At 65.6% G+C, this 104535-nt stretch overlaps 12 protein-coding genes across 28 annotated transcripts; 8 read left to right on the top strand and 4 right to left on the bottom strand.

Moving 5' to 3' along the window:
* The first annotated feature begins 280 nt into the window (after window positions 1-280).
* CLPTM1 (CLPTM1 regulator of GABA type A receptor forward trafficking) lies at window positions 281-20483 on the top strand. Its single transcript, XM_006265783.3, has 14 exons — window positions 281-541; window positions 630-718; window positions 7674-7797; window positions 10032-10190; window positions 11489-11606; window positions 12256-12341; window positions 13204-13324; window positions 13809-14053; window positions 14710-14803; window positions 15491-15681; window positions 16573-16668; window positions 17569-17704; window positions 19315-19482; window positions 19837-20483. The coding sequence occupies exons 1-14, from the start codon at window positions 296-298 to the stop codon at window positions 20112-20114; spliced, it is 2151 nt and encodes a 716-aa protein (XP_006265845.2). The 5' UTR covers window positions 281-295; the 3' UTR covers window positions 20115-20483.
* Window positions 20484-22194: 1711 nt separating this feature from the next.
* On the top strand, window positions 22195-24635 carry LOC102571334 (CLOCK-interacting pacemaker). Its single transcript, XM_059719187.1, has 3 exons — window positions 22195-22761; window positions 23486-23649; window positions 23738-24635. The coding sequence occupies exons 1-3, from the start codon at window positions 22572-22574 to the stop codon at window positions 24596-24598; spliced, it is 1215 nt and encodes a 404-aa protein (XP_059575170.1). The 5' UTR covers window positions 22195-22571; the 3' UTR covers window positions 24599-24635.
* A 707-nt stretch (window positions 24636-25342) lies between these two features.
* On the top strand, window positions 25343-27928 carry ERCC1 (ERCC excision repair 1, endonuclease non-catalytic subunit). The gene is made up of 9 exons (XM_006265803.4): window positions 25343-25536; window positions 25758-26054; window positions 26143-26246; window positions 26660-26759; window positions 26865-26941; window positions 27155-27254; window positions 27337-27408; window positions 27562-27630; window positions 27752-27928. The coding sequence occupies exons 1-9, from the start codon at window positions 25459-25461 to the stop codon at window positions 27842-27844; spliced, it is 990 nt and encodes a 329-aa protein (XP_006265865.2). The 5' UTR covers window positions 25343-25458; the 3' UTR covers window positions 27845-27928.
* Window positions 27929-28464: 536 nt separating this feature from the next.
* Window positions 28465-30965, bottom strand: POLR1G (RNA polymerase I subunit G). Its single transcript, XM_014595520.3, has 3 exons — window positions 30155-30965; window positions 29450-29588; window positions 28465-29331 (listed from the first exon to the last, which is right to left on the bottom strand). The coding sequence occupies exons 1-3, from the start codon at window positions 30177-30179 to the stop codon at window positions 28743-28745; spliced, it is 753 nt and encodes a 250-aa protein (XP_014451006.1). The 5' UTR covers window positions 30180-30965; the 3' UTR covers window positions 28465-28742.
* Window positions 30966-31083: 118 nt separating this feature from the next.
* On the top strand, window positions 31084-39967 carry PPP1R13L (protein phosphatase 1 regulatory subunit 13 like). The gene is made up of 13 exons (XM_019495584.2): window positions 31084-31184; window positions 34849-34971; window positions 35367-35485; window positions 36079-36517; window positions 36591-36689; window positions 36806-36906; window positions 37103-37514; window positions 37630-38120; window positions 38303-38440; window positions 38556-38689; window positions 38876-39042; window positions 39146-39345; window positions 39695-39967. Exons 2-13 carry the CDS (start codon window positions 34917-34919, stop codon window positions 39731-39733), a joined length of 2394 nt encoding a protein of 797 aa, XP_019351129.1. The 5' UTR covers window positions 31084-31184; window positions 34849-34916; the 3' UTR covers window positions 39734-39967.
* Window positions 39968-40596: 629 nt separating this feature from the next.
* Window positions 40597-48418, top strand: ERCC2 (ERCC excision repair 2, TFIIH core complex helicase subunit). Of its 6 annotated transcripts, none has more exons than XM_059719161.1 (23): window positions 40597-40615; window positions 40816-40915; window positions 41028-41105; window positions 41187-41249; window positions 41324-41437; window positions 41738-41854; window positions 41993-42109; window positions 42928-43051; window positions 43463-43559; window positions 43642-43775; window positions 44002-44173; window positions 44409-44539; window positions 45432-45501; window positions 45583-45652; window positions 45802-45903; window positions 46009-46072; window positions 46348-46469; window positions 46779-46871; window positions 47090-47162; window positions 47504-47574; window positions 47753-47896; window positions 47992-48135; window positions 48220-48418. In XM_059719161.1, the coding sequence occupies exons 2-23, from the start codon at window positions 40883-40885 to the stop codon at window positions 48310-48312; spliced, it is 2226 nt and encodes a 741-aa protein (XP_059575144.1). In that variant the 5' UTR covers window positions 40597-40615; window positions 40816-40882; the 3' UTR covers window positions 48313-48418. The 6 variants fall into 6 exon arrangements, with proteins under 6 accessions (XP_059575144.1, XP_059575147.1, XP_059575145.1 ...); XM_059719164.1 differs by having other exon boundaries at window positions 40598-40615; window positions 44005-44173; window positions 44409-44527; XM_059719162.1 differs by having other exon boundaries at window positions 40598-40615; window positions 44005-44173.
* A 54-nt stretch (window positions 48419-48472) lies between these two features.
* Window positions 48473-53060, bottom strand: KLC3 (kinesin light chain 3). Of its 3 annotated transcripts, none has more exons than XM_059719175.1 (13): window positions 52759-53060; window positions 51739-52046; window positions 51360-51587; window positions 51118-51193; window positions 50725-50938; window positions 50471-50558; window positions 50104-50205; window positions 49849-50022; window positions 49614-49713; window positions 49477-49520; window positions 49245-49369; window positions 48919-48991; window positions 48473-48833 (listed from the first exon to the last, which is right to left on the bottom strand). In XM_059719175.1, exons 2-13 carry the CDS (start codon window positions 52024-52026, stop codon window positions 48744-48746), a joined length of 1602 nt encoding a protein of 533 aa, XP_059575158.1. In that variant the 5' UTR covers window positions 52027-52046; window positions 52759-53060; the 3' UTR covers window positions 48473-48743. The 3 variants fall into 3 exon arrangements, with proteins under 3 accessions (XP_059575158.1, XP_059575157.1, XP_019351126.1); XM_059719174.1 differs by lacking the exon at window positions 52759-53060 and adding an exon at window positions 52709-52753; XM_019495581.2 differs by lacking the exon at window positions 52759-53060 and having other exon boundaries at window positions 51739-52695.
* Window positions 53061-58589: 5529 nt separating this feature from the next.
* CKM (creatine kinase, M-type) lies at window positions 58590-61034 on the top strand. Its single transcript, XM_019487718.2, has 7 exons — window positions 58590-58806; window positions 59110-59264; window positions 59406-59538; window positions 59742-59913; window positions 60145-60268; window positions 60454-60643; window positions 60788-61034. The coding sequence occupies exons 1-7, from the start codon at window positions 58614-58616 to the stop codon at window positions 60964-60966; spliced, it is 1146 nt and encodes a 381-aa protein (XP_019343263.1). The 5' UTR covers window positions 58590-58613; the 3' UTR covers window positions 60967-61034.
* Window positions 61035-61747: 713 nt separating this feature from the next.
* On the bottom strand, window positions 61748-72466 carry MARK4 (microtubule affinity regulating kinase 4). 2 transcript variants are annotated; one of them, XM_059719172.1, is made up of 18 exons: window positions 72307-72466; window positions 69144-69341; window positions 68981-69034; window positions 68516-68564; window positions 68197-68262; window positions 68011-68081; window positions 67742-67798; window positions 67268-67504; window positions 67045-67164; window positions 66202-66301; window positions 65841-65950; window positions 65493-65652; window positions 65153-65367; window positions 64760-64863; window positions 64028-64291; window positions 63691-63770; window positions 63228-63272; window positions 61748-62844 (listed from the first exon to the last, which is right to left on the bottom strand). In XM_059719172.1, the coding sequence occupies exons 1-18, from the start codon at window positions 72355-72357 to the stop codon at window positions 62780-62782; spliced, it is 2046 nt and encodes a 681-aa protein (XP_059575155.1). In that variant the 5' UTR covers window positions 72358-72466; the 3' UTR covers window positions 61748-62779. The 2 variants fall into 2 exon arrangements, with proteins under 2 accessions (XP_059575155.1, XP_059575156.1); XM_059719173.1 differs by having other exon boundaries at window positions 65493-65649.
* Window positions 72467-74484: 2018 nt separating this feature from the next.
* Window positions 74485-84198, top strand: EXOC3L2 (exocyst complex component 3 like 2). 6 transcript variants are annotated; one of them, XM_059719158.1, is made up of 13 exons: window positions 74652-74738; window positions 75201-75360; window positions 77103-77668; window positions 78461-79058; window positions 79571-79685; window positions 79842-79952; window positions 80263-80363; window positions 80556-80666; window positions 80793-80928; window positions 81002-81124; window positions 81416-81571; window positions 81704-81825; window positions 83728-84197. In XM_059719158.1, exons 2-13 carry the CDS (start codon window positions 75215-75217, stop codon window positions 83975-83977), a joined length of 2535 nt encoding a protein of 844 aa, XP_059575141.1. In that variant the 5' UTR covers window positions 74652-74738; window positions 75201-75214; the 3' UTR covers window positions 83978-84197. The 6 variants fall into 6 exon arrangements, with proteins under 6 accessions (XP_059575142.1, XP_059575141.1, XP_059575140.1 ...); XM_059719157.1 differs by having other exon boundaries at window positions 74654-74738; window positions 75134-75360; XM_059719160.1 differs by lacking the exon at window positions 74652-74738 and adding an exon at window positions 75507-75621 and having other exon boundaries at window positions 75269-75360.
* A 6799-nt stretch (window positions 84199-90997) lies between these two features.
* LOC102572943 (putative zinc finger protein 735) lies at window positions 90998-96562 on the top strand. Of its 2 annotated transcripts, none has more exons than XM_059719183.1 (5): window positions 90998-91216; window positions 92311-92969; window positions 93523-93649; window positions 94288-94401; window positions 94640-96562. In XM_059719183.1, the coding sequence occupies exons 1-5, from the start codon at window positions 91171-91173 to the stop codon at window positions 95107-95109; spliced, it is 1416 nt and encodes a 471-aa protein (XP_059575166.1). In that variant the 5' UTR covers window positions 90998-91170; the 3' UTR covers window positions 95110-96562. The 2 variants fall into 2 exon arrangements, with proteins under 2 accessions (XP_059575166.1, XP_014459695.3); XM_014604209.3 differs by having other exon boundaries at window positions 90999-91216; window positions 94664-96562.
* FOSB (FosB proto-oncogene, AP-1 transcription factor subunit) lies at window positions 96551-101708 on the bottom strand. Of its 3 annotated transcripts, XM_006265786.4 has the most exons (5): window positions 101158-101708; window positions 99215-99511; window positions 98720-98827; window positions 98008-98175; window positions 96551-97832 (listed from the first exon to the last, which is right to left on the bottom strand). In XM_006265786.4, exons 1-5 carry the CDS (start codon window positions 101281-101283, stop codon window positions 97767-97769), a joined length of 765 nt encoding a protein of 254 aa, XP_006265848.1. In that variant the 5' UTR covers window positions 101284-101708; the 3' UTR covers window positions 96551-97766. The 3 variants fall into 3 exon arrangements, with proteins under 3 accessions (XP_006265848.1, XP_019355502.1, XP_019355503.1); XM_019499957.2 differs by having other exon boundaries at window positions 96551-98175; XM_019499958.2 differs by having other exon boundaries at window positions 96551-98175; window positions 99215-99503; window positions 101158-101216.
* Between the last annotated feature and the right edge of the window lie 2827 nt (window positions 101709-104535).

The following is a 104535-nucleotide window of genomic DNA, read 5'->3' as shown; positions in this document are numbered from 1 at the left end:
GGTTGGTTACACCAGAGGCTGCGACACCCGGCGTGGGAACGGCCGCACTCGAGGGGCTCCGCGTCCGGAGCAGCCCGGGCTGAGGCAGGACTGGCCCCGTGCGAGCCAGCCTGGACACCCTCGGCCTGTGAGCGAAACGACCAGGCCTGCCCTGTCCTGCCCGGGACAGAGGCTACAGCCTCCCTGTGCTGGCGCTCGCAGAGGCTGGCAGTGGAGGCTCCGGATGCCCCGGGAGAGCCCGGCCCCTGACCCCAGCTCTAGGCCGCGCTGGGTCTGACACAAGCCCAGGACAGGGATGACGTCACGTGCCAGCCCCCGGGCGTCGCAGGGGATCCTCCCACGTGGCGCCTGCTGCAGCCTTGCAGGCCCCGCCCCTACGCCCCGCGGCCGGAAATGGCGTCCCTTGCCCCGGAAGCGGCGCGTCGCGCGGGCGGGGCATGGCGGGGGCAGTTCTCGCGAGAGCGGCTCGGGGCCTGGGCGCAGCAAGATGGCGGCGCCGGAGACGGAGGGGGCGGTGGGTCCCGTGCCCGGCCCGGAACAGGTAGCGCCCCCCCCCTCCTTTCCCCTCTCCTTCCCTCGGCCCGGCCCGGCCCGGCCCGGCCCCCGGATTACAGCGCGTCTCCCCGCAGGTGACGAGTAACGGGACGGCCCCGCCGCCGCAGCAGCCGCCGCCTGCGGCGCCCAACGCCTGGCAGGTCATCAAGGGCGTGCTCTTCCGGTGAGACTCGGCCCCGCGCCCCGTGCCCCCGGCCCATCCAGTGCTCGGCGCTCGGCTCCCTACCCTGTGCCCCCGGCCCCTCCCCCGCTCGGCGCTCGGCTCCCTGCCCTGTGCCCCCCCGGGCCCCGCTCGGCGCTCGGCCCCCCTTTTTGTGCTGCCCTTCCCCGTTCACCGCTCGGCGCTGCGCCCCGGCCCATCGACTGCTCCCCAGCCCCTCGTGCCTCCTCGCGCGCGGACCGGCGGGCGGGCGGCCCCTCTTCCACCTGGATCCCCGGTGCCCTCGGGACCTCGTCTGGCCAGAGCCGCAGGCGCGTCCCTGGCACGGTTTGCGGTGGTGCCGGCCCCTGCCCCTGCCCCTGCTGTGAGCGGGGGAGGCCCTGGGGGGCGCGGGGCTGCAGCCCCTGCACTGCCGCCCATCACCTGTCTGCGTGCACTTGCCCTGCCCGTGGCCCTCGCAAGCCACAGCACCTCTGGCTCGGCCTGCTCCTGGCCCAGCCACCATCTGCCTGCCCGGGAGGGAGGCTGTGGCCGCAAGGACCCTGGGGGCCGCGGGGCCGTTTCCTGTCCTCGCCGGGCAGCACCCGCTGGCTCCTTGGGCACTGTCCAGCGTGTCCGTGCTCGGTGCGCTCGTTACCAACCTCCCCTCCCATCTCTGTGTTGTATCGTATTTGTCCCCAGCCTTCGCTGGTGGGCCTTTAGTTCCCCCTGCCCTTATTAAAGGGACCTGTAGCCCTGTCTGGGCATTGGCTCATGGTCAGGAATGGCGTAATCTGCTGCTCTGCCATCTGTCCCATGCTCCTCAGTGCTCTGCTCTTTGCCGTCTGCTCCCTGCCACACTTGCTGCTTTGCTGTCTACTTCCCACCCCATCTCCCACTGTGCTGCCTGCCCCCTGTCTGCTGCATCTCCCCACACGGAGGCTGCCTGGGCTCCGTGGCACTGGCGCTGTAGGTTTGCACCCCTGTAACGCAAGGAAAGTCAGCAATTGGTTTCTGCAGTGTTTGGCAGCCTCAAAGGAGTGCAATTTCTGCAGGGAGCAAGTGACCCGCTCTCCTCCTAAGGAGCCAGTCATGCTTTCTCACAGACTTTAGCAGCCGTGAAGAAGGATCCAAAGTCTGTCGTGGAACAAAGTCCTCCAACCCCTTCCGGAGCCTCAGTGGGCAGCGCTGGCTGCAACCTGATTGGAGAAGGCTGGGGGCTGCTCCTTCCAGAGACTGCCCTGCCTCCAGAAGCGGGCAGCTGAGCCCAAACGTTCCTGTTGCAAAGGGATCACGAGCAGAGTTCCCGTCAAGTAGCAAGCGGAGAGAATTCGGCTTAGCCAGGTCGTCCCCTGGAACAAATCTGTCTGAGCGCGCGCTACCAGGGTTGGAGCGGTGGTGGAGTCTGCCTGACTGCATCACGTGACACAGCAGCGTCAGATAGGATGTGCGTTGCGGTGCTGTCACAGATTGCTGTGCGGTCTGCGGGTTGCAGACTGACTGCGAAGTGGGAAGTAGGAGGAGTTTGGGAGCACAGAGAGTAAAGGGGACGAAATAAGTCCCAGAGGAACAGAAGCACTTGGGTCATGGAGGATCTCATGCAGTTTGGGCTTGAGAGTTCCCAGCCAAAGCAGAAGTCTTCTGAGTTAATGCAATTCCTGTCCAGACCAGACAGTCCTGAGGGGCAAATGCAGGTGTCCGTTGGGCTTCTCGGCTGAGGTCAGTATCTCAAGGCTGGAATTTTAGAGATGTTTCCAGGCCGAGCCCTTTTAAACTAGGCTTCAAGCAAAACGATATTTTTTTTTTAAAGGACTGGGCTGAGTCCTCCCCTCTGGGCAGACTTCTGAATAAATCTCTTACTGCTGGACCAGGCCTCTGTCTAAGACCAGCTCCCAGGCAGCCTGTTCCTCACACATGGATCTAGTCCCCTCTTTAGGTGCTCTCTTGGTCACCGTGTGCTGGGCCCCACTGTCTTAGGCAGCGTAGTCTTTCTTGCTTCTTATGTCCTAGGTCATTCAAAACAGAGTGAGCTTGAGAGGGCCAGAGCAGGGAAGGGGTGACGCGGGGACCTCTTAGCTGGTAGCTGAAGTCAAAGAGCATCATACAATCTCCACAAAGCCTAGGCCAAGCTCTGCTGGCAGTGCCCCCCCTCCCTGGAGCATTCAGCCTTTGGCCGCCCAGCAGGCCCTTCCTTCCCCTCCAGGGGCAGGTTTGGACTTGGGGCTTGGTCTATAGATGAGGAGAGGATGTTTGGCCTTAGCCCAGACATTGGGTCCACAGTAGAACCAGCTGAACTAGCACAGCTTGAGATGAATCCCAGCTGTCACAGCAGCAGCAGGAGTTGGAGCTACCTCTGAAAGCTTTGTCTGTAGGGGTGTTGGTCACTGAGCCCTGTCAGTGACCACTGAGCCTCGGCATCGCTTTAGCCCTCAAATGAGGAACTTCTTGAACTCACTTGGTGACGTGGGCCACACTGGCCCCAGTCCTGCCTTTGCTCTTGTGTACCTCATGAATGACTGATTGTGACAGGGCCTCTTACATTCATGGCAGAAGAGCAGAGACCTGCTGCCTCCTTGATCTCCTCTGTGGCTCCTAGGGCAGCTTGAGCTCGGTAGGTAATACTTGCAAAAAGCCACCTTCAGTCTCCCAGAAGCACGTGAGTGGCCCCTGAGAACATGGCTAGGTATGCTCTAGTCTTCCTTTCCCTTGCTTTGCAGTGCCTGGACAGGTTGGCAGCTTGTGGGAGAAGCCAGTGGCTCGTCAAGGCTACGTGCTTCACTTTGCATTGTGGCAATTGCCAGGGCCTTTGTGCTGTGCCAGGGCAATCCCTTGAGACCATTTTGGTTGCCGAGATGGAGCAGACACTGCAGCTGCTGTTCCCTGCAGTGCATGAATCTTCCTTTGTGCTATCTTGTCTGGCTCTTGAGCATCACCTCTGCTCCTCCTGGCCTTGGAGCCCCACGGCAGCAGTGCTGGAAGGAGTACAGGATAAGCAGGATACTCGAGATGAAATCACATCTTTTGTTGGCCTGGCCTTGTCACTAGGTAGATGTTTGGGCCTGGAAGCTGGTTTAAGTGTCTGGTTTTGTGCCCAGAAGCTTGTGTAGCATCAGCCAACTCTGAAGTTGGTCCAGTTAAGGATACTGCCTCCCCTCATGGATCCTGCTGCCCACACAGCTCTGTGTCCAAGCCTTTTACCCACCCAAGTCAGAATAAGCCACCTTCCCATCCACCCTACTGTCAAAGCCAAGTTCTTCCCTTTATGCTGGGGGTTCTCGCCTGCCTCCGGGGTGATCATTCCCCATCTTCCTGCCTGCAGGCCATCCAAACAGCCCCCTCGGACAGGAGAGAGCTAGAGCATCTGATCCCTGGGCCTGAGGAGAGCAAAGGGTCCACCAAACCCATTCCCTCTGGAAAGAGTGGCACTGGGCTTGAAAAGTTGTGGGCAAGAGGACAAAAGAAAGGGGACCCACAGGAGAGTGAGGCTGGAAGGCAGGAGAAAAGCCACTGCTCGGTGGAAAGAATCTAGCCCAGGCACTCACCCGTTGGGGCGAGGATGGGTGGGTTGGGGACTGACTTTAGTTGTTAGGAGGAAGAGACCAGGCCTGGGACCTGTTATCTGCTGTCTGCAGTACTTCAGCATTTTCTCCGTGTTGCTGGCCCGCTGGCCCCCAGGGTTCTGTACCAAGATGTTGGCCAGACAAGTTGCTTTGGTTGGCAAATGCTCTAGAAAGTTTCTGCCCGTGCATCTGCAAATGGGCCACTTGGCTGTGGGCCTCGATGCCGTAACATCAGGAGCAAGCTCTGGCATGCCTACCTGTTGTTGAGCCTTGGAAGGATTAGAGCTGTGAATTTTCCATTCATTAATGCAAATGAGCTTGCAGAAGGGTCAGTGGTGAGGACTTGGCACGGTACGCGGCCCGTAGCTCAGCTGTGTTGGTGGTGGAGAGGGCAAAGAGCAGCATAACGTTGGCTTGGCAGGCACCAGCCCCCCTTGTGCATGTGAGCTTCAGACAGCTATGGCCGGGTTGAAATCAAGAATGTTCTGGAAAGTTCTCACCTACAGCCAGCTGGGGTGTAAAGCGAATGTCCCGATGATCCTCACAGGGGCACAGTTGGCCTGAAGATCTCTCCCTGCACACTGCGTGCTGTCCCACAGCATGCGATCCCCTGGAGTGATTGAAGGAAGGTCAGAGACCGCTGTCCTGTGCATTGAGCTCCTCTCCCCCTTCAGGTGACGGCCCTTTGTCCATTGCTCACCCAGAGCTGGAAATGCACAATGCTGCAGTCACATGGCTTGAGGGCAAGGGATGCTCCCTCCCAGCCCTGATGCGGTTAGCCAATACCAAGAGCAGAATGGCAGAACTGGCAGCAGGTATTGGGGCGAGCCAGCGCTGGACCATGCACGCTGGTTTTTTGCCTGGGAAGAGTCAAGAGCCGTTTCTGTCCCTGAGCTATAGGGAACAGGGAAACTGAATGCTTCGCTCAGGTTTGGGGTGCCCCCTTTAAAGGGGCAGGCGCTGCCCGCACTCTGAACCTTGTGAAATGAGTGCATTTGCAAGAACCACGTGGAGCCCCTTCTGCTGTGACATGAGCGCAGTGGTACCATTTAGGCAGCTTTGGAAGAGCTGGAGTTTGGGCAGGGGACCTTCCTTCCCATGCAGCAGCGAGCAGCACCACAGGCAGAGCCCCTATAGAATGTGGCCTTCGGGGCACGATGATCCTATGGCTGGGCACTTGAAAGTGTCACAATGCAGGGTGTAAAGCCTGAGGCCACACAAACAGTCTCATGCGTGCTTTACTGGCCGCAGAACTTCCCTCCATGCTGAGCACAAGAGCTTGGGCCCATCCTCCCGAGAGACATCTGATCTCAAGCTGAGGATGGGGGGAGAGGCCGATCTGCTGCTTTGTTGTAGCATGGTGGCAAGACTTAACCCACACCTAACAGGAAGGGTGACTAACTTCTAGGTTAGGGTCTTCCTGGCTAAAAAAAAGCCAATAAAACGGGCATCATTAAAAAGGGAATTGAAAGCAAAACAAAACATAGTGCCGTTATACAAATCCATGGTTTGCCCACATCTTGAGTACTGTGTGCAGCTGTGGTCCTTCACATTTCCAAAAGAATGTAGTAGATTTGAGAGGCCCAGAGAAGGGCAACCAAAAAAATCTGGGGCAGGGAGCAGATGTCAGACCAGGAGAGACCAAAAAGGCTCACACTGTTCGGTTTAGAAAGGAGAAGGCCGAGTGGGGAGGGGATAGAGGTCTATAAATCATGAAGAGGACAGACCAAGTGAGCAGGGTGCCTTTGTCCACTGAGTCTCAGAACACTAGAACAAAGGAGCACCTGCTGAAATGAGAAGGTGATGGGTTTAAAACTACAAGAGAAAGGACTTCTGTGCAGCACATGGTTAATATGTAGAACTCATGGCTGCAGGGGGGCAGAGAAGAGTTGGGTTCAAAAAGGGATGGGATAAATTAATGGGTGTTGAACAGAGATCTCTCCCAGCATCTCCAAGCCAAAAATGACGGGTGCCAAGGAGGGAATTGAGTAGGGGACAGATCACTCTGGAGATTCTCAGCTTGGTGTAACGGCCTGAGAGCTCATGGTGGGTGGCTAGAGGAATGGTGACCAGGGCATGTTGAAGGCAGCCCTCCAGAAAACAGATGCCCATGTCAAGACTCCAGTGGCTCTTCGGTCTTGACCAAGCAGCCACCAGTTTTGAGGTAAAGCATCTCGCCCTTGAAGCGGAGAAGAGAGAGCAGAGGAAGGAAAAGGAGACAAGTCCTGGCCTACAGCCTGCTCTCCCCTATGGAAAGACCTGTAACTTCTGCGGGTGGGTCTGTGGCTCAAGGACCAGGCTCTTAAGTCACCTCAAGACCCATCAATGAGCTGTGGCAGAGATTGGCCTTCAGTTGAAGGTGCTACCATTGTTGGCAATTCCTGAGGAGGAGGAGACACTGGACTAGGTGGCCCACTGGTCTGGCTCTCCTGTTCTTTTGTTCTGGCTCCAGCTCTGCCCTGCACCAAGAGGCTCTCTGTGCTGTTCTAACCTGTGTGACTGAAGCAGCAGGCTCTGTATCCTGCGCTGATGTGTTTATGGTACAGATATCAGCGACACGCTTGACTACAACACCCCCTGTGGCTGCTTCCAACCCTGGTGACGTGCCCTGTGACTCTGGCAGTAACATCAGTGTCATCGTTCTGCTGTTTTGGTTGATGGGGCTTGCTGCGTTAAGGACCCCTTCATGGTGGTGCTGAGAATCTGGCTGTCTGTCCTTGCTGTGTGCCCTTCCAGAACACAAGGAGGCTCAGCTGAGATCTCTGACAGCTTAGAGCAGGTTCTGTCACCCCTCACGTTCTGGGAGGGCATGAAGCAGTACTGAGTCACATTAATCCTGTGACTGAAGTGGTGGCAGGCCATGCAGGGGCTTCCTGCTGGGGGTACCTTGCTATTCCCTGGCTATGGGGTCTGCTGAGTGTCTCTATGCCCCTGGTAAGAGAAGGGAAAAGTCTACTGTGGCTATGAGCACCAGCTAGAAGCAGTGAGGGGGAGAGGGTTGCCAGGTGTCTCTGTCCTTTGTCAGAGCCTTACTGGGGCTGAAGGGTCCTTCCTACCCACCTGCAGGAGGCTCACGAAGGTGCCAGAGTGCCTATCCATCTCTGGCCTCCTCCAGACTCCGGTGCTGTGCCTGTGGCTGGCTCCAGGCACAATTGATTTCAGTTCCTGCCATAGGCCCTGATGGCCTGGCAGGAGTCCAGTAGGTGTGAACTGGTCCGTGTGGGCTGCAGCTCTTCCACGCAGAGGGTGGAAACCCGAGGAAGCCCAGGACTGAAAGTGAGAGGCCTGGGCTTCTCCGTCCTGGAGCTGCTGGCTGCGCAGGGAGCACAGTGCTCTGAACAGGTCTCGGACTGCTTGGGTGGGGGCTGTGCCTGGCTGAGGCTCCTGTGTTAACTCTGTCTCCCTCTGCTCTTCTGTAGGATCTTTATCATTTGGGCCATCAGCAGCTGGTTCCGCCGTGGGCCGGCACCACAGGACCAGACAAGCGCTGGGGGAGTACCCCGGGCTCCCAGCCGCAACCTCTTCCCTAAGGACACTTTAATGGTAAGGGCTCAGGAGCTGCACGTGGCTCTTTCTGAGCTACGATGCTCATCTCTGCTGCTGGTCAGGTACCTGCTGTGTGCCCAGGTGCCTCAGCACTCTGCCCCTGAAAGCTTGTTACCCAGGGGCCAGGGCACAGTACTGGCACTCGATCTTGAGAATGAACCTATGCCGACCTGCCAAGAGGCTTCGGGCAAGTTGTGTTTGCCTTCTGTGCCAGTTTCCCTGGTGGTTGAACATGGTCCCCTCACCGCTGCACTTGGGCAGGCCAGTCTCTAGTCTGCTCTGTCCCTAGTCCCTCTGATGGGAGAGGCAGCGGGACACCCCTGTGCATCCCTCAACTGCAGAATGCCCCCCTTTCCCTGGAACTTGTACCGTAGACTCCAGCTGCCATCTCTGTCCCCCTCCCCATGCTTGGGAAATCACCTTGCCAGCTGGAGCCAAGTCTGGCAGGGGTGGGTCCGAGTGGAGCTGGGCTGTGATGAGCCGTCTGGTAGTTCGGTGAATTCCAGAGGCAAAGGTGTGCGGGTGCATGCCAAACTCCTCCCTGTTCTGTGGCCCAGGGCCAATTCCCCTTGAGCTTTGGCTGGTGGTGCTGGGTAGGGAAGTGATTTTCTTTCTTCTTTCTAGTGGGCATCTCTTGCCTCCTGCTCCTCTCCTTCCCCTGTCCTGGCCTCTCCCCAGCAGCCTCTGTCCTTTGGACTGATGAGGGGTCTGATGGAGAGAACCTGGCAATCACCTCCTCCCCTCTGTGCCAGCAAAATATATGCCCTTGCCCTGCCTGGCTGCTGCCGTGTTGTGCAGGATGCACTGGATCTGCTGCAGCTCCTGAAGGGAAGGCGGTTCTGGTGGGGAAGTGGCAGCAGGGGCCGATTGTACAGTCAGCCCTTGCTGGGGTCCTGCTGAGCTGCCCGTGCAGAGGGAAGTGGGGAAGCGCCTTCCCCACTCACCACACTCCTGTGGTTTGCGTGTGAGCAGCCTGAGAGTGCAACCAACCAGGCCAAGAGCTGCAGGATGCTCGTGGGTGCCAGGGCCCTGTCTGTCCAGCAGAAGCCCCAGAAGCTCTTGCCACATTTGTGATGTGGCCCCTGGACAAAAGCCCTCCCCTCCCTCTCCTCTCTTCAGGAAACTGAGGCATAAATGGGCTGGCCATAGCCAGGAGCTGCATCCTGTGCTTGCCCGTGTCCCCGTGTTCACCCCTCTCTGCAAAAGGACTGCGGGATCTCAGCTCGCTGAGATGGAAAACCTGAATGGAGCGAGAGCTGCAGCGGCACTTGTCTCCTCTGCAGAGAGTCTGGGACACAGTGGAGTGGGGAGTCACTGCTGTTGCACCTGTGGGCTCCATGGGGCTGCAGCTATGGCTTTCAGCAGATTGGCAGGGTGGTACTCACCACTAGTGCTGCCTGGGTGCTGCCTGCTCCCCTGTCTTGCTCTGCAGCTTTCCACGCAAGATGGAACCATCTGGTTTCCAGACCAGGCTCCCTGCACCATTCCACAGACTCAGGCGGCAGGGAGTCAGCACCAGACTGGGGGCTAGCATGCAGTGTGGGAGTGGGGAGTGCTGCCCTCCAGGCTGCAGCACATGCAGCATCTGGGCCCTGGGTGCCAGTAGGGGAGGGAAGCTGCCTTTGGTACCCCCGTCCCCCCGCCTCCTGGCTCGCAAGGAAGTGCGGTTGGAAGGCGAGGAGTCAGGCTGCCTGGCCAATCTCCCGGGGTGCCAAGGGAGAGCACCCATGGAGCTCTCTGCCTAGAGACGTGTCCAGATGGGGCTTGGGCAGAACTGCGGAACGGGGCCCTGGCCCTGGGGTCCGGTCCTGTTGAGAGCTGCACCGCTTGGCTTGCACAGTGACTCCCCAGATGCACCAAGCCCCTAATGGCAGCAGAGTGGTGGAGGCCTCTGATCTCTCTAGACAGACCATGTCTGGGCAGACCTGTCCGGGACCAAAGGGCAGAGCAGAGGCCTTCCTGCCCAGCAGCAAGCATTTACCTGCTTTCTGTTCCCACAGCAAGGCGGTAGCAGGACTGGGCCAGCAGGACTACAGCTTCTCCCTTGGCTGCACTGTCTCTGTGGGATGAACTGAGGAGGGGCAAGGCAGGGTTGGCTTTGCCCTGAAGCCAGTGGTTCTGGCTCTAGCTCTTGTGGGAGCAGGCCTGAGTGGGAAAGAGGTGCTTCCCAGAGCAGCATCCCCATAGCCTTCCTTCCCAACACTGAGCTGTCTGCCCTCCCCTCCCCATAGGACCTCTACGTGTACATCTCCGAGCACGAGCACTTTACAGATTTCAACGCCAGCTCTGCACTCTTCTGGGAGAAGCGGGATCTCGTCTACGGGGACTGGACCAGTGGCGAGAATGCGGATGGCTGCTACGAGCACTCTGCGGAGGTGGACGTTCCCGAGGTGTGTGCCTGCTGCCTCGGGCCACTGGGAGCCTGGGAATGGGGTCCCCCTCTCCCTTGATCCCTGGGTTCATTGCTGTCTCTCTGCAGGGCTTTGGGGTGAGGCACTGCAGGTTTCCCTTACCCTCCCCCTCCCTGCAGCTAGCTCAGTCGTCCAGACATGCTGCTGCTTGGTCCTTCCCCAGTCAAAGGGCAGCGTTGATTGCATGGCCCGACCTGTGCCCAGCCCCGTGGAACAGAAGCAGAGTTGCTGTGGTTGCCACGTGCTGTGCTGCCCAGCTCTACCTTAGTGTGTGCAGGGGCAGCTCTGGCTCCTCACTGCTCCCTGTGCCGGCTCGTTCACACTGACCAGCATCCCATCTCATTTCCCTCAGGAAACTCTGGCTCCTTCCTGCCCCTTCTTGTCTCCTCTGGGTGTGTTTCTCCCTCCTTGCTCTTGGTTCTTTGCTGGTTACTGCTGCTAGGGCAGCCTAGCAGGCACAGGGGTTAAATGGGGTGACCTTCCTTCTGCCCCCCCAAGTGCAGCCCTGCCCTTGTGTCAGCACAGCCCATGGACCACCAGCTCCCATGATTCCTTGTGCTCAGCGCGAGGCCCTTGCCAAACCAGTCTGTTCAGCAGCTCCCTGCCTGCTCCAGACCCCTTGGAAAGCCCCATCACTCTGGGCAGGTGCCAGGACTGCGCCTGGGGATTGCCACAGCCTTTCTGGCTGGCTTTGCACTGCATAAAAAGTCATTGGCTTGGAACCATTGCAGGAGCCCCAGGCAACTGGTACAGCTGTGGACCCTGTTACTCCCAGGTTGGCCTCCCCTTTGCAATCCTTCCTCATCTGCAAACCACACGGCCTGTTCAAAGCCTGGTCCAAGGCTGCCAGAGCATCGGGCCCCAGGGGGTTACTTGAAATCAGTAGCTGAGTAGTTTCAGACTCTTTGTAGTCAGCTGGGACATGGTCTTAACTCTTCAGCCACCATCAGAGCTTGATGCTTTATTCTTAACTGTGTGGGGCTACAGGCTCTCTCCCCCCGCCCCCCTCCATAGTCAGATGCAGTCCCAGGTGGGGGGAGTCATTTATCCACTCAGAATGGATTCTGAGTGTTCAGAAAGCAGCGAGTGCCTGCTGTTCACATGTTGTACCCAGGGCTCATTTGGAGGGCATGTTGCGTGTATGTAGCCCCCAGTGCCATGCAGATTGACCCTGGGGTGGGGCCAGCCCCAGGCGCGCCCTGCCCTGGCAGAAGCTGCTGGCCCTGGGTCCCTGGTGCAGGGACAATGCACTGAGTTTCCCGCTGGCACGATTGCAGAGTGTGCAGCGGAACGGCTCCATCTACATCCACGTGTACTTCACCAAGAGCGGCTTCCACCCGGATCCCAGGCAGAAGAACCTGTACAGGCGGCTTGCCACCGTGCACACATCACGGAGTAAGGCTGCATGGTGCGGGGCGTGAGCACGGCTGTGCAGGGGGCTGGGTCCCGGGCAGGGATGAAGCTGCCCTTGGGCTCTGTCTGCAGGACTGGAGCCTTCTCCTAAGGGCTGCGTTTTAAAGGGGTCACAGCCAAGTGGGGAGGAAGGGGTGTCTGCCTTCTCCCAGGGGGGTTAAGTCCAGACCTGCTGCTCTGAGCAGCTAGGGCCTGGGTGGCTTCTGGCCTGGGCTGGCTGCCTCAGCTTCTTGTGCAGCTTGTAATGCAGGGGCAGCCCCCAAGTACCTCTGTGTGACTGCCTTTGTCTGTGAGTGTGGCTGAGTTGCGGGTGCCTCTGAGCCAAGGGTTCAGTGCTCCCTAGTGATCCCTGCTGCGAACAGATTGCTGGCTGTTGCAGCTGGAGCAAGGGGTTCAGTGCTTCAGCCTCTCCCTCTTAACAGTGAAAACAACTGAGTGGATCTCAGCACCTGGGGAAGTTCCAACCTGTGGTGCTTGTGACGGAGCAGCAGCAGCTTCCTCCCTGGGGAGCAAGTCTCAGTTGAGAAACACCACGATACAGAGCTCAAAATACAGCTAGCAGCAGCTCTGTTCTAGCTCGCTGCCTCCCAGGTCAGCGCCCCCTCACGCCCATGGGTGTCTTCCCTTCCAGTGATAAACAAGTACAAGCGACGGCGGTTCCAGAAAACCAAGAACCTGCTGACTGGGGAGACGGAAGCTGACCCGGAAATGATCAAGGTAAGCGGTGTCAGTGGGATCTCGCGCAGCCTGCCCTGGGGAGGGACATGGGTCTGTCTGCATGGCCACTGCCTCCACCCTGGTTGTGATCTTTCGGGGTTCAGAGAGGTAATGCTGCCCTGCAGTCTCTGCCGGTGTGTAAAGCATTGTGGACAAGGACCTCTCAAAGGGGGCATTGCAGGCGGGTGCCAGGCAGCTTGAGGCAACTGGCTGTTCCCACAGGAGCTCCCTGCCCTGTTGGAGGGTCCCATCCAGCTCAACTTGCCTCGGCTGGGGGCACCTTTGGGGAGCGACTCTGCTTGTAGCCGAATCGAAGTCCCTGCACATTCCATGTCTGTTCCTTCCCCTCCCTCGTGTCCTGCGTGGCCCTGGGTGCCCTCATTGTGGCATCCCACCTCCCTCAGGCCTGCTCTGCTGCTTCTCCCAGGGTGGGTGCTGCCTTGTTTGATCCTGTGGCTTCCCAGCCATGAGGTGGCAGCTGTTCTGCATGCCTTGGGCTTGAGGAAGCTGGGCTGGAAGGGACCTCACGGGGTCACGTTTCATCCAGCCCCCTGCTCAGGGCAGGATTGTTCCGGATTAAACTATCCCAACCGTGTGCCTGTCCAACTTGTCCTTGAATGTGTCCATCGCCTCTCTGGGCAGCCTGTCCAAGTGCTGGACCCCTCATAGTCAGAAAGTTCCTCTTCATCTCCATCCTTGGTTTCCCCTGCTGTAGCTTGTGTCTGTTGCTCCTGGTCCTCTCCCCTGTAGCCACAAAGAAAAGCTCACAACTCTCCTCTCTGTCATAGCCCTTCAGGGCTTTGCTTGCTGCTAGAGTAGGAAGTATCTGGGTGCTGAGTGGGGAACTGCACTCTCGTTTCAGAGAGCTGAGGACTACGGCCCTGTGGAGGTGATCTCGCACTGGCACCCCAACCTCACGATCAACATCGTGGACGACCACACACCGTGGGTGAAGGGCAGCGTGCCACCTCCACTGGACCAGTGTAAGGAGTGGGCCACTTTGCCTTCCCTGCTCCCTTCTGGCACTCGGGGCCCTGCTGGGTCATGGCAAGGGCATGGACATGGGAGGGGGGCATCCACTGCATCCACTTCACTGGGCCCAGCGGTCACCTGAAGGACACCAGGTCAGAGTCATCCCAGATAGTTGTCCCTACCCGGCAGCTTTTCGCCGGTCCCATCCCATGGCCCTGCACCATGGCTGGAGGCTGACAGCTGGTTTGAGGGGCAGCCCCGTCCCACAGGTGCCAGGACCACACCTCCAGCCTGGGGTATGGGAGCAGGTGCTAGCGTGGGGCTTGCACATGGCTCGGGTCCAAAGGCTTCTGAATGCGGCGGTGTAAGGCTGGGCCGCCATCACTGTCCTGTTCCAGGTCGACCTTGCACGGAAACACAAGTGCCCCCATCTGCCGGTCTCAGTGCCCCATCTGCCAGGCTCAGGTCAGTCTCTGCTCTACTTTGTGGTTGCAGACGTGAAGTTCGACGCAGTCAGTGGCGACTACTACCCCATTCTCTACTTCAATGACTACTGGAACCTGCAGAAGGACTACTTCCCCATCAATGCATCGCTGCAGCACCTGCCCTTCCGCCTCTCCTTCTGTCCACTCTCCCTGTGGCGCTGGCAGCTCTACGCTGCCCAGAGCACCAAGTCCCCTTGGAACTTCCTGGGCGAGGACCTGTACGAGCAGTCAGATGAGGAGCAGGACTCCGTGAAGGTCAGGCACAGAGCCCGCCCCTGGCTTGCTGGGCCAATGTGCCATGGCCTTTCCAGTACTGTGTGGGCATCTGCCCTCGAGCTGTACCCAGTGGCTGTGTCAGAAGTGCCACAGCACCAGCAGTGCTTCTGCCCCTGGGAAGCTTGCCCATCCTCCCCTTTCCCCTACACTTCTAAATGTCTCAGATGAGTCCTTAGTACTTGTTGGTTCCAGTTTTTTCTCTAGCTTCTTCCTTCGTCCCTCCCATGCACAGGGATCCTGGCCAGCTGCCTCTGTCCTGGTCCCAGCCAGTTCCATTTGCGTTCCCCACCCAGAAATGCATGCACTGAAGGGGGCTCCAAGATGTGTTCCATTGGGTCCCTCTGGCTTCGTAGGGAGGGGAGGGAAGGCCTGAGCAGGTGTTATGAGCTGTACCAGTGTGAGGCCAGTGTCTCCTTGGTTTAGGGCGGCGCAGCGGGAGGCTTTGTAGCAGCCCAGGGAAAGTGCTTTTCCTTGTGCTGATTGGGAAGTGAAGCGCAAACTGCTCCCAGTTGCTTCCTCCTGGAGGGTCAATCTAGGCACCTTCCTCTGTTGTCTGTCTCATCTTGCGTGGCCTAGGTGGCTGTTTCTCTGGTTCTCCCCACACAGGCAACACTTACCTCTCTGCTCTTCCCCAGGTCGCCCTCCTGGAGACCAACCCATACCTGCTGGCCCTGACCATCGTCGTGTCCATCGTGCACAGCATATTTGAGTTCCTTGCGTTCAAGAATGGTGAGTGGAGCTGAGCTGTGGGGTCCTGTGTCCCAGGCCATCACTGGGTGCTGCCCCTGGGGCTGTCCTGGCCTTCACTGCCATTTCATGGCCTTGGAGCTCAGAACAAGGTCTTGCAAGGCAGCCACAGAAGTGCACTTGCCCATGCCTAGTTTTGATCTCTGCTTGTGCCTGGACAAGGTGCTCAGAGCCCATAGGGCTGGCACAGGTGTTGAGGCCAGGGCTCATGCTACCTTCAGGCCACCTGCCCAGCTCTCCAAGACTCCGGTCCTCGTCCCTTGTGTCCCCTCCATCTCCAGACATGCCTGAGGAAGGGAACTGCAGGTGCGGCTCAGGGGCTCACTGATTACCAGCATTGCCTTAGCAAGTTCCCTGCCTCTTACAGGCCTGGGAATGCAGTCCCTGTAACCACATGGAAGTACAGATGGGTCAAACATCCATAGTCTGAGTGAGCAGAGGGCTGAGTCAGCCCTTGCGGGCTGTAGGCAAGGGTCTGGGCTGGTGCTCTGTGCCCCTGATGGCTGGCAGAGCTGCTCTGCCTCGGCTTCCTTCCCCGCTGAGAACTGTACTTGCAGGCAATGCAACTCCATGCTCTGCGCCTCGGAGCAGGCTGGAAGCAGGGCTGTGGCCCCTGCGGGGTCGGGAGAGGCTAAGCTGATCTCAAGGAGCTCTATCCTTTGCTCTCAGACATCCAGTTCTGGAACAGCCGGCAGTCCCTGGAGGGGTTGTCTGTGCGGTCCGTGTTCTTTGGGGTGTTCCAGTCCCTCGTGGTTCTGCTCTACATCCTGGACAATGAGACCAACTTTGTGGTTCAAGTCAGCGTCTTCATAGGGCTCCTCATCGACCTCTGGAAGATCACCAAAGTCATGGATGTCCGGGTGAGGAGGGGGCTGGCTACACCAGGCCTCTGCAGCTCTCCATAACTCAGGGGAGGGTCTTGTCTGCAGGTCTGTGAGGTGGGCAGAGCAGCCATGCCTTGGTGGGCATGTGTGGTATTGGTCTCTTCCCTTCTCTGGGGTGCAGGATGGAGAGAAGGTAGGAGTCCCATGACCTGGAGTGAGAAGGCAGGGCCCTTGCTAACGTCCCCCGGCTGCTAATGTCTCCTGAGAGACTCGTTGCTTCCTGCCATGTCTCTGGGTTGCAGCCAGGGGCTGCGGGTAGGAATCCTCCCTGCCCTGCTCCTGTCCCAGCTTTTTGCTCGAGGCCTGGCCTCTGGCTGCAGTGCCAAGTCGTGGCTGTTACCTCTGCTCCTGTGGGTGAGGGGTATCGTGAGTGTCTGGGTGAAGATGAGCAGCCGTTTGGTCTCGGAGATGCAGACGCAAGCTTGTCCCTTTCCCCTATTCCTGAGGCTCTGCCTGGCCAAGCTCTGTGCAATGGTGTCGGGACTCTGATCTCAGCTGGGTCAGTCAGAGGTGTATGTGAACTCTGATCTGGACTTGTGCATGTTTCCCAGCCTGAGGGGGTTGGGTCTCAAACCATCTCTGAGCCCTATGAATCAATCGGATCCAGCTGCCTCATCACACCCTCCGCAGACCCTCTCTGCTTCTCACCTGCTGTGTCTGCACTGACCAGAAGGCAGTGCTGGAGAGGCCTGGCTGAGACCTCTGGGGCACACAAGCGTGGCCCGTGCTGGCAGCCTGGTGCTTCTTGCAGCCTCTGGCCTGGGTGATGAGCAGTAAGCGGATGGCTGGGGTGTGTCCTGTCCTCCAGCCAGGCTGTCCTGGGACCCATCTCATGCTGCCTCCATACCTTCTGCTCTTTTCAAACAGCTGGATCGAGACAACAAAGTTGCAGGGGTCTTCCCACGCCTGACTTTCAAGGACAAGTCCACCTACATAGAGTCATCCACCAAAGTCTACGATGACGTAAGTGGGCACCTGTTGGGGGGCCTGGGTGCATGTAGAGACTTCCCCAGGGTGGGGTAGCCAGGCTGGAGAGAGCTCTCTAGACTTGGGGACCTTGCCAGAGCCTGCACGGGGTTCCCTTGGCCCCAGAGGAGCAGAGGGGCTGCGATTGCCTTCCCCTTGCCACTGCTCCAGGCCCACCAGCAGACTGGAGATGGGCCGTGGGGCAGGACAGAGATCCTCTAGCAAGTAGATCGCATACACCAAGGGCTGTGAGATGGGGGCTCCAGGCAGTGGTGTGCCTGCTTCTCCTCTCCACTGTGCTGGTTCCTGGGTCTCTGGGCCTTGGACATTCCCCTGCCTGGCTCTGGGCAGGGCATGTCCCTGCTCTCCTCTGTCCTTCCCCCTAGGCCTGGCTGCAGGTGGTGATGTGGGGGGTATGGAGGCCTGGCTCTGGGTAGCTGCAGGCAGCCTGGCCCCCTGCTTCTGGCAGTCTCTGTAGAAACACCCTAGCCCTGTGCTGCCATGTGGGGTGGAAATGGGGGTGACTCCACCAGCTAAAGAGCCTTGTCAATGGGGTTTAGCCCCTGCCCTGGCTGTTCTGGAGCTTGGGCTCTCACTCACCCTGGATAGCTGGGAAAACAGAAGGGACAACACCAGGCTCCTGCCAGCCCCCATGTGGGACAGGCGCAGTGTCACTTTGGCTAGCTGGGGGGGAGGAAGTGTGTCCAGCACACCAGGACCTGAAGGACCAGGGTGCTGAATGCAGCCCCCCTTGTGCTGGGGGGGGGGTCTGTGTGGTGGCCTGAGCCCCTGCAGCCTGTGCAGAACAGGGAGGACCAACCCCATGGTGCCCTCAGCCCTGCACAGGACCTTGCACTGCCCCTGCTGCTCACAGCCGCCCCTGCCTGTCGCCCCCAGATGGCATTCCGGTACCTCTCATGGATCCTCTTCCCCCTGCTGGGTTGCTACGCCGTGTACAGCCTGCTGTACCTGGAGCACAAGGGCTGGTACTCGTGGGTGCTGAGCATGCTCTACGGCTTCCTCCTGACCTTCGGTGAGTGGCAGCACTGTCGCCTTTACGCCAGCTGCAGCTCCCTGCACCCTGGGAGCCTGCCAGCACCACGCTGGGTACCTGCCTGGTCAAGTTACCCCAGTCCAGAGCTTCTTCCCCCAAGATGGCCACTCCCCAGTGCCTGGCATTGCCTCCAGCAATCTGACTGCAGGGACCTCCTCTTCCCAGCAGAGATCTGGTTTGGGCCCAGATGCACCTCTGCTAGGGGCACATCCCTGCTGAGGCCATGATCAGGGCAGGGTGAGGGTTAGGGTGAACAGAGCAGTGTCTCAGCCCTAGCCTGGGTGACGTGTGGTGGGGCAGGGGACGCTGCCTGTGCAGAGAGGGGCAGGCAGTTCAGGAGAGCTGTGGGGCTGCCATGTGAAAGGCTCTCCACCCCCACCCCCCTGCTGCCTGGCTTGGCCCACAACTCTGCTCTCCCTGGACCCTACCTCTTGCTTGTCTGGATGCCCTGATGTCAGAGCAACTAACCCCCGGCTTCCATTGGTATAAGCCAGTGGTTCTCAGCTAGGGTCTTGTGGCACCTGGGGGGCCTTAAGATCCTTTCTGGGTCTGCAGGCACTGTGTAGTATCAGGTGTTCAGGCACAGTTCACAAGACTAAACCCAGAGGTTCCTAACAGGAACTAAGATGGTTAACCCTGTTCCACCCGGCTGCTTTCTTAGTTCCCGGTAGCAGCAGAATTGCTCTGGGATTTGTCTTTAGCCAAAAAAACAAGCAAGAATTGAACAGCTGGCACTTTCTGAGGGAGGCCTTGAGTTTCAGAGTCGCCAACATAAAAACCATTGAGCTGGGAGCTGGGTTAAAGAATCATTCCTCAGCTTGGCCCGGCCTCCCTGGGAGGTGGTGCTGCATAGGTACGACAGGTCTTAACATGTGTCTGTACAGTCCTTGGTTCTTGAGTTTCTACTGTCCAAATGCCGGGCGGCATTTTCAGTTCACAGGGTCATTTCTTGACTTGTGATTTGTGCTGAGCTGTCTCTTTTGCATGGAGGTGGAATTAAAGCTGTGCACCCCAGCACCTGCCCGCAGTGTTTAAGGTGGGCATCTCAGCAGCTCTTAAATGTGCTGGCGACCAACAGCAAATCATTGCAGTGCCTTCTGCTCCAGAACACAATCTGCCGGGACTGGCCAGAGCACTCTGGTCATTCAGGATCTCTGAGCCCATCCCTCTGTGTCCCCTGCTTGGATTCAGGGGTCAGAAGAGGGCTCCGGGGGCTCCGTCTGGGCCCCTCTTCCCTGCCCCCTTGGAGGTTTCTTAGCCCTGAGCAAGCCCGTCTCCACAGTGAGTTGGCACCCAATACTCTCCCTGTGCCTGCTGCCAGATGTTGGCTGGGGGTTATGGCAGCTCTGGCCCAGGCACTCACCAGACCAGTGACAGGACCAGTTTGGTAACTGAATGTCTTTCCAGCGTTGGCAAACCCCAACTGTGAGTTGTGCTGTGCTGACTGGAAAGACCTGGGCCAGCCATAGGCAATTGGTTGCTTTTCCAGTGGGTTAATGGCACCTGCGTTTTACCTCACGTGTGTGGGTTGCCCTTACCCTCTGCACTAGTTGTGGGCAGCCTCTGACCTAACCCCCTCTCATCCCCAGGCTTCATCACGATGACGCCTCAGCTCTTCATCAACTACAAGCTGAAGTCCGTGGCCCACCTGCCATGGCGGATGCTTACCTACAAAGCGCTCAACACCTTCATCGATGACCTCTTCGCCTTTGTGATCAAAATGCCCATGATGTACAGGATAGGCTGCCTCCGAGACGGTAAGGGCCCCATGTCAGCTCCCAAGCAGTGGTGGGGGGGTCATGGCTGAGTCTGCCCCAGCACAAAGGGGTCATTGGCTGCGCTGAGCCTGGCAGTGCTGGAGAGGCCCAGACCTGTAGGGCAGCCCCCAGCTGGATGCTGGCATCTGTGGCACAGCCCTTCCTTCAGCTGGCCGTGGCATCTCCCAGGAGCCCAGCAGTCAGTTCCTGGAGCTGGGCTGTGGGGCTCCCCCTGCTCCCATGCTGGCCGTGCCCAGCCAGGAGAGCTCTGCCTCCAGGTAGCCTAATGCCCGTGTCCAGGCAGGACTGGCCGCCGTCTCAGCAGCCCCCGCTCTCTCTGCTCTCTTCCCGCAGACGTTGTCTTCTTCATTTACCTCTACCAGCGCTGGATCTACCGGGTGGATCTCTCGCGCGTCAACGAGTTTGGGATTAGCGGGGAGGAGCAGGTCTCGCAGACGCCGCCAGCAGCTGCCCTGGCTGATGGGGCTGTCCCCGCGCTGCCTGCAGGGCCTGCCAGCAGCGCCCCAGACGCCCGGACGGAGGGGCCAGCCAACGGCACACTGGTAGTACCAGAGGATGCGGGCACAGGCTCCCCAGGGGAGAAAACGGCAGAAGACAAGAAGAAGGATTAACCTGCCTAACTTGATTTTTAAAAAGGCCCAAGTTGACCCTGCGGTGGGGACCGGACAGAGCGAAGGCGGCCGCAGCCTCCCTCAGCTCCAAAGCTTTTCTCTTGTCCCCAGTATGTGCTGGGGGAGGGGGCAGACGTCCCTGTGCTGTGCTGTGTCCGAGGGCGCGCCCTGTGTCTGTATTTAACGTCAGCCCCATCCCGTAATCATTGTGAGCTCCATTCCATTGTGGCGGTGTGTAGGACGTTGTCAGGAGTTGCTCAGTCGTGTCTCTTCCATAACGAGAGCTGATCCCCTGCGAGGCCCCATCTCCTCGTTACACTCTACTACGGACTCTGGATTTAATAAATTCATATGGGTGTTTAAGTTAAACTGGACTCTCCTCCTTTGACCTGCGTGTGGGCGGGTGGGCCTCCCCTCACTCAGTCTGGTCCCTACTGGCCCCTCTGCCCTCCCCACAGGGCCCCTGCAGCTCCAGGCCTTGGGCTCCGGTGGCACTGGGGTCGGCTGCGGGGTGAGGACGTGGGTCTCCCTGGCTTGAGACCCAGGACCTTCCTTCATGTCTGCACCCCCGGAAGGTGTAGGGCCTTCCTCCAGGGGCCCTGAGTTTGCCTGAGCTTCCTCCACCCCAGGGTACTGCATGGGCAGGACTACAGGAACACTGGGGTGCTATTGCACCCCCCACACCTGGCCCTGACCTCGGGCACTGCGTGCCAGGCTCTGGGTAAGCTCCTCCCGCCTCGTGCCCTTCCAGCTGCCTCTAGCAGAGCCCCGTGGGCTGCCCCGATCCAGCTGGGTCCTGCAGCTGCTGGCTCCTGCCCTGTAAGCAGGATCAGCCAAGCTCCAGTGCCCTGTGACTCATCCCAGCACCTCCCACAGCTCAGGCCAGGGGGAGCATGGGGCTGCCCTTCCTGTGCCCTCTGCAGTGCTCTGCTCTCCGTGTGCTGGCAGGGTTGGGGGATGCTGGGTCCTTGGTGGTGGTTGGGGGGGAGGGGGTTGGTGCCCCCTGGCACTTTGGGGGGCTCAGGCCTGTTGCTGGTTGCAGCAGACTGGCAGGCTCCTGTACTCGGCTCTATGGGGCTCAGATGGTGGGGAGCCGGCCTGGGACTCGGGCCCTTGCCCAGGGCTGAGGCTGCTGGTGGACGGCTCGGTGCTGAGCCCTGTGGGTGCTGCCGGCTGCTCCCGGCACCCAGTGGGGACAGCTCTCGGGACCCCCGAGCCCTGTGGGCTGGTGCCCGGGAGCTTGTGCTGTTCTCTCCCTGGCTGCCTCAATGTCCTCCCCTGGCCCGGCTCATGCCCTGGGGGGGAGGCTGGTGCTTGTGCTGACCCCCCTGGCATTACCCCAGGGCCCCTCTGCTGTGCAGGGCCGGAAAAAGAGGTACCAGGGCATCGCCGTGCCGGTGAGCAGGCCGCGCCCTGAGGTGCGGGGGGCTGGTTTGGGGGTCCTGGGGGCCCACTTTCTCTCCAGCGGTGTCTCCGAGGCTTTCTGCTGTCAGGATCAGACCCAAGCCAGCCCTGGGCCATGCAGGGGCCTTGCCCCACGTGGGTGTGGGGAGCTCTAGGCAGGGTCCGGCTGGGGTTGGGGGCTAGACCAGCGTCGCCCCACGGTGCCCCTTGGCTGGATGAGGGCACTGGTCACGGTGTGTGGGGGCATCTACATGCTGGTGCATGCACATGCACCTGCATACTCACAGGCAAGTGTGCACACATTTATCTGCGTGTGCGTGTGCGCGCCTGCATGCACAGGGCACCTTTACAAACGTGCATGTGTGTGTGCACTTGTCTGTGCGTGTGCGCATGCAGCCGTAGCCGTGCACGCACGTGTGCACAAGCGTGTTCAAGCCCCTACGCGTGTGTGCCCACGTGTGCGCGCGGCTGCGAGCCGTGGGCGGGGCGGGTGGGGCTGCGCGCGCCCTGGGTCCCGGCCCCGCCCTCTCACGTGTCCGCGCGTTCTGTCCCCGCCCCCTCACGTGGCCGCGCACCCGCACGTGGCGTCTGGGCAGCACCGCCCCCCCCGGCGGCGGCCGCGCTGATTGGCCCGCGGCTCTGCCCGTCTGCTGGGGGCGGGGCCGCGCCGCTCTTTGTGCCCGTCCGCGGCGGCGGCGGGGGGTTTGCGGCGTCGGTAGGTTCCAGAGTGAACGCCTCGCGGGCGCCCGGGCCCGGGCAGGGCCGCATCCCCCGGGGTCGCCGCGCCCCGGGTCCCGCCCACCCAAGCTCGAGCCCGAGCCCGAGCCCGGTCCCAGCCGCGCCGGGACGCGCGTGGGCACGGGGGCGCGACCCGCCCGTGGGGCTCCGTGGGCCGGGCTCAGCCCGCGGGCGGCGGGAGCACGTGGCCGGGCAGGTGCCCGCTGGCGGCTGCTCCCCGGGCGGCCGGCGGGGCCGCACGCGGGTCCCCACGCGCGGGCGGGGCCGGCCCTGCCCTGACGCTCCTGTCGTGCCCCCGCGCCGGCCCAGGCAGCCATGCCCGCCGAGAAGCCGCCGGCGGCAGACGAGCCGGCCCAGCCCAGGGGTCGGGGCGCCCGGGCGGACGGGCCCGGCCCCGAGGGGCGCAAGGGGCCGCCCGAGAAGATGGGAGGCGGCGACAGCGGGCGGAAGCCCCCGCGGCCCCCCGCGCCCGCCAGCGAGTCGGAGAAGGACTCGGGCTTCTCAGGTACGTGGGGCCGGGCCGGGCCGGGCCGGGGGGCGTGAGGACCCGGCCGTGCCCAGCGGGGCCCTTTCCCTGCGCCCGGCGGGGGGACGGGACCAGGCGCTGCCCCAGCTCAGGGCCGCTGCAGACCCTGTGGAGGGGGCCGGGCTGTGCAGGACCCTGCTCCTGCAGCGTCTCCCCTCGTCCCCGCGTGGGCTGGGCCCTGGTGGGCGCTGTGGTGCCTGCCTCCCCCTCGCTGCCTACTGCTGGAGGAGAGCCAGGGGCAGGGGTGTCCCCGTGCCCCCTGCGGCAGGTCCCCGGGCCGGCGTGTGGTGGCAGTGGACAGCCGGGGTGGCAGTGCCCAGGAGAGTTTGTGCAGAGTGGTGTTGGGCTCGCCTGCCCGCCGGGTGATGGGCCCACGAGCTGAGACAGCAGAGGGGCAGGGGCTTGGTGGAGGGGGCCCTCTGCCCATAGCCCCCCAGCCCTGAGCGGGTGCAGGGGCTGGGGCTGTGCCCTTCCCCAGGAAAGCTGCGGGGGGCTGCCCTGGTCATTCTGGGCGCTCGGGACCCAGAGCGGGGCTGGGCCCTGGTTCTTTGAGGCCGAGGGGTTGGTGAGACCAAGGTGAACGCTGGCCCCTGCGCCTGAGGGTGAGCCCGGCTCCACTGGGGGCCCTGGCAGTACAGCCCAGGCTGGGCCTGTCGCCGGTGCCCACCCGCACCCCTCACCGCCCCGCTCTGGTCCTGTGCAGATGCCAGCTCCGAGTACCTGAGTACCCTGGACCAGACCGACACGGAGGAGTCGGCTGCCCGGCGCCTGCCCAAGCCTCCACGGCCGCGCCGGGCCCCAGGCTTCAGCCGCCCCTTCCCTAGCCTGGCCCCCATCTACATCGTCAAGAACATGATCCTCAAGCAGGTAGCCCCGTGCCTCCTGGCCCGGCACCTCCCTTGCTGCTCAGAGCCTGGTGCCCAGCTGCTCACTCTCCTCTTGCTCTTGCTTGCAGCCGCTGGGAGGCTCGCCTGGCCCCCGGCTCCTGGCCTGGAGCCACCCCCCGCTGGATGCTGCGCAGAGCCAGGCCCGGCTCCTCTTCCTCCCACAGTCCATGCCCACAGCAGCTCTCAAGCCCCTGCGGCCCGGCCGGAAGCCACCAGCCAAGGACACCTACTTGCCCATCCTCAAAGCCTACCCCAAAATCGCCCCCCACCCGGACCGTGGCCGGGAGAGCAAGGCGGGGCCTGCGCTGGCACCTGCAGCAGCGACCAGCAGCACCAGCCACAGCAAGACCAAGTGCTTGTGCCTGGAGGAGGCTTCGGTGCCACCCGTGCCTGACAGCAGCAGCCAGGAGCTGGCACCCTCAGCCAGCAGCCCACCGGCGCTGCCCCGGGACGTGGTGACTTCCTCCACAGAGTCGGCGGGCAGCCTTGCTGCTGTGGACCCTGCTGAGGGGAGGATGCTGTCTCGTGCCTCCAAGAAACTGGGCCCGAGCCTGGGGAAGCAGCGGCGCTTCCACAACACGGTGGAGATCCTGCGGCGCTCGGGGCTGTTGGGCATCACGCTGCGGACCAAGGAGCTGCTGCGGCAGAACAGCAGCACGCAGCGGGAGATCGCAGAGCTGCAGGAGCATGCGCGCCTGCTGTGTCAGGCTGTGCAGGGCAATGACGCCCAGGCCTGGGCCCGGCTCCAGGACGCCATCAGCCTTTCGCCTGCCTATGGGGCCAAGTGGGGCCGTGTGGGGCTCAGCAGCCCCGCTGCACTAGGGCCTGACTCCACGGCTGCTCCCACAGACTCACACCGGGAGCCCCCGCCCAGCTCAGCCCCAGGCCTGGCGCTGGCCCCGGACATGGTGCCTGCACCCCTGCCTTAACCTGTGGCCACGCTCAGCAAATAAACCTGTTCCAGCACCCTGTGTCTGTAGCTTCCCCCTGTGGGTGCCAGGCCTAACCCTTCCTTTTCTGGGGGGGCACAAGGCTGTAGGGACGGGGCCCTGTCGCCACTGAGGGGGTGCCCAGCTGCCAAGGTGGGGAGGGGGCAGGGCCTGAGCCGGGGGCTGCTGCTGTGCCATGGGCCCTGTGGGTGGGAGGGAGGGGCTGGACCTGTTTCCTGGCCTCACTGGGCCCCTAGCAGGTGGGGCAGGGTCAGGCCTCACTCTTCCGAGCTGAGCAAGGGGCTGGCGCGGGGCGCACGTGGGCGGGCCCCGGCTGCAGGCGTCGCGCCACGTGGAGACCTGCTGGAGGCCACGCCCGCTGCTGGGCTGCGGCTCCGCGCACCACCATGGAGACCTGGAGGACTGGCGGCTAGAGAGGCTTGGGAAGAGGGTGAACATGGCACTTCACTAGCCTCTCACCGTCACCGAGTTCCCCTCGCGCCTGCGCAGAGCGGCCGCTCCCGGCACCAATGAGTCCGGGGGCTGCCCCGTACGCCGCAGACCATAGAGTCTCGGGTTGAAGAGACTCCCCGCCGACGGGTGGGGCACGGTGAGAGAGGGCGACGCGCACGCGCGAGGGGCACGCTCCCACTTGCTGGGGCGAAGCCAATCAGTAGCTTGGGGGCGGGGGGGAAAGGCAGGGGTCACGGGGCGGAGCTAGGACCTCGGCAGGGGGCGCAGGCCATGGGGCCCTGGTGACGTCACGGGGCGGGGCGCGGGGAGCCCCAGAGGCACGGGCTGCACCCGCGAGCCGCCGGGCTGGGGTGAGCCGTGCACGCGCCGGTCCCCGGGCGCGGAGCATGGAGCCGGGCCAGGCCCCGGGCGGCCGGAGGAAGTTTGCGGTGCCGACGCCGTCGGAGGAGCCCGAGGCGCCCCTGGTAGTGCTGGCCGGGCGAGGAGGGGCTGGGGGCCCGGGGCGTGCGCGTGCCCGTCTCCCGCCGCCCCGGGTCGGAGCCGCGGCTTCCCAAGGGGGCCGGGAGGGGCTCACCCGCTGCAGGGACCCGGAGAAGCCCCCGGGCTCGTGCTGTGCTCGGCCAGGGCCGCCGGCCCCAGGCTCTCCCCGGGCCCCGCGCTCCCCTCACGCCTCTTCTGCCCCCAGGTGAGACCCTTCTTTAAGTCCTTTGCAGCAGCTCCACCCCCCGCTGAGCCGGGGGCGCCCAGCCCGCCCGGGCCCTCATCCTACGCAGACTATGTGGTCAAGCAGGCGGCTACGGCCAGGGCTGCCCCAGCCACTGCCTTGGCATCCAAGCAAGGGGCTGCCCCAGAGCCCCCCTCGCCCGCTGCCACCCACAGCACGGAGGGGTGCGAGGGCGGGCCTGGCCCCGGGCACGTGGCCCCAAGCCCCACGGTCAAGCCGGGAGTCAGAAGCAGCAGCATCATCGTCAGGCCCTGCCAGGTGACGGGGCAGGTGGGGGTGGGCCCGGTCCCCTGCCCCTCGCAGCACCCCGCCATGGCTCTGATGCCGGCGGCTGTTCCCCCTGCAGCGGGGAAACCCTGTCCTGAAGTTCGTGCGCAACGTCCCCTGGGAGTTCGGCGACGTTGTCCCCGACTACGTGCTGGGCCAGAGCACGTGCGCGCTGTTCCTAAGGTGAGCCCAGGCTCTCGGGTCCGTGCCCGCCTGCCAGGCACCAGCAGTGATGGGGCACTGCCTGGGGCGGCCCCTTGGGCTATGAGAGGCACCGCTCCAGTGCCAGCTGGGCAGCGCGAGGGTCTCCAGCCGGTGGGTAAGGCTGTGCCCGCTGGAGCCCTGGTGCGGCCAGGCTGGCAGTGAATGGTTGGTTTATTTTGGGGGAAGGGGTCAGGTTGGGGGGCAGCCCGTTTGGGCAGGGATCAGGGTGGCACCGCGGCTGGCCCATTCTGGCAGGGCAGGGGCAAGGCTGAGGTGGGTGCAGGGCTGGTTCATTCAGGGGTGTGGGGGAGAATGGGCTGCCCGGAGGGACCTGTGGCCCAGGCTGACAGCGACCGACTCCAGTGTGCTCTGTTCCACTCTCCTGGCCACAGCCTGCGGTACCACAACCTCAAACCGGACTACATCCATGAGCGGCTGCGGTGCCTGGGCCGGACCTTCGCCCTGCAAATCCTGCTGCTCCAGGTTGATGTGGTGAGGAACTGCAAGTGGCACCCCCCTCCGACCCTGCCCCCCATGCTGCAGCCCCAGGTCCTCCATCATCCCCCCCTCCGTCCCACCGCTCTCTCCTTGCTGCAGAAAGACCCGCATAAAGCCCTAAAGGAGCTAGCCAAGATCTGCATCCTGGCAGACTGCACCCTCGTTCTGGCCTGGAGGTAAGGGGCAAGGGCGGGGGCAGCCCGGGAACGTTCTGAGCTCTGACCAGGAGGGGTTGGGCAGGCAAGGTGTTGCCACCGACAGCCACAGGCACTTGTTAAGGAATCAGTCCTGCTGTGATGGAGCCGGATCCCCAAGACTGGGGATGCTGCACTCTGGGCCATGGGGACCTTGGGCCAGGCACTGGCCAGGGGTCATTTGCTCTCCCTCAGCCCTGAGGAGGCCGGGCGCTACCTGGAGACCTACAAGGCCTACGAGCAGAAGCCGCCTGACTTGCTGATGGAGAAGGTAGACCAGGACTTCCTCTCCCAGGTAAGGCAATGCTACGGCCTGGGCCTGGGGTCTGCAAGCTCCCCAGTGATGGTACCCAGCTGACAACTCCTTTGTGCTGCAGATGACGAACTGTCTCACCAGCGTCAAGTCGGTGAACAAGACGAACACATTGAGCCTCCTCTCTGCTTTTGGGGTGAGCTGGGGCTGGGTCTGCCAGGTGCAGGGGGCCAGACCTGGGAGGGGGTTGTTTGTGGGGACCTGCCCCTTCCTGCCAGCCCTGTTTGCCCCCAGTGCACGACCCTAGCAGAGCCAGGCCCCCCTGACTCTGCCTGCCCTTGCCTTCCAGTCCCTGGCCAGCATCACACAGGCGTCCCGGGAGGACCTGTCCCTGTGCCCAGGCATTGGGCCTCAGAAGGTAGGAGCAAGCAAGGGTCCTTTCTGGGGCCCTCCTAGCACCTGCACTTGCCCACTGGCACACAGGCTGGCACTGGGCACAGCCCCTCTGGCTCAGCCTTCCCTGCCTGGCTCTCCCCTAGGCCAAGAGGCTCTTTGACGTCCTCCACGAGCCCTTCCTGAAGGTGCCCCGGCAGGCAGAGCCCTCCCTGCCCAGGGGCCTGGACAAGGAGTGACAGCAGCCTGCTTCCGGACCAGGCCCTAAACGCTGCCTACAGGCCTGGAGTCAACCTGCTGGGCAATAAAGGTGGTTGGGCAGAGATTGACTCAGCCTGTCTGCTGGAGCGTGGCAGGCAGAGGGCAGGGATCCCTATTTGCATGGGCGCGGGGCGCAGCTGGAGGCCTGTGTGGTGCTGCTGCCTACGGTCAGCCCAGAGCCCACCCTTCTCTGGGCTGTGCCTGGCACTGGACTGTGCCCCCTCCCTCCCAGCCAGGCCCTGTTGAGCTGGGCACAGGGTCCTGGCTCCCACCTCCCTCCCTGGGTATGGCTGGGTCACCTGGAAGGTCACATGGCCATGGCTCAGGGCTCCCTTTTTAGGCCCCCACCTTCTGCCACCTCCTCACTGGGCAGGGGGGGCTCTGCTTGGGCATGGGGTGGAACTCCTGCCCCAGCAGGAGCTACAACCACCAGGCTCCTGCCCCTGCCTCATCCCTAGGGCTGCTCACAGCACCCAGCTTCCCTCCCCCTGCTGCCATCACCCCAGCGAAGGGGACCCTGCACCCCATAGGAACAAGCCCCACATGGGGCCCCTCCTGCGCTGCAAGGGCAGGTGAGCAAAGGACACATGAGGCCTCCTGCTGTGCACTGGCCTTTATCACTGAAGATCTGAGCAGAGCTGGGGCCCCCAGCACCAGGGGTGGGGACTGCAGTGGCTACGATTGGGCTCTGCTCTGAGCAGCCAGGGCTGGCAAGTCCTCCCCAGAAAGTGGCAGGACCGTCGGACAGGGCTGGAGACGGGCACAGTTCTGGCTCGGGCAGGACCCTGTGCGGCTCTGGTTCCTAGGGTACACCGGCATTCTTCTCCTGGAGGCATCCGTCTGCTGCTGCTGGCCTGGTGCAGGGGCCACCTCGCCTCAAGGTGCATCATCCTGTGGCACCCCGTGTGCCCGCTTGTGCTTCCTCTTCCTCTTGTGGCTGGGGCTCGGCTCCTGCACAGGCCCCTGCTCCTGGGTGGGTGGTTTGGGGCTGGCACAGCCCCCTCCCCAGGGCCCCAGCTCCTCAGGCGTCTCCTGCTGCGTGTCCAGCAGTGCAAGGTTGCCTGCCAGCTCCTCTGTCACCCGCCGCCTCTTCTTCCTCTTCCTGGCTGAGCCCAGCTCTGGCTCCGCATCTGCTCCTGTAGCCCTCACAGGGCACTGTCCCTTTGGGCTGCCCCCGAAGGGCAGGAACCGCTGCTTCAGCCCGGCAGGGACCTGGGGGGCTGGCCGGGAGGGCACAGCCAAGGGGGGGCCCCCGCTGCTGGGGTCCCCGAACTTCTCGTAGATGCTGAGGGTGCCGCAGAAGGGGGGGGCGCAGCAGAGCTGGCCAGAGTGGGCAGAGGGCGCCAGCAGGCAGGTGCTGCCCAGCTCCCCCTGCGTGCCATGGATGCCATAGAGCCGCCGGGCCCCATCCAGCTTCCGCCTCAGCGTCTGGGCCCCAGCCAGGACCACGGTGCAGCCGTCCAGGCTGTGGGAGGAAGGTGGCAGTGAGCCCTGGCGCTGCCCCCGCGGAGCCGCTCTGACCTCCCCCGGCCCAGCCCAGCCCAGAGCTGCGAGAGGACCCAGGAGTCTGGCCCTGCTCTCACCTGTCAGGGGTGAAGTCTGCCGGGGCCCGGATCAGCCACAGTTCCTTGGAAGGGCCTTGCAGCGCCTCCTTCGTGAGGGGGGGCTCGGGCATGCAGGGGCTGGCGGAGAAGTCGGGGGGGCACTGGAACCGGGGCAGGGCTGCGGGCAGAGCAGAGCAGGGGGTCGGGGGCAGTCGGAAGCCCCCGTGCCCGCAGAACCAGCCCCTGTGCGGACGCCACCGCTGCCCAGCACCAGCCTGCGAGGAGACCTGGGATCTGTGGCTCAGCCCCCCAGGATCAGAGCCCCCAGCCTGGGACAGGGTCTGGCCCTTGACCTGCTCAGCGCCCAGTGCCCCTCCAGCATTGGGACCCTGCTAGTGCAGCGCCCCCAGGATCGGGACCCCCAGCACACTACCCCACAAACGTCCCTCCACAATCGGGACCCCCACGCACTACCCCACAAACGCCCCCCTCCCCAGGATCGGGCCCCCCAACGCACTACCCCACAAGCGCCCCCCCCCCGATCGGGCCCCCCCAACGCACTACCCCACAACGGGCCCCCCCCAGGATCGGGCCCCCCAACGCACTACCCCACAACGGGCCCCCCCCAGGATCGGGCCCCCCCAACGCACTACCCCACAACGGGCCCCCCCCCAGGATCGGGCCCCCCCAACGCACTACCCCACAACGGCCCCCCCCCAGGATCAGGACCCCGGCCCCGCTCACCGCCGGCGCGCCCCCGCGGCTCCATGGCGTGTCCCGGCCGCAATCACGTGGCTGCGCAGCCCCGCCCCCGGCGCGGCTCGTGGTACGGTCCGGGCCTCTTCCGAGCTGCGCGCGGTGTTGCGCTTAAAGGGGACGCTCCGGCTGCTTGTCTACCGACAGCAGTGTTTAAAGGGGCGGGGCGGGGCTTCTCGGGCAGCCTCCCTGCAATCCAAGAGTTCCGGAAGAGTCGGCCGAGAAGCCCGCGGGGGTGCGGCTAGCCCCAGCCTGGGACGGGCAGCCCTCTGCGGCGCGCGGCTGTGGGCCCAGTTCAGCGGCAGTAGCCCCTGGCGGGGGCTGCGGGGTTTGCGCGGGGGAGACGCCCGCCCCCGGACCGGCCTGGCCTGGGGAGCCCGGGGCCAGCTCCACAGCCCTCAAGTGTCATCCGTGGCCTACCCCGCGTCTGCCCCCTCCGCCGCAAAGGGCCCCGCTCAGGGGCTGCGCGGGGCAGCGAGGGAGGGGCTCCTGGGGCAAGGGCACTCGGGCGGGAGACCTGCGGGGCCTGCCCTCCCCGTACAACCTCTGCCGCCTTCCTGCGGGGGGCCCGGCCCGGCCGGCCCGCGAGGGTCCCGGGGCTCAGCAAGGGACGGGGCCGCCCCGCGAGGCGCCCGGGGGGCGGGCCCGTGCCCCCGAGGCCCAGAGCCAGGCCCAGCCTGGCCTCCGGTCCTGGTGCCCCGGGCGGGGCCCGTGGGAGCAGCGCTGGCCCAGGCGGCCATGGCCCAGGCCCCGGGACGGCCGCTCTCTGCCCCGGGGGCTCCCAGGGCCTGGCGCGCGCGCCCGCGCGCACACACGTGCACGTCCGGCAGAGCCCGAGCGCGCGGGGGGCGTGGCCGACTCCAGGCCCCGCCCCGTCCCACCTGCGGCTGCACCGACCTGCCCCTCGCCCGGCGCGGGCGGCCCCGGCCCCGCCCCCGCCCCCGCCCCGCTCCCTGTTCCCAGCTGCGCTCCCGGCCCCCTTCCCGGCAGCGCAGCGCAGCGAGGGCCGCGGCGCCAGGTCAGTGCGGGTCGGGATCGGGGCCGGGAGATCCGCGGAGGGGGCTCCGGTCCTACCGGGAGGTGCGGGGGTGGGGTAGGCGGGATCCCCCGCCCCCGACTCCTGCCCCTAACGTCCCCTCCCGCCTGGGCTCGGAGCTCCGGGCTGTACGTGGGGGCAGGAGCTGCCCCGACCCGGGCTCTGGCTGGGCCCTCGCCTCCCCGGCCCCGTGGCCCCCACTCCCTGCCAGGCCATGCCAGGAATAGCCCGGAGCCCAGATAAGGGCCGTGCTTCCAGGGCCATAAAAGGTGCTGGTGGCTGACCCCGTGCTGGGCGCTTGTTGGTGGCTGGGGGGATGCTGACCCCTCCCATGTCGGGGCGACAGCCCCATGACCCATGGATCGTGTCAGCCCAGAGGCCGCAGCAAATGCAGCGTCACAGGGCGTGAGTGTCCTGCTGGTGTATTCACTCTGGGCCCTAACGATGGTGCTTGGCTCTGTGCTTTCCAGCTGCTCCGCAGAGGGGTTTCAGCAGTTTGTAGCTATGCACGGAGGTCTGGGCAGGCCTGACAGTCTCCCAGCAGGCCCCTGTGGCAGGCGTGCCCCCCGCCCCCAGGCCCACCCATGGGAGGCTGGAACCAACTTCCCAGGCAGGTGGTCCTCGCCCCTACCTTGGGCAAATTCAAGAGGAGGTTGGACGATCACCTGTCTGGGGTCTTGTGAACCCAGCATCCATTCCTGCCTGTGGCAGGGGGCCAGGCTAGACGATCCGTTCAGGTCCCTCCTGACCCGAGTTACTATGAAACCATGAGGCCTCCACGGGCAGGAGCTTGGGCGAGCATCCTGGGCCCAGCCGGGAGACAGCTGCAAATTGCGGCTCCAGGGTCCTGAGCTGGAGCAGAGCCCTGGGGCCCTGCGGGCACCTGGCTGGACATCTCCCCAGGGTTTGCCGCCATAGAGAGGGACTGCAGCGAGGGGGCTCTGGGGCCATTGGCTCCGGCTCCCCCGACACTGCAGGGCCTTAGAGAGGTCCCAGGCCTGGGGGGGTCTGTGCCTGGGCAGTGGTGGAGCCCAGCCCTGCCCCACAGCTGCCTTAGGAGAGCCGGGGCTCGGGGCCCCACCTACAGCCCATGGGCTGGGCGGCTCCCGCCGCATTACCCAGCTGTCTGGAATTGGGCGTGGAGCGTCGGGAGAACAGGTTTCCCAGGCAGATGCCTGCAGCGTGAGTGTGCAGTATGCAGAGCTCAGGCCCCGCTCCTGCCCCCAGAAGCGCAGGGGCCGGCCTGGGGCTGGCATGGCCCTACCCTGTTCCCACAGGGCAAGCCCTCGACCCCTGCATGGGCCTGGCACTGGGGGGTGTCAGCAGGAAGGAACGGCATCATGTCCCCGCCGGTGCTGCCCTTCCATCCCACGGGGAGCAGGGGTGCAGGTGGCTCCCCCAGCTCTGGGTGTCATTTCCAGTCCAGGACCTGCTCTGCAGAGAGGCCGGGGGCTGGTCCAGGACTCCCCCTGAGCACAGCCTCCAGCTGGGGGATGAAGCCGTGCAGACAGCACCAGGGTCCTGAGTCAGGAGAGACCTGCGTGCCCTGCTCTGGACTCCATCCCAGCTCTGGGTGGACAAGGGCCTGGAGCCAAGACTCATGGGTTTTGGGGCAGGAGCTGGGATCCCACAGGCAGCATTCGGGGAGGGCCAGACAACAGGATCCTGGGGTCTCTCCCAGCCGGGCCTGATGGGTCCCTGCCTCCCCTGGGCGGTAGAGCCAGTCCCAGCAGGTGTGGGGGTGGACCATGCTGGCCTGGTGCCTGCGTTGGGTTTCGCTCGGCCTCCCACGGGTTGGCGGAGCTGTCACCTGGCCAGGAGCACAGGCATGGCTGTGGCCCATGATGGCAGGAAGCGGGGGGTGCAGCCCCCACGTGACTCCATGCAGCCAGGGCCCCTCCCCAGCTACTGGTGGGTGACGCAGGGCTGGGGAGGGATAAGGTCCCTGAGGGCTGCCTGATAGGCGCTGGTGCCTGTTCTACCTCTAGGGCATCCCTGAAAGCCCCTGCGGCAGCGTCTCCACTGCCCCCCAACACCCAAATGCCGGGAAGGAAGTGCAGAAAGGGCCATGTTGCAAACCGTGTCAGAGGGGTATGGGGCACAGGGTCGGGTGCAATGGGATGGGCCGTGCGCCAGGGTGCATGATTGCAGCACAGGGGTGTCTGTACTGGCCCCAAGCTGCAGGGCCTGGACATCTGTGCATGGGGCAGGGCGGGCTGGCTCCATGCCCCATGGGGAAGCCATGGCCTCACACTCAGCTCCTCAGGCTCTGGGCCTTGCCCGCTCGTATCCCACATGCCCCTGCCAGGCTTGCCATGCAGCAGGACGAGGGTCAGGCAGCCCTGAGCTGCTGATTGCCCACAGGGCTTCTCCAGGCTTGGCCCTGTGCTCTCATGGGCAGCAGGGTCGGGGTTGCAGTGCTGGGGCAGGGTGGGGGCTGGCGAGCAAGGCCCTGTACTGGGGTATCCGCACAGCGGGGACAGGGCTGAGCTGCATGCAGTGCCGGGGCTGGCTTTCCCTGTAGTGTCCCGTGGAAAAGCCCTTCTGCCCCTCCTCTGCTCCTGCATAACTCAGGAGGGCTGAGGCTACAGGGCAGGGCCAGTTCCCTCCTGCAATGGGCAATGCCTCCAGCGCCTGGGTCCTGGCACCAAGGCAGTGCCCAGTTCTGGGGGTAGCATGATGCTCCAAGCCTATGGCCCCAGCCCCGGTTGCTGGCTCCATGATGCCACGAGCCCACCACCCCAGCCCCCATTGCTGACCCCGTATCCCTCCCTGGCCCCATTCTGTGCCTGGGCCAAGCTCCAGGCAGTGGGTGGCTAGGGATGATCTGGTGCAGAGCCCTGGCTTGGCCCCACTGAGCCTGCAGCTTGGACCTCCCAGCAGGGCCCAAGCCCCCTGGACCTGGCTGCTGGTCCTGAGCCCCTGTGACCCGGATGGGCAGAGCTGGTCGTAGCGGGGCCCAGGCAGAGCGACCTGCCCAGCTGTGGCTTTGCAGCTTCTTGCCTGTATGCACACCCGTAACCCATGCCCTGAGCTGGGGCCATGATGCAGCCCGTGCATGGTGCTGGAGCCAGGGTCACCCTGGCTGCCCTGGGCTGTGCCCCTGCTGCCATGTGGCATCTGGGGGTGGCCAGGAGCCCATGGCTGTGTGCATGGCTGCCTCGGGCAGAGGCGTGGAGGCCTTGTTGCCTGTAATTACTGTTGTCATGCGACTGCTGCGCCAGGGCAGAGTGGGGTGTGGTGTCCAAGGGATTCTAGGGAGCCCATGGGGCTGGGCCATGGGAGCCATGGCCCAGGCAATGCTGGGTAACTGGGGAGGCCAGGGCTGGGCAACCCCTGCCTCCTGCACTCCCCAAAGACCTGCCTGAACTGGGAGCACCGGTCTGGACCTGCCCCAGGGCCAGGGCTGGCTGTGGGCATGTGGAGCCCAGCGTGTGGCCGAGGGAGGGAAGGTCAGTGGGCACATGTGGCCCAGCCAGGTGCCCTCCTGTGGCCGCGTTGCCCAAGAGCCTGAGTCAGTGGCTCCGCCTGGGCAGGGCTGAGCCCAGCTGCACCCTGTTTATTAGGCAGTTAGCGCGTCGCCAAGTGCTGCAGCATTGGGCTGGGCCAGACAGGCAGCTCGCAGTACTCATGGAGGTGCTCTCAGTCCCCAGGTCCCTGCGCCCCCGTGGCTGGTGCCCAGCAGTGTCGAAGCCCCAGCAGTGTGCCCGCACCATGGCCAGTGACAACGTGCGCAGCGCCCGGGACCTATCAACCCTCGGCTTCCAGTGTGAGTGGGGCTGGGGGTGAGTGGGGCTGTTATTGGGGTCCCCCAGGTGCCCTCTCCCCACTCACTGCCTCTGGGCACCGGGTGAACTGCTGCCCACGCCCCGTGCCAGGCTCTCCCAGTGCTGGGGGGTGGCGGCATTGCCCGTGGAGCCTCCACACACAGGATAGAGCCTGGGTCCTGTTCCCTCCTCCCTCTGCACCCCTCTGGGGCACCCCCAGCACAGGTGGGGAGGGGTGTTCAGTAGTTCCATCATAACACGGGTCCCTGCCCCGGTTCTGAGGCAACAGGCACCTGCCCCGTGCCCGCAAGGGACCAGGTATGAGCCCTGCAGGGGCAGCAGGGCTGAGAGACGTTTGGGCTGGGCCGGGCACTCACGGTGCCGCCCTCCTGCCCAGCTCTAGCCATGAAGAACATCGACCTGAAGCAGATGGAGCTGGACTCGGCCGCAGCCAAGGTGGATGAGCTGTCCCGCCAGCTGCAGTCCCTGTGGACGGACAGCCCGGGGCAGGCCAAGGTATGGACCCTTCACACAGCCACCTGGTTTGCTCGCCTCAATGCCACAGAGAAGCTGCCCACTGCTGGACAGGGCACTCCCGTTTTTGTTTCCACTTCCCTTGGTCACCCCTGATGCTGCGTTTGCCTCTGCTGGCAGCTGGGCACTGAGCTAGTGTTTTCAGCCATGTGTTCGATCTGCCCAAAGTGGCCACAGCTCGTGCGGAGCCCAAGGTCATGCAGGGAGAGCCCAGGTGGGTTTTGCCCATGTGCATCCCTCCACACCAGCCGTTTCGTTGCCCATTAGTTCAGACCCTGCTGCGTTTCCTCACAGCCCTGTTGGTCTTTACCATGTGGCCTTTGCTGCTCTGGTCCTGCCTGGAGCAGGGGGCTGGGTTGGCTGCAGCCCCCTGAGGTCCCGCCGGCCCCTTGGCTGGGATGTAGCACTGCCCACAGGCCCCAGGCGGGTGCTGCGGGGGTGACCGTTCCTCCCTGCCCGTGCTAAGGCTGGGACTGGGGCACCCCTGTGCCTGACCCCAGTGAGGGTGGGGGGCTGCAGGCTGAGTGCCCCCAGGATCCTACCCTGACACCCCCCCACACACACACTGTCCCCAGGTGGAGCGGCTCAACACCAGCTCCCAGCGCCCACAGGACCCACTGGGCAGGGCGGGGTCCCCGTCACAGCCCTATGCCCGGAAGAGCACCTCGCTGGAGACCACTGATGCCTTTGCTGCTGGCTACAGCCGCCCAGCCTCGCCCCGGACCTCCTTCTACTTGCCAGCCGAACCGCCTGAGCGAGCCCAGTCGCCCCGGCCCAAGGTGCTGCCCGTGCCCTATGAGCCGCACACCCTGCCCAGCCCAGGGGGCTCTCCCCGGCTGCAGCGCCCCTACGAGTACCGGGCCTACTCCAGCTCCCCCCGCCCGGCCCCTGCCGACGCACAGATGTTCTTCCCAGACCGCACGCCACCCCCCCGGCTGGCCCTGCCACCCCCCTACGAGAGCCACAGCCTGTACCCCACCGTGGCTAGCACCTTTGCTCCCTTCCGGGCACAAGGTAAAGGGCTGGGGGCTGTGGGCTGGGCAGGCTGGGACCGGGCCAAGGCATCTGAGTGCCTCTGTCTCTGCAGATGACTTGGCCATCAGGCGAAGGCCCCAGAAGAGCTGGAATGAGTCTGACCTCGACGTGGCCTACGAGAAGAAGCCATCGCGCTCGGGCAGCCATGACCGTAAGCACTTGGGGGTTGGGGGGGCAGGCTTATTTCCGCCCTCCTGGAAGCTCCCCAGGGTGAGGGGCTGCTGTACACCTGAGGTGCCCCGCCCTCTCATCCATGTCTCCCTGCAGGAGGCAGTGACCTGGCCGCAGGCCCCAAGCCGGGAGTCGCAGGGCTGCAGCTGGCACCCTGGAGGGAGTCCAGCCTGGATGGGGGCATGGGGCAGGGCAAGGTGGGTGCCGGGCTATGCAGGAAGGGGGTGGGACGTTGGGGCTGGACAAGAGTAGGGGTATGGGGCTGGCTGGGAGTGCGGTGTGGGGCTGGGGATATGGGGCTGGGATCCCATGGGGGCCAGGCTGGGAGGGCTGGGGGGCGCGGGGCTGGTGGGGGTGGGCACTGATTTCACGTGGCCTTTGCCCCACCTGCAGGAGGGCCCCTTCGCCATGCACAGCGCCACACTGCCACGTAACTACAAGGTGTCCCTGCTGGCCAGCGAGCGCCGGGCCGACAGCTCCCTGCGCCGCCCACCCCCTGGCCACGCTGGCACCCTGCCTCGCAGCTGGCAGGTGGCCCAGCAGCCTGTGTCACGCATCGCCATGCCGCCCTCCGGCCCGCAGGCTGGGCTCCACCGGCGCCACAAGCCCTTGCCCCTCTCCATGATCTTCCGGCTGCAGAATGCCTTCTGGAAGTACGGGGCTGCTGGCACCAAGGGGCTGTCCCCTGGCTCCCCACCCTTCCTCCGCTCACCCCTGAAGCAGCCCCAGCTTCAGCAGCCACTGTCCCCACTTGTCCAGTCGCCTCCAGCCCTGGCCCTGACCCTGGCACCAGCAGCAGGTGAAGGTGAGTGCTGGGTCCCCGAGTAGGGGGCCAGATCCCCTAGGTAGGGCTGGCCCACACTTCCCTGCTGGCTCCAGGGATGGGGCACGCACGGGCACTGAAACCCTGTCCCTTGCAGGGATGGGGTTGCCAGCGGTCCCTGAAGGGCCAGGGGAGCCTGTGTGCATGGCCGCAGCGGGCAGTGAGGTGGAGCCAGAGCTGGAGACACTGCTGCAGGCTGGGGAGCCGGAGGAGGTGGCAGAGGTGCCGCGGCCCCTGAGCCCCACGCGGCTGCAGCCTGTGCTGCCGCCCGAGGCCCAGACAGTGCCTGAGTTCGAGGAGGTGGCCCGGGTGCTGGCTGAGATGCCGCGGCCACTCAAGCGCCGTGGCTCCATGGAGCAGAGCCCGGGCCCCGTGCTCCCACCCACCCACAAGAAGCAGTACCAGCAGATCATCAGCCGCCTCTTCCACCACCGCCCCCGCCGCGAGGAGCCTGTGCCCAGTGCCGACACACCCCTGGAGCCCAGCACCGTGGTCCTGGCCACCCCCAGCCCCACGCTGCCACAGCCAAGTCCGCCGGGGCCTGCGTCCCTGCCCCTCCCAGCTGCTCCGGAGAGCCCCGCCAGCCCGGTGAGTGCAGCTGAGAGGACGGGTTGTGCTGGGAGCCCCTGGAACTGCCCAGCACAGCCTGGGCTCCAGTCCAGCTCTGTGGCCAGGGTGGTGCCCTCTGACCCTGGGATCACTCCTGACTCTGCCGGGCCCCAGACCCCTATAGACCCCTGGGCTGTGCCCTCTGACCTCCTGCCCCGCAGGAGAAGCGCTCGGTGCTGCGCAAGCTCTCGTCTCCACGGCGGCGGTTGAAGCCACGTGTGCGCATGAATCCCCTGGTGCTGTTGCTGGATGCGGCACTCGCCGGTGAGCTGGATGTGGTGCAGCAGGCGGTCAGCGAGGTGAGTCCCCGACCCCCAGCTCTCCTTTCCAGCCCTGGGGGGCAGAGGAAGCCCTGAGCCAGCTGTGGGGGGGATCCAGTGAGTGGGGCTGGCACCCACTGCACTGTGCCTGCAGCTGAACGATGCAAGCCAGCCCAATGATGAGGGCATCACAGCACTGCACAACGCCATCTGTGGTGCCAACTATGACATCGTCGAGTTCCTCATCAACATTGGCGCCAACGTCAACTCCCCGGACAGCCACGGGTGGTGAGCACCTGCCCCCACCCTATGGTCCGATGGTCCAGCCTCCAGGCCCCCCCCAGCCTGACCCTCCCTGTGCCCAAAGTGCACCCACCCCCTCCCAGCCCCAGCATAGCCCCTCCCTGCTGCCCAAGCTGGGGACAGCTGGACCAGGGCCCTGGCACCGGCCCCATGCCTGACCTCTGCCCCCAGGACGCCCCTGCACTGCGCTGCCTCCTGCAACGACACAGCTATCTGCATGGCGCTGGTCAAGCATGGCGCTGCCATCTTTGCCACCACTTTCAGTGACGGCAGCATGGCCCTGGAGAAGTGCGACCCGTACCGCGAGGGTTACACTGAGTGCTTCAGCTACCTGGCTGGTGCGTGCAGTGGTGGGGTGGGGGCTTGGGATTGGCAACTGGAGCAGGGGCAGGGGGCTGGGCCTGTGCCCTGCAGCCCTCTGACCAATGCCTACCGCTGCAGATGTGGAGCAGGGCATGGGCTTGTGCAACGGCGGCGTGGTCTACGCGCTCTGGGACTACAGTGCTGAGCTGGATGACGAGCTGTCCTTCCACGAGGGCGAGGCGGTCACTGTGCTGCAGCACAACAGCCCCGAGGAGCTCGACTGGTGGTGGGCCTCGCTCTATGGCCACGAGGGCTACGTGCCCCGCAACTACTTTGGGGTGCGTCTGCCCATCCCCCAGCGCCCGGGGCAGCCCTGGGCTCACGCGGGCAGGCACTGGACACGGTGGGGACCTCGCAGTGGGGCGGGGGGAGCAGCTGCTGCTGGGGGCAGCGCCTGGGGGACAGGGTCTGGGACCAGAGTCCCATGGAGGAGCAGGCAGGGGCGTTCGTGGGAGGGGAGGGGAGGGGAGGGGGAGGCAGGCTGGGGAGCAGGACGTAGTGGGCACAGCAGGGTGATGGGGGCAGGGGAGAGCTGCAGGTTGCTGTTGGGGGGAGGGGGGCCGGCCCCAGGGGGTCTAGTCTTCAGCAGGGCACAGCCCAGGCTCAGCAGCTCTCCTCTCCCCACAGCTGTTCCCCAGGGTGAGGCCACAGTGGAAAAAGGCCTGAGCCGTCGGCAGGCCCGGCCCAGGACGCAGTGGGCACTGGGTCCAGCAGCTTCCGTCCAGTCCTGGCCCAGCTGGGCTCAGCTCGCAGCCCCGTGCTGTGAACGAGGCTCCTGCAGTGTCCTGCTAGGCCTGGGAGGAGGTCTCGGCTTTGCTAGGTGTTGCGGGCTTGGGGGCCCAGCTGTAGCGACCACAGGGGAGCGGGAGGGCGGGGGCAGCCCCGGCCCGGGCGGGGGTGCGGGAGCCCAGGCACCCTGACCCTCACGGCTGGGCCCAGCCGTACGGAGGGGGGGTCGGGCCCCCCCGGGGCTGCAGTGCGGGGCCCGCTGTGTCAGCCCCGCGGTCGGGCAGCGGCCCCGGCCCCCGTCCTCGAGCCTTTGTCTGCTGTATTAAAGAGCCGCGTGCTACCGGAGCCTGCCCGGGCTGGTTGTGTGCGCCGACGGGGGGGGCGGGCAGGCGGGTCCGGCCGCGACAGCGGAGACTTTCCCGGCTGCGGGCCACACCCGCGGGCAGCGCGGGGCTCAGGGCTGTGGCTGGGCCGGGCACTGCCGGGGCGGCCGCTGCTTTCGCCCCCGGCTCTGTCCAGCCGATGGGGTCGAGAGTGCGGCTCGACGCGGCTCCCGGAACCCCGCGGCCCCGGCTCCAGCGCCCCCCGCGCCGCCCGCCCCCAAGGCCAGGCAGCCCCGCGCCCGCTCCCCCGTCCCCCGACGCCGGGCCCGGGGCCCCTGAGCCCCGCCCCTCGCGGGCCGGCTCGGCGCTCGATTGCTCCGGCCCCGCCCGCTCCGGCCAACCAAACCCGCCCCTCGCGCCGCCCTACCCTGCTGCCCCGGCCCCGCCCCCGTCCCCTCTCGCCCAGTGAGTGGCCGACGCCGGAGGCCAGACCGAGGTGAGAACCGACGAGCAGCCAATGGGGCGGGGCGGGGCGGGGCGCCGCCGGGGCGCGCGGGGCGCCGAGCCGGGAGGCACCATGAAGTCAGTGCGGGGGGCGCGGGTGCGGGCGGCGCGGCGCGGGGGGCGGGCGGACGCGGGCCGGGCCGGGCCCTCGGGCTTGGGGGCGCCCCTGAGCCCGGCCGCCGCCCCCCGCAGGCTGAACCTGGAGGGGCTGCTGGTGCTGTTCCCCTACGACTACATCTACCCCGAGCAGTTCTCCTACATGCTGGAGCTCAAGCGCACGCTGGACGCCAAGGTGCGGGGCCGGGGCCGGGGCCGGGGCCGGGGCCGCCGCCTGCTCGCGGGCTCCTTGGGGCCGGGGCCGCGGGCGCTCCAGCCCTGCCCCCGCTGACCCTGTGCTCCCGCAGGGCCACGGCGTGCTGGAGATGCCCTCGGGCACCGGAAAGACCATCTCGCTCCTGTCGCTCATCGTGGCCTATCAGCGGGTGAGCGGGGGGCGGGGCTCCCGGGGGGCGGGGGATCCACTGGCCCTGGCCGCGGCCTGACCCCCCCCGACCCCCCCCCAGGCGCACCCGCTGGACGTGACCAAGCTGATCTACTGCTCCCGCACGGTGCCCGAGATCGAGAAGGTGATGGCTGCTCGGGCGGGGGGGCACCGGGGTGGCGGCGGGGCGCAGCCCTGACCGTGCGGTGGCCGCGGCAGGTGGTCGAGGAGCTGCGGAAGCTGCTGGATTTCTACGAGAAGCAGACGGGGGAGAAGCTGCCGTTCCTGGGCCTGGCGCTGAGCTCCAGGAAGAACCTGTGCGTCCACCCGGAGGTGACACCACGAGGCCCCTGTGGGCTCGGCCTCGGCACGTGGCTGGCAGGGGGTAGAGCCTGGGGTCCCCGTCCAGCGCTGAGCCCAGGTCCCTTCCCCCGAGCCCAGGTCGTTCCCCCCCGCCCTTCAGCGGCAGCCCCGGGCACGAGCAGGGAGCGGAGAATCGCATCCGAGCCAGGGCTGCGCGGCTTGGGGTAGTTGAGGCGCCAGCAGAGTTGGGGCAGGGGCAGGAGCGAGGGGCGCTGCGGGGGCTGGGGGCACCCCGTGGCCGTGGCGGGGCGTAACGGGGCCTGCCGGCAGGTGAGCTTGCTGCGCTTCGGGAAGGAAGTGGATGGCAAGTGCCTGAGCCTGACGGCGTCGTACGTGCGGGCGCAGCATCAGCGGGATGGCACCACGCCCACCTGCCGCTTCTACGAGGTACGACGTGCGCGTGGTGAGGGGGCTGCGGGTGCCACCCCACACGTGTGCCGGGGGAGCTGCTGCGAGCCCTGGGTGGAGGGGTAGTGCAGGGTGCGGAAGCCCTGGGCTGGGCCAACAGGCTTCATTTTCCCCCAGGAGTTTGATGTGCACGGGCGCCAGACACCGCTGCCCTACGGTGTCTACAACCTGGATGACCTCAAGGGCTTCGGGCGGCAGAAGGGCTGGTGCCCCTACTTCCTTGCCCGCTACTCGGTACAGGGGGCCTCCTTCATCTCCGTGTGGGGCAAAGTGGGAGGAAGGCAGGCTGGGGCCTGGGGGTGGCATCTGGTTCTTCCTGGCTGCTGGACCCAATCCTGCCCCTCACACAGGGGCCTGGGCTTTCCTGGACTTGGAGGGGTGACCCTGAGTTGTTTATTGCCACCCTCAGGATCAGGCCTATTTGTGCCCAAGGTGGGGGCTCCTGGGCAGCCAGGCCCTGCCCTTGAAGGGAGGCCCTAGGTTGCCAGCCAAGACAGGGATTTTAGCTGACAATCTTTAAACTTTTTTTATTGACGACCTGACTTTTACCAACACACGCATTACTTGACACACAACGCGTGGACATAGCTCTGCTGCCCGACTCTGTAGGGCCTTGACAAGGGCCTGGTTCACCCATGGAGCTAGGCACCAACACTAGTAACAGGTTGGTCTGTCAGTAAAAACACATGCAGATTATCAGGAGAAAAACGGATTGGCTGCCCCGTGCCTGCAGCCACAGTTATAGTGCTCCCCTCTCCATCGGGTCCTCTGCCCACTCTCACCCTTCTGCCTCCAACCTCAGCCCACACGATGCTGCCCCAGCTGTACCCCATTGGCCCCTCTTTCCTCCCCGCCCCATAGCTGCTGACAGTTGGCAACCTAGGAGGGTACCAGGCTAGGCAGGGCCGAGGAGCTGTGCTCTGGCCTGGTCTGCAGAGCCCTGGGAGCAGAACTGGGCTGGCCTTCTCCATATCTCCTCTCTGCAGAGCCTTGGGGGAGGGAGGGGAGGGGAACCTTCCCTGGGTACGTTAATCCTTGGTGCCCTGACACAGATCCTCCATGCCAACATCGTGGTGTACAGCTACCACTACCTGCTGGACCCCAAGATTGCTGACCTGGTCTCCAAGGAGCTGGCCAAGAAGTCTGTGGTCGTCTTTGATGAGGCCCATAACATCGGTATCTGGGGAGCAAAACTGAGCCAGCCCTGGGTGGGGAGGGGAAGGGGAGGCCCCAGCAGCCTGACTGCTTGCTAGATGGTGCCAGGTTGTTGCATGGTCATTGTGCCCCCCCATCCAGTTCCCAGACTCCCCTTTTGGTCAACAGCCAGGCAGGGGCTGAATCTCTGCCTCCTGCTCCAGAAACATGGCCTGAGACTCCAGGAGCCCCCAAGCCAGCACTTAGCCCCATGGGGCCTGCTGCTCTGCTGCCCTGCCCCAGGAGCCAGTGCAGGGCTGATATTGTTGCCACCCCCCCCCATGCGCGTGCGTACGTACACACACGGGGTTCTGTGGCAGCCTCTGGCCTAGTCAGGGGTCTTGTTCCTCTCCTTCCCCAGCCCGCCCACCTACACGTCTGCCTCCCCTACAGACAACGTTTGCATTGATTCCATGGGTGTGAACATCACGCGCCGCACGCTGGACCGGTGCCAGGCCAACATGACCACACTCCAGAGCACTATCCACAGGTGAGTGCCTCCTGGCCTCATGTCACCCCCTCCCTTTCCAGCCCCTGGCCTGGCCAAGTCTCAGACCACCTCTGCTCCCCAGGATCAAGGAGACGGATGCACAGAAGCTGCGGGATGAGTACCGGCGCCTGGTGGAGGGGCTCAGGGAAGCCAGCGTTGCCCGCGAGACTGATGTCTACCTGGCCAATCCCGTGCTGCCCGACGAGATTCTCCAGGGTGGGAGCTGCAGGGGTTGGGCTGAGGGGCCGGGAGGAGTAGGGCCCTGCAGAGCTTGGCACCTCCTGGCACAGCTGGAACCAACTGGGCGTGGATCTGGCCTCACCCTGAGCTGGTTGAGCCCTTGCCCTGGGTGTACAAGGAAAGGTGGTCATCCCCTGGGCCATGGGGAGGAGCTGCCAGAGGCCCGGCTCCCTCTCCCAGACTCACCCAGTGCTGCCCCCAGCAGAGGCGGTGCCTGGGACCATCCGGACAGCGGAGCACTTCGTGGGCTTCCTGCGGCGTCTCCTGGAGTACCTGAAGGCACGGCTGCGGGCGCAGCACGTGGTGCAGGAGAGCCCCCCTGCTTTTCTCAAGGACATGCACGAGAAAGTCTGCATCGAGCGCAAGCCTCTCCGGTGAGACCCTGGCCCATAGCCTCCTGGGGTCCTGCCTGGTGCTGTTGTAGCTTGGCCCTGCCTGTGTCCTGGATCCGGGGGCAGGGGTCCCTTGGCAAGGGGTGGGGGTCACCTGTCTCGGCCTGTCCCAGCCCAGCACCTGTGTGGAGGAGCATGTGCTGGCCCAGGGGTTCAACCCCAGCTCTGTCCCTGTGGGTGATGCCAAGGGATCCCCGGGCCCTGTCCCCCCTGGCAGGTTCTGTGCGGAGCGGCTGCGCTCCCTGCTGCGCACCCTGGAGATCGTGGATGTTGCCGACTTCTCGCCCCTCACACTCATCGCCAACTTCGCCACCCTTGTCAGCACCTACTCCAAGGGTACGAGCCCAGGTGCCCGCACCCCCCCACTCCTCCAACGGGTCTGGGGTAGGGGTGAATGCTGGGCTGTCATCCCCACCCACCAAACCGCTGACACTGTCCTCAGGGCCTTGGTGGCTCCTCTGCCTGGGACGGTGCCCAGTGCCCCACAGAAGCTGGCTTGCCCCTGGCATGTGGCCCCAGGAGCCAGCTAGCACCCCAACCAGCCTTGCACCTGTGACCCTAGGGGAAGGGCCACATGTGCACCCCAGGCAGCTGATGGCAGCCCTGAAGTCATAGGAGCTATAAATACAGCACAAATCCCCTAAGCCCAGCCCAGGGCCCCAATCCCATTAGCTCTAAGCAGCTTGGCTGTGTCGTGGGGGCTGGTGCCTGCAGCCAAGGACCCCACGGTCAGCCTGGGCCTCATGTTCTCTTGTGAGGCATCCACAGGGATTGGGGCCTGGCTCCTTGGCCCTGGCCCAGCCCCCGTCCACCCACCTGCCCTGCAGAGAGGCCTCTCCTGTGCACCAGGGCCCCGTGGGGTGCAGGAGAATTCATCCGGGAGTGCTCCTTGCTCTGCCTGGGCTTATGGCCCCATAGCTCAGCTCTTCTCCCCCTTCCCTCATCCTGGCCGTGTCAGGGTTCCCGTCAGCCATGGAGCTGAGAGCTGCTGACCTGAGCCAACAAGCCCTTCCCTGGCAGCTGCTGGCCAAGGGGGGTGGGAGGCCGTGAAGGAGCCCGAGGCGCCCGCGTGCCTTTGTGGGCTGGCAGCTCAGGCCTGGGGGGAATGGGGCACAGGCCCCTTCCCCCTGCCCCCGGCTGGCAGAGGGGCCACAGCCCCTTGCCAGGCATCTGTGGGCCACAGAGATGCTCTTGGCGTGGCCAGGGCTGATGCTATCCCTGGGCTTCGTCTTCCCTTCAGGCTTCACCATTCTTATTGAGCCCTTTGATGACCGGACACCCACCATCACCAACCCCGTGTTGCACTTCAGGTGAGTGGGACCTGGGGTGCACAGGGGGCCCTGGCCTGGTGGTGCTCCCACCCCCACTGACATCTGTCCTGTTCCCCCCAGCTGCATGGATGCCTCCATTGCCATCAAGCCTGTCTTCGAGCGCTTCCAGTCAGTCATCATCACCTCGGGGGTGAGTGGGGGCTGTGGGCAGCTCCTGGGAGCACAGCTCACTGCTCAGCATCAGGGCCTGGGGCAGGCCTCTCTCCGCAAAGAAGGGGCAGGGGCTGGGAGGGGGCAGCCTGCAGGCCCCACCACTCATGCCCGGCTGGCTCCCCTCAGACACTGTCTCCACTGGACATCTACCCCAAGATCCTGGATTTCCGCCCTGTCACCATGGCAACCTTTACCATGACGCTGGCCAGGACCTGTCTCTGCCCCATGGTGAGTGCACGGGTGCTGCGGGGTGGAAGCTGGAGCCATGGTTGCCCATTCAGGGCTCACACTGGGGACCCACCTGCGAACACCCTCCCTCCCTCCTGCCTGCAGATCGTGGGGCGTGGCAACGACCAAGTGGCCATCAGTTCCAAGTTTGAGACCCGTGAAGACATCGGTAGGTCAGGGGTGGGGAGGGCAAGACCTGCTGGGGGAGGAAGGGAGGTGCTCACTCCTGTCCCCTTTGCCTTCTCTGTCCTGCAGATTTGGGGTCCTAGGGCTGTGGGGCTGGTGTGGCCGCCCAACAGGGTCCTGTTCCCTGAGAACTTGGGGATGGGGTGCCCTGGGGATCCCTGCTTTGGCCCTACCCTGTCCTTGTCCATTACCTTTGGGGTCTCCAGAACTGGGGGTCCAGATCCTTGGCCACAGCCCTGATCCCACACATGCCCACAGCCGTCATCCGCAACTATGGCAATCTGCTGCTGGAGCTATCGGCCATCGTGCCCGACGGCATTGTGGCCTTCTTCACTAGCTACCAGTACATGGAGAACATCGTGGCCTCGTGGTACGAGCAGGTATGTGTGCATCCACCGCGGGCTGCAGACCTTGAGCTCAGAAGCCTGGACCAGGGTCCGAGTTCAGTTCCCCGCCACACGGCCTCCCAGCAAGGCTGCCTTGTCCTGGGTGCCCTCATGGTTGCTGTGCCCCAACACCAGGCAGCACCAAGCCGTGTCCCACCATCCGCTCGGCTGTGTTTCTACCACTTGCCTGGGCTCGTCACCTGTTGGTTCTAGACTCAGGAGCACGGATGGGATAGAGCTGCCTCTGCCCTGTTCCTGCCAGTAGCTCCTGCCAAGCCCATCTCTGCCTCTTCTTCCACCCAGGGCATCCTAGAGAACATCCAGCGGAACAAGCTGATTTTCATTGAGACGCAGGACGGGGCCGAGACCAGCATGGCGCTGGAGAAGTACCAGGAGGTGGGTGTAGGGCCAGGGGTTCTTATCCTGTCAGGCCTGCAGCCCCTCCCTCATGCTGCTGGAGGGCTTGGGGCTGCCCTGCAGCCACCTCTCAGGTGGGCTGGCACATGGTTCCCTGAATGGCTGTGCCCTGGGCTGGCTCCAGGTGGTGGGGGCAGGGACCTTCTGGCTGTTGGGGGGGGGGCCCACGAGCCTGGCGTGACCCTATGTGTGCACAGGCCTGCGAGAATGGACGCGGGGCCATCCTGCTTTCTGTGGCCAGGGGCAAGGTGTCTGAGGGTATCGACTTTGGTGAGTCTCTGCGGGGTATGGAGCACTTGGGGAACCGGATAGGGGGCACACTGTCTGATGAGCCCGTGTTCAGTGCAGGCTTGGGGGGGGGGGCACCGTGCTGCAATTGGCAGCGTCCTTCAGCCCAGTCCTTGGCCTCTGGCCCTGCTCACGCCTTGGGGGCAGCGCCTGTCTCTAGGTCTGCAGGGAGTGGTGGTACCGCCACCCCCACCTCCCTGCCTGTGTAACTCCCACCATTGCTCTCTGCTCCTGGCCTTTCCCAGCATGCAGCAGGCTCAGGTTGGGGGACTGGTGTTGGGGGATAATCCTGGGGTGATGCTGACTGCCCACTCTGCCGGCAGTGCACCACTACGGCCGTGCCGTTATCATGTTTGGGGTGCCCTACGTCTACACCCAGAGCCGCATCCTCAAGGTGAGCTGGGCTGGGCACCCCCAGCCTACTGAGTCTTGCCAACCTGCCCTGTCTGCTGGGGCATGGGGTGGGGGCAGCAGGGCCTGGACGTGGCCAGGACCCACCCAGCATGGCTCCATGGCCCCTGGTGCAGGGGGACCTCCCCCAGCCCCGTGCAATGTTCCCTGCACCCCGGCAGGCACGGCTAGAATACCTGCGGGACCAGTTCCAGATACGGGAAAATGACTTCCTGACCTTCGATGCCATGCGGCATGCAGCCCAGTGTGTGGGCCGGGCTATCCGCGGCAAGACCGACTACGGCCTCATGGTCTTTGCTGACAAGGTACCATGGGCGGTGCATCCGGGGGGGACATTCCCACCCTGCACAGCCTATGGTCCAGGCTCCCCCAGCACTCCCTGACTGCTTCCCCTTGGCAGCGCTACGCCCGGGCCGACAAGCGGGGGAAGCTGCCACGCTGGATCCAGGAGCACATCACCGATGCCAACCTCAACCTAACAGTGGATGAGGCCGTGCAGGTGGCCAAGTACTTCCTGCGCCAGATGGCCCAGCCCTTTCATAAGGTCGGTCCTGCCCTCCCACCTGCTCCAGTCCCAGTCCCAGACCTGGTCCCCAGGCCTGCCTCTCACCCCCTCTCCCTGCTGCAGGAGGACCAGCTCGGCCTGTCCCTGCTGACACTGGAGCAGCTGCAGTCTGAGGAGACTCTGCGCCGTGTCGAGGAGATCGCGCACCAGGCCTGAGCCCTGTCGGGGCCCATAGGTGCCAGGTGCCCTGCAGGCAGGGCTGGTGCTTGGTCTGGACTGGACCAGGGGTGTCTGGGCTGGCAATAAAGTGGTTTGTACCTGGGCTGCTGCCTTGCTCTGTGCCCTGCTGACACCCTGCACGCTTAGACGCAAGACCAGCAGCTACAGATGCCTTTATTGCGTGGCCACACTGGCCTTGCTACATGCTATAAATACAATAAATACAGGACAGCTAGATGGACGGCTGGGCTGCAGCTGGTTAAGGCAGCAGATGCTTTATGCCCAGCCAGGGCAGGACCTTCCTGAGAGCGACTCTTGCTACGGTGGCTGGCATTGAGCAGCAGGGCCTGGTGCGGTTGGGGTGACTGCAGCTGGGCCGGGGGCAGCGGGCCTAATGCAGGTCGTGGGCTCAGTTCCTTAGGTGGGTCCTAGCTGGCACTGGGCGGGGAGCTGCTAGGCGCAAGGGTCTGGGTGCTAGAGCTGAGCGCCTGGCTCTCGGGCAGGCTGTGGCTGGCGGCCTGTGGGAAGGAGGGCATCAGGGCACGTCCTGGGGCACCAGCCTGTGCAAAGCTGGGGGGGCCAGCTAGGATAGGGGTCACTCACCAGGAGGGACAGCGCAGGGGCCGCTGGCCTCTCCCCAACATGCAGGACGCTCAGGGAGCTGGCGCGTTTCAGCCTGGGGGAGAGCGGGACTGTGAGAGCAGTGTGAGGTGGCTACAGGGTCTCACCTGAGCTGGAGGCTGAAGGGAAGGGGCCCTTGGGCTCCAGAGATGGGGGTCTCAGCCCCCTCCCCGACACACCCCTCCCCCATAACAGGCTGTGGCACAAATGAGTAGTGTGGGCAGCTGTTGGTGATGAGATTGGAGCAAGGGGTCAGGGTTCACCCGGGGCAGGGGAAGGCAACGGGGCTGGGCGGGGGCAGGGCTCACCCAGCGTTGGGGGGGGTGCCCCGTGCACTCTCGCCCCGGAGCCGGGAGACCAGCTTCTCGCTGCCACGCCGGATGGACTCCCGCAGCTTGGAGAAGGAGCTGCTGCGCCGCAGGCTGCTGCCAGCCTGCGAGATACAGCTCAACTGGGGCCAGGCACATTTTGCCTGGCCCTGGTCCTGGCCCCAGGGGGGCAGTCAGCACCTCCCACCCCCACCCCTGGGCCCACACCTACCCGGCTGTGAGGCACGGTGCCACTCTGCGCTGCGGGGCTGTCACCTGTGGGGACGAGAGTGAGTGAGATCCCGGGGGGGGCCTGTAGCCCCAGCCTAGAGCTGAGTAAGGTGGTACCATCCTGGCCCCCAGGCTCACCATCCTGCATGGGCACCAGGTCCTGGTCATGGCAGGTCAGGATCTCCTTGTACAGCTCCTCTGCCTCCCGGTACTTGCCCTGCTTCAGGTATGAGGAGGCCTGTGGGAGGGGCGAAGAGGGCAGGGCACAGTGAGGGGGGCAAAACTGCCCCCTTAACCCTCTGCATGCCAGAGCCATCCCCTCCCCCCCCCACCATTAACCCATCTGCACCGGTGCCCCCCGAAGCCCAGGCACCAGGTTGTTCTTGGTCTTGGCCACGCTGGGGTCACGGGGGCCGAGTCGGGCCTGGTAGATGCGCAGGGCACGGGCGTAGTACTGCTCCACTGCTGCGAACTTGCCCTGGTTCTGGCACAGCAGCGCCAGGTTGTTGAGCTGCTTGGCCACATCAGGGTGGTCAGTGCCCAGGACCTGCAGCACGGAGTGGGGGGAAGAGTCAGGCTCTGCCCTGCATCGCGCGGGGGAGTGGGGGCACAGGTTGGAGGGCAGCACCTTCTCACGGATCTCCAGTGCCCGCTGGCACAGCGGCTCAGCCTCCTTGTACCGGCCACGCTTGCCGTACAGCACTGCCAGGTTGTTCAGCGTGGCAGCCACCTGTGAGGGAGAGGGGGCTCAGAGCCCAGCTCTGTGCCCACCCCCCCCCACCCCATCTACGCAGCCCCATGCAGGGTGGGGGCAGGAGCCAGTGGGGGGGGGGGGGAGAGCTACTCCAGTCCCATGGGGAGGGGGCAGGGCCAAGGGACCTCCCCTTGGCACATGCTGGTGCCCAGCCCTGGCCTGCCTCCCTGGGGCCGGACTTGGGGGTGTGGGTCAGGCCCTGAAGCCCCTCACAGGGAACCCCTTCCCCTGCCCCGCTCACGGCTGGGTGCTCGGCGCCCAGGGTCTGCTCCCGGATGTCCAGCGCATCATTCAGCAGCTCCGTGGCCTCCTTGTACTTGTTCTGGTCCCTGGCAGACGGGCAGAGCTGTGTCCCAGGGCGTGCTGGCTGGGGTCCCGCGTGCCCAGAGGTGGCCAGTTGGGATCCCGTGTGCCCCAGGCAGGGACTGGCCAGGGTCCCATGTGCCCCGGGAAGGGGCCAGCCAGGGTCCCACATGCTAGCTGGGGGGGCCTCACCGGTAGACGAGGGCCAGGATGTTAAGCATGGTGGCCACGTCGGGGTGGTTGTGGCCTGAGCTCTTCTCCAGGTCCTCCAGTGCCTGCTTGCAGAGAGGCACAGCCACCTCGTAGCGACCCTGGGCTGCGTACTGGATCACCAGGTTGTGCAGTGTCCGCAGCCGCGCCGGGATCTCGTAACCACCTGGCTGGGCTGCGTTCCCCGCCACACCATCTTGGGGGGTGACAGGCATCAGCTGGGGGCAGTTGCTCCCGGCCCCCCCCAGCCAGCAGCCAAGGGCAGATCTGGTGCTGGGGCGGGGGCAGGATGGATGGGGAGCCCTACCCCCCCCAACACTGTCCCCCGCAACACTGCCCCCAGCTTAAGCCCCCGCGCCAGCCGCCCGCACACACCCGGCCGCGTTTCCTCATCGCCTGTGAAGAGCCCGCTTAGCCCGTCATCACGCTCTGGTGCCTCGTCCTTCTCCAGCTGGGGGCACAGTGGGGCCATGAAGCAGCGGGGACCTCCCTATGCACCTGCCCCATAGGGCTGCTCTGTGTCCCTGAGCCAGGCCCTGTGCTCCAGCACTGGGACAGGGAGGTCAGGTTCTAGCCTGTGTGGGGTTCGGGGCATGGGCAGGTCCCAGTGCTCTCACCAGCTCGTCACGGCCCTCGTACTGCTTGAGCTGGTTCAGGAACTCGAGGTGCCGCTTCTCCTCCTCCAGCTGGGCCACGGCCTCCTGGCTCTGCTGCAGGCGCTGCTGGGTGCCCGCCAGCTCCTCCCACAGCCACTGGTTCTCCTGGCCCAGCCGCTTGGCCTGAGCCCGCAGCTTCTGCTTCTCTGCCTCCAGCGCCCCGACATGGGACGACAGTGCCAGCAGGAGCTGTGAGGACAGGGGTCAGTGGGGTCGGCTGTGCCCCCTCCCGCCAGCTCCTACCCCCTCCCCAGCTCTGACTCCCCCAAGCTCCAGGCTGGGGCTGAAGCAACCCCAAGGCCCCCCCAGCTCCTACCCCTGTGCCCTGGCAGCCCCACACCTGCGCCTCCCCGAGCCCCAGCTCGATGCCCTCCAAGATCCTGCAGACGAGCTCGTGCTTCTCCTCCAGTAGCTCCAGGGCCCAGTCCCCGGCAGACGGGGGTTCCAGCTCCGTCCCAGGCGCGGCATCGGGACAGCAGTGCAGGCTGCCCTGCAGCTGCAGCAGGATGGCACAGTTCTCACTGCGCAGTGCTTCCAGCCCCTTCACCACCTGCCGTGTGCTGGCCACGATGTCGTCCGCTGTTGGCCGGCCCCCAGTGCCCTCACCCAGCCCTGCCACCACCGACATGGTGTCGCCTGCCTGCCCACCTGCTGAAGCAACACAGTCCTCAGCACCAGGCCAAGGGGCAGGTGGGGGTAGCAGGGCAGGGACACGAAGGCGCTGGCAAGTCCCTGTGGGTGGGCACAGGCGGGGCGTGGGAGCTCCATGGCCCGGGCGGCACCAGACACAGCCCCAGCCAGAGGCACAGATGGGCCCCAGCTTGCCCTGCGCAGGGTGGAGCACGGGAACTGGTCCTGTCAGCTGGTGCCCAGGGAGTGCGTCTGCACTCGCTGGCCCACAGCACACATGTGAGCAAGCCCACGCGTGCACAGCTGCAGGCACGGAGCAAAGCACCGCTTGCCCCCAGACGGGGGTCCCCAGAGCCTGGCCACGGCGTGCAGCCTGGGCACGGGGGCCAAGCCATGGGGCCTGCCCAGGACCCAGCCAGGGCATCAGTGCACCTGTGCACCATCCTGCCACAGCACGGAGCCCTGCATGGGGCCACAGCCCATAGCCCGGGCACGGGTACGGGGGCCCATGACCCTGCCAGGCGCTGGGGCATGGCCCTGCAGCCTGGGCACGGAGCCTACCCCGCGGGTCCCTGCCAGGGCAGCGCTGCACCGGCACGGACCTGCCCCGGGGCACAGCCCGGGCACGGGGGCCCGAGCCTCGGGGCCCGCCCGGGACCAGCCATGACCCCCGCACACACCTGCCCGGCCGCGCCGCGCCGCGCTACAGCATCCCCGCCGCCCCGCTCACCTGCCGCTGGGGGCGGTCCCACAATGCACCGCGCCCCGCCCCCCGGGGCCGTCGTGGGCGGGGCACGCCTCGCCCAGCCCCCGCCGCCCTCCACCCCCCGGATCGGGGCCGGCCCCGCCCAGCGCTGGACAGCGGCCGCGGCCGTGCGGACCCTGCGGAGCGGGGCTGAACCCGGCGGCCCCCGGTCCGCCCCGCCCCGCCCCGCCGGGGTCCCGCAGCCCCCGTCCCGGGTCGGCCCTCCCGCTTCTGCATCTCCGTCGGGGGAGCGGGGCCGCGCCTGGCAGCCGGGCCTCGGGGTAGGCTCCTACGCCCGCCGGTGGCATCCCCTGAAGGGCCCCGATCCTCCCTCCGCCCCCGAATCTGCAGCCGCGGCCCAGGCTCTTGCAAGCGGGGCCCTGCCCGGTGCCTCAGTTTCCCTGGAAGCAGGCCCCTGGCAGTGGCTCCCGCCAGCCCTTCCATGCGGGCACGGAGCCGCCCTGGGCCCGGAAGGCGGGAGCCGCGGGGCCAGAGCCGAGCCGAGCCGAGCAGGCCGGGCCCCCGAGCCAGGTTCCCCGAGCGCCCGGCCCGGCCCGGCCCGGCCCGGCCCGGCCCGGCCCGGGAGAGGTGACACCGAGTCCCGCAGCGCCGCCGCCTCTGCACGCCCCGCCCCTCCGGGGCCGCCAGGGGGCAGCGCCGAGCAGCCGGGACCGCAGGAGTGTGCTCATGCATGGTGGCGTGTGTGCGCGCACGTGTGTATGTTGTCAGGTATCCGGATTGTAGCCCTATTGGTCTGAAGGAAAACGCAGTCGGGACTCGTAGTAGAGATAGTATCTTGTATTAGACCAACTACGTTTTTGCAACAAAAGAAGTTCTTTAATTGCAAGTTTTCAGGCGCAAACACCCTTGATGAGGCATTGGAGAAAAGATTGTGAAAGTTCTCCTGGGTCGAAATGAAAGTTCATATTTCATAGGATTTCACAGAGGAGCCAATAGATGGACTACTCCTCGCATGTGTGTTTGCTTGTGTATGCATTTGTCTTTGGGTTTGTGTGTTTGCTTGTGTATGCATTTGTCTTTGGGTTTGTGTGTTTGCATGTGTGCCTGTTTGCACGTATCTGTGTGTGCGCTTTCTTGTGAGTGCATGTGTGCTTGTGTGTGTGAGTGTGCATGTGTATGAGTGCATGTGCACATGGTTGTGCCCCCCCCCCCCCCACTCAGCACTGCCTTAGGCCACTCCCAGGCCCTCCTGTGCCCCCTGCAGAGAGGCAGCCCCCTTTAGCCCCCTCCTCCCCAGGCTCAGCTGTCCCCAGACCCAGCAGGGCCTGGCAGTCTGAAAGCCCTTGCAGGACAGCACAGCTGCCCCAGCTCAGCACAGACAGTGGCTGCACCAGGGCAGAGCTGCCTCTGGCTGTTGGGCTCAGCCCCACTCCCTGTGGCAGCTGGAGATGCCCCTAGGCTCCTCAGGGCCCTTCCCTCCCTGGGACCAGGCTTTGGCATTGCTGGGCTGGCTGGGGGCACAGGTGGCACAATGGCTCCCATGGGTCCAGCTGAGGAGAACAGAGAACTGGGCCAGCACTGGCAGGGCTTGGCCCAGTGGGGACAGGCCATAATTACCGAGCACAGCGGTAATCACAGGCACCAGCTGGGGCTGCGGTAATTAGTGCTTGCTCTGTGCCTCCCAGGGCCTGCATTGGACCTTCAGGGTGGGAGAGCCAGCAGCAGGGGAAGGGGCAGGTCCTGAGAACAGGGGCAGCAGCTGCTGGTGGGGCTGGGCTGGGGAGTCAGGGCAGGTGTCCCAGGGCAGCCCAGGGGAAGCTGGGAGGAGACACCTCCTCCTCCACCTCCTGCTGAAGTGCCCAGGCCATGGCCCAACGCTGGAGCTGCTGTGGCCCAGCTGGGTGCAGGCAGGCACTGAGCGAGGGGTCGGGCGCCAGGATGGGCCTCTTGGCGCCGTGGGCCTGTTCAGGCCAGGCCAGCAGTGCAGATACAGGCACTGTGGGAAACCCGACCTGCCTGCCCAGCTGGCTCTAAAAATACTGGCTCACCCGCCCTCCCCCCCCCCCCCCGACCGGCCCAGCCTGCTGGGATTGAATTCTCATGATCCAGCGGATCAGCTCAGAGGTCATTGCACAGGGCACCCCTACCAGGACTGCCTGGGGTGGGGGGTTCCCCCCAGGCCCAGCACCAGCTCCCCCAGCCTTGCGATGCCCCAGGGCCCAGCACAGCTGAGGGGGCAGGGTGGAGGTATGTGGGCAGGTCACTGCAGGCTCTTGCCATGGGCATGTGCATGTGCAGGCATGTGCATGAAGAAATGCAGAGCCAATTTCTGCCATCACACTTGCCTCAGTTTCCATGAGCAGACAGTGTAGGAGGGGAACATGGTGAACACCCCCTGGCCTGGAAGTGGGGTGGGGGGAGGGGTGATGATGGCAATATGGGTCCCTTGAAGGCTGGTGCAGCAGGGGGTTCAACATAGATCTGGGCACAGGCTGCTGTGACCTCCCCACCCCAACGTGTTTGGCAGGTGGGGAGTGGGCACAGGGCCAAGAGCACCTGGGCCCTGGGGCATAGAATGATGGGGCTGCAGGCCTTGCCCCACAATGCCCCCTTCCCCTGTGGTGCCTCTAGTCCCCCAGGGAGATCCTGGTTGGCCCCCAGTCAGGTGGGTCCTGCTATTTTGAGCCAGTGCCGAGCTGGTTTAGTGACTGTCGTACATGCTGCAGCCTATTCCTGGAGCTCAGCCCTTGCCCTGGGGCTGGAAGACCCCCAGATAGCCTGCTGGATTAGCTTGCCCACAGCTGCCCTGAGCACTCCTGGAGGAGCATGGGCTAGTGCCTGCCAGGCTGTGCTGTGGCTGCCCCAGGCTGGGGGGCTCCAACTTTCAGCAGGGTGCCAGGTGGTCCCATGTCCCACTCCCCCCCCCACACACACACACATCCGGCGGGGTCTCAGCACCTCCGGGGGACAGCAGGACCCAGCTCCAACCAGCTGGCTCCTGCCCTGCTGCTAATTTTGGCCCTGCCTGTGGCCACCTGCCTGTGCCGTGATATTTCCAGCCAAGATCACGCCTGGCCTTGTGATGCCCACGGCAAGGTGACCTCCAGACAGGGGCGCCCAGCTGGGGGTGCTTTGGGCCTGTGCCCGAGGCAGGGGCTGGCTGAGGTGGTGCCAGGTCCTGGCCAGGGGCAGGTGCCAGCCAGCCCGCACCCCACTCCCCTCCACACACACACATGCACATACTGTGGCTCTTCTCCAAGGCCTTGACTGGCATGGCCTGCTCCCCGGGTGCCGGGACATGCTACACACTGCATGTAGCCCCTGCGTACTCCACATGTGGGCCCTACAGATGTGCACAAGACAGGGGACACCAGTGGACGCAGCTGGGTGCCTGGGCAGGGTGGGAGCAGTAGGATTTAGGTCCTCAGTGTGTCAGGGTCACAGCCCCTTCCAGGCCTTACATGCAGGCCCCTGGATACATGTACAAACCCCAGCTTGTGCTTGTGCACCCCCCCAGCCAGTGGAGCCTGGCAGGAGCCCCAGCCTGAGCAGGGAGATCCCCCCAGAGCTGCCTGCAGGGCTGGGCTGAAACCTGATCTCCCGGCCCAGCATACGCAGGCGGGGCCCGCACCCCTCTGCACAGCTGCTGTCCCTGCACCTGCTGCCTCCACCCCCGTCCACCCCAGGGGCCCTTGAGCAGATCCCTGGGCAAGATCCAGTCCTGTTCCAGCCCCCAGAGCCAGCAGGGAGCTGGAGTGAGGCAGGGTGCCCCGTGGGCACTGCCAGCCCAGCCACAGTCCCAGGTGCCCGCAGGAAGGGCACACAGCAGGCAATCAATTGCCCAGAGGGGGGCACATGGGGGTCTTAGCAGTGCCCCTGGGACCAGCCCCTTCTGGGGAGCCTGCAGGGTCCGGCTCAGCCTGACCCCCAGCATTCCTGTCTCCCAGCCGTGGTGCCAGGGGCCAGAGCTCAGGTTACGCTGATGTGTCAAACTCCGGTGTTTGGCACAGCCCCGAGCCTGCGCCCATCCCATGCACTGGGCACTCTCCGGGCAAGGCCTCAGCCCTGCACCCCCAGCACAGAGCCCCTGCTGCCCCCCTGTCCTCGGTCTACTCCAGTGCCCACTGTGACCTCATCCCTTAACGCTTCTTCCCCGAGCCCCACTCCCTGCCAGGGGTCATTGTGCCTTTTGCACCTGGGAGCTGCCCAAGCCACTGCTCCCCCAAGGGCACTGGGGATGTCCCGACACCAACCAGGCCCTGAGGCCCGAGACCAGTCTCAGCACCCTCCCAGGCTGATGCCCACCACCAGACTCTGTGGGGTGGACGTGAGCTGGGCCCCAGGACTGTTCCCCCCCATAAATCATGGTGCCCTGCAGCTGCTGGCCCCTTCCTGCTCTGGGGTTGGATCCCTGGAAACACGATCTCAGCTGCTCTGCTCTGGTGCCAGCAAGGGCCCGGACAGGCTGGGTTGCTTGGGTGGGGGCCAGGGCACTGTGAGCCAGCACCGCATTGCTGCCTATATAAAGTGCTGGGCCGTCGGCCATGGGGGCGAGGGGCGGGTGGCTGGGGGGGTGAGGGGGAGCAGCGTCATGTGCTCCCATCCCAGCCAGGCCTTGCTCAGCACCCTCAGGCTGGTACCTGAGGGGATGGGCTGGTGCCAGCACTGGGGACCGCCCCCTGGCAGGGCAGGGCAGGGCAGCCGGGCACGGTCCCGGGGTTCCCATGGTGACTGCGGGGGGCAGCTCGGGGCAGGGGGCCTGGCACAGGCTCTAGCAACTGCGGTCAGCCCAGCTGCCGGGGCAGGGTACAAGGGCCACCACCATGCCCTGGCAAGGGTGAGTCCAGGCAGGGCCCAGTGCCTCCTCAAGCCCCACTCACATGGATCCAGGCCCCAGGGGCTGCATCTGGGGCAGCCCTGGGGCAGGAAGGGGCAAACCTTCCCCAACCCCATCACTGCCCTGCACGTCCCCCCTGGCCCGGGGTGAGGCCTGGGGGGGAACACGAGGTCGGAGCATGGGGGGCAGCGCGACCCCTCCCCAGGCAGGGAGGCTGGATGGGCTGGGGCAGCTCAGCCCCGGCCCCAGATCCCGACGGCACCCCCCCCCCCCCCCGGGGCCCCTCCTCGCCGCCGGGTGCCCAATTGTGGCCGGGGCGCGAGCGGGCGCCAGCCAATGGGAGCGCGGCCCGCGGGATAAAGCGGCGTGGCGCGGGGCTGCCCCGGGTCACCTGCGCCGAGCCCGCGAGGAGTCCGCCCCGTCCCGTCCAAGGTGCGGAGGGGAGTTCGGGGCTAGGGCTGGGGCTCAGGGGTTAGGTGCTAGGTGCTGGGGCAGGAGCTGTGGGGCTGGGGCCGGGCTCGGAGCCGGGTATCGCTGCAGGGCATGGGGCAGGGGTGGACCGGGCCGCACCGTGGGGACGGACCTCCGCGCCTAGGGCCGGGCCGGCCCGGGCCGGCCCGGGCGTGGGTCCCTCCCGGCATGGCCCCCGCCGCCGCCCGCGCCCGACCCGGGATGCCAGGAACGCAGCTCAGCCCCGCAGACGGGGCCTTTTGTGGGCAAAGCGCGGGTATAAATAGCGCGGACAGCTGCCGGGCGCGGCGCCGAGCCTTGGCCCCCCCGGCCTCCCCCACGTGCTCCCCCGCCGCTGCGCTCGAGCCCCGGGGCACCGCCTCCTGCCTGCCCCGGGCGCCTCCGGCCCATGCCAGGTGCCCCCACCAGTGCCCTGCATAGGCAGCCACCCGCGGCCCGGGCATCTGAGCGCCTGGGCAGGAGCGTTGAACTATGGGAGCCAGAGGGACTGGGACTGGGACTGGGGTGGCAGGGAGCAGAGCAGCACCCTGAGTGCCGGTGCCCTCAGGCCGTGCCCACCACCACCGCCACCATGCCGTTCGGTAACACCCACAACAAGTTCAAGCTCAACTACTCAGCGGAGGACGAGTTCCCCGACCTGACGAAGCACAACAACCACATGGCCAAGGCACTAACCCTGGACATCTACAAGAAGCTGCGGGACAAGGAGACCCCCAGCGGCTTCACCCTCGACGACATCATCCAGACCGGCGTTGACAACCCAGGTCCTCTGGCTCCTTTGCTGTGGGGGGCAGGGGGGCAAGGGCAGGGAGCCGGGGACCCCCCAGCCTGGGGGTGACAGGGGCAAGGGCAGGGAGCTGGGGCTTCCTCTCCCTTATTCCCAGCCTTGTCTCACTCAGCTCCAAGCCCAGGATACTGCTGCAGTGAGGCCTGTGGGATACATTTGATATGGTGTGATTCTGCCATGGGTTCGGGTGGCCTCAGTGTATGTGGAAGGGAAAAGTGGAGCAGAGGTGAGGGTTGGGGGCAGGTGACCATGACCCTGACCCTGTTCCCCCACCCCGCAGGGCACCCCTTTATCATGACTGTAGGCTGTGTGGCTGGGGATGAGGAGAGCTATGAAGTCTTCAAGGACCTGTTCGACCCCGTGATCCAGGACAGGCACGGCGGGTACAAGCCCACCGACCAGCACAAGACTGACCTCAACCATGAGAACCTCAAGGTGCCTGATTGGGGTGGGGGACCGGCAGAGCTGGTGCTACCAGGTCAAGTGGAGAGGGCCCTGGCATGGCTTCTTTGGGGGGGGGGGGCGCACAGGGCAAGGGGCCCTCAGCCGCACTGACGTTTCCTCTGGCCTGTGCAGGGTGGGGATGACCTGGACCCCAACTACGTGCTGAGCAGCCGGGTGCGCACGGGCCGCAGCATCAAGGGCTACTCGCTGCCCCCCCACTGCAGCCGCGGGGAGCGCCGTGCCGTGGAGAAGCTCTCCCTCCGCAGTGAGTGGTGGGGGATGGGGGCAGGGGGGAGCTCCCCATCAGCAGTGAGGTGGGGGGCATGGGGCTGGGGGCCAGTCTCCATTCCCCAGGAAGCTGGGAACACCCCTGGACATGGGGCAGGGACGGTGGCATCTTCCAGGGTGCCTGGCAGGGTCGGGTTGCAGGGTGCCTGCAGGCGTCCCTGACATAGTGTCTTACCCCAGCCCTGAACAGCCTGACCGGGGAGTTCAAGGGCAAGTACTACCCACTGAAGGACATGTCGGACCAAGAGCAGCAGCAGCTCATCGACGACCACTTTCTCTTTGACAAGCCTGTGTCGCCCCTGCTGCTGGCCTCCGGCATGGCCCGCGATTGGCCTGATGCCCGCGGCATCTGGTGAGGCCCCCCACAGGCTGGACACTGGGGTCCCAGCCCCAGAGCTGGGGGAAGTGGAGACTGCATGCTGGCCCCAGGACTCCTGGGTCCTTGATCTGCCTTTGGGAGTCTGTGGGCTGGAGCAGGAAGCCTGGGTCCTAGCCCCAGGGCTGAGGGAACCTGGGGCAGGGTGCAGGGGACAGGACTGGTGCAGGGGCCCTGACAGCAGCCACCCCCTCCCCACCCCTGCAGGCACAATGACAACAAGACCTTCCTGGTGTGGGTGAATGAGGAGGACCACCTGCGCGTCATCTCCATGCAGAAGGGTGGTAACATGAAGGAGGTCTTCCGTCGCTTCTGTGTTGGGCTCCAGAAGGTGCGGGTCTGGCTGTCTGGGTTCTTGCCCCTGCCCAGGGAGGCCAGTGGGGGCTGGAGCAGGAGCAGGCTAGGGGCCTGCATGCCTGGATTTTTATTCTTGCTCAGGGAGGCCAGTGTGGGCTGGCAAGGTGGGAGCAGGAGGGGGCTGGGTCCTGGTGCTGATCCCCCTCCCTGCCCTGGCAGATTGAGGAGGACTTCAAGAAGGCCGGGCACCCCTTCATGTGGAACCAACATCTGGGCTATGTGCTGACCTGCCCGTCCAACCTGGGCACGGGCCTGCGTGGTGGCGTCCACGTCAAGCTGCCCCACCTCAGCAAGCACCCGAAGTTCGAGGAGATCCTCAAGCGCCTGCGCCTGCAGAAGCGCGGCACTGGTGGGTGCAGGGGTTGGGCACTAGTGGGCATAGGCGTGCGGGGAGGGAGGATGGGGGGGCACAGAGCCTGGGGCTCAGCAGCTCTGGGGCCAGCACGAGCAGGGGCTGTGGCAGCACTGACCCTTCCCTTCTCCCCCCCCACAGGCGGGGTGGACACGGCGGCGGTGGGCTCTGTGTATGACGTCTCCAATGCAGACCGGCTGGGCTTCTCAGAGGTGGAGCAGGTGCAAATGGTGGTGGACGGTGTCAAGCTCATGGTGGAGATGGAGAAGAAGCTGGAGAAGAACCAGACCATTGACGACATGATCCCAGCCCAGAAGTAGGCACTGTGCCCACCCCAGCACTGCCAATGCCCGCCCACGGGCCCAATAAAGCCATGATGGCCCCAGCACTGCTGCCTGCTGTCTGCACTGGGGGCCAGGCAGGGGCAGGCCAAGGTGTGGGGCACCGGGAGGGGGGGGTGCCCCCCATACATTTCATAACTGTTTATCTCGGAGGAACCGCAGTAGATCATTAAATCCGACCCCCTGCTCTGGGCAAGAAAGATCACTGGGGTCAGATGACCCCAGGCAGGTACTTGTCCAGTCTCCTCTTAAAGACCTCCAGGGTAGGGGAGAGCACCACCTCCCTTGGAAGCCCATTCCAGATTCTGGTAGCCCTTACTGTGAAGAAGTTCTTCCTGATGTCTAATCTAAATCTCCACGGCAGGGTCCAGGGCCCACAGGCTTGAGCTCCCCCTGAGGCAGGGGGCATGGGGCAGGCAGGAGCTGTGGGGGCTGCTGTAGTGCTCCCACCCCCTCACCCAAGATGACCTGTACCCCCCCCCCCCCAACATATGACAACCTGAGCCCAAAGCTCCAACCTGCTCCAGCCCCTGGAAGGGTCTGTCAACTGCCTCCATTTCCACCCCCCCCCCCCCCCAGTGTAGGGCTAGACCCTGCAGGGCTGGGGGGTGGGGTTCAGCCCAGGCCACATCACATCACCTCTGCAGGAGCCCTGACAGGCAACACCTACACCACCTAGCCTGGGGCTCCCGAGAGCTGGACACCTGGGTTTCCCCCTGCCCCGCCCCCCCCCCCCCCGCCCCAAGCAGAGCAAGGCAGGGACTCTCCTATGTTTATTTGGGGGTGGGGGGGTACAGGCCGTCGCGCCAGGGCCGCAATAACTTAAAAACGTCCCAGGGCTCGGGGCGGCATGGGGAGTGGGGGCTACAGGGACAAACTACACCTATGTACAGGGCTGCGCCACCCAGGCGGACAGGGGAGGGGAGGGGTTGCACTGGATCCCCACAGACGGGGGGATTGGGGCCAGGGCATCCTCCCACTCCAGCTGGGACCCCAGTGCCCCTCCCTGGGGAAGGCGGGGCAAGGACTTCCACACACCCAGATCCCCAAGCCCCCCCAAAGCCCCTGGCCAGAACACCCCAGTAGCCCGTCCCCACCACCCCTGGAGGGCCAGCCTCCCCGGAGTGCGGCCCCTCCCCCAGCATGGACTTGGCACCAGGGCCTGCTGGAGGCAGGGGGAGCCCTGATAGCCCAGCACAGCCCCCACGTGCCCCAGGCAGGACCCCCCGCCCCAACCTGCCTGCCCCAAGCACCCCTCCACTGCATGGGCACCCCCAGCCCCAGCCCCAGGTCATCCCTGTACCCCAACCATGAGGCTATGGCCACCTGCCCCAGGAGCTGCCCTATCCAGTGCCCACCGAGGAAATGGCTCGGTGCCCAGACGGCCTAGGGCCTATCGGGGAAAGCTGGGCTGCCCCTCCAGTCCCCACGGCCCTGGGCCAGGAGGCAGGGTGGGGACTATGCCCAGCACATGCCAGGGCCTAGCCTCACACCCAGGCCCTGGCGCTGGACCCGCTCTGGGGCTGTGGCCTGCAGAGGGGCCCTATGGTGGTCAGAGCCTGGTGCTTTGGTTGGGGAGGGTGGGCGGTGCTGGAGACAGAGGTGGAGGCATCTGGCAATGCGGTGACGTCCTAGCCCCATCCTGATGGGCCAGAGAGTCAGCGGCGCTGGGGATGTGCACAGGTCCCAGCTCTGACACGGCGCTTTGAGGTGGGGACGGTGGCAGTGCAGACCCTCGGCCTCCGCAGGCAGCTGGGCAAGGCGGGGGCGGCGGGCAGGGCGCTTGTCACTGTCACACTCCTGGGACGTCGGAGCAGCCAGGGTTCTGCTTCCGCTTGATGCCCAGGTAGATGGCCACTGTGGAGGCATGGGCATCAGCATGGGGCCAGGGCCAAGATCCCACTCAGCTATGCCTGGGTCTGGGGGCTGCCTGTACGGCAGGCAGGGTCTGTGCGAGACAGGCTGAGGGGCCCTGGGGAGAGTGAGGGGTTGGGAGGTGCTAAGAATGGGAAGGGCAGGGACGTGTGTGGGAGGGTTAAAGACAGCCCAAAGGTGAACGGGGGGTGGAGGGGTAGCCTGGGGGGCACCCATGTATCTGTGGGGGGTGACAGAAACATGAAGGGGGCTGCAGGTGACCCCAGGGGGCAGGGGCAGGTAGGTAGAGGCTGTGGGGAACTCTGGGGGTGGGGGTGGGGCAGAGACAGGTAAGAAATGCGGGGCACCCTGCGGGGGGCACATACCTTGTGAGCGCAGGTCTCCTGATTCCCTCAGGTTTGTCTGCGACCCTGGGGGATGGGGGGGAGCGTCAGCACAGGGCCTGGTCAGTTCAGCTGACCTCCCCCCTAGTCTCCCCCAGGTAGGGCAGGGCCCTGGGCTGGGTACTACAGCCCCGTTCCAGCCCAGATGGCTGGGGGAGAGGTGGGGGGGGGACCACGGGGGGCCCAGCATTACCTGCAGAGACAGCCCCATGGCCGCGGGACCAGGCATGGCCCCTGGGGCAAACCCCCACTTCCCAGCTTCCAGCAGGCCAAACTCAGCTGCCCCACAGCACAGGCCCCTGCATGGCACAGCCTCCACCCCACCACATCCCCCAGACCCGAGCTGCACAGTGCAGGACACCCCCTTCTGTGACCATGGGGGGCTGTGGAGGTGCAAGAATGCCGCAGACCCAAGGAAAGGGGCCAGGGGGGCCACGGCACTTACTGATCTTGGCCCCTTGCGGCAGGGAGGTACCCGAGACGCAGCGGTTCGAGTTCTGTCGCTTGGATGGGTCCAGTGTGACCCTGCGTGGGGGGGCACAAGGTGAGATGGCCAGAGCCAGACCCCACGGACCTGGCGTCCCCTCCCTCACTCAGCTTCTGCCCTCTCCCCACACTGCACCCTCCCCCACTGGGAGAGTCTGGGGCTGAAGTAGCTGGGATCCTACAGCTAGCTCCTGCCCCTGCAGCCCCCTGCCCCTCCCACAGCACCACAGCTGGGGGAAGCAGGACCACAGAGCCCTCCCACCAGCTGCTGCCCCCACCAGGTCCCAGGCACACACCGGCGGGTGAGCTTGGAGGTGAGCTTGCTGAAGAGGTTGGAGGTGGCGCGGCTGCGGCTGTGGGGAGCGGGGGCGGCCTCATGGCTCAGCGTGGGTGACGTGGGCGGCCCGTTCTGCACGGTGCCGCGCCGGTCCCGCACCTGCCCTCCATGGAAGGTGCTGCGCACACTGGAGCCCCGCGCCAGGCGTGCTCGCTCGGCCGACGAGGCTGCCGTGATGCTGTGGCTGGATGGCGAGGCCGGTGGTACCCGGGCACTCACAGAGCTGGAGAGGGTGAGGGCAGATCCTGCAGTACTCCCCTGCCCCCCCACATCCCAGACAGTGCAGCAGCCCAGGCCCCGCAGGGATGAGAGCAGCTGAGAGGAGCTGCCAGCCCGCGACAACCACAGCAGGGCCCAGCGGCTCTGCGAAGCACCAGGGGGGTGGGGGGGGTCATCTCAGGCCGGGCCTGGTGCATCACAATGCTGCCTGCAGGCTGCAGCCCCATCGACTGACTTGGGCATGGAAACTGGGCTGGGAGCCAGCACCGGTGGCCAGGGAACAAGCAGGGGAAATGAGATGCTCGCTGCCTGAATGACCCTTCCCCATCTTCTGTGGTGGCCTGGCTCCATGACCATCTCCCAGCCCAGAGGATGCCTGAGCCTGGTGTGGTCAGCTCTGGCCAGAGCGACCAGACCCCTGTGTCCATCTAGCCACGTGACCCACCCTGTGCAGCCGCTGCACCTGTGGTACCTGTTCTCTTTGCCATTCTGCAGCAGGGAGTGGCGGTCAGTGCCGGGGCGCTCGGTGCACACATATGTGTTCCTCCGTGTCATCACACTCGATGGGATGTTGTTCTGCAAGGCACCGCACCGGGCTGAGCTGGGACCCTGGGCTCCAGACCCTTGTACCCCTCCCTGGTGCTGCACTAAGCTGAGCCAGGACCCCACACCCCTGTACCCCCACACCCTGGCACTGCACCGGGCTGAGCCAGGACCCTGGCCTACCTGTGCTGCACCCCCATGCCCTGGAACTGCATCGAGGTGAGCCTGGTGTCCTGTACCCCCACTCTAGTGCCATGCCAGGCTGAACTAGGACTCCCCAAACCTCCCCACGCCCTGGCACTGTCCCTCCCCACCCACTCACCGTGGTGACAGCGCTGTCCTTGCGCCGGTCGGGGATCTCAGCCTTGTTGGGATTGTTGGCACTGCTCACCATGGGGCTGGAGGGGGGGATGCCACGCCCGCTGCCCACCATGCTGCAGCTGGCCTTGCGTGGTGGCATGCGCTCCTCCTTCAGCTCTGCCTCGCCTGTGCTCGTGGGGCTGCGCTTGGGGTGTGCCGGCACTGGCGATGGGCCACCTGCAGGGAGGAGGGGCACTTAACACTGGTGCCCAGCCCCACTCATGCCGCACCAGGTAGCCCCTGCACCAGGGTCTCAGCCCAGCTCCACCCTGCCCAGCTCCTGCCCGCCTACAAGCACTCACAGAAGTCACTGTGCCGTCGCTGGCGGTGGTAAGTGGAGGTGCTGCGCTGGCTCTTGCTGTGAGACGAGGCCTTACTGGAGCCGTTGGAGACCTCGCTGGGCGCCCGCACCCTTGCCAGAGACAGGCTGCTGCCTGTGCGGGACTCGCCGCCCTCCACCTGCTGGCACACAGGTACCAGTGACCCTGCCAGCCTGACCCAACTATGCCCATCTCCAGCCCAGGCACCAGGCCTGAGCCCACAGCACCAGGTCCTGACCCAGGGCAGGACAAACCCGGTGTGGCCCATGCCTGGGACAGAGCATGGTGCCCACGGTCCCCCGGCCCACGCAGAGTCCGGCCCTCGCTCACCTCTGTCTTCCTGCCCAGCAGGAGGTAGGTGGCCGTGACCTCATTGTACTTCTGGCTGCTCAAGGACTCCTTGATCTCCTCACGGGTGTAACCCATGCCCACCATCACCTCTGGGAGACACGGCCCGTCAGCCCCAGTTACCTGCTCATGGGTCTGGACACAGCCCCCGATGCCAGCCCAGCCATGGGCAGAGCCTGAGAGTCACTACCCACTGCATAGACCCCTTGTCCCCTGGGAACTGGGCACCTTGATACTCCCATGCCCACCCCCACCATGAGACCTGCGGGCATGGTCCCAGCCATGGGCAGCTGGCACCAGTCAGAGCAGGGCAGGACACCCCGTGGCCCCATGCCTGGCTCACCGATGCGCTTGGTGTCCCCAAAGTCCTCCTCTGGCTCCTTGTAGGGCTTCAGTTCGTCGCCCTCATACCCAATGTTGATCCACTTGTCCTTCATGATTTGCTAAAAGCAGCAAGTGTGTTTGGGGTGTGACCCCCCCTCAATGGGGCAGGCAGGGCACATCCCCCAGCTCCTGGGCAGGGAAGGCACCCCCCGGGGCAGGGGACAGCCCTCTGCTCCCCCGCAGGCAGGGCAAGGCCCCCAGCCCCTACCCCAGGCCAGCTGGCCCCAACGCCAGCGGCAGCAGCAAGGCTCCAGGGAGTGCAGGCCGGCAGGCGGAGCCAAGTGGGGGCGCAGGGGGCTGCATGGGCTGTCTGGGCCCCAGACACCCAGTAATTATCCCCAGCGTTGATTATGCTAATTACAGTCATCGGGGAGATGGCGCCAGGCGGGGCCCCATGCAGCCGCCAGCCGCTAATGAGAGCCCAGCCCTGGGGGGGGGCATGCTGCCATGGGGTGGGGGGGGTGCTACAGCCCCATGCTAGAGCGGGTGGGGGGCAGCCAGAGCCATGGGGTGGGGTGGGGGGTCTGGGTCACAGGATCCACTAGAGTGGAGCTGAGGGGACAGCCTGGAGCCACATGGTCTTACCCTGTCCATGGCCACCGCATCCTTAGGAGCCCACCTGTGGCTGGCCCCATGAAGCCCATCCGTGGCCAGTGTACCCCTGGCAGCCCGTTCATGGCCAGCTTGCCCCACAGGGCCTGGCCATGCCTTGCGCAGCCCCGGGGGCCCTTTTTGTGGAGGGCTTGCCCTGGGGGGCCTGTCCATGGCCTGCTCACCAGGGGCCCCTCTGCAGCCGCCTCACCTCCAGGGTGCAGCGCTTGGCCGGGTTCAGCACCAGGAAGCGTCGCAGGATGTTCTCGCAGTCCGTGGACATGTAGAAGGGCACCCGGTACTTGCCCCGCAGCACCCGCTCGCGCAGCTCCTGGGGGGCAAGGGGAGGTCAGGCAAGTGAACCCCCTCCCCCCATCTCTGCCCCTGCGGCTGCCCCAGACCTAGGGGTCACCTCCTCCCACCCCCGGGCCCACCTTGAGGTTCTGGCCATCGAAAGGCAGGGAGCCAGAGACAAGGGTGTAGAGGATGACGCCAAGGCTCCAGATGTCGACCTCAGGGCCATCGTACTTCTTGCCCTGGAAGAGCTCAGGCGCGGCATAGGGGGGGCTGCCGCAGAACGTGTCCAGCTTTGAGCCCAGTGTGAACTCGTTGCTGAACCCAAAGTCAGCGATCTTTATGTTGGCATCCGCGTCCAGCAGCAGGTTCTCGGCCTGGGAGGCAGGAGCAGGGTCAGGACCAGGCCTGCCCAGGTGGGGCACTGGATGGGTGAGGGGGTATTTGGACCCTGCTTCCCTAGGGAACCCCAGTGTCAGGCATGCCCAGGAGGGTCTGGGGGTGGGGAGAAGGCATGAGGGCCAGCCTACCTGGGGGGCAGGGGGCTGGGGCAGGGCCAGCTGGCTCAGTGGTGAGAGCCGGGGCCAAGGAGCAGGGCTGTGCCTGGGTCTCACCTTCAGGTCCCGGTGGACGATGTTCTTCTGGTGGCAGTAGTGCACAGCTGAGACGATCTGGGAGGCAGCAGGGTGGGATGTGAGCTGGAGAGATCCTCCTGATGCCCCGCAGCAGTCATAGGGCCAGCAGGCAATGCCCAGGCCATGGAGCCTGGGGTCCAGCCCGGGCCAGGGGCAGCCTCATGATACCCTCCCACCACATGCGGGGGCTGGCACCCCCCCAGCTGTCCCTGATGGGGGTCCCGTGCACCCCCCAGGTGGGCGCAGACCTGTCTGAACTTGGCCCGGGCCTCCTTCTCCTTCATCCGCCCGTGCGACACGAGGTAGTCAAAGACTTCACCTGGGGAGAGCAGCCATTACCGCAGTGGGCCAGGCAGGCCATAACGGGGGCACGAGAGCAGCTACAGCGCCGGGATGGGGGGGCAGAGCCATGTGGGCCTTGAGGGGGGTCTCACCAGCACTAGCATACTCCATCACCAGGTAGAGCGTCTTCTCTGTCTCTATCACCTCAAACAGCTTCACTGTGGGGCACAGCAGTGGGTTAGCCCCCTCAGCCCCTTCCTGCCCTTGACACCCCAATCCCTGCCCTACCATCTAGCCTCTTCCCCCTCAAACACATTCCCCCCCAACCTTGCCCTGGTCCTCCCCACCCGTGGGGGCCATAGTCCCCACTGCCCCAGTACTCAAGGCCCAGGCACAGGCCCTGAGGGTGGGGGGGCCTCCACCCCTGGGACATGGGGCAGTGCCACACCTGGCCCCCCCACCCCAGCTCACCAATGTTGGGGTGGTTCAGGCCCTTCATGATCCGCACCTCCCGGAAGAGCTGTGGGGGAGATGGGGGCAGTCACCCACCAGCTGACCGCAGTGCCTGGGTCCCTGGGCTAGGTGGGGGGGGCAAGACCCTTCCCAACCCCTCTACCCAGCCCTGTCTACTCCACAGCAGGCCCCAGGTCCCACTGCCCCCGCCACCTGTGGGGCCTCATCCTGGGAACCTGGAGCTAATTAGCAGCCCTTGGTCTCCATGCTCTCTGCAGCTGCTGTTACTGCTAATTAGAGATGTGGGGGGGGTTGCAGGATGCAGAGGCACAGGACAGGGGCCATGGGGGTACCAGGCTGTGGGGCAGGGCCTGCTCCAGCTGGGGTGCCCCCCTACCAGGCACTGTGGGGCCCTGGGAGCTCCCCTGGGTCCTGGTGGCGGGGTCCATGTCCCTGCTCTGGGCCCACCTGGGCCCCCCTCACCTTCTGCAGGCTTGTGGGGTTCAGCTGCGTCTTGTCGATGATTTTTATTGCAACCTGCAAGCCAAGAAGGTGCTGCTGAACACGGGGTAGGGGGGTAGCTGCCCTGCCCTGAAGCCCCATGCCCCCCGCCAGTCCGTGCCCCTGCCAGGCCTCTGCCCCTCACCTCCCGGCCAGTGAGGATGTGCCGTGCCAGTTTGACCTTGGCGAAGTTGCCCTTGCCAATGGTCTTGAGCAGGCGGTAGTTGCCGATGTGCGGCTGCTCTTCGGGGCACGAGGCGATGGAGTTGCGGCAGCGGGCGCCCAGCGACCGGCTGGACCACGATGAGCCCTTCTCCGACCGGCTACTGCCCAGCGTGGAGAGCTGGGGGTGGGGGGCGGAAGGGGGGGGAGTGTCAGCAGGACGCAGCCCCCACCCAGCACAGAGCTCATGTGACCCCCAGCAGTTAGCAGGACAGGGCCCAGCCCATGCCACTGGGACCTGCAGCAGCCTGGTGGCCCTAGGGCCCCCCCAGGCACCTGGGAGGGGCTGCTGGCCCGGAGTACAGTCAGGGCTGGACAGTGCTCCTTGGCAGCCCCAGGGCAAGCTCCTTTGGGCGCCAGTGCCTGCCCAGCTCTGGTCTGGGTGCACAGGGATCACTGGAAAAGCCAGAGCCAGGCTTCATGCTAGGGGGTACCGCAGCCACGGCCCCCCACAGCAGGCCCAGCCCCCTGACCCAGCTGGGGGCACCCATTGCAGGTCCAATCCAGGCCACACCCTCCCCTTCCAGAAACTGCACCAGCCAGCACCACGGGCCCCTGCTCATGCCACAGAGGTTGCCCACCGCCTCCTGCCCACAGCCAGGCAGTCCCTGGGCCCCTGGCCCCGAGCAGGAGCCTGGCCTCACTGCTCCCTGGCTGGAACCTCCCGGGTCCCTGTGCCAAGAGGTGCCTTTGCTGTGGATCTGGGCTCTCAGCCCAGTCAGGGGAGTGTGGAGGGGATGCAGGCCCAGCCTGCGTGTCCCGTGGCTCCTAGCCCCCTGCCATCCAGTGCCCAGGCCCAGCCCAAGCACCAGGCAGGGCACAAGCCGGCCCCATGGAGCTCAAGCCTGCTCTATACTGAGAGCGCGGGCAGCGCCTCAGGGCTCCATGAGGGCCAGTCCCTTGGCTCGCAGCCCCTCAGGCCACAATTACCCCCGTGGCGGTGCTGGCAGCCTCCCCCTACCGCCCAACTGAGGGGCACAGCAGCCATTTTGAGAGAGGGCAGCTCAAGCGCAGCCCTGACACAGTGCAGGCCCTGAAGGCCACGGCCACTGGGCACGTGTCAGCTCAGCTGAGCACCATGACCCGGGCACACAGGCCTGCTCTGGAGGGGAGCACAGGTGCGGGGCCACAAGGGGCCCTGGGTGGGGGACACGCAGTGGCAGCCTGTGCCTCGGAGCCATGTCCTCTGTGGCCACACCGAGCTCACCCTACTGCTCCCCTCCAGGCCTGCCACGACAGACCCCCTACCCCATGCAGGGCAGCAGCGTGTATGGGCTTTGCCCCGTGGGACCTAGGCATGTGGCCAGCAGGGCCCCACTGGCAGGCGTGCTGGGTGAGGCTCCCTCCCGGGCTGGGTGGGGTTCGCGCCTCACACAGGAGGCCAAAGACAGGCGGGCGAAACAGGCCAGGGCGGGTGCAGGCAGCTCCAGTGTGCCCAGCCCATGAGGGAATCCAGACACCCAGACCCAGACAAGACTGGCTGCCAGGACACCTGGGTTCTGTCCCCAACTCGGCCCCACAAGTTCTGGGAATGACCTTGAGGGTGATGCAGGTCCCCGTGCCTCAGTTTCCCCCTGTGCCAGGGTGGGCAGCTAACCCTGAGGCTGCTTGGTTCAGCAGGGCCAGAAGGATCAAGGCCTTCTCTGCCCCTGCCAGCCCAAGGAGCCCCCACACTTTACCTCCCTGGGCAGGGCTGTCCCCGCCAAGGGCTGCCTGCTGCCAGTCTCTGCGCCTGGAGCTGCATGGGGAAGGGCAGCATCGATCTGCTCAGCCGCTCCATAGCAGCCCAGGTGCATTCTGGGAGCAGCCAGCTGAGGCCACGGAGCTGGGGCAAGGACACGGGGTGGACCATCCCTGCCGCACCCCTCCCTGATGCCCCAGCGCCATGCCAGGGCTGCGCCAGTGCTGCCAGGGGAAAGCTTGGGCAGCCGGTGCCCCCCCATGGCTGTGAGTGTGCAGCGCCCCCCGCCCCCGCTTCGCCAGGGAACACCACGGCAGTTGCTAAGGAACCACCTTGCATCAGAAAGCCGCCCGGCCAGGGGCCAAGCCAAGCCGGAGATGCCACCACGGGTGGCACTGGGGGAACGAGGCCCTGCAGAGAGCAGTGTGGGGCCAGGCTGGGTACCGCATGGAGCTCAGGGCGGCAGGGATGCTCTGTGTGCACAGCCTGCCTGGCTCCCCCTTTCCCTGTGTCAGTGTGTCTGCATGAGATGGAGACAGTGCAGGCACCTGCAGGGTGTGCAAATGTGTGTGTGCGCGCACATGCATGGGGCCTGGAGCTCAGTGTGTGTGTACACTTGGGGCCTGGAGCTCAGTGTGTGTGCATGTATGTGTGTGTAACACACAGGGCCTGGAGCTCGGCATGTGTGTGAGTGTACATGGAGCCTAGAGCTCAGCGTGTGTGTGTGTGTGTGTGTGTGTGTGTGTGTGTGTGTGTACACACGGAGCCTGGAGTTCAGAGTGCCTGCATGTGCACACACAAGGCCTGGAGCTCTGCATGCATGCATGTGGAGCTCAGCATGTGTGTGTGTGTGTGTACATGGAGCCTTGAGCTCAGCATGCGTGTGTGTATGTATGGGGCCTAGAGCTCAGTGTGCATGCATATGTGCGTGTGCTTGTACGTACATGGGGCCTGGAGCCCAGCATGCGTGTGCCTACATGGGGCCTGGAGCTCAGTGTGCATGATGCATATGTGCGTGTGTGTGGATATGCCTCTATGTACGTGGGGCCTGGGACTCGGCGTGCCTGCATATGTGCATGTGTGTACCTGCACGGCCTGAAGCTCCGTGTGCATGCGTGTGTGACAGCCGGGGCACCGGCACCTCCCGGCGCGCACATGCACCCGCACACAGGGCCCCGCGCTCCCGCACACTCAGCCTCGGTCCCCAGCGCCTCCCGGGGCCACGCGGCGTCCGCAGCCGGGGCGCGGGTGGGGGCAGGGCGGGCCGTGCGGCGCCTCCCCGCCAGCACCGCAGCCCAAGCCGCCGCCGCGCCCCCCCGCCCCGTCATCCCCGGCCCGGCCCGGCCCGGCCCGGCCCCGCCGCGCCCGCGCCCATTGTCCAGCAGCGCGACGCCGCCGCACTCACCGCCTCCGCGTTGCGCTCGTTGCCGGGCGCCAGGGCCGTGCGCGAAGACATCGCGGCCCCGATCCGGGCGGCGGCCCCGGGCTGCGGGCGCGATGCGGGCTCAGGCGGCGGGCGGCATCCCCGGCCGCGGCCGCACAAAGAGGCGCCGCCTCCTCCCGCCTCCCTCCCCCCTCCCCCTCCTCCCCCCCGCCGGGCCGTGCCGGGCCCGGCCGGTCGCACCGCCCCGAGGGACCCAGGCGCCCTAGAGGGCCGGGCGGGGCCGGGGCCGGGGCCGGGGCCGGGGCAGCGGCGGGCGCGGGGCGCCCATGGGCGGCGGCGGCGGACGGGAAGGAACCGACGTCAGGGGTTGGGCCGGGCCGGGCCGGGCCGGGCCGGGCGGCTGCGGGCACCGGCGCCCCTTTCACCAGCCACTTAAAGGCGCCGCTGCCGCGCGGGCCCCCGGGGCAGCCGGGCCGGGCCGGCGAGTGGGGGCGGCGCGGCGGGGAGGGGCGGGGGGACGGAGCGGGGCGGGGATGGAGGGTGCACGGGTGGAGCCCTGCACAGGGCGGCGGAGGACGGGGATGGGGGGCTGCCCGGCTGCAGCGGGCGGAGGATGGCGGGGGAGGGTGGCTGTGTCGGGGGCCACTGCGGTGCCCAGCGGGGAAGAGGGCACGGGCGCACAAGAGGCTGGCGGCGGCTTCCGGGATGGGGCACGGAGCGCGGCAGAGGCTGGACGGGGCGGGTAGCGCAGGGCCGGGGGCGGCGGGGAGTTGCCCCGCCCGGAGCGGCCGGGGGGAGCCAGACGCTTCTCTCGGCTCAGCCCCCGGTGCTACAGCCCGCGCCCCGGGAGCAGCTCCGGCCTCCCCCGGTCCCACATCCAGCGCGCCCCGCCCCGCCCCGCCCCGCCTCGCCTCTGTCCCGGGCACCCGCAACCGGGGGGACTCAGCCCCGCGCTAGGGCACCTGCCGCTCGCCCCCCACCCCCCCCGGAGGAATGGGGGGGCGAGCAGGTGCGGGGGCGACGGGCCCTCCCAGCAGCCCCCGCGGGCATGGGGGGGTGCGGTACAAGGGGAGATCCGGGGGGTGCAGTGCGGGAGGGTGCGGGGCTCGAGGGCTGCGGGAGGGGGACCCCACCCGCAGACTCCGGGCGGGGCCGACCCTCCTCCGGTGGCCAATCAGTGGCGGCGGCGGAGGCCGGGCGCGGCCCCGCGGCCCGTGATTGGCTGCGCGGCGGCATGGAGACAAGGGCCCGGCCCGGGGCGGAGCCGAGGCCGTGGCTCTCTCGCCATTGGCTGCCGTGGAGGCCAATCCGCAGCGACCGCCGCTGGGCGGGGCGTGGTCGCCGCGTTAACTCTTGGCTGCCCGCGGCGTCAGGCTCGGGCACGCGCACGGTGTACGCGTGGCGCGCACACATCACACGTGCACACGGCAGCCCAGACCTGCACACTCTGCATAGACACGCGCGCCCGCAGCCCTGCCTGTGCCAGCCATGAACACGCGTGTGCACCCCCGCGGGGCTGCCGGGGTGTGAGCGCGACCGGCACCCCGAGCCCCGGCCACGGGCGCGGCAGCCCCGTACACACGGGCCGGGGCAGCGGTGCCGGCGCCCGGGGAGTGCCCCGACGGCCCGCCCGGCGCAGGGGGCTTCGCCCCGTGTTTCCGTCGGGGCTCGGGAGAAGCCGGGCGCGAGGCGGGCCCTGCCTGATCGCCGCAGGTGACACGTGAGGCAGAGCCGGCGGCCAGCGCCAGGCAGCCGCCCCGGCCCCGGCCCCGACGGGCCAGTGCCCGGGGCCAAGACAACGCCGGCTGCAGCCGGGCCGGGGCCAGGGGGCTCAAGCAGCTGCCCCCCGGGAAGACCCCCTTCCCCACGATAGGGGTCTGTCCCCTGTGCGGGGCCGGAGCAGGCGGCGGGTCGGAGCTGTGTAGGTCTCCGAGCCCCAGACGGTCCGGGCCGGCGCTGGCTCCGCGGGGGCTTCGAGCTCCAGCCTACAAACGATAGATGAAACTATCCCTGGTCCCGGCCTCGCCCCGCGCTCCTTAGAGCTGTTCTGGCCTTGCGCAGCCCACGGGCAGGCCCAGCTCCTGCGCCCGGGGCTCTGGACTACGACGCCCAGACGGGGCGGTGGGGAGAGAACCCAGGGGAGACCCGGGGCCGTCAGTACCCTGCTGCGGGGGGGGGGGGGGGGGTCTCCCCGAGGCCACCGGACACTGCCAGCCCCTGCCCTGCCTTTGGCCCCGCTGGCCCGGAACGCAGGGGTTGGGGGCAGAGAGAGCGGTGCCCCCCCCCCCCCCTCCCAAGCGGGGACCAGCGATGACCCTGCCGGCGTGGGAGGCTCCGGCCGGCGGGGAGGGGCTTCCTCCTCGGATATCCCCCTTGTCCCAACTCCGCGGGAGCGCAGAGCTGACAGACGGGCAGACGGCGCGGGCATGGATTGACGCGTCCTGCACAGCACGGTGAGGGGCGCCGCGTCAGACGGGGCGGGCGCGAGGGGCTGGCCCGGGGCATCGGGACCAGGTGTCCGCTTCGGGTCTTGCTGCCGTTCTGCAGCCGGGCAAGGCCCAGAAGTCCTGCCACTGCTCTGCCCCAGCCTCCTCCCTACTCCCTGGGGAGAGACTCCGGCTCCCCCCCCCCCCCCCGACCCCTTGTTCCTCCCCTGGCGCCGGCTGGAAGGAACCCAGGCATCCGCGTTCAGCCTTCGGGGAGCTCAGTGGACGCCGGGGCTGGGGGCTGCGGGCAGGAGAGCCCGAGCATGCCAGGGGCTGTCCCCGCGATAGGTCCGCCTGCCTCCCATTGCCCCTCGCAGCGCGAGGCCGTGTCCGGAAAATCCCCTCCTCTCTGCACCACGCAGCCGGGACAGAACCCAGGAGTCCGGCTCCGACCACTGAACCCCACTCCCCTTCTGCTGCCGGAAAAAGACAGCGGAGTCCGGATGGCCTCGCTTGAACCCATAGACACCCCCACCCCCACTTCCATATGGGCAGCTAGAGCTTCCACCCCGCGCCTGGGTTTGCACGCCCCAGTCCCGTTCCGGAGCTATGGAGAACCCAGGAGTCCGGCCTCCCGAGGAGCTCCTGCGTGAGTTCCCTCTCCCAGGCAGGGCCTGCGGGCAGGACTTGGGTGGCCGGGGCGGGGGGGCACAAGCTGCAGTGCCCTTCCATGGTCTCCCCGGAGCTTGGTCCCGCTGACACTTCCTCAGTTTCCAAGCTGCGCCCCCTCTGCAGATGGTAACGTCTCCCGGATATGGGCCCCGGGACTGGCACAACACACTGGGGGCATCTGAGAGCCAGCTGGCCCCTTCCCCAGTAGGGGTGTGCGTGCACACATGTGTGCATGCAGGTATGTTTATGCATGTCAGAACGTGGGTAAGGCTATGTGGGTGCATGTAGGCATGTCTGTGTATGCCAGAGTGCATGCAAGTCTCCACGTGGGTGCATGTGTGCAGGCAGGGCGCAGACATGTGCAGGCAGCCATGCACCCAGTTCTCTGTCCATGCTTGTACACATCATGGATATGTGGTGCAGAGGCTTGCATTCCTGGTGGTGCACTATTCATGGATGTATGCACAAGGTGCATGCATTTGTGTGCATACACTTGAGCACTTGTGTGCAGCATTCTTGGGCATATATGTACTGTGTGCATAGTGCATGTACATGTGTGCACACACACAGTGTGCATGTGTATGGTATACACTGTGTGCACATGTGTGTGAACATGTGCAGTGTGCATGTGTGCACTTGCTGTGTATTTGTAGTGTGTGCAGTGTACCTGCATGCAGTGTGCATGCATGTGTGTGTGCAGCATGTGCAATTGTATGTGTGTGTATGTGTGCGGTGTGTATACATATGTATGTGCATGCAGTGGACCTGTAAGCAGAGTGTGGGGAGTGTGTGGAGGGGTGCAGCTTGCCCCAGGGCTGTGTCCTCCTTAGTCCCCCATTCCCTACCCCCCATGACACTGCCCCTGGGGCTTCTGCTGGCCTGAGGGAGACAGCTGCACCCAAGACCCCCGTGGGGGGTGTGGGTGGGGGGGATGCAGGAGCCTGTGAATTAGGAGCTTCTGGTCAGTGGGGTGGTCATGCACACACACACAGACACTTACCCATACACATGTGTGTGCATACATATATCATGCAGACATGTACATGTGTATGCAGACATATATGCATGCACACACAGGTATACACACATGCACGTATACTATGCAGATGAATGCTTCACACACACATGCATGCCCAGGCTGAGCAGCCTCCATCCCTGTGCCACCCATGTGCCTCAGGCTTGCACTAGTGTAAGGGGGCAGTCTCCACTTCACCTTCTGGGGCCTTGTGGCCACCTGCAAGGAGCTGCCCCCTCACTCTGCTTTGGGCTGCAAGCCATAGGAAGGGGGGAGAGGGCCTGAGACCCTATGGGCACACTTCTTCCCTCACTGGCACTCCTCCCTACTGCTTCTCATCTCCCCTCCAGTGCAGCACAGGACTCCCAGACACCTGGGTTCCTTCCCTGCCTTGCTCAGGTGTGCAGCTACACCTCCCTCCGCCCCTCCCAATCTGTGCCGGCAGCCCTGACTTGTGTCAGCCGGATCAGGCAGCACAGAGCTGCTCAGCCAGGGTGGGAGGACAGCACAGTCCTGACATGGGGCCCTGGGGACCTGGCCCAGCCTGACCCAGCCCCCTCTCCACTGGGGGTGCATGCACAGGTGCCCTGAGCACCAGGCCCTGGGGGCACCAGGGACAGGCAGCTGGGACCAGTCTCTAGGGAGCAGGGACGGGGCCTCCAGGCTCCCTCGGACCCTAACGCTGCCTCCCCGTTCCCCTGCAGCTCCGGGCACGCAGTCATGCCAGTCCTGAAGAACCTCGCTAAGCTGAAGGTGCCTGTGGGAGGCACTGAGGCCCTGATCCTGCCCAGCACCAACCCCTTTATGCCTGGCTCCGAGGAGGAGGAGGCCAACACCAGGCTGCCCAACGGGGATGTCAGGGAACAGTGGTGCCAGCAGCGCCGGGCCACACTGGAACGGCTGGTGGGACTCTCACCCTTCCGCAAGAAGGGCCCCGAGCGCGGCTCCTTCCTGGGCCGCCTGCTGCTGGGGCCTGAGGCAGAGCCCAGCCTGCGGGTACCCGAGCACCGGAAGCCACGGCGCCGCTCTGAGGACTTCAGCCTGCTGCAGTGCCGCAAGCCCAGCCTTGGCGAGGCTGAGCGGGACAGCCCTGGTGACACCCTCCGGCGCATGGCCTTCCTCAAGCTGGGCCGTGGTGCCTGGCCCCGCCGTGCCTCGCTGGCCGACCAGCCGCGCCCTGCCAAGGCGCCTGAGCCAGGACCCGTAGCCGAAGAACTGGAGTCGGAGCTGGACTCCGAGCCGGTCGCTGAGGCCAAGGAGCCGCTGTCAGGTGAGCCAGGGCCCGGGGTCTGGCCAGGTGTTGTTCCCTGACACGGCTGTGGAGCCACAGGCCGCAAGGTAGCACCTAGCAGTCACAGGCAGGGCACTGGGGGCTCCTTTAGGGGATACCAGTGGCTACCAGGACTTGGGGCCAGGAGTTGGGTCCTAGGACTCCAGGGCTGTGACCCCAGGACAGCCCAGCCCTGACCCTGCTTGTTATCACCCCAGTAAATAGCTGGGCCAGGTGGGCCCCTGGGGCCCCTGGGAGCACCCTGGGGGCAGGGCAGGAGGGGGATGCCTCTGCATCCCCCAGCACAGGGCCCTGCTTGCTCCATCGTCTCCAGATCCCCAGAGCCCCTTGCAGCCAGTGCCGTGGCCCCTGACCCGGGAGCTCTTTGCCCTGCAGGCCAGCAGGCAGGGGGAAGCCGCAGGCCTCAGGGCAAGGTCCACACTAGGGGCTCCTGACCTCCCCCCTCCCCCCAGCTATGTCTCATGCCCTGTCAGGCCACAGGTCCCAGATTGCCTGTGCAGCTGCCTGTGTCTGCTCAGAACTACTTGTGCTTCTTGAGGCCTGGGCTCTGACACCCTTTGCCTTGGGAGGGGCTGGGACACATGCTCTGTTTTCCCAAGACCCACAGTCCCTTGCCCCCCCAGGCCTGCCAGTGCCCCTCACTCCTGACCTGAAGCCCTCAACCCCCTGCCCCCTCAGGCCTGCAATGCCCCTTACTCCTGGCCCACAGCCCCCTGCCCCCCAATCCCAGAGGGACCCAGGTAAGCCCTGCCTTGCCTCCCATCCCTGCAGTGCTAGAGATCCTGGAGCTTATCCAACGGCGGGACCTGCTGGCGGCCGATACCCATATCCTGGAGCTGGAAGCAGAATGCGAGCGGGCGGAGGATGGTGGGCGCCAGGCCAAGGATGTAGAGCTGCTGTATGAGGCACTGCTGCGCCAGCTGTGGGCACTGCTGGCTGAGGCGCTGCAGGCACCGGGCCCCTACATACCCCTGGCGCTGCTGGTGGGCGTCTTGGAGCAGGAGGAGCTGGCTGACCAGCGCTGGCTGGTGGCGCGAGGGTCGGGGGGGCTGCGGCCACGGGCACTGCGGGAGCGCTGGGCCAAAGCAGTGGCACAGGCCGTGGGTGAGCGGCTGGGGCAGTGTGCCAAGGATGCCCCTGAGGCCCTGCCCGCCCGGCTGGACCGGCTGGCGCAGTGCGCGGTGCGGGACCTGCGGGCTCTGCGCTGCTACCAGTTGGGTGTCTACCCCCCCGCCTACGGCGCCTTCGGCATCTATGCCCGCAGCTACCACCACGCCCTGGCCCAGCACCTGGCTGCCCTCGCCCGGCAGCCCCTCAGCATCGCCGACCTCTACGCCCTCCTTCAATGGCACTGCAACACCTACCACCAGTAAGTGCCTGCCCAGGGCAGGATGGCAGGACATGGGATAGCACAGGGTAGCACAGCAGGACATGGGATAGCATGGGGCAGCACAAGGTGGCACAGGATAGCACAGGTCACCACAGCACAGCATGGTATGGTGCAGGGCAGAACATGGGATAGCAAAGGACAGCTCAGGATGACACAGGGTGCCATGACAGTGCAGGATGGGATGACACGGGGCGGCACAGGATGACATGGGGCAGCATGGGATAATATGGGCAGGCATGGCATAACATGGGGAGAGTGGGGGGATTGTTGACCCCAAGTGATGGTGCTGGGCAACTCCAGCCCTGCCGCCCTGCCCCTGCCCCTGCCCCTGCCCCTGCCCCTGCTGGGAGTCCCTAGGGGCACAGGCCAAGGAGAGAAGGGGGAGTGGGAGGCAGGGGTCTTGCCCAGGTTCAGGGCTTGGCTCGGGGTCCCTGGCTATGTGTGGGGTAGGGGCTGTGGCCAAACACCCCCCAGTGCATGTGTGCCCACAGGGTGGTGCTAGGCCAGCCGGACATTGCCCCCCTGCTCAGTGCCGAGGAGCTGGGGCCCCTCCTGCCCTTGGACACACAGCACAGCCTGGAGGAGGCCTGTCTCTCTGCCGTGGAGGTACTGGGTCCTGGAGGGAGTGGGGGATGTCACTATGGTAAAGGCGGGGCATGAGTGGTGTAGAAACCCTGAGATATGGGGGACTGCCCCAGGAGGCTTTTGCTGGGGGGCAGGGGAGCCACGAGCCCCCTGCCCACCCCCTTATGTGGCCCCCAGGCCAAGATCATGGCAGAGCTGGCACGGGAGCTGCAGGCGGATGAGGAGCAGTGGGGGCGCGAGCCGGGGAGCAAAGACGTCCGGGAGAGCCTGAGCAGCCGTGTGATTACGGTACGGGGGCGTGTCCACGTCGCCCCCAAGTTGCGTTCAGCCCTGCATCACTCCCCTGCTCCCCATGAGCCCCAGGCTGTGACTGCCCCACAAGCCCCAGCCCTCCCCAGTGGTCTGGGTCCCAGCCCACAGCCCCGGGGCAGCTTTGGCTCTCAGGACCCTAATCCCAGTCCTCACCCGCATCACTTTGGGTCCTGTGATTCCTAGTGCCATGGGGGGCCAGATGGGTTGAGGCCCCCCAGGGCCTATCTGCCTGGCAGAGGTCCAGACCCCAGTGGCAAGGTCTGAGAGGGACCCCCTTCCCCAGCAGGTGCTGCAGACGCACGTGGATCGAGCTCCCCAGATCACACCTGAGTTCGGGGCACGGATGGCAAGGGGCTGCCTGGCCAGTCTGGCCAGCTTCCTGCAGAGGTACAGGGTGGGGGTCCTTATGTGTCTCCAGGGGGTGGGGTGTGGGGGCTGGGCAGGAGGAAGATGCCTTGCATGCTGGGCCAGGCCTGTGTCGCAGGGCTCTGGGCGGTGCGGGGAGCTCCCAGGGAGGGGTGTGCAGGGAGCCCAAGGGGCTCCAAGCTGCCCTTCACTTGCACCTTGTCCCTGGTACAGCTTCCAGAGGAAGGTGGAGCGGTTCCACGCGGGGCAGGGTGAAGGCAGCCCCCCTGCGGATGCCTACCTGGATCGCACCATTGCCCTAGTCAACTGTTGCCCCCCCTTCAGGTGAGCACAGACCCCTTGCCCCTGCCCTGAGCCCTCTCTGCCAGCGAGGCCCAGCCCCTGCTGGTGCCAAGATGGCAGGGGGTGCCTGGGGTCCCATAGGCCAGTCAGCTTCAGCACCTCCTGCAGGGCCTTTGTGGAGCAGCTGGGGTGCTGCGACCCACCTGAGAGCAAGGACACCCGTGGCCAAGCCAGCGCCTGCCTAGACAGGGTGAGCCAGCTCTGCCAGCGGGCCCTGGCCCAGCGCCTGCTTGAGGACCTTAAGGTACCAGGGCTCGGGGGGGGAGGGGGGGGAGCGCAGTGCAGGGGCTTCCAGTGCTGACCCAGCTTCCCCTCAGCCTTACTTCAACAAGCTGATGAAGCATAAATGGCTGACAAGCTCAGAGGCCTTCGACACCATCATCACCCTGTTCCGTGACTATGCCCAAAGGCTGTGCAGGATGCGGCCCGAGCCCTACCAGGTGGGTCCCATCTGCACCCCTCTCCAGCCCTGCTTCTGCTGGTGCCCCCTCCCAGTGACCCCCACCCCCTGCTTCTGGCTCACATGCCCTCCCCCCTCAATGCAGCACCAGGGACCTTGTGGGGGGCGGGGGCAGGGAGCAGCCCCCCAATTTCCCACCTCCCACCGTCACACAAGCCCCTGCCCCACCTCATGTGTGGGGCAAGGCCCAAGGGGGCTGTAAGGCCTCCAGCTGCACAGGGGCTGGAGCAGGGCAGAGCAGGGGCAGCCTGCTGACCCTTGCCCCCCACAGGAGCTGGTGGCTGAGCTGCACCGGCGGGTGCTGGTGGAGTACGTGCGGCCCCTGCTCCAGGTGCGCATCGTGTGCACCTCAGCCAAGATGCGTGCCCGCCTGGCCGCCAAACTGAGCGACGAGGCCCGGCAGCTGCAGGACCTCTTCAGCCGCCTGGTGAGTGCAGGCCGGGGGGCTCCAGCCACTGCCCCGTGGGTGGGCACTGGGGCACCTGCCTCCCAGCCAGGCCATGCCCCTTCCTTGTGGGAATGACCCCTCCAGTGTCGTCCCCCCGCCCCCCCCCCCCAGGAGTCCACGGCATCATGGCTAAACGCGGCTGTGCCCCACCTGGCTGACATCGTGGGGCTGGAGGACACGGCGTCTGTGCAGATGGAGGTTGGGCTGCTAGTGCGGGACTTCCCCGATGTGCGGTGAGTGTGGGGCGCAGGGCGGGGGCATGGTCTGACTGGAGCGCGGACCCACAGGGACCAAAGGTGGGGATGCAATTATCAGCTCCCTGCGCCTCTCCTCCCTCCCACCATGGGAAGGTCCCTGCCTCCACTGCCATGCGGGAGCCTTGAGGGAGTGGGTCCTGGCCCAGGGGTCTCCCAAAGAGCCTGTTTCCCTCGGGGCAGCAGAGCCCCTGACCCCGGCAGGGCCCCAGTGCTTGGGGGCTCCGGGTCATGTCTGTTGGGGCCAGGACCCCTGGCCTGGCACGTGCATCCCGTGCTATCCCTTCCAGTCCGGGACCAGCTCGCCCCAGCACGGCCTTCTCATCCCGGCCAGGCCTGGCACTCCAGGCTTTTGGTTGCTGCCCCCACCTCCACCCCCAAGGTGGTTGCGGGCAGGGCACATTGGTGCCAGACCCGCACCCGGCATGTCCCAGGGCCCTGGGAGCCTCCAGTTGGGAACAAACAAACAATAGATCAAAGGTGAAGTGGAAACGGTGATTAGGGCCATTCCTGGACGGGCAGGGAGGGGCCCCGCACCGCCCTGCCCTGCCTGCAGCTCTGCCCTGGCACAGGGGCAGGGGCCAGGAGCAGAGGCAGCCTCCGAGAGGGTCCTCCCAGGGTGGGGCAGGGCCAGCCTGGGATTCACTTGCCCCAGACCCGCACTCAGACTCCCTGGGGGTGCTGGGACCCATGACGCCCAGCATGGATGCAGGCCCGTTTGTGGCACCCCCTGCCCAGCCCCACAGCGACCACCCCAGGGGCTGGAGGTGGCACAAGTGGGGGAAGGGCTGTGGTGTCCAGTCCCCCCTCCCCAGCATCACATGTCCCAGCCCAGAAGAGACCCCTGGATGGCCTGACCCAGATGCCATGTGCCCCCCAACTTCCCCTGGGCCGACCTCCCTCCTTGGCTGGCAGGGACAGGGATGGGGTGCTGCGGCTGGGACCCTGCTGTGGGGTCCAGGCACTGCCTGGCACGTGGGTGCCCCACGCTCAGCCTCCCCGCCTCACTTTGCTGGCCAATGGCATGTGGCCCCTGCGCCCCACAGCTTCTGCCCGCCTGGCGCTATAAATACCCAGCCCTGCGGGCGCCTGCGTCACCAGGGGAGCTGTGGCGTGCCGTGTCTCACACCCGCTCCCGGCCCCCTTCCTGCTGCCTCATCCGGCTTTGGAGAGCAGCAGGAAGCAGACCCGCACGGGCAGCCAGGGGCTGGGTAAGGGGCTTAGCTCCAGGCTCCGTCCCATGCTCAGGGGATTCTCCCCTGCCCTCCCCTCTGCTTCACCTTGCACATGCATGTGCACACACAGCTCCGGCTGTTCCCTCGCTGCTCCTGCCAGGACAGGCCCCACGGTCAGGATGAGGCCCTGGGGACTGGGGAAATCCGCTCTTGTCCCACTGGGAAGAGACCCTGGGGCTGGGGGGTAGTCTCTTCTGTTTGTGGCCTTGGCCCTGGGGATGCAGCCCCAGTGCCGTGGGGCCCAGCTGGCGCTGCCCTGCTCCAACTGGGCCCCAGGCAGCCCCCCTGCATCCAGCCCCTTCCCGGCAGCGGGCGGGGAAAGGTCGGCCTGGCTCCGGGAAGTGCCCGAGGAAGGAAGCACTGCAACACGCCGGGCCAGCGTCCTCAAGCTGCCCCGGCTCCAGGGGACAACAAGGGGCCCACAGGGCAGCCCTGGGGGTGCCGACACTGCGGGGCCTGGCCTGGAGCACCATGGGTGCTGACACAGGGTCTGAGGGGGCCTGATACAGCCCTGGCGAGGCAACCACTGCCTGCAGGCTGGGTTGGGGAGCTGTCCCCCATGGGGCTTGGGTGGGGGTGGCCAGGGTCTCAGGTCCAGGGTCCCAGGTGCAGGGAGATGTCCCTGACGGGTCCCTTTGCTGCGCAGGAGGAAGCATGTAGTGGCACTGCTGGATGTGCGGGGCCTGCGGAGCCCGGCGCTGCGCCATGAGATCCTGGCCGTGCTGGAGGACGTGGAGAAGAGTGGGGCCACAGCGCCCCCACCCCGCCGCCAGGCCTTCTTTGCCGAGATCCCGGCCGCCCGTGCCAGGCCCTGCCTGCGCCTTGCGCCCACCCGCCTCGCTTGCCTGCCCAGCCTGCGCTGGCTGCGGCCCAACGCACCCCACAGCCAGGCCTGAGCCGTGGGCCCCCAGGCTGGGGCTCTGGCTGCGCCTGCCCCAGGCGACCCTGTGGCCCCCAGACCAGTCCCCAGAGCTGGGCATGGGGGCATCGATGAGGCTCCCCCACCCAACCTCAGCCCCGCTGCTGGGTGGGGGGCATACCTGGGGAGCAGCTTGGAGACCCCTGGTGTGGCCAAGCCTCTTGGCGGGGGGAGGGGGGGTGGTGCGGGCGGGGAGGAGGTTCTCCCCTATCCTGCACCCGTGTATGATAAGAAATAAATGCAGTAATTTAAAGCCAGCTCCTGGTGTCTTTTCTGGGCACAGGGGTGGAGGGTGCCCAGGAGGTGTCTAACCCAGTGGGGTCCCACATAGAACCTCGCATGTACACATGCACGTGGAGCCTTGCACGCACATGAGCACGTGGGTTCCAGCTGCCCGCAGCTCCGGTGCACAAAGTGCCTGCCTCTCCCAGCTTGTCCTCAGCCTCTTGGTGGGAGCTGGGTCCCAGGGGGGGCCTGTCTCGGAAAGGGGGGGGCTCAGTGGGTGCCTGGATCCTGCCTCCTTGCCAAAAAAAGGCTCTGTGGGGCAAATACCAGGCACAGCAAGGTCCAGATCCACTGCACTCAGCATCCTCAGGCCTGGCTGCCAGGCCTTCCTTGTGCCCCTCACTTCCTAGTGCCCCTATGAGCCCATGCTGTGGGGCTGGGACCCTTCCCCCTGGAGCCCCAGGACCCTCTGGTTTGGTTGGGGGCACTACATGAGGGCTGGGAGGGTAGGGGTGCTCCATATCCCTTCCTGCCTCTGCCCAGGCCCTGCTTGTCCCCAGGTCCCCCTGGAGTCTGGCAGTCAGAGCTGCTGCAAAAACCTGCCGGTAACTGCCCGGGGGGGTGGTGGGGGGTGTTGTGGGGGACGGGGGTTGCTGGCTGTGCTCTGGCTATTATTCTGCTATCAGCCGCGTTTACATGAGCAGGATGGATGGTCTCCGGCCCCCGCCCCGGGCGTCAATATTGCACCATGATGGATGTTCCTGCCTCCAGCCGGATCTCAATGACCCGGCAGGGGAGGGAGGGCAAGCGGGAGGTGGGGGGGAGGAGGTGTCCAGCAGGCAGCACGTCTGAATGCAGCCCTGAGGCATGGGGGCAGAGAAATGGCAGTGGTAGGGAGTTCCTGCTGAAGCACCAGGGTCAGAGGGTAGAGTGTGTGGTGGAGGGGTGTACTTGCTGGCAGGGAAATGGCAGGGGGGCTGTGGGTTGGGAATGAGGGGCACTGGCTGGGCTGGTGGGGGCAGGGGGCTGCAGGTTGGGAGTGAGGGGCTCCAGGTGAGCTGTGGGTCAGGCCATCCTGGCATTGGGATGGGGTCGTGTGCACCTGGGCTGTGTGGCCTGGGCTGCTGCCTGCAAGGCTGGACAAGGCTGTCCCCTCCCCTCCACAGGGGATGCCGGACAGGGACACAGTCAGGACTGTATTGGGCACCCCCCTCTGCCCCCGTGCCCCCAGCACCACTCAGAGCCAGGCTCAGCTGGGACATGCTTGAACCTGTGGCTCCGGGGAGGAAAATGCAGCTGCTATAAATAGCCACCCTCGCACCCCACAGGACAGCTAGGGGCACCAAGGCGGGGGGGTCGGTAAGGGTTGCCCTGGGCTAGGATGGGGATGTGGGGCTTGGAGCTGCCCTGGGACTAGGCGTGATGGCAGCAGGGCAGGGGGGCAGGGCCAGGCGCCCCCTTCCCAGGCCTTGGCAGGCGCTGGGGCCAGGGCAAGGGTCAGGGGATGTTTATCCTCTGGGAAGCGCCGGAAAAGCCGGGATCGGAGCTGCATTTCCGCCAAAACAACCCTCCGGTGCCTCTGCCAGCAGCTCCCAGTGGGGGAGGGGGGGAGTGGGGGTTGGGGGGGGCACAGTGGGCAGGGGACCACCGGCCGGGCCAGCCTGGCCCAGCCAGCAGGGGGCACTGCGGAGACCAGGGGCAGCTCCCTGCCCAGCACTACCAGTGCCCCTCACTCCTGACCTGCAGCACCCCGCCCCCCAGATCCACCAGTAACCTTCACTCCCAACCTGCATCCCTCTGCCCCTCGCCCTCCCTGCCAGCTCTGCCCTCACTGGCACTGGTACCCCTGAGCTACTGCACTCTCACTCTGGTTTGGATCATAAGACCCATCTCCCCCCAAATCCAGGTGACTGGGGCCTGTTGTGCCAAGTGCTGCACATGGACCCAGGGGTCCTTCTGCCAGGAGCTCATGGCCCCATGGCCCAGGCCAGGCCCTGTCTCATGTCTGGGCCCACGGGGAAGGAGGCTCCTGGCCTGCTGACCTCAAGGGCTGGGCGGCTGTGGCGCCCTTGGAGCTATATTTACTCTGCCCCGCATGGCTGGGGCGGGCGCTGCGGCTGCCAGGGTGAATCAGCCCCGGCCGGGACTCCCGTGACGTCAAGCAGGATGAGGCAAACCTTCCTGCCCCGAGGAGCTGGGGAGAGAGGGGGGGCATGCGCAGGAAGCCCTCAAGGAAGCGTCTGGATGTGGGACCAGGAGCTGGGTGTGGTGGGACATAGGGCCTGGGAACCAAGGGCAGGCCCGGCCCCTCATTCCAGACTTGCTGGTGTCCTTCACTCTGGACCTGCAACCCCGCTAGCATTGCAGCAGGATCTGGCCCCAGCGGGGATCCGTGCTATGTGGCAAATTCAGCTGAGCCGCTGGCACTGGGGGCACGATGGGAGGAGAGCATACTTAGCATTCACTGCCCCTGATCTCTCTGCCCCCCACCCCCTCCCAACTTCCAGCATGGCTGGCACTGAGCCCCTTGGCTGCAGAGACAGGCCCACTCTGGGAGATTCAGACACCCCCTGCCCAGGGGCCCCAAAATGCTCTCCCAGCTCCATTCAGGGCAGATACAGCTGCTCAGCACCTGAACTCTCCACTCTCCCTGGCTGTTACTGAGAGCATTGGGGTCCCAGCCCCCTGGGTGAAGCTGTCCTACTTGGGGGGCAAGAGGGAGCATCCAGGGCTCAGGGGAGTGGGCGACATGGCTTCCAGCCCTAGCCTGGCTGTGTGCCATGGGGTGGGGGGAATGCACCCAGCACCCTGGACAGATGGGGCAGGCTGAGACCCCCTCCCAAGCCAACCCAGTCTCTGCAGCCAGCACCACACCCTCCCCCCCAGGCTCAGCACAGACAAGGCCTGGCTGTGCCAAAGTGCCCTCGGTGGGGGAGGCGCTTCCCAGGCAAAGAGAGCGGGCCACAGGGCCCTACTGCTGCCCCTGTTGCAGGGAGGTCATGGGGCCTGGGGGTGGCATGGAGCCTGGAGCCAGGTGCATCTGGAGCCCCTCACACCAGTGCCAGACCCCTCACACAGGGATGTGCACTTGTCCCCCCAGGGGGAATAAGGCCCCTGCACACCCAACCTGGGTTTGCCTTAGGGTACCTCCTGCCCCAGCAGCCCCACAAGGTGTGGTGGTGGCACTCCCTGGTGCCTGGCCGGGGTAGGGCAGGGCCTGGCCACACGGTTACTGTTTTCCCTGGGGCCACTGGGCCCGATGCCTGGTGCTGTGTCAGGGCTGCTGGTAGCTTTGCTCACAGGTGATGCCAGGTTTGTCTGGGCTGGTTTGGACAGGGCTGATCCTGCCTCAGGACTAGCTGTGCCCTCCGGAGCTCCCTTCCAGCCCTCCTGCTCAGGGGCCTCTCCTCTGGAGGCTGCTGATTTGTTCTGCAGTCAGGGCACGTGGCTGGCTCCAATCCAACTTGCAATCCCCTGCCCCCCTCCAGGTCCTTCTCTGCAGTGCTCCAGCCCAGCCAGGACTCCCAAAAGCAGGGCTTTGCCCCCGTCCTCCTTGAATACAACCTGATGGATCTCAGCCTGTTTTTCCTGTCTATCCAGATCCTTTTGCTACCTACAGTGTGTCTGCATAGCCACTCATCCCAGAGCCCAGTCCCCGGGCTTTCTGGGTCTTTGCAACAGAGGAATCGCTCTTGGATTTTTTCCGTCATAAAGAACAAGTGCAGGGCTGGAATTAACAAGGGGTGGCCTTGGGGATAATGAGGCTCAGGCCCACAGCATTATTCCCTGGTGTTGGAAATGTGGGTTGTGTGCAACATGCTTATCTGAAGACTGACCCTTAGGCCTGGAGCCCTGCAGGGGTGGGAAAGAGCGGGTGCACTGTTGCACTTGACCCCTCTTTGACTCCTGCTTCATCCACGTTTAAAACCAACAGCCGGGCTATGGGAGCAGCACTTCCATGGAGGCAGCAGGGAGGGAGTCATTTGACTCTGTGGCTCATTATCTTCTATCTGATCCTGTCTAAGTTTGTCATCCACAGGAGTTCAAGTCCCTCCCTCCTTTTAAGTGGTCTGTAATGGTCCCACTGCTCCAGCTATCCTTGGGTCTGCCATGCTGCTGCTTGTCACTGCTCCTCATCACTTTGTGCTCATTTCATAGCCCGGCCGACTGCTTTTTAAAACTAGCTAAAAACATGAGCTTGGGTGTGGAAGCACCAACTCAGGGTGGAAGTCACCCCCACTGAAGCACTGGGGGTCCTATCTAGATGCTCAGGAAGGCTGGGTTTTGTTTTATGTGAAAGAGATGTATGGTACACTTTTGTGATGCTGGGACAAACGAGACAACGGCTTTGGATTTGTTTTCCCTTGTTTGCTGGGTTTTATATAAAATAGAGGATACAGCAAATGAAGGCACAGTCCAATAAAGTTCTTTCAAACTTAAACCAAATACAACAGCTCCAGGCCCCTACTTATTAATGGAGCTCCTAGTTTCTTTTTAACTGGAGAAAGATCTGCTGCATTTTTATTTTTTTTTTGCAGGAGTACCCAGACCACCTGGACCCCCCACCCTGCTTTTCAAAATCCTAGACTCACCCATGGATCCCTGTCCTAGATGTTCAGCAAGATGAGCTAGAAAATGCCATTGAACAAAGGAAAAGCAGCACTGTATAAATAGCAAGAAGTGGCTGCGGAGCTAACAGGAAAAGGTCAAGCACTTGACGCAGCCGGCAATGGCAGGCTGGGCTAGGAGAGGAAAAGGAAAGACGGGAGCCAGGATCTGCCAGCAGATAGAGTCTGGCCTGCAAGGCTGCCATCTCCTGGAGCCTGTGGGCACCTCAAGGATGCTTCCTAGTCAAGCTCAGCTTTATCTACCATATCTTTTTGTATGCAACACACACCTGAATACAAGAAGCCCCTTGCTTATGAAAGGCAGGAGGAAGTGGGAAATAAAAGGATTTTCCCAGTGTTATGGTTGCACAGAACAGGGCCAGACCCTCAGCTTCAGGTCACTTAATTTCCCTTTTCTGTTTCACTAAAGCTGAAACCCTAGCTGCTGCTAAAGACAGTTCTCCAAGACCCCTGCCTTCCCCCCACACTGTCCACTGTCCTACAGGTCAGACTCTTTCCATGTGTGCTTTTGCTTCCCATATTAATTCTCCACAGTTTCCAGGGTCTGATCTCCTGTACTTTCTTGCACGTCACATCCCAGAATATAAGCCCTCATTTTTGAAAAGCAAAAGAAAAGGGTTTTTTTTTCAGCAGTACAGCTGCAAACAGCAATGCCAGATCCTAAATGTCAGGTGACCCCCCCCTCCCTTTCCTGCTTAACAAAAGCTGAAACCCTAGCTGCTGCTAAAGGCTGGTCTCTATGGGTGAACCTAGGGTTATTGAAAAGAGCTAAATAAGCTCCAGGGCTATGAAATAGGAGGGAGACCAGTCAGAGAGACTTGGGGCTGGAAGGGAGCTCCATAGGTCACACCTAGTCCAACCCCTGCCTGAGGCAGGATCAGCTCTGGCCAAACCAGCCCAGACAAACCATCATCTAAACTCTACATCTGACTATCAACCCTGACACAGCACAGACATCTCACCTGAACCTGCCACAGGGAAAGCAGGGGAACTGCAGCAGCCAACATCCAGCTGCTATGAAGTGTTGTCAATATACACTCCAGAGATCCTGGGTAGTGGCCATGCCTCTGCTACAGGAGAAGGCAGGCACCCCGCCTGCCCCCAACTCCTTCCAGTCCGTACCAGGTGGACCAGAGAGTAGATGTCCTTTCTGACTTCAAATGCAGTGTCAGTCTGACCCTGTGCACAGGGGCAAAACCCCGGAACCAGGACCCCCTGCATTTGAGTCCCAGCAGCACAGGCACAGCTCAGCACACCCAAGTCAAGGGCAGTGATTCCTCTATCCTGTACCGGGGAGGCCTCCCCTGGAGCCCTGGGTCCAGCTTCTATGAAATGTTGACAATACACATGTAATAGACCCAGGCAGAGGCTGTGTCCCTGCTACAGAGGAAGGCAAACCCCCCCCCCCCCTTCCCAACCAGTCTGAGCAGGGGGAAATCCCTTCCTGACCCCAAATAAGGTGTTGGTCTGACCCTGAGTGCGGGGGCAAGACCCTGCAGCCAGGACCCTGTGGGTTGGTGACAGCAGGAGCATTGGCACAGCCTAGTCTACAGCTCCCCCCTTGTCTGCCTGGGCACTGCTCCCCATTCCCAGCCTGGGCTGCAGCAGCACCCAGCGCCTCTGGAGGAGGGGGGAGCTCAAAGCCCCGTGACACATGGAGCAGAAAGCGGGGGAGAGGGGGGGCAGAAGCCCGGAAACCCCCATGGCAGAACCTGGGCATGGCTGTGCCTAGATCATCCCCCGGGGCCGTCCAGCCTCGTCTAGACCCCTCCGGGGTGGGGAGGCCACAGATGCCTATCGTTAGCAGACTCGGAGCCTCGGGGATCACGTCTGGTCCCAGCCCCACTCCGAGCAGGACAGGCCCCAGCCAGGGCTTTGTGTCGCCGGCGTTCCTGTGCCTCGCCGCCTTCCTCGCAGACTGCTTCCTACCATCAAGCCTCAACCTTCCCTGCTGCAGCCCCGGCCCAGCGCTCCCGGGTCTACCACCGGCCCGCACGGAAAACAAGCGCACCCCGCCCTGTGCGCGTCCTCTCCGCTGGGCGGGGCGGGGCGGGGCGGGGCGCCGCGCAGCTCAGCGCAGCGCAGCGCCGGCCGCCAGGGGGCGCCGCCGCGCGCGGAGGCGGGGCGGCGCCAGGGGGCGCTGAACCGCCGGCGCCAGGGGAGGGGGCGCCGTGCGCGGGCCCCGGGAGACGGTGTCTGGGTCTTTAAGAGCCGGCCCCGCCTCCGGCAGCCGCTGACTGGCAGGCGGGTAGCCCAAGCGGGAGGCTGCCGGGGCACGGGCGCAGGGTCGCAGTGCCCCCCTGCCACTCCTCCCAGTATGGAGCCAGGCGGCCCCGGCCGCGCCCCCGCGGGGTCCCACGCAGGTAAGAGCCAGGGGCTGCTTGACGTCACGGCAGTCCAGGGGTGACGTCGGCAGGGGGGCAATAACGGGGCGGCTGCCGCGGCCCCCGCCAGAGCCCCTCGCCGGGAGCCGCGGGCCGAGCGCTGCAGGGAGCTTTCCGGGGCAGGGCGCGGGCAGGTTGGGGGTGCCGCACGACTCTTCCCCCCGACAGGTCCGGGCCGGGAGCGGGCTTGGCGGCTCCAGCGCTGCTTCCCTGCCAGAGCCGGCGGCGCGGAGAGGCGCCCGGGAGGGGGCACTGCACCCTGAGGTGCTCGTGGAGAGGCTGGAAGAGCTCTGGTCCCGGCGCTCCAGGCGCAGCGATGCCCGCACTCTGCCACCGGCATTTCAGGCTTATGGGCTATGCCAGGCATGGCCGGGTGCTGGGCTCTTGGCCTGGCTTATATGCCCACGAGCCCTGCCCCTTCTGCGCAGGTGATGCCCCAGGCTGTCTGCAGGTGCCACAAGACTGCTCCCAGGGCTGCCCACGCAGCTCCTCCACCACTGTCTGAGTGCTGTGCAGCCACTCGCTGGGCCTGGCTCTGGCTGCCCGTCTACGGCTTCCCCCTGGTCTGCCTGGGCACTGCTTGCGCGTTCTTCCTCTGCAAGTAACAGGAGCTGCAGGCTTCCTGGGGCCAAGCCTTCCCTCATGAGAAGCCGTGTGGAGGGGCTTCTGAAGGGGGAGAGACCAAGGAGGCCAGGCCTGGTCAAGTGAGAAAGGAGATGCTGGAGGGGGGATAGGAGAGCGGTTTACAAGATGCTAATAATCTTTCTCACCCAGCACAGGATGAAAGGGGGATTCAGCCAGCTCCAGAAAGGGACTGGGCCTCTTCTCAAAGGAAAGGGGCATCAGGAGCTATTGAGGGGGAGTGAGAGGCCTCTGAGCCAGAACATCCTGGACCTTCAGTGCTGGAGGCTGCAGGGGAGAGAGGGCCAGGGAAACCCTGCCCAGACCCACTCCCTTCCCCTTTCAGCCTCCCCTCCCTGTTGCCAATACTAGGCAGGACAGACCTGGGGCATGGCAGCTCATGCTCTGTTCTGCTGGGGAGTAAGCACAGTCACCATCCTCTTCTTGTACAGGCCAGAGTGGGGTCCACAGGGCTGGCAGGGCCAGGACGGAGAAGACGGTTGGGCCCAGAGGATGGGAAGCCCCCAAAGGGAAAGCATGGCATCACTGCCCCAAGTGCCAGAAGTGCTTCAAGCACAGCTCATCCCTTCGCACCCACCGGCGCCTGCACACAGGGGAGAAGCCCCATGTCTGCCCGGACTGCGGGCGTCAGTTCCGCCACGGCTCATCCCTGTCCACACACCGGCGCCTGCACCAGGGGGAGAAGCCCCACACTTGCCCAGACTGCGGCCGCTGCTTCCGGCAGAGCTCCCACCTCATCTCCCACCGGCGCCGGCACACAGGCGAACGCCCTTACATCTGCCCTCACTGCGGGCGCTGCTTTGCCGGGCACTCGGCCTTCACCACCCACCAGTGGATCCACACGGGCCAGAAGGCCCATGCCTGCCCAGAGTGTGGGCACAAGTTCCGCCACAGCTCCTCGCTGGCCGCCCACCGCTGGCTGCACACGGGCGAGAAGCCCCATGCCTGCCCAGACTGTGGGCGCTGCTTTCGCCAGGCCTCCCACCTCATTGCCCACCACCTCCTACACACTGCCCGTGGTCCCTTCCACTGCCCTGGCTGTGCGAAGGCTTTCCAGCATGGCACCCAGCTTCTGCGGCACTGCCGGAGGGTGAGCCAGCGCCATGCTCCTGGACCCAGGCCCAACTCTGAGGGTAGAGGGGTGCAGCAGGGGGTGTGGGTGGAACAGAGTTGCCCCTGCAGTGGTGCCAGGCTTCCCCCTGGGGTCACTGAGAAGCTTCCAGGGGCTGGTGCCCCTCCTGCCCCTACACATCGGCTCCCACATCACAAGAACCAAACCCACTGTCAGAGGAGTGCCCCGATTTTGTGAGGGGGCAGAGGGGATGGGAATGTGGGACATCCTCCAGAGCATGTAGGCTACGTGCTCTCCCTCAGCAAGCTCAGTCCCAGAGCCCTCTAGGTCACCCAACCCCAGGGCTATGGTGTTGCTGGGCCTGGAGCCCTCCTGGCCCTGGTATGAGCTACCCACCAAGGGGCAGGGGCAGGTCAGCCCATCGCTGCCTCCAGTAACATTCATGCCCCTTCCCCCTCATGTTTGCCACCAGCCCCTTCCTGCCACCCTGGCCCCTGCCCCCGATGTGTGGACGCCCCATTTGGACACCCCAAGCACAGGCGTTGCAGAACAGGATCTGGTGTCATTGCAGGTGCCGGTGATGTTTGCAGAGGTTGCCGTGGTATTCACAACAGCTGAGTGGGCCCTGTTGGATGAGAGCCAGCGCATGCTGTACAGGGAGACCACACTGGAGACCTACCAGAACCTGGCCTCCCTGGGTAAGGGGCCAGCCCAGCCTCAGGGCAGGGATGAGAGTTGCTGGCCAGTCTGGGGGCTCCAGGCATATCTCGGGCACTAGCATCCTTAGGCAAGGCCAGTTCATGTCTAGAAAGTCTTGGGATCCCTGTGTGGGGGTTGGGGCGGGGGACTCAATGGCTCGGCACATGAGATCCAGTGCACAGTGCCCTGTGTCAGGGCTGGATTCCCAGAGAGGTCAACAGGGGATTGGGATAGGTGCTGTCTTTCTGGGGCCCCCAGGAGCAGCCATGGGGGACCCAGTCTGGCCTCCTCATCCTCTTCTCCCCTGAGCAGCCCATGGCGCTAGCCCCTGCTGAGCAGTGGGTGAGGTCCTGCTTCCTGCTGCACCACATCCCTGTGAGCAAGGGGTCCTGGCTCTTCTCGCCCCCAGTATCCCTGCAGCAAGCTGAGCAGGGCAGAAGCAGGGGCTGGGGCTGCTCTGGAGTGGGGTGGATGGTGTCTGCAAGAATAACATAGGCCTCAGTGACTGACTCCATCACTGTCCTGGGGCTCTGCTGTGTCCCCTCCACACAGTGCTGGGGCAAGGGCAGGGCAGAGCTGAAGGGCCATGGCCACCTGGGCTCTCCCTCCCCACCCTCTTGTATTTCCCTCTCTGCAGGGGTCCCTGTCCTCAAGCCCCATGTTGTAACCTGCCTGGAGCATGGAGAGGAGCCTGTGGTGGTTGCTGCCCAGGGCCCTGGCGATGTGGAAACCTCGGCAGGCACCTGCACAGGTGAGTGGCAGGCGGCACCAGGCCCTGGTGCATCCTGTGAGGCATCTCAGGCCCTGCATGTCCTGGGCTGAGCTCTGTACTGCTGGAGTGGCAGCATGCAGGTGGGGGGGGAGGGGGCTGGGGCCAGGCTGTGTCCACCCTAAGACATCTGCCTGAGGAGGCTGAACCTTGCCAGAGGCTCTGCTGGACCCCCAGTCACCTGGGCCCTGCCCTGTACACCCCCCTCTGGGTGTTACAGGTGACCCCTGTCTCCCCATCCCAGGGACTGCCTCATGTCTGGATTCTTCATTACCTCCCAGTGGTGATGGATGCCCCAGAAGGTGGGACATGGACCCCAAGGGCAGCCTGGGGAAGCACTGGCCCTGCGCCATCCCCAGTCGTGTGCTAGCACAGACTGTTGCTGTGACTCCTAGTGCCATGCCAGAGATCCCCCACGGCAGAGCTGCTGCCCCCAGGCCCCTGGGGCACCTGCCCCCCAGACTGGTGCCCTTGCCCTGCCTTCAGGCTGAGGGCAAAGGGCATGGGGGGCCAGTGCACCCCCAAACCTGCCAGCCTTGGGGGCTTAACAAGTGGCCTGTGCCTGTTGGGCTGGAGCTAGGCCTGACCCAGACCACAGCCCCCTCTGCTAGCCTGAGGCAGAGGCGCCTGGGGAAGCTGCTCTGGACCAAGCCACATCTGTCACTGTCCAGCCCAGGTTCTACCCCCTAGCGGCCAGGGGCTGTCCTGGGGGAGGGATCTGGGCCCATATGCACAGCCTAGGACAGGGGGGTGATAAGCTCTCTGGGCAGGAAACTTACGTGGCAGGGGAGGGGTCTCCAGGTGGGGAAGGCCTATGGACCCCACAGGGATGGCAGACCCCAGTCAGATAAGGGGGTTTGGGGGGGGGGGGAAGAGTCTCCTTGACCATCACTGTCTTGCCCACATCCCCCTGCTGCACCCTGGGGACCCCTCCCACCCTGGAAGGCAGGCACTGGGGAAGGCTATGCTGCTATCCACCCCCCACCCAGCACCAGCCTAAGCCATGTAGAGCCAAGACCCATGGGGCTCTGGCTCCTGCCTCCCACCCAGGGCTGAGCCTCTGCCCCAGTTCATGACAGGCCCCCTCAGATGCCCTCCAGCAGGTCCCTGGTGCTTCCTCTGGGGTCTGAAAGCAGAGGGGGTTGGGGTGACCGGGAGGCCTGCCCTCTCCCTCCCCCTGAACCAGCCTCCCCAGGGAGGAGGGGGGTCTGGCAGGGGCAGGAGATGCTAGAGCCTCCCTGATCCTGGGAGCATGGGGGGAAGCTGAACAAGGGTGAGTTGGGGGCTCTGGCACAGATGGGGAAACTCTGGCATGGGGCTCACCCAGGCTGGGACAGAGCTAGCCTGGGGCTTGGGCCAAGGCTCCCTTCACGCTAGCTCCAGGCAGACAAGGGGGTCAGGGAAGAGCAGGGGTCAGACGGCCTTACATCTCCCTGCTTTAGGCTGGAAGGTGCAATCCTCCCCAACCTTTGGCCTGCTGAGCCCCAGCCCCCAGATTGGGGGGGTGGGGAAAATCACAGGCTGGGACACAGCTCCCCAGATGGGGAGGGAGGTCTCACCCCATGTCTCCCTGCACTGACCCCCGCTCCCATGGTTTAACCCCATGAGTGCCAGGACACTGTGAGCACCCCCCCCTCCGCCCCCAGCACCCATGGACGTCAGAGGCCCAGAGTCCCCTCTGCCCTTGAACTAATCCCCCCTCCCAGCCCAGCCTGGATTAACACCCATAAGACCCGCTGTTCTCTGTCAGCCGCGGACACGACTCGCTTCTGCAGGGCCCAGGATCAGCCGCGGGCCCCTGGGGCGGGGGTGGGCCCCAGGGGCCCCCCGGGCCCCAGGGTCTGGTTACAGGCTGCCCTTGCTCCAGGGACCCTATGGCTCCCCCGGGTGCTCCAACCCATCACCCACAAGCCTGGCACATACAGGGGTACCCACGTCGCCCTGCCAGGGACCAGGACCCCCCACCTTCCTACCCCAGCTTCTTTCCCCTGCCCTGTCCCGGCCAGCGCCCGGCGGCGGGGGGGGGGGGGTAGAAGGGAAGAGGAAGCCAGGCGGAGGCAGCGGCGAACAAGACATTTATTGAGCCTTGCGTACAAGAGCTGGAAAAATAGATCCTCTGTTAATAAAAAGGTGCAAGTTCAAAGCTGGTTTTTATTGGCCACTTTGCAGAGAAAGTCAGCGCGGGCTGCGGCGGCGGCAGCGCGGGGGAGGGGGGGGGGAGCACAGGCCCGCCCCCCGACCCAGGACATGGTCACGCACAAATACAGCACAAGGGACATCGACATCATCATCATCATCAATACAAAACAACCAAAACCCCCCCCCCCAAAACAACTTAAAAAAGGGAGGAGGGATAGACGCCCCAGCCCCGGGCGGGACACGCCGGACGGCGGCACGGAGAACACGCGTGGCTCACGCCTGGTCACGAGAGCACGGAGCGGCGCGGGGGTGCACACAAGCGGGGGTCGGTGAGGCTGGGGGAGGGTGACATGGCTGGCCCCACATGGGGTAGGGGGCATGGGTGCCAGCAGGGGTTGTGCAAAGTCTCAGTGCCACGGCAGCTGCAGGGCACGCGGGGGCCTCACCGCCACGGCAGGGCACCGGGGGGGGGGGGGGAAGGCATCACTATGGCAGCAGGCTGCGGGGGGTTGTGGGGGCGGGGGGCTCAGCCCCATGAGGCAGGGAATGGAGACCCCTGGCCTTGCTTACGCACAGCACGGGAGAGGTGGGGCAGGACATGCTGGGACAGGGGCTGGGCAGGTGGCGAGGGGCTGTTCACAGTATCGTGCCCCCCGCCAGTGCTGCAGCGCAGCCCCGAGGGGAGGGGGGTTCTAGGGGCGGGGGGCAGCAAGACGCACGCAGGCCCGGCCCCAGTCCAACGCCGCCTCTCCCCCCAGTGCGGACGCCGCAGAACCGAACTCCCGAACCCCCGGCACAGCCCCCAGCCCGAATCCTCCAGCCCACGGCAAACAGTCACCAAAATACAATGTCAGTCAGTGAGGGGGGCTCGGCGACGGCGCGGGCCGGGGATGGGGGGCAGTGCCTGGTGGTGCCCAGTCAGGCGGGGGGCAGTGCCCGTTGGTCCATGAGCGCCCAGGCAGGCACGGGATCGTGCCTTTCGCAGCCCGGGCAGGCAGGGGGGCAGAACCCACGGTCCATGGCTGCCCAGACACGCAGGGGGCAGGGCCCCGCAGTCCACGTGTGCCCGGGAGGGAGCAGACGGCAGCGCCCGCCAGGGCGTGGGTGCCATGGTGGGTGAGGCAGGGGCAGGGGCAGGGGCCAGCGCCCGGCCGAGGGGGCTGGCGGGGTAGGGTCCGCGTTTCACAACGCGAGGAGCGAGGGGGAATTCAAGGAGTCCGAGGACTGGTCGCTGCTGCTGTTCCGCTGGTGGCTGGCTCCACACGTGGCTCCCTCTGGGTAGGTGAACACAAACGAAGACGTATAGGACGGGTTAGCCGGGGCCAGGGCGCCAGGCAGCTCCCCGTGTGCAAAGCAACAGCTCGGGAAGGCTCCCTCGGGGCCGGGCGGGTACGGCAGGGGCGCCGGCCCGAACGGGTCCTCCTTAACGGGAGCGCCCAGGGAGCTCACCTCGGCGGCGGGGCCGGGCTGGGCGCTCAGCTCCGGCAGGTCCGCGAAGGGGATTTTGCAGCCCGGCTTGTGGGCCACCAGCACGAACTCCAAGCGCTCCTTCTCCTTCTGCAGCTCCGCAATCTCCGACTCCAGCTCCGCCTTCTCCTCCTCCAGCTGGTCCGTCTCCTGGGGGCAGAAACGACGGTCAGAGGGACCTGGCAGAGAGCAGCCCCTGCGCGAGAAGCTGGCCGGGTTCCGGCTCTGGGGGACGGCCACTAGGTACCACATGCCAGCCCTACCGCCCAGGGTGAGATGCTATCCACCTCCTCTGTGCCCGGGACACGGTCGAGGGCACGTGCCAGTGCTGTGGAACGCCCCTAGGCACTACCTACATCCCTGTAACCCGTGGGATGCCCCTCGGCACCACACTATCGCTAGAACCAAGGTGCAACGCCAACCCCTCCCAGTGCCCGGGGCACAGCAGGGGGGACGTGCCACTCAGGCCACCTCCCAGCAGACTCCCTCCAGGCAGCACCTGTAGGCCAGGATGTGATGCCCCACGTCCCCAGTGCCCGGACCGTGAGATTTCTGGGGTACACAGGCAGTCGCGCGGTCCCCAGAAGACACCCCCCCATTCCTAAACCAGACGCCTCGTCCCCCCGGACCGAGAGGCTCTGGAGATGGCCGCCCTTCCTCACACCCGGCCCCGACTGTCCGTAGTTGCACTCACCGCCTGCAATCGGTCCGTCAGCTCCCGGCGCCGGTTCCGGCACTTGGCCGCCGCCAGCTTGTTTCTCTCGCGGCGCACACGGCGCTTCTCCTCCTCCTCCGGTGTCAGCTGCAAGAGCCCAGGGGCCGGTCAGCTGCAGGCATCGGGGCACAGCCTTCCCTCCTCTCCTGCATGCAGCCTAATCTCCGCCCCCCCCCCCAGCCATGGAGATGTGCCAACGGGAACCCCTGGCCCCATGCACCCCTCACTGCAGCAAGCCCTGGGCCGTGCCCGCCGCGCAGGCCCCAGGACACACCCTGCACCAGTAGCAGCTGGGAGAGCACGCGCAAGAGCTCAGGGCACCCCCCCCACCTCTGCCCCGCATGGCGGGCTGGGCTGTGGCATGCCGGGGCGTTGGGGACGTTAGGGGAAAGCCATGGAGTTAGTAACCTCGTTGCTGATGCCCCAGAGGAAGCCGGACAGAAGCAGAATGTCCCCAAAGTCCGCCCAGCTCACCGTTTCCTCTCGTGTCCGTCTGGGCCGAGCCCGGGGGGCGCGGGGCGGCAGTGGGGGCGCGGGACCTCCGCTGTAGGCTCCGAGGCCCGGCGTGGAGTAGCTGGTCCCGGGTAGGTCATATGGGTCTACGGCAGGGGGCTGCGGAGGTGGCTGCGGGAGGGGCTGGCCCTGGGGCTGCGACTGGGCCATGGAGGAGATGAGCGTGGGCTGCACCAGCCACTGCAGGTCCTGGCTTGTCGTGATGGCCGTGACCGTGGGCACGAAGGAACCTGGCATCTCCCCGAGGCCGCTGCACTCCTGAAACCAGGGACAAGGTCAGGGTACAGCTGAGGAACAAGGCCCCCAGCCAGGACCCTCTCCCCCCCCCCCGACGGTCAGACCCCCCCCCCAGCTTCTATGCAAGCAGAGCTGCGGCAATAGTGGACAGTCACGGCCCCACGATCCGTCATGGGGTGCTACTGGGGCAGGGAGACTGAGCGCCGGCCACGAACCACCCCCCTGTAGCTGGGGCAGCTGCCTACCGATACACCGGGCCCAGCCCATCCGGGGTGAGTGCCAGCTCCAGGCCCCAACCAGAGGGGCAGTGGGGGCCAGACGGGCAGGCACGAGGCCGCTGGGGCACGGCGGGCAGGTACCAGCCTCTTCACTGGCACAAGACCACGAGGACAGCCAGGGCATCCCGGCCCCACCTCAGAGCCGCACTAGCCCGAAGGCAGCAGCTCGGAGCTGCTGTGGGGCATCAGGACAGGGCTCTCCATGCCCCAGCGCCGCGGAGACCCAGGGGCCCCCGACAGGCGCAGGGACTGTGTGGAGTGGCATGGCAATGGGCCGCGGGCATTGAGGAGTCCTCTCCCCAGTCCCGGGGTGAGAGTGGGGGCTAGTGGTTCGAGCAAGGGCTGCTGGCAGCCAGGACGCCTGGGTTCTGCCCCAAGCCCTGGAATGGGGGTAGTGGTTAGAGCTGCGAGCCTCTGGGGGATAGGACCTCTACGGCAGATCCGCAGCCTTGTTAGACCCGAGGCCGCTCGGAAGGTGCCGAGTTCTGAGTTTCCCGTCGGGGTTTGATTACAGGAGACGCCGGCGGGGTGGGGGGGGAGCAACCCAGGATCCCACTGGAAGCCTTAGTCCACGAGTCCTGCGGCGCCGCGCTCGCGGCACCCGGTAGCGCCGCTCAGAGTCGCCCCTGCTCCAGAACCGCTGCAACCTGCCCCACAGGCGGCGGGGGCCAAGGGGGCGCCTGCTGCAGCCTGCACCACAGGCGGAGCGAGAGGAGGAAGGCTGCAACCTGCCCCATAGTGGGTGGGAGGCGGGAGCCTGCCCCATGGGTTGCGGGGGGAGGCAGGGGGCTGCAGCCTGCCCCAGGGGCGGCAGGAGCCTAGGGGGAGGCTGCTGCAGCCTGCCCCACAGGCGGAGCAAGAAGAGGAAGGCTGCAACCTGCCCCATAGTGGGTGGGAGGCGGGAGCCTGCCCCATGGGTTGCGGGGGGAGGCAGGGGGCTGCAGCAATCTGTCTCATGGGCGGGGGAGGGGGGGCGGGAAGGGAAGTGCAGCAGCCCGCGCGGGGGCCCCCGAGGTCAGTGATGGGGGCTGCCGCCTGCCCCACGGGGGGAGTCACGCAGCCCGCGCGGCCGGAGGGAGAAGGGCCTCAACCTCCAATCACCGCGCGGGGGCGGGGCCGACCGGCCCCCGCGTTCCAAAATAACCCGCGCGGCTGGGAGGGGGGGGGGGCGGAGGACTCCGAAGACGCGCCGTGCGTGCCTCACGTCATCACGGAGGGTTCCAGCGCGTCACGCGTTACGCACGACCCCGCCCCCCTCCGCGCTCCGACCCCCCCGCCTGGCTGGGCCAGGCACGCGCGGCGCTGCGGGGGTCGTGCGGCCCGCCGCGGGGACTGCGCCCTCGCCCCGCCCCGCCCCGGCGCCCCGCGTTCCCCTCCGGGCGGGCCCACCTGCGAGGCGGCTGCGGCCGTGGGGCTGCCGAAGGAGTCCACCGAGGACAGGTACTGCGACTCGGCCGACGGCGACGAGCTGCAGCGGGACGCGGAGTCGTAGTCCCCGGGGAAGCCCTGATACATCTCCCGGGGCGCGGCGGGGAGCCGGGGGCCGCGCTGCGGGCGCCGGGAAGCCAAGGCGGGGGGCAGGTGGCGGCAGAGCCAGAGTCCGCGGGCGGTGGCGCCTCCGGGGCGGCGGGCGAGCGGCCCCGGCTCCGGCTGTAGGAGTCCCAGGCGTCCCGGGCCGGGCGTGCGGGCTAGCAGCGCTGCATCCCTCTGTGGGCGCGAGGGGCAGCGGCGGGCCGGGGGCTGCTCCCGGTGCCTATCCCGGTCCCTCAAGTCTCCAGGCCCGCTCAGGGGCAGAGCGGACGACCGGTGCCTCCTCCAAGTGCTGCGGGGCAAAGTCCCGGCGGCGGCAGGCCGGGCGCGGCGGGGGCGAGCAGACTCCCGGGACGCGACGCCAAGTGGCTCCGGCTGCGGCGGGGACTCACAATCTTATGAATGAGCCACGCTCCGCCGCTGCATATTTATACCGGCGGGGCCCGCCCCCTGCTGACGTCACTAGGAGGAATACAGGCAGAGTCCCCGAAACCCGGCTCCGGGGCCCTCCCGGGCCCCCCAACTCGGCCGAGTCCCGGGCCCCGCCTCGCTGGGGTCCCCCCCCGGGGGGCTGATCCCCCTGCCCCGGGCCAAAGGGGCCAGCGGAGGGGGCAAGCGGAGGGGATCCCTAACCCCGCCCCACTGGAGTTCCTGTGACGCAATTAGCCATATATGGTCTTGTCTTTGCTTGTGTTTGTTTGGTATCCTAGCAATGACGTCAGAGGGAATCCCTCTAGCAGCCTGGGCTGCAGCAGCCGCTGCTACTGCCCGGAGCTCGGGGCAGGGTTAAGAATAGCAGCGTTTACTATGGCCCGGCCCGGCCCCCGCTGCGCTGGGACCCGGGATGCCTGGGTCCTCTCCCCGGCACACACTTGCGGGGTGGGGGCTAGTGGTTAGAGCGGGGAGCGCTGGGAGCCGGGACGCCTTATCTGGTGCCTGTAAGGGCTAGTGGTTAGATGGGGAGGGGGGAGCTAAGACGGCTCGGCTCTCTTCCCTGCCATTTGGTGGGAGTAAGGGCTAGTGGTCAGAGCAGGGAAAGGAACTGCGATCCGGGACGCCTGGGTTCTGTCCTCAGCACCCATCTGGTGGCAGCGAGAGCAAGTAGTTAGAGTTGGGCCGGGCAGCCTGGGTTCTGTCCTAACCTCTGCATGGGCTGTTTGACCGAGGGACTCAGGACTCCTGGGTTCCCCGCCCCCAAGCTGCACCCGGTGCTTACCCCGCACCTAACCACTCGAGGACCCAGCCCCGACCCCCACCCCCCCCCCCGACAGCCTCCCGGGCAGCCACTCTCATCCCAGCCCGCGGCTCCCCCCTCCTCCCTCAGCCACAGCCTGGGCCTAGAGCCCCCTGGACCCACCCTCCCTCATTTAAGTAGAGGGGGGAGGCACTTGGGAGCCAGGACTCCTGGGTTCTTGCAGGGCTGTGTGGTCCAGCGGTCACAGCCGAGGGGTGGGGGCTTGGCGTGCTCCCTTTGGGGGCTGCGGGGGGGCGGGGTGCATCGCGGGAGTTGCAGTCCCCACCCTTCGGTGCCAGGCTGCGAGCACAGCCACTAGCACAGCCTCGCTGGGGGCTCCGTCTGTCCGCCGCCCCTCACGGCAGGCTGACCAGCCCGCGCTGTCTGGGGCTTCGGCCGCAGGCTTGGCTCTGGCCCTGCTTGTCTGTAACAGGATCCGCCCGGGCGGGATCCCCGGCTCCGGGGCAGGTTTCTAGGTCACTGGGTCCGCAGCCGCTGCCTGGGCCAGGTGGATCCCCGGGCTGGGAGGGTTAGAGGGGCGGGCTGGGCTGGAGCGGGGCTTCCCCGGCGCCTTCCCCACAGTTCAGCGAGGGAAGACCCCTCGGCACCAACACCCCGTGCCCCCAGCAGCAGCTGCAGCAGGTGGGGGCGCTCAGGACGCCCGGGTTCTCTCCCCAGAGCCCATGTGGAGCAGCGAGGGCTCGTGGATAGAGCTGGGGGAGGCTGGGAGCCGGGAGGCTCTGGGCTGCAATGGGCCCGGCCTGGAAGGCTCCGGGCAGGGCTCGGTGGAGGGGCGGGGATGGGAAGTGGGGCGCAGGGGACCAGGCAGGTCCCCAGCCCAGGCGGGTGCGAGGATCCTTTTCCACCCCCACAGCCCGGCCCCAGGCTGTCTCCACCCCCAGGCCCAGGCCCAGTTTTCCTTGGCTTAGGGTCCCGGCGCCCAGGCGGCAGAGGCAGCTGGTGCCGGGGAAGGGGGGGCTGGTACAGGCTGGGTGTTTACATTCCCCGGGTACAGCACCCCACCCCCCTCCCCCCCGGCCTGACACCGAGGCCGGCTCGGCTCGCTGCCTCCGCGCCCAGGGCAGGGGGAGGTGCCCGCCTGGGGTGACAGTCCGGGCCGGGGGCGTGACGGGGCCGCCGTGACTAAGCCCCCGGCCCGGGGCAGCCGCGGGGGCAAGGCCTGGCCAGGCTGCGGTTCCCGTGTCTGGAGTTGCTAGGCTGGGGGGAGGGGGACGGAGCCGGGGGCAGAACCCAGGCGTCAGTGCTGCCTGCCGCCGTGGTGACCACAGCTGCCCTGCCAAGGCTGAGGATGAGACCCAGGCGTTCTGGGCCGACCCCCCATCTCTTCCGTGAGACTCTGCTGCCCCCCAGAGCTGAGTCGGGAATCCAGGCGTCCTGGCTCCCACCCGCCTTGCTCCAACCATTACTCGCCGCTGCCCTGCCAGGCGTCCTGCGGGCTCCCTAACCTGCTCCATGATCCCGGAAGCAGGGACGCCCGGCTGATGGGAGCGGGGACTAATGGTTAGACCGGGGGGGGTGGGGAGGTCGGACACGGTTCTCTGCACGGGCGAGGCTGAGTCACTCCTTACGGTGGCTGGGCCAGGACGGCTGCGGCTGCGGCTGCGGCGGGAAGACCTGGAGGGGGGGATCCCCGTGGGTCTGAGACAGCGCTGATGTCACCGCCCGCCGGGAACGGGGCTCTCGTGCCCGCCCGCTGACTCATCGGCCGCGCATGCCACCGCCGGCCGTGCACCGGCAGCCGGGACGCCTGGGTTCAATCTACAGGCACCTGATGGGGAAAGGGCCTAGTGGTTAAAGCGCGGAGTAGGACGCCTGGCTTCTCTCCCCAGCCTGCGCTTGGTAGTGGGAACTAGTGGTTAGGGCTAGGAGCCGGGACCCCTGGGTCCCCTCCCCAGCCCTGGGGTGGGATTGGGGGCTAGTGGTTAGAGCAGGGAGTCAGGATGCCCGGATTCTCTCCCAGATGTGGAAGAGAACTGGCGTCT

This window comes from Alligator mississippiensis, chromosome 15 (assembly GCF_030867095.1).
Source record: "Alligator mississippiensis isolate rAllMis1 chromosome 15, rAllMis1, whole genome shotgun sequence".
NCBI classification, from domain to species: domain Eukaryota; kingdom Metazoa; phylum Chordata; order Crocodylia; family Alligatoridae; genus Alligator; species Alligator mississippiensis.
This window is presented reverse-complemented; position numbering and strand designations above follow the sequence as displayed.

Excerpts from the sequence above, each read along its gene's own strand:
- CLPTM1 (XM_006265783.3), top strand. The coding sequence starts at position 296 with ATGACGTCACGTGCCAGCCCCCGGGCGTCGCAGGGGATCCTCCCACGT. Across the intron at positions 14,054-14,709 it reads AGGAGCAGGACTCCGTGAAG|GTCGCCCTCCTGGAGACCAA; the intron begins GTCAGGCACAGA and ends GCTCTTCCCCAG. Across the intron at positions 19,483-19,836 it reads GATAGGCTGCCTCCGAGACG|ACGTTGTCTTCTTCATTTAC; the intron begins GTAAGGGCCCCA and ends CTCTTCCCGCAG.
- LOC102571334 (XM_059719187.1), top strand. The coding sequence starts at position 22,572 with ATGCCCGCCGAGAAGCCGCCGGCGGCAGACGAGCCGGCCCAGCCCAGG. Across the intron at positions 22,762-23,485 it reads GAAGGACTCGGGCTTCTCAG|ATGCCAGCTCCGAGTACCTG; the intron begins GTACGTGGGGCC and ends GGTCCTGTGCAG. Across the intron at positions 23,650-23,737 it reads AGAACATGATCCTCAAGCAG|CCGCTGGGAGGCTCGCCTGG; the intron begins GTAGCCCCGTGC and ends TCTTGCTTGCAG.
- ERCC1 (XM_006265803.4), top strand. The coding sequence starts at position 25,459 with ATGGAGCCGGGCCAGGCCCCGGGCGGCCGGAGGAAGTTTGCGGTGCCG. Across the intron at positions 27,255-27,336 it reads ACCAGGACTTCCTCTCCCAG|ATGACGAACTGTCTCACCAG; the intron begins GTAAGGCAATGC and ends TTTGTGCTGCAG. Across the intron at positions 27,409-27,561 it reads GCCTCCTCTCTGCTTTTGGG|TCCCTGGCCAGCATCACACA; the intron begins GTGAGCTGGGGC and ends CTTGCCTTCCAG.
- POLR1G (XM_014595520.3), bottom strand. The coding sequence starts at position 30,179 with ATGGAGCCGCGGGGGCGCGCCGGCG. Across the intron at positions 29,589-30,154 it reads GCCGCGGGGGCGCGCCGGCG|CCCTGCCCCGGTTCCAGTGC; the intron begins GTGAGCGGGGCC and ends CTCTGCCCGCAG. Across the intron at positions 29,332-29,449 it reads GCAGACTTCACCCCTGACAG|CCTGGACGGCTGCACCGTGG; the intron begins GTGAGAGCAGGG and ends TTCCTCCCACAG.
- PPP1R13L (XM_019495584.2), top strand. The coding sequence starts at position 34,917 with ATGGCCAGTGACAACGTGCGCAGCGCCCGGGACCTATCAACCCTCGGC. Across the intron at positions 36,518-36,590 it reads TGCTCCCTTCCGGGCACAAG|ATGACTTGGCCATCAGGCGA; the intron begins GTAAAGGGCTGG and ends CTGTCTCTGCAG. Across the intron at positions 36,690-36,805 it reads GCGCTCGGGCAGCCATGACC|GAGGCAGTGACCTGGCCGCA; the intron begins GTAAGCACTTGG and ends GTCTCCCTGCAG.
- ERCC2 (XM_059719165.1), top strand. Across the intron at positions 42,110-42,927 it reads ACTTCCTTGCCCGCTACTCG|ATCCTCCATGCCAACATCGT; the intron begins GTACAGGGGGCC and ends GCCCTGACACAG. Across the intron at positions 45,904-46,008 it reads GGACCTGTCTCTGCCCCATG|ATCGTGGGGCGTGGCAACGA; the intron begins GTGAGTGCACGG and ends TCCTGCCTGCAG.
- KLC3 (XM_019495581.2), bottom strand. The coding sequence starts at position 52,452 with ATGCCCTGGCTGGGTCCTGGGCAGGCCCCATGGCTTGGCCCCCGTGCC. Across the intron at positions 50,939-51,117 it reads CGATGAGGAAACGCGGCCGG|ATGGTGTGGCGGGGAACGCA; the intron begins GTGTGTGCGGGC and ends TCACCCCCCAAG. Across the intron at positions 49,521-49,613 it reads CCTGGTGCCCATGCAGGATG|GTGACAGCCCCGCAGCGCAG; the intron begins GTGAGCCTGGGG and ends TCGTCCCCACAG.
- CKM (XM_019487718.2), top strand. The coding sequence starts at position 58,614 with ATGCCGTTCGGTAACACCCACAACAAGTTCAAGCTCAACTACTCAGCG. Across the intron at positions 59,914-60,144 it reads CCTGATGCCCGCGGCATCTG|GCACAATGACAACAAGACCT; the intron begins GTGAGGCCCCCC and ends CCACCCCTGCAG. Across the intron at positions 60,644-60,787 it reads CCTGCAGAAGCGCGGCACTG|GCGGGGTGGACACGGCGGCG; the intron begins GTGGGTGCAGGG and ends CCCCCCCCACAG.
- MARK4 (XM_059719172.1), bottom strand. The coding sequence starts at position 72,357 with ATGTCTTCGCGCACGGCCCTGGCGCCCGGCAACGAGCGCAACGCGGAG. Across the intron at positions 68,565-68,980 it reads ACCCCACAAGCCTGCAGAAG|CTCTTCCGGGAGGTGCGGAT; the intron begins GTGAGGGGGGCC and ends TCTCCCCCACAG. Across the intron at positions 64,864-65,152 it reads AGGACAGCGCTGTCACCACG|AACAACATCCCATCGAGTGT; the intron begins GTGAGTGGGTGG and ends GGTGCCTTGCAG.
- EXOC3L2 (XM_059719155.1), top strand. The coding sequence starts at position 75,035 with ATGCCAGGGGCTGTCCCCGCGATAGGTCCGCCTGCCTCCCATTGCCCC. Across the intron at positions 75,361-77,102 it reads GCCTCCCGAGGAGCTCCTGC|CTCCGGGCACGCAGTCATGC; the intron begins GTGAGTTCCCTC and ends GTTCCCCTGCAG. Across the intron at positions 79,686-79,841 it reads CCTGTCTCTCTGCCGTGGAG|GCCAAGATCATGGCAGAGCT; the intron begins GTACTGGGTCCT and ends TGTGGCCCCCAG.
- LOC102572943 (XM_059719183.1), top strand. The coding sequence starts at position 91,171 with ATGGAGCCAGGCGGCCCCGGCCGCGCCCCCGCGGGGTCCCACGCAG. Across the intron at positions 91,217-92,310 it reads CCCCGCGGGGTCCCACGCAG|GCCAGAGTGGGGTCCACAGG; the intron begins GTAAGAGCCAGG and ends CTTCTTGTACAG. Across the intron at positions 93,650-94,287 it reads CCAGAACCTGGCCTCCCTGG|GGGTCCCTGTCCTCAAGCCC; the intron begins GTAAGGGGCCAG and ends CCCTCTCTGCAG.
- FOSB (XM_019499957.2), bottom strand. The coding sequence starts at position 101,283 with ATGTATCAGGGCTTCCCCGGGGACTACGACTCCGCGTCCCGCTGCAGC. Across the intron at positions 99,512-101,157 it reads CGGCCGCAGCCGCCTCGCAG|GAGTGCAGCGGCCTCGGGGA; the intron begins GTGGGCCCGCCC and ends CCCTGGTTTCAG. Across the intron at positions 98,828-99,214 it reads GACGGACACGAGAGGAAACG|CTGACACCGGAGGAGGAGGA; the intron begins GTGAGCTGGGCG and ends GGGCTCTTGCAG.